Below are 110,075 nucleotides of genomic sequence, written 5' to 3'. Positions count from 1 at the left end.
TTAAGTTAATTGAATTTATTTGCTATATAGATTTTATAGTAGAATATGCATTACAGACAGAAAACAGCATTTTTACATTTTGTCATCACTGGAGATAATAATAGAGTGTTAACCATTTCAGACCCTGCATCCATTACAATGGACATCATATATTTTCTTTATTTTCTTTTTTTGTTGTTGCTCATTACACTATTTGATAGCTGTGACCATGAACCAGCCAATAAACAAGTTTATAAACCAGTAACACAGGAACTTGGCTAATTTAATGTGATTAAAAACTTTTTAATCATGTTTTTCACTGTTTAGGGATGGTTCATTAAATAAAAAGGTCAATATGAAATATAAAATATTACACTCAGGCTTCTAATGCAATTGAGATAAAAAAAAACAATCAAATATTTAAATTGTAAGTAATTGAATTTATTTGCTATATAGATTTTATAGTAGAATATGCATTACAGACAGAAAACAGCATTTTTACATTTCGTCATCACTGGAGATAATAATAGAGTGTTAACCCTTTCAGACCCTGCATCCACTGCGATGGACATCATATATTTTCTTTATTTTCTTTATTTTTTGTAGCGCATAACACTATTTGATAGCTGTGACCATGAACCAGCCAATAAACCAGTAACACAGGAACTTTGTTGATTTAATGTGATTTAAAGCGTTTTTAATTTATTTATTTATTTATTTATTATTATTTTTTTACTGTTTAGGGATGGTTCATGAAATAAAAAGGTCAATATGTATATATATAAATATATAAATAAATAAATATATAATAGAGTGCTAACCCTTTCAGACCCTGCATCCATTACAAGGGACATGCATCATTATTTTTAAACATATATTTGATTTTTATAACGTTATTTAATAGCTGTGACCATGAACCAGCCAATGAACAAGTTTATAAACTAATGAAACAGTAAATTTGCTAAGTAAATGTGATTTAGAACACTTTTTAATCATGTTTACTGTTTAGGGATGTTTTTTTTTTTTTAATAAAAAGGCCAAAATAAAATAAAACATATTACTCTATTATTATCAAACAGCATGTATCTTCTTTATTTTTAAATGTTTTGTTGTACATTGTTGTACACTATTTGAAAGCTGTTGTCCATCAGAGTAGATCATGAACCAGCCAATTAACAACTTTATAAACCAATGAACAGTAACTTGGCCCTAGCTGCCCACTGTACTGGAAAAACACAGTAAAAGTTAATTTTTACTAATTTAGTGTGATTTAGAACACTTTTTAATAATGTTTATTACCGTTTAGGGATGGTTTATGTAATAAAAATGTCAATACAAAATATAAAATATTATACACAGGCTTCCAATACAATGAAAAAAAAAACGATTAAATATTTTAGTTAATTTAATTTATTTGCTATATAAGTTGTATAGTTCTATATTAGAGTCTGAGTTCTTTTCTGTGCATAACAGACAAAAAATAGCATTCTTACATTTGTCCATCACTGGAGATGATTCAGGTCTGGAAGGATAGGATAAAGAAAATAATAACTAAATTTTATCATTATCAAATAACAGTGAATAAAAGATAATAATAGATAATTAGAATAATAATAAAAAAAATTATATCAAAAGCAGATAAGATTAATACAAAAAAATGTTAAAATTAAGCTAAAACTAACTAACTTACATAATACAATAAAAATACAAATAATAAATTAACTAAAAAAACAGGGATTTACATGACAAAGAAAATAATAACTAAATTTAATCTTTTTTCAAATAACAGTGAATAAAAAAAATAAAAATAGCTCATTAGAATAAAACAATAATTATTATTATAAAACTTTGTTTAATTGATATGAAATTAAGATCAAAAGAAGATAAGATTAATACAGAAAAGGTCAAATTAAGCTAAAACTAACTTTTACATGATATAATAAAAATACAAATAAATAAATTTACTAAAAAAAAAAAACAGGGATTTACATGACAAAGAAAATAATAACTAAATGTAATCTTTTTTCAAATAACAGTGAATAAAAAAATTAAAAATAGCTCATTAGAATAAAAATAATAATTATTATTATCATAAATCTGGGTTTAATTGATATGAAATTAAGATCAAAAGAAGATAAAATTAATACAAAAAGGTAAAATTAAGCTAAAACTAACTTTTACATAATATAATAAAAAAACTAATAAATAAATGTACTAAAAAAAACAGGGATTTACATGACAAAGAAAATAATAACTAAATTTAATATTTTTTCAAATAACAGTGAATAAAAAAATTAAAAATAGCTCATTAGAATAAAAATAATTATTATTATTATCATAAATCTGGGTTTAATTGATATGAAATTAAGATCAGAAGAAGATAAAATTAATACAAAAAAAGGTAAAATTAAGCTAAAACTAACTTTTACATAATATAATAAAAAAAAACAAATAATTTAATCAACTAAAAAAATAAAAACAATAATAATAATAATAAAAATAATAGCAAAAATAAAATAAAAAATCAAAATAAGTCAAAAACAATAGTACAAACTAACTAAAAAATAAAAGGATTAAGTAAAACAGGTACAGGCTGTACACATGCACTGAGCATTGTAACTTAAACACACACACACACACACACACACACACATTCTGCCTGTCCTCTTTTTCCATCTCTCACTTCCTCTCCTCTCTTTCTGCTGGTTCACCTCCTGCCAGCTGGACGAAGCGGATCAGAACCGTTCAGAATCATTAGAAAAAGCTTTTAGTAATCCTCATGTTCAGAATCTCCACACAAATCAATAACACACAAGACCATTCCAGTAAGAGTGTGTGTGTGTCCTATATATAAATATATACTGTATCACAGTCAGAGAGCTGATCCAGAGTCAGGTTCTGGTTCCTGTACTGGTGCTTCTGCTGTATTGATCAGAACATCAGAACGGATCCAAAATCGGACTTCTTTCACATACAGAGAGTGATTCAGTAACAGTCATGACTTTATGATCAAAGCTAACGTACTGAATTTATATGATTCAGAAACTTCTATTCTTATTTTCTCTATTCATAGATTCATCCACTTACACACCCATTCAATGATTCATTCATCCATCCATTTCATTCATCAATCAGTTAATTCATCCAGCCATTACTGCAATAAATCAATCCATCTATTCATCAAATGATTCACTCAGTCATCCATGCATATATTGATTCATCCATTATTTGATTCATTTATTCATCTATTTAATTCATTTCAGTTGATTCATCCATACTTTTAACTATCCAACAATTGAATCACCCAATCATCATTCATCACTGATGCTATGGTTTTTGGGATAGTTGCTTGTTTGTAGCTATGGTATTCATGGTGGTTGTTATGGTGTTTATTGGTGGTGGCCAATATGGTTGCTGTGGGGTTTCAGGTGGTTGAGAGAGTGTTTAGTTGGTTGCTTTTTACCCCATTTGGTTGACTTTGTGATGCTATGGTTTCTGGGATAGTTGCTTGGTTGTAGCTATGGTATTAATGGTGGTTGTTATGGTGTTTATTGGTGGTTGCCGAGTTGGTTGCTGTGGGGTTTTATGTCGTTGAGAGGGTGTTGCTAATTGGATGATTTTTACCCCATATGGTTGGCTGGGTGATGCTATGATTTCTGGGATAGTTGCTTGGTTGTAGCTATGGTATTCATGGTGGTTGTTATGGTGTTTTTTTATGGTGGTGGACCAGAGGGTGTTGCTAGTTGGTTGATTTTTACCCAATGTAGTTGGCTGGGTGATACTATGGTTTTTGGGATTTACATTACAAGCCACATTGCTCGAATCCGATTTTTTGCTCAGATCAGATTCAGTTATCTTGATGGTTCACATTCACTGTAAATGTAAGTGATCTGTATCTGTGTGTAATGTGAACGAATCTGTCCCTGAAACGTCTCACATGCACCTCACATTGATACCTATATAAACGTCTCCTTCTTCACCAAAAACAAAAAAAACTCATATTAGAGAGACGAGAGACTCGTAGCTTTATAAAGGGAAATGGATGAGTTAGCAGCTTATATGTGGAGCATCTTTTGCTGGAGTGGAGAAACAGGAAACAGCTGCTCTGAAGTTCATGCTCAGGTCAAAGAGGAGGTGAAAAAAGGCCAGGCGGTTTGCTTTTGCTGTTTTTTTTTGCAGCTATAGCTGCACAGCTGCTGCACCAAGAGATGCAGTGTGGGTACGAGAGAGAAGCATGTAGCGCTAATGCTAATGCTAATGTGTAAAAGCAAAAAGATGCAGGAATTCTGACCGAATTTGACCATTCACATTCATGTCTCATGTCCATGGGTCGGATATGTATCTGATTTAGGACCACATATGAAAGTGTTGTATTTGGCATGTTCACACAGCCATGAAAAATAAATCAGATCTGAGCCACATTGAGTAAAAAAGTGTATTTTACTGCAGAATCCACTCTTTTAATTGATAAAGACTAGGTTCAGTTGAGGAGAAAAAGCAGTAAACCAATATATATAACAGATACATGCTGATCTTCTGCTGCTGATTCATGAAGATGCAGCTCGCTGGTTTAATGTGCTGCTGAAATGTAAAGCGAGGCCACGAGGCTGCAGGTATTGAATGAAGCTTGCGGGAAACAGTCTGTCACACACACACACACACACACACACACACACACACACACAGAAAAAAACGCCTCCAGAAAGATGATCTAGTAGTTCACATGACTCCAGCATGGATCGCTGCATTGAGTGGAGATACAAATCGAGGCTCTTCCTAATGGCCAGACTCTGAAACTGAATCTATACGTCTATAATATCATACCCACAGATTTCTATAGACATCTGAAGCTTTATTTGTAGCAGGAAGAAGCCACACACCCCCTCAGAAAGGGCTAAGGACAGTTCTGTTATGAGAATTTAAACCCTAAAATGATCTGTCTCCAGGGGAAATAGGATTTATGTTCAATAACAGTGTTTTAAACATCAAATATTCCCTTAAAGATTAAGATGCTTAAAGATTTAAAGGACTGTCTGATGATATGAAAGAACCATTAAAAAAATGCTCAATTTCACCATCATCATTCCATGTAAAATTAAACCTTAATTAGGAAAACAGTGGAAAAAATATGTGGTATAAATGGAAAAAAATAGTACAAACATATTAATAAATTGCGGTTAATTGCAGAGAAACCTGAAAAATAGTTTAAACCATATAGAAAAAAAATTATTTATATTAACACTTCCCCAACCTCGCTTACATTAAAGTATACCTTACTCATGATTGGGTATTCACATTTTCACATTCTCTTTTTAGAACTGTCTTGTAACCTATGCATACTTATATTATATTATATTTCTATGTCACATCAGTCACTTTCGTAATCGATGTCATTGCACTTTACTCTGTTAATTATTTAATTATTTATGACCATTAGCAACATCTACTGCACTGCTCCGTTTACAGATAGATCCTTACCTTGTATAGTTAGTTTTTTTTTTTTTTTTTATAGCCTTATATATTTTTTATTCTTCTGTGTTTTGATTTGTCTGAGTATGTTTCTTATTGTATTGTGTTTTTGCTGCTGGATGCCTAAATTTCCTTCGGGATAAATAAAGTATCTATCTATCTATCTATCTATCTATCTATCCATCTATCCATCCATCCATCCATCCATCTATCTTTAATTTAGTGCGTTTTCTTGCTTTTTATTATATAAATTTATCATTGAAGACTATAATAAAGTTATACAGGAACAAACGACAAATTAAAAAAATAAAAAATATTTTTATGTATATTTTTTTTACATTTTGTAAATTTAACGTTGAAGAATATATTAAAACTATACAGGAACATACAGCAAATAAAAAAAAAGATTCTATCTGCAGGACCGTCAAAACTTTTTATGATTTTTTACATTATAAATTTAACATTGAACACTATATCAAATGCTATACAGGAATATATGTCAAATAAAAAGCTATTCCAAAACTAACATTTAAATATATTTACTGAACTATCTATCTATCTATCTATCTATCTATCTATCTATCTATCTGTCTGTCTGTCTGTCTGTCTGTCTGTCTGTCTGTCTGTCTGTCTGTCTGTCTGTCTGTCTGTCTGTCTGTCTATCTATCTATCTATCTATCTATCTACCTAAAATGCAAATAAACAATACAAAAAGGATTTGCCCCCTACAGATTCCTTTTGTATTTGCTTTTTTATCATACTTACATTCTATAGATTAACAAACACATTTTTTTAAACATGGCTAAATTGGTTTGGATTGCCTTCCCTTTTTTCCCTTAATAAATGAAATCATCATTTAAAAAACACTTTTTATATTTACTTAGAAGATGTCTTTGTCTAATATTAAAGTTTGATGGATAATCTGAAGAAATGGAAGTATGACAAAACAGCAAAAACAAAAGCAATCTGTATTCCGTATTTTTTTTTACTATAAGGCGCACTTACAATCCTTTAAGTTTCTAGCGACAAGTGCGGCTGGTGCTAGCGATAAGCCACTAATGCTAATGCTGCTGCACCCAGCCTTAGTGGAAATCTGGAAATCTGAGCTTTACCTTTTTTTTGCTTTTACCCAAATAAACAGTTTATTAACATCCAGCGCTCGTTTGACTTTAAAAGAAAATATTTATTTTTAAAGACTTAAAGAACAACATGCTGAATTAGAAGTTAAACATGGTGACACCCCTGTTCCTTACTAGTGTAGCTTCATTTTCACGCCTTATAGTGTGAAAACTATTCATCAATGTCAGGTGTTTTAGTGTTAACTTATCAGTAATTCAGTCATTTCAGAGGGTCAGAGTGTGTGACCCTGAGCTTAACCCGCTTCAGGTCAGCAGCTTCAGCATCAGCTTGGTGTCCACTGATACAGATCAATGAGAGAACAGATCTGTGGAGCCAGAGACTTCCCACTGATTTAATTATCTCCTCTCCATCCCTCAGATAGCCACCGCGCTGCAGCCGCCTCAGCGCAGGCCTGCATGAATGAGGGTCACGTGGCGATGAGCGGCGGATGCAGACGGATGCAGGCGGTGGTGGACGGGTGATTATTTATACTGCAGGGTAGCAGGGGCTCTAAAGGAGTCCTGAAGCTGGTTTAATGGAGATAACGGGCCGTGTGGGAGGTGTTAAAGCTGGACGGAGAGGAGGAGGAAGTGCTCTGAGAGCAGGCTGTGTGTTGCAGTTTGATACACACTCGGATAAAATATTCATGATGACAGTGGACGCTGCGCTGTTCATCAGATCGATGAGGCTTTAATAGCGGGTCCATATGAAAAACCTGCACGGCCTCCTCCAGCACCACTGCCAAGATAAACTGTGCCATGTTAATGGGCATACTGGGTTTCACGACTTCCTGGGCGTAGCTGATTTTGATGCTGATAACAGATGCTGATATGTTTCAGGAGATAAAACAGATAATAAGGGCTGATTTGTAATCCCTGTAGACTCATTGTGCTGCTGCTTCCAGCAAAAACAATAAAATATATAAATCTATAAACAGGACAGTGACTAAGCTGCTTCAATATTCATTGGTTTCATTTTCATTCACTGTGGATTTGTTTCCAGAAAGGGCTGATTCCCATATTATACTTAGCAACCCCAGGATTCTGACACATGGGATTTGGGCCAATTCCTCTATTATACTCAGCAACCGGGGTGCTGGCACAAGCAGCTCTGACTGGTTCCCATATAACACTTTATAATTGGTGTGTTGGCAGAAGTGATTTAGGGCGAATTCCTGTATTATACTCAGCAAACAGAGTATTAAATCAATTTAAACAGTCCAAATCCCATATTATACTTAGCAATCATTGTGTTGTTACAATAGCGTTGGCCAATTCTCATATTATACTTAGCAACCAGGGTGTTGGTACATGTAATTCAGCCTGATTCCCATAATATACTCTGCAACAGGGGTGTAGAAATCGGCCTGAGCCACATGTGCCAACTTCCTGGTCAGGCAAATTCCTGAATTATACTCAGCAACCTGTACTTTGCAGTTGGCAGAGTCGTCTTAATCCGATTCCTATATTATACTCAGCAATCGAGGTGTGGGCACAAGCAGCTCAGGCTGATTCCCACATTATACTCTGTAATTGGGCTGTTGGCAGAATTTTTTCAGGGAAAATCCTATATTATACTTAGCAACCGGGGATCTGGCACATGCAACTCGACCTAATTCCTGTATTATACTTAGTAACCTGTACTTTGGAGTTGGCAGAGTCGTCTTATTCCGATTCCCATATTATACTCAGCAACCGGGGTTCTGGCACATGCAACTCAAGCTGATTTCCATATTTTAGTCAGCAACCAGGGTGTTGGCACTTGCAAATCGGCCCTATTACAATATTATACTCCACAACCAGGGAGTTAGCACATGTGACTTGGGCTGATTCCCATATTATACTCAGTAACAAGGGTATTGGCACATGTGACTCAGGACAATTCCTGAATTATACTCAGCAACCTGTACTTTGGAGTTGGCAGAGTCGTCTTATTCCGATTCCCATATTATACTAAGCAACCAAGGTTTTGGCACATGCAACTTGGGCCGATTTCCATATTATACTCAGCCACCGGGGTGTTGGCACTTGTAAATCGGCCCCATTACAATATTATACTCCACAACCAGGGAGTTAGAACATGTGACTTGGGCTGATTCCCATATTATACTCAGCAGCAGGGGTATTGGCACATGCAACTTGGTGGATTCCTATATTATATTTGGCAACCAGGGTGTTGGCACATTTGACTTGTGCCGATTCCTGTATTATTCTCAGTAACCGGGGTGCTGGCACATGCAACTCGGGCCAATTCCTATATAATATTGTGCAACCAGGAAGTTGGCACATGTGACTCAAGTCGATTCCTATATTATACTCAAAAAAAGGGGTATTGGCACTAGTGGCCGATTCCTGTATTATACTCAGGAGTTAGGATTGGCCAGAATTAGGTCTAGATTCAACTAGGCCAATGCAACTCAGGCTTAGAGGTGTTGTATTCGGCCCAGAAATGGCCTACATTTTTCTTTAAATATGGTAAAAAAATATATATATATTATTAATAGTTTATTTTTTGATACACCACGACTGTATAAATAGTGTTAACTTACGTACACAGGTGATCAACCTCATTTAAATGGGGAGCATGATGTCAGCACTAGACTTCCTCTTACACTTACACACTTACACTTACACACACACACACACACACACACACACACACACACACTCAATATTAGGACAGAGCACTTATGAATAATACATTACAATAAGGTACACTGTCAAACAAGAGACATGAGGGCAGGAAAAAGATTACACTGGAAATGAAGTTGGAAAATGACATCACCTAATTACACACACACACACACATAAACTCATACAAACACACACGCACTGTCCTAACGAGTTATGAATTGATCAGGCTGCAGCTCTCAGGCCGCTGGGTTTGATATCTGACACTGAGGAGCTCAGCAGAGCTGGAGCGGCTCCTGAGTCACAGCTGGGCCTGTAGAGTCCGTCTGGGCTAATGGGTGAACAGCAGGGCAGAGCAGGACGGCCGGATGCGCAGCAGCTAAAGGAAGAGTCGTATTGATCAACTAATCAATAAATCAAGCAGTCGATGCGGGTTAAAGGCTCTTTCCGTTTCCTTCCTAACAAGATTGTCAGTGTAAATTAATGTCTGCTATTGTAGACTAATTATGGGTCATTCTTCATGCGGAGCGGGAAACCGTGTACAGAGTCTGCAGAACCTGAAAAAAAAAGATGCTTAAAATATTATTTACAGCTCTAAAAGTGGATATGCACACACTTAGTTAACACTTTTTTTTATTTGTTCATTTTTTCTCTCTTAAACCATGTGCATATGTAAAGCTCTGGACAAAAATAAGAGACTACTTTAGTTCCTGAATCCATTTTTCTGATTTTGCTATTTATATTTATATTGTCATTTAGAGCATTTATTTGCAGAAAATGAGAAAAGATGCAGAGCTTTCAGACCTCAAATAATGCAAAGAAAACAAGTTTATATTCATAAAGTTTTAAGAGTTCAGAAATCAATATTTTCTTCATGCATCTTGGCATCATGTTCTCCTCCACCAGTCTTACACACTGCTTTTGGATAACTTTATGCTGCTTTACTCCTGGTGCAAAAAAATCAAGCAGTTCAGTTTGGTGGTTTGATGGTTTGTGATCATCCATCTTCCTCTTGTTTATATTCCAGAGGATTTTAATTTGACAAAATCAGAGAAACTCATCATTTTTAAATGGTCTTTAATTTTTTTTTCCAGAGCTGTATATCGTCGCTGTCTAATAATAAACAAGTATCTCCATTTTTGGTGATTTTTAGTTTACTACATAGTTTGAACAGACAAACTGTCTCTTACACTGTGACAAAATTTCTTAATGAACGGATCAATTGAAATAATTTAAAACGACCTGAAATAAACTCTTTTTACATTGACTTGCACTGAAAGTTTAGAAGGTTTTTTTTCTCTCTCCTATAAAGTTTCTGTTTTGGAGATACTAGTTTTTAATTGGACAGTGACAGTGTATGCATTTTTTACTCTGTTTATTGGGGTTTCAATAAGTTGTGTCAATCGATAAATTGATTGGGAACAGCTATTCACACCTGTATAACTTGTGAGGTGTTATCTTGTGAGTGAGATTGGTTGGTAGTGGGGTGGATGGGATGATCCATTTCTGAAGTTAAAGTGCAGGTATTTAAAGCTCCTTCATCCACAGTGTAACATATATACCAGGAATACACCATAGAAAGCTTTTATTACCATCTACAGTGGACAGTGCAGTGCAGTGGGGGGTAATGATGGTGACCGGCGGCTTCTGGCTAGAATGGTCCATGTGAACAGACAAGCAATTCTGGCAGAAATTCAGATTCCACATCCATTCATTTGATTTCATATTTGACAATGTTCTGTACTGTAGATTAATACTAAATTAATCCAAACTATGAAAAAAGTGTTAAACAAACCAGACAATGTTTAATATTTTAGATTCTTCAAAGTAGCTCCTCTTTCTTAGATGATCAGTTTCACACATCTCTGCTGGATTTTCTCAGTCAGCTTTATGAGGTAGAGTCACCTGGAATTCAGGCTTTCAGTTAACAGCTGTGCTGAACTCATCAAGAGTTAATTACTTGAATTTCTTGTCTCTTAATAAATGTGTTTGAGAGCATCAGTTAAAGTAAAGTAGTGAAGAGGTAGAGTTACAGGTATACAGTGAATAGTGAATATTTGAGTAATGTTCTAATCCAGATTATGAGAAGCATCAACTACTCAACTAAATAAAGAAGAAAAATACTTTAAGAAAAAAGTCAATCCAAAAAAGATCATCAAAAACTTTATAATGATGGAACCGGCACTCATCAGGACCAGGAATAAGTTTATCAGAGTTATCAGCCTCAGAAACCGCAAGTTAACAGCTCCCCAGATAAGAGTATCTAAATACTGGTACTTCTTCACAGAGTATTTTGTATTTTGGTTTGTTTAACACTTTTAAGTTACTACATGATTCCTAACGTGTTTATCATAGTCTGATAGATCGCTTCACTACTCATTTACTATGTAGAAAATACTGAATGAGAAGGTGTATCCAAACTTTTGACTGGAAAATATGTGTGTTCTCTCTCTCTCTTTCTCTCTTTCTCTCTCTCTCTCTCTCTCTCTTTGTGAAGGGCAGGAAATCTCTGAGGGGTTGAACATGAGAGCGCTTCGAAGGCGGGACACACACACACACACACACACACACACACTGCTGCTCTGCTCACTCCCTGCTCACTCTGTGCTGAACACTGAACACACACACTCTCACTCAGAGCTGCAGAAATGGGACGATCCGGCTTGTAAGGACTTTTTCCAGCTCTGTCCCATGATTTATGGCAAGGTAAGATTTTTACACTGATTCCTGATCACAGCACTGGTGTAACTGCACTAATGATGGGTTATGGTGTGTGTAGTGTTAGGAGTCCTGCAGCTGCAGCTGTGGTATAATTAATAAATAAATAAACTGTAATAATTACTGAAACTATAACTAAATGAGCATTTAATAAAGTTCAGCATCTGCAGTTTTAACTCTCTGGATTTATATTTATTATTAATTGTTATATAATATAGATTCTTATGTTACTTTACTCTGTAAAGCTGCTACAGGACCTAAGTGAAGACTCTGGCTTTGTTGAGTCTATGGGTTGAGAACATCCAGCTTTAGTCGTAAAAAGCACTTTAAATATAAAATAAATTGAGATACTTTTATAGTTTTACTTAACAGTGACAGTTTAACCACATAACCAAAAAGTAAACAAAACCCAAAAACACCCAAAAACAATAAAATTTTTAAAAGCACTGCAAAAATGAAATAAAAAAATAAAATGATAAAATTGAGATACTTTTATAGTTTTATCATTATATGCATTAATATACGTATGTTGTAGGCACTTACAAACAAACACAAAAAAAAAACAAGTTATATAAACAATTAAAACACTATAAAAAAACAATACAAATTAAAAGATAAATTTGAGATTCTTTTTTAGTTTTATCAGTGACAATATGTTTTTTGTGTTTTTTTTTTTTTTTGTTTAATAAACTACATTTAAAACCAAGTTACCAACAGCAATATTACTGTATACATATTTAGTAAATTGAAGGATTTTAATAATAGCCCAGCTAACAGCTAATTTGTGGTTAGTAAAACGTTTTTCTAAATGTTATAGGTAACATTATTAAAACATTCAACCTTCCTGGAACCATTTTAAACATTTTTTGACATTCTTATAATGTTCTCTGTTAGCTGGGATGTTGATTAATGGTAAAAGAAGATTCTGATTATTATAATTAATAGTAGTACTATTTTTAACGAGGTACATTAATCTGTGTGTTTAATGCATTTATATTATTTAATATCTTTACTGTTATCATCATCAGATTATAATTCATTACCTATGAACGATCATCACCTTACTATTTTACCATTTATTATCTTATATCTTTCTTTTTCTTTTCTTTTATTTCAGTAATTCAGTTCAAAATGTGAAACTCACATATTATATAGATGTATTAAACACAGAGTGATCTATTTTAAACGTTTATTTCTTTTATTGTTGATGGAATGATTATGGCTTACAGCCAATAAAAACCCAAAAATCAGTCTCAGAAAATTTGAATATTATAATACAAGACTGATTGGTGCTTTTGGCAGTGTGGGCAGTGTGCCAATTCCTGCTGGAAAATGAAATCCACATCTCCATAAAAGTTGTCAGTAGCAGAGGGAAGCTGTAAGATATGAAGTGCTGTAAGATTTTGAGGGAAAACAAAATTGCACTGACTTTAGACTTGATAATAAAACACAGTGGATCAACACCAGCAGATGACAGACATGACTCTCCAAACCATCACTGATCATCAGTACATTTTACATTTCATTTAAAGGAAATCAAGGGAGCAGAGTCTGGAGGAAGAGTGGAGAGACACACAGTCCAAACTGCTCGAGGTCTAGTGTGAAGTTTCCACCAATCAGATTCACTCTATCTGGATGGAGAGATTTATCTGGATAGGGGTTTTATTTATCGAAAAAAAAGTCATACTTCTATCATGGAAGTCCCCAGTGGCACCATGTTTTAAGAGGTAGTTAAATGAGAATTTATTTATTATAAAAATGGACAGGTTACACTGCAGTGACTCTAAATCATACAAACGGTTCCAGAGTGTTTGGGGAGCAGTTCTAAATAATCTGGAAGGGTCCTAGTTTGATACTCATGTCAGCACTATCTATTGTCTTTACTTCTTTATAATGCCGGTATTGACAGACTGTTTTTTTTACCCCCCCTCTTCCTTTCTCTCCTTCTTTTCTCTTTTCTTTTCTATATTTTTGTTTTAGATGCTCTGGTGCCAATTTATATGTCTTTGCATATTGGTATTGTAAGCATGTGTGTTGTGTTCTTCTGCGATACTTTATAAATAAAGTATACAAACAAATAAGATTTATAAGAAAAGTGTTTTTATTCTCCTCCTTTTGTACAAAGTCTTCGTCCTATACTATAACCTGTGTATCTAATAACAGGGTATCTAGTAACATCCAGCTTTGCTCTGTAATTCCCTGCAGAATTCCTCTCTCAGTGGTCCTGCAGCAGCGATGTCGGAGAAGAAGTCCCGAAACTCGGACACTCGTCCCAAAGCCCTGCGCAGCTGGAGCGTGGACAGCTACATCCGCAGCGCCAAGAAGCGTTCCCGCTCGGCCCGGGACTCCACGCCCAGAGCCGAGGAGGGGGACGGCCTGGAGGACCACCAGAGCACCCGCTCGGCCTCGTGCCCCCGCAGGCGGCGGGACAGGAAGTGCAGCTGCTCGGCTTTGGGCGAGGTGGAGGCGGAGACCGGCAGGAAGGCGCTTTCCCGAAGATCTTTGCGGCAGAAGTTCCAGGACGCAGTCGGTCAGTGTCTTCCGTTACGTAACCATCACCACCATCACCACCACCACCATCACCACCACCAGTCTGGTGCTTCAAGACCGTTCTCAGTGCTGCTCTGGTCCAAGCGTAAAATCCACGTTTCTGAACTTTTAGAAGAGAAGTGCCCTTTCTCGCCCAAGTCGGAGCTCGCCCAGTGCTGGCACCTGATCAAACAGCACCAGAGCAATGCGTCTCTGGGCATAGACGCCAACCGCCAAGGCCTTCCCACGTCTCCTCCAGCCTTTATCTCTTGGGACGAGGTCAGCTCCACTGGAGCGTCCAGTCTGGACGATTGGGACCCTTCGTTCGTGAGCGGTACATCTCAATGCTGCGCCCATACTGACTACATCCTGGTGCCAGACCTCCTCCAGATAAACAACAGCTCATGCTACTGGGGCGTCTTGGATCGATTCGAGGCTGAGCAGCTTCTCGAAGGTCAGCCTGAAGGAACCTTCCTGCTGAGGGACTCGGCTCAGGACGAGTACCTGTTCTCGGTCAGTTTCCGGCGCTACAGTCGCTCCCTGCACGCCCGGATCGAGCAGAGCGGGAAGCGCTTCAGCTTCGACGGCCGGGACCCCTGCATGTACCGAGACCCCAGCGTGACTGGACTCCTGAAGCACTACAGCGACCCGGCGTCCTGCCTGTTCTTCGAGCCGCTCCTGTCCCGCCCCCTGCCCAGGAACTTCCCCTTCTCGCTGCAGCACCTGTGCAGGGCGCTGATCTGCAGCTGCACCACCTACCAGGGCATTAACGCTCTTCCACTGCCGCACACTCTCAGGGACTATCTCCGGCAGTACCACTTCCGGTGCGACGGGGCGTGTGCTGTGTGATGCTGACAAATGACACTGAAAAATTACTTGCACACAGTCTCGGCACTGACGACCTGTTAGGAGGTTCTTACGGTATATCATTTTTTATTTATAATCTGTTTCAAATTCATATCCCATGTTCTAATCAATTAGAAAGGCCAACTACCCAACCTGCTTAAAAAAAGTGTGTTTATTTATTTATTTATTTATTCCTTTCTTTTTGGGTTCACCTGGTTTGAGATCAACTGTCTTCAATTGGGTTCAACAATCCTCTGGGCTGGAGAGATACTAGTCTGTAGCACTCCATCCCATTACACTACATTTTCCAAAACAGTTTCCAATTTTTTTCTGGAATTTTTTTGTAAAGTATCTGGCTTGCAACCAAACTTAATTGCCGACCCCTGCTGCTGTAGGCCCTCTTTGTAGAGGACAATCCAGAAGGTGCTGTTCTTACAATGGTATGAAACATTTTGGGCAGCCCTGATCATTTTCATGATTTTCCTTTATAAATCATTGGTTGTTGGGATCAGCAGTTTCAGTTAAATATATCATATAGCAGATGAACACAGTGATATTTGAGAAGTGAAATGAAGTTTATAGGATTTACAGGAAGTGTGCAAAAATGTTTTAACAAATTAGGCAGGTGCACAAATTTGGGCACCCTTGAATACCTTTAGCACTAATTATTGGAATGCAAAATTAGTTTGGTAAGCTCATTGACCTTTGACCTACATTTACACGAGTGAATCCAACTACAGAAAAAGGGGTTAAGCTGCCAATTGCAAGTTTTTTTTCCTATTTTCTCATCTTCTCTGAAGAGAAGCAACATGGGAACCTCAAAACAAAACTCAACTCTTAAATGACCTGAAAAAAATGTTCAATATCATGATTTAGAGGAAGAATACAAAAAGTTAAATAATCTCAGAGATTTCAGCTGCAGTTTCCACTGTGAGGAACAGAGTGAGGAAATGGAAGAACCACAGACACAGTTCTAGTTAAAGACCTAAAGTGACAGAACAAGAAAAATCTCAGACAATCAGAGGAGAAGGATGGTGAGAACAGTCATAGTCAACCCACAGACCTCCAGAGCTCTAAAGATCGCAACAAACAGAGTCACTTCAGGTATGCTAAAGCTAATGCTAAAGCACATGTGGAGAAGCCTGGTTCTGGAATTTTGTAATAAGGTGCTGTAGACTGATGAAACTTAAATTATTAGAGCTATTTGGAGCGTGGTTCTTATTTATGCATGGAGGAAAAAGAAAACACAGCATCCCAAGATAAACACTTTAAACTTTACTGCTCCCCACAGTAAAACCTGGTGGTGGTTCATCATGCTGTGGGGCTGTGGGACCAGTGCAGGTACTGGGAATCTTGTTAAAGTTGAGGGTTTTGCACACTTTCTGAAATTGCTGATTAAAAAAAACAATGATTTATAGAGAAAAATCATGATTTTTTTTCTTAGAACTTGAACCAATCACTTTCCCTAAAAAAGTTATTACAACAAACCAATTATATAAATACACTGCCTAATGCCTAAGACACTGTTTTACACTGAGTTGTGCAATACCATTTGGCCTAAAACATACTTTTTTCCAATCCACCCATGGTGGAGGGATACATGTAGGGTGCTCTAAGGCCAAATAGTCTGACAAAAAAGCCATATTTATAATTTATTTAGAATTATTCACTATTTTACCATCATTAGCATTCCATATAAAAGTCCCAGAGAGCACATGTAGGCTCACTGGTGGGTTATTTTTATTTTTTTTAATGTTACAGTAAATGTTCCTAGAATGTACAATCTTTCAAGTTTTCTGGATGTTCTTAGAAAGTTTTCATTTAACGTTTTTTTTTTTAAGTGTTCTGGTAACATTGATGCTGCAGCATCACTTTTAATTTTAATTTTTAATTTATCATCATTTTTTAATATTTATCATAGTATATACAATATAATATATTGTTGCTGCCCAATGAAAAACAAGTATCTCCGTTTAGTTTATTTTTTTTAGTTTAATACATAATTTAAACACAAAACTGTCCCTTACTCTCTGTCAGAATGACTTAATTAAAGAACCAATAGAAATTCTCCAAAATTACTCAATTAAATTTAATAAACTAGTTTTGCATTGACTTCCATCGAAAGTTAAGAAGGTTTTATTTCTCTTTTCTGCACTGAAATAATTAAGTTAACATAACTTAAATATTACAGAAAATTGGCATCACTTATGCTGATTAAGTCAGACTAACTCAAAAAATTTAAAATGCCTTTTTGCATTTATAGTTGCTTTTTTATGGTTTGTTTTAATTGTTTAAATTTGAGTTTTGAGTGTAACTTAAATAATTTAAGGCAATCTGTTTCCTAAAATGAAATAAGTTGAAGTTGATGCTGTTTGAGGAAGTTTTTATAACTACAGCCTATTTATTTTACTTTAATAGTTAAAAATGATTTAAAAATGATTTTCAACTTGATTTGCAGGAGTTAAAAGTGTAAAAACAGTGAATTTGCATGAAAAGTTGCATTAAGGTGTAGTGCATTTCTGTTAAGGCACTTAATTTTAATGAGTTGGCACAACTATTATATACATTTAAACAGAGATCTTTGGGTTGAACCAACTTATAATAACTGAGTATAGTTTCCATTAGCAGCTTCTTTTCACTGGTGTCACTAAATCATTTTAAACATTAATATCTAATTTTCTTTTATTATTTAGATTATTTAGAATTTATATATATATATATATATATTATTATTTTTTTAAATAGTTTTTTATTATTGCTTTTTAACTTATTTTTATTTCTTTTATTATTACTTATATTTTTATATTTTTATTATTATTATTATTGCTTTTATTTTTTTTGTTTATTTATTTATTTGTACTTTTATTGTATTATGTAAAAGTTCGTTTTTGCTCCTTTTAACTCATTTCTGTCGTATTAATCTTATTTTCTTTTGATCTTAATTTTGTATCAGTTAAACCAAGCTTAATTATATTATACATATTTTTTATTTTATTCTAATTCTATTTTAATTTTTATCTATTTTTATATTTTATTTACTGTCATTTTAAAATAATTAAATTTAGCTATTATTTTCTCTGTCATGTCAATCCCTGTATTTGTAAATTTGCTCGGCTACACTGAAAAGGTTGATTGATTGATTTCCATTGGCTTCTGTCACAATCTATTTGCATACTGGGTGTGTCCTCCAGTTTCTGACTAACACTCACCATCAGTGTGTAGTCACTCCCCTGGGCTATCTTAGATAGTAAACTTGTAGCTCATATATCATATATTATAATGATTAACTGTTTGGTCATTGTGTTGTTGTAGGCTGTAAGAACAAGCAGCATCATTTTCTCAGTTGCTACAGTAACTCTCTATTGGTTGTGCTCTCAATACTGTTCACTCTATAGTTTTTTTATGGGAATGAATTAATTTTATGTGAAGAATGAACGTTTGTTCAACTTCACACAGTATTAAAATTCACAAAAAAAAATAGTTTTAAAAAACTTAATTTATTTGAGGCAAAGAATTACCTAAAACTGATTTGAGTAGACTTAACTTTTTAGGGTTTACAGTCCAAAATACTTAATAATAATAATAAATGAACAATTACACTGTGAACAAGGTTAGCACAAGTCATCTGATTTACTCAATTCTATTTCCTCCTGAGACCCAGACTTTAGCTTGGTGTGCATATTTAATTTGTTTTATCTATTCGGTAGTACAAGTATAAAAAATTTAGAAACTTTACTTTCTTTATTCTTGCCATTTGGGATCAAAAGGACCCAATCAGTCCAAAAACAAAATGTTTGCTTTCTACAGAAAGTAAATTATCTAGCTTCAAACATAAATTTCGATGATATTTTTTTACCTGTCCCATGTTTCTCTCTGGACTGGCTGTAGAAACTTTTGACTGGGATTCCCACCGTCTTGTTTTTAATCACTTAAGTATAATGTTGTCATGTGACCACTAAATAGTACGGGCAGTGTCTCCACATAAGGCTAAAGGGTTTAATGATTAAAAAAAATAAGAATAATGGTGCAGAGAAGCAGAAATGGAATGTCCTCATATGAGGACGCTAGGTCTTAAGAGGATATAAAAATAATTATGTGCATTATTCACACTCATTTAAAAAAATTAATATAAGCTCAATTTGTTTGACTTATTAAACTTAAATGGTTTAAAGCAATCGACAAACTCAAATCGTTTGAGTTTACTTAATTTTGTCAAGTTTAACAGTGTAAAGTTGCTGTTTTGGCGATGCTTGTTTTTCATTGGACAGTGATGATTTGATCTGCAAGTTTATCTAAGGTAGTCCGTGGGGAGGGAATGACTAAACACTGATGGTGAGTGTCTGTCAGAAACTGGGGGACACGCCCAGTATGCAAATAGATTGTACCAGCAGCCAATGGAAGAGAAGCTACCAATGGCAAAACTCAGACTAAATTTAGTTGGTTTAACTCGAAGATATCTGTTTGAATGTATATGTGCCCATACACCTTCAACTCAGCTACCTTAAAATAGTTGAGTTATGCTTAAATATATATATTTTTTTATTTAATTTGAGTTTAATCTACTTATGGGTTTACAGTTCAGTTTTACACACTCAAATGCAACAAATCTCCTGTATCTTCAGCTTCATTTATGTATGAATTGTACAGATTTGTGTGGCCTTTATTCTCAGACTATATCTATAAATCAGAATTTCTCTATAAGCACTAATGTTAGCCTCTCGTATCTATAGCCTTTCTGATTTACTCGTTGCCTTTTAGCACTTTTGCACTTCCCCTATGAAAAGATTGTTGTAGGAATGAGCGTATAGTGCTCAGTATGTTCGGACTGAAGTGTTTAGCCGTGTTATTTATGGGTATTAATCCCACTGTGCCACCAGATGGCATCAATGCTGAAGAATGAACTGAATAGGACTCTTTCTTTGTCATCTAAAAGCCTACTGTATCCTCATTCATCACCTTTACATACATACATACACATATACTGTATAACTGTCGCCATACAAAAAATATTAATATTATAACCCATCATTTTCAATAAATATCACCTATAATGTGTATCAGAGAATCTGCTCATTTTTAATGGAGTTGTGCTGTTGGGTTTCTGTGCATGGATCAGTGAAATAATATTAATATCATACTATAACTATAATAACTAACAGTAGAGGAATATTACAGTATTTAACTATTTTATCTCACATTATTATAAAATATGTTCTAATTATGGCAGTCAGTCGGAAAAAAACGAAGAATTTCAAGACCATTGAAAGTATCCTTAAGTGCAGTCACCGCAAAGACCATCAAAAACATTATAATGATAGAACTGGCACTAATCAGGAAAGAAAGAGCAAGAGTTTCCTCAGTTGTACAGCATAAGTTTATCGGAGTTACCAAGAGTCGAGTCAACTTTGGGCTCAACTCAACTGTTGGGCTTCTGTGTTTTTCATCAGTGAAATAATAATACCATACTATAACTATAATAACTGTAGACTATAACTATAGAGAAATATTTAATATTTTAACAGTGTTTAATAACCTTATCTTACTGTTCCAGTCAAAAGTTTGGACGCACATTAAATTCAGTGTTTTTTCATTAATTTAAAATATGTTCTAAAGTAGTGAAGAGGTAGAGTTACAGGTATACAGTGAATAGTGAATATTTGAGTAAGGATCTAAAAATCCAGATTAAGAGAAACAACAACTACTCAACTAAATAAAGAAATAAAAATACTTTAAGTAAAAATAAAGGTCAGTCAATCCAAAATGAAAAACTTCAAGAAGTATCCAGAAGTGCAGTCACTGCAAAGACCATCAAAACCGTTGAAAAATGATGAAACTGGCACTAATCAGGAAAAGGAAGAACGAGACAAACTATGGAGAAAAACACATAGAATTATTTAATAAACAAAAAGTGTTAAACAAACCAGAATATGTTTAATATTTTAGATTCTTTAAAGTAGCTCCTCTTGTTTAGATGTTCAGTTTTACACATCTCTGCTGGATTTTCTCAGTCAGTTTTATGAGGTAGAGTCAGCTGGAATTCAGGCTTTCAGTTAACAGCTGTGCTGAACTCATCAAGAGTTAATTACTTGAATTTCTTGTCTCTTAATAATGTGTTTGAGAGCATCAGTTAAAGTAAAGTAGTGAAGAGGTAGAGTTACAGGTATACAGTGAATAGAGAATATTTGAGTAATGTTCTAATCCAGATTACACCAGTTAGTTCTGACCCTGCAATGTGATTGGCTGAGAAGTGTTTTATGAGTACCGTTATCAGCCGGTAATGCACTGTAATCGAAGCTCTCCATGTATTACTGTGTTACTCCTCCACATACAGGTAACCTAGCAGCGATGCAGCGCTTACAAGCCAAACAGCTCAGCTAGAAACAGAGCAGCAATGGAACTATTTTAACTGGCGGAGTTTTTATAACCAAACAGATCCTATTTTCTCCTCCTTTTTAACTCTTTAAAATATTTCAATAAACAGTGATAATGATAATGGAACTGTGGTAAAATTGCAATAATACACGCAAGGTTTCTGCTATAATGTGTAATATTTGCACTGCGTAGCTAATCTATAACCACAGCACAGCAATGCCAATATTACACGTATATATAGCACAAAACTCGAGTGAATTATTGCTTAATTATGGCAAGAACTACTCAACTAAGTGAAGAAAAAATTAAGGTCAGTCAATCAGAAAAGAAGAATTTTAAGAGCTTTGAAAGTATCCTCAGGTGCATTCACTGCAAAGACCATAAAAACTTTATAATGATGAAACTGGCACTCATCTGGGCTGGCTCAGGAAAGGAAGAGCAAGAGTTTCCTCTGTTGTACAGAATAAGTTAATCAGAGTTACCAGCCTCAGAAACCACAAGTTCCAACAACAGCTTCCCAGATAAGAGCATCTAAAAGCTTCTTCACAGAGTATTTTAGTTTGTTTAACACTGTTTTTAAGTTACTACATGATTCCTTATGTGTTTCTTCATAATCTGGATCACTTCACTATTTATTTATAATGTAGGAAAATATATAAGATGTGTTATAAAATTTTCTGATCTGAGGTTATAATTTGCTTAACTCTAGTAGGGACTTCTATGTTTAATAATTATAATAATAATAATAATGTCCTTGACCTTCCTAAACACATGCAGCTATAGCCCATCCCCTGCCTATAATAATAATAACCTGATCAGTTCAGCATTAATATTTAATATCTGTGGATTTTGCAGATCAATGCGTTTGTCTCTGGTCGAGACTCATGTTTCGTGGTATATGATCATATGATCGTATATCTGGAGTGAAGAATACATCTCAGCTGCTCACCATGAATCAGTCAGGATGTATGGAAAGTGCTGACTGGGCGTTTTCTGAATAAACCCGATCCCGAGGACACACTGGAGCAGCGGATTAAAATAGAAGAAGATAGATTTACTAGTTTTAGATGTATTGGGGAAAAGTGGATATTTTATATATTGGAAAAGTTCTCATATTCTCATTGATTATGTATCCAATCAATACTTAAAGACTTAAAAAGGCACTAAACCCTAAACCATACATATATTTTTATTAATAGCTGAGATGTGTTCCTTTGAAGCAATAAAACATACCAGTCCTGCTTAATCAATCAATCAATCAATCAATCAATCAACCTTTATTTTGACTCGGATGTACATTGAGGGCAACCCTCATTTTCAAAGTAGCCGAGCATTTACAGAAACAGGGATTGACATGACAAAGAATATAATAGCTAAATTTAATTATTTTTAAAATAACAGTAAATAAAATATAAAAAAAAGAATTAGAATAAAATAGAAACAAATAAAATTTAAATATTATAATAAAGTATGGTTTAATTGATAAAAAAATTAAGATAAAAAGAAAATAAGACTAATACAACAAAAATGAGTTACAATTAGCTAAAACTAACTTTTACATAATACAATAAAAATACAAATAAATAAATGAACTAAAAAAATAAAAATAAAAGCAATAATAATAATATAAAAATAATAGTAATAATATTAAAAGAAAATCAAAATAAATTAAAAAGCAATAATACAAAACTATTAAAAACAAATAATAATAATAATAATAATAATAAAATAAGGAAACAAATAAAAAAAAAGGAAATAAAAAAACTTAAACTTAATAAAAAGTAAAAGTTAAGAATATATAAGATTAAGTAAAACAGGAACATGCTGTCTGAAGGTGGTTAGATATTAAATGTTTAAAATGATTTAGTGACACCAGTGAGCTGAGTTTTAGAGTGTCCTGTAGTGAAAAAACGATTTTATTGTGGTAATTTCCGCCTCTGTAGCTCCCTCTCAGGTTCAACTATGCTATAGGTGTGTATGATGTCATCACAATATGCAAATCAATCTGCCAATTATACCGCCCCCCCCCCTGCTGACGACCAACCATCTGGGTCTCACATCTTGCTATTAGAGGCACACTGCTGCTGCTGCTCAGCCAATCAGCTCTCTCTCCAACCCTGCCTCTAAACCCATACATCACCCAGGGCCCCTCCCAAACTACCCCTCCCCTTTTTTAGCCTTTTTACAAATTTAAGCTGAGGGAGGAGTCTGCAGAAATCAGTGTGTTTAGTGCCCCTTTAAACAACCTTAAAAAAAATTCTCCCACCCCCCCCCCCTTATACAGTACAGCCAGAATACATGTTATGCAACTATGGACTATAATTATAATCTAATTGATTTACCTTCTAATTGAAAATAAAAATCTTTTTTGTGTTTTAATGGATAAATATTATTTCTATATACATATTTGTGCAGTGTATGCATATAGACATAATATAAATCCATTACAACACAAAAAAAAATATTTATTATCTTTATTATATATAAATATTTTAGGTAAATCAGTGAGATTGTAGGGTAATGTGCATATTTCTTCCTAGTCTCATAGTAAATCCCTGAACCCCAGAGTTCCCAGAATTCCATTGATGTTATTCTGTTTTGTTTCATTTTTATTTCTAAATAAATCTAAATAAATAGTTATATGACATTATATATATTTAAAGTATAGTATGCATTGAGTTATGGGGAGCTTCTGTTGAGGAAAGGCCAATGCCGCCCCCTGGTGTCAGGAACGCGCACTGCAGACACATTAACTCCTATTAAAACCGTAATAATCCGGTTTCTTAACTCCTAATTTAAAGCGGATCACATTTATGTACATAATAAGCCTAAATTGTCTGGGTATAAGTTAATTTAATATCTATTTTAGGAGGGTTGGGTTCCCCCTTTCTTCTCCTCCTTCCTGTAATTTATCCCGGGATAAAAATCCTCTGTTTTTCTTTTTCTTTTTCTTTTTCATTTTATAATTCAAGTTATTTTTTTTAATTCAAATATTTATACTATACTATTATACTGTTTTCAATAACTTCTTCCACATAATGCTTGGCTACATAACAGATTAAGTGATTGAGAAAAATGTTCAGAAGCGTGTCAACTGTTTTATTTTGTATTACTGGTATTATTATTGTTATTATTATTATTTATTTATTTATTTATTTATTTTACATATCATTTCTTAGCGATATATTTATTTATTTATACTGACTATTTTAAATCCCTTCTTCCACATAATGCTTGCCTAAAAATGTTGGGAAGTGTCCTTGAATGTAAACCTACACTTATTTATTTTATTTTGTATGACAGGTAATAATAATAATAATAATAATAATAATAATAATAATAATAATAATAATAATAATAATAATAATAATAATAATAATAATAATTTCAGTATTATTGTTATAATTATTATTATTATAACATTATTATTATTGTACCATTTTAAGTTGTTTTTTTTAAATGACCTTTTTATTATTTATTTATTTATTATTATTTATTGTGTTTGGTTATTTTTTTTTTTTATTTAGTTTTTTGAGTTTGGTGCGTTGTGGCCCCCTGGTGTCAGGAACGCGCGCTGCAGGCAGAGTAACTCTTATTGTAACCTTAATAATCCGGTTTCTACAATCCTAAATTAAAGCGGATCACATTTATAGACAGAGTAAGACTGTACCATTTTTATAGGACACTTTGTTTACTGGGCAGGAGTTCGTATATTTAATTTTTGCTCATTTTTCTTCTGTTCCTCTGTATAGTAATTTATCCCGGGATAAATCTTTTTTTTTTTTTCTCTTTCTTTTTTGTGAATGCGGGTTATTCCTTGTCTGTGGTAAGTTAAGTGGTAGAGGTAAATATTTAGAAGTGTGTGCCTGAATGTGAACATGTAAACTTACACCTACGTATTATTTTGTTTTGGAGCAAAGTGTATTTTTATTTATTTAGTAATGTATTAATTTTACATATTATTGTGGGTCTTATTTTAATTTCTTTGTTATTGGGCTCTTTCTTAGTTTAAGATTTATTTAATTATTTAATTATTATTTCTTCTTCTTCTTCTTCTTCTTCTTCTTCTTCTTCTTCTTATTATTATTATTATTATTATTATTATATATATATTTTTTTTTTTACTATTATTATGAGTATTATTAGTTTTGCACTTACCCTTTTCAGTTATTTTATTTCATTTTTTTATTATTTATTTATTTACTTTTTTTTGGTTATTTTACGTGTTTTTGCCTTTTTTTTTTACAATTCAGTTTTTTGAGTTATGTCGTCCCCTGGTGTTAGGAACGCGCGCTGCAGGCATAGTGACTCCTATTGTAACCTTAATAATCCGGTTTCTACAATCCTAAATTAAAGCGGATCACATTTATAGACAGAGTAAGACTGTACCATTCTTATATGAGACTTTATTTACTAGTCATTAGTATATTTAATTTATTTTTTGCTCATTTTTCCTCTGTTCCTCTGTATAGTAATTTATCCCGGGATAAATCTTTAATTTTTTTTTCCTCTTTCTTTTTTGTGAATGCGGGTTATTCCTTGTCTGTGCGGGGGCGGTGCGGACTCTCTCTCTTTCTCTCTCTCCCTCTCTCTCTCTCTCTCTCTCTCTCTCTCTCTCTTTCTCTCCCTCTCTCTATCTCTCTCTAATTAAATGAAAGAGGAAAATATTTAGAAGTGTGTCCCTGAATGTGAACATGTAAACTTACACCTACGTATTAGTTTGTTTTGGAGTACTGGTAAAATGTATTATTATTATTATTATTATTATTATTATTATTATTATTATTATTATTATTATTATTATTATTATTATTATGTATTTATTTATTTATTTATTTTACATACTTTTATTTAATTTTACTTATTTTAATTTCTTATTTATTGTTTATTTATTTCTTCTTCTTCTTCTTCCTCTTCTTCTTCTTATTATTATTATTATATTTTTATTTCTTTTTTTTACTATTGTTATGAGTATTATTAATTTTGCTCTTACCCTTTTCAGTTATTTTATTTTATTTTTTATTATTTATTTATTTACTTTTTTTTTTGGTTATTTTACGTGTTTTTGCCTTTTTTTTTACAATTCAGTTTTTTGAGTTATGTCGTCCCCTGGTGTTAGGAACGCGCGCTGCAGGCAGAGTGACTCCTATTGTAACCTTAATAATCCGGTTTCTACAATCCTAAATTAAAGCGGATCACATTTATAGACAGAGTAAGACTGTACCATTCTTATATGAGACTTTATTTACTAGTCATTAGTATATTTAATATATTTTTTGCTCATTTTTCCTCTGTTCCTCTGTATAGTAATTTATCCCGGGATAAATCTTTTTTTTTTTTTTTCTCTTTCATTTTTGTGAATGCGGGTTATTCCTTGTCTGTGCGGGGGCGGTGCGGACTCTATCTCTCTCTCCCTCTCCCTCTCTCTCTCTCTCTCTCTCTCTCTCTCTCCATTCCTCCATTCTCTATTTTTGTGCTTCCTGGTGCTGCCAGGCCGCTGACGTAATGCTGCTGCTGCTGCGTGTTAATGATTCGCATGTGGGAAGCGGCGGCGCTGTCCTCCGTCCCTCCGCGCAGCTCCGCAGCTCAGAGAGGAGGAGAAGTTGAGGCGAGGATGGTGAAACGCGGCGACCCGCAGGGAAGGGGTTCAGCCCTCCGCGCGGAGTGAAAACAGCCCGAGAAGCGGAGCAGCTCGGCGCGGATGCGGCGCTGCGAGAACGTGAGTAACTTCCCGCGGATCTGCGCAACTTTACAGCCGCTTTTATCGCCTGTTGGAGCCGCGGAGCTTCAGCGCTTCAGGGCTCTGCTGATCCTCCAGCTCCAGCTCTTCAGGGACAGCGGGGGAGAGTTTCAGATCTACTGAGGGCGTTTAAAAGCATTTTAGGAACACTATTTAAAGTTTTATTTGATAAAGCGAAGAGTATTTATTTGCTGAGTAAAACGCGCACACTTAGATACACATAGATACACTTAGATACATATAGATACATAGTATGGCCAGTTCAAGCTGGTTAAACTGCCTGACCAACTCTGACCGACTCTGCCCAGTAATGCTATAGAGTCAAATGTTTGATACTTGAGGCGTTTCATGAGTTTGTTGGGTGGTTTAGAGGGTACACAAGTTGTATGACCAAGTTTAAGTTGGTTAAGTTGGTTGTTTAGGGTGAAAAGTTTGTTTTAGCGGCTCTACAAACGTTCAAATGTTTGGTTAAACAGCTCAGATTTTGACCAGTAATCCTATAGGGTCAATGTTTGTGTTTTAAAAAGTTTGTTTGGTTCTTTAGCTGGTCAACAAGTTGGTATAACCAAGCTGAACCATGCTGGTTGGCTAGTATGAACAGAATAAGCAGTATGACCAAGTTTAAGTTGGTTAAGTTGGTTGTTTAGGGTGAAAAGTTTGTTTTAGCTGCTCTACAAACGTTCAAATGTTTGGTTAAACAGCTCAATATGCTCAACAGCTCAACAGATATAATGCTATGTGTCAAATGTTTGTGTTTTGATGAGTTTGTTTGGTGCTTTAGCTGGTCAACAAATTGGTATAACCAAGCTGGACCATACTGGTTGACTAGCATGAACAGCATAAGCAGTATGCCCAAGTTCAAGTTGGTTAAGTTGGTTGTTCAGGGTCAAAAGTTTGGTTTAGCTGCTCTACAAAGGTTCAAATGTCTGGTTTATATTTGATTGGTGGTTTAGACGGTCTGCAAGCATGGTCAACTTGGCCAAGCTAGCTAGAAAATCAGTTACACCAAGCATAACCATGCTGATTGAGTAGATTGGCCACCAAGACCAGCAACACCAGCGCTCAAGGAGGTTAGGTTGGCTGCTATATAGGGTCAAATGTTTGTGTTTGATTAGTTTGTTTGTTGCATTAGCTGGTCAAGATGGTATAAATAGGCCCAAGTTCAAGTGGGTCAAGTTGGTTGACCAGCTTAGATTTTGACCAGTAATGCTATAGGATCAAATGTTTGTGTTTGATAAGTTTGTTTGGTGCTTTAGCTGGTCAACAAGATGGTATAACCAAGCGGTATCATTCTGGTTGACTAGAAAGGACAGTATGCCCAAGTTCAAGTGGGTTAAGTTGGTTGTATAGTATCAAATGTTTGGTTTAGCTGGTCTACAAACATGCTCAACCTGAATAAGCTGGGTAGATAACTACTATGACCAAGCCTGGCCATGCTGGTTGAGTAGCTTGACCACCAAGACCAGCAACACCAAGCTCAAGCAGGTTATGCTGGTTGACCAGCTTAGATTTTGACCAGTAATGCTGTACGCTCAAATATTTGTGTTTGACAAGTTTGTTGGGTGGCTTAGATGGTCTACAAGATGGTATAACCAAGCTGGACCATGCTAGTTGACTAGCATGAACAGTACGACTAAGTTCAGGTGGGCTAAGTTGGTTGTATAGGGACAACTGTTTGATTTAGTTGCTCTAAAAACATAGTCAACCTGACCAAGCTGGGTAGATAACTACTGTGGCCAATTTGCCTTAGAGTTTGACAAGTTAATGTTTGGTTTGAGTTTGATTGGTGGTTTGTTTGGTCTGCAAGCATGGTCAACATGGCCAGGCTAGCTAGAAAACCAGTGTAACCCAAGCTTTACCATGCTGGTTGAGTAGATTGGCCACCAAGACCAGCAACACCAAGCTCAAGCAGGTTAAGTTGGCTGCTACAGGGTCAAATGTTTGTGTTTGATTAGTTTGTTTGTTGCATTAGCTGGTCAACAAGATGGTGTAAGCTAAGCTAGTTCATGCTGTTTAACTAGCATTAACAGTATGACCAAGTTCAAGTGGGTTAAATTGGTTGACCAGCTTAGAATTTGACCGCTAAAGCTGTTGGCTGCTATAAGGTCAAATGTGTGTGTTTGATGAGTTTGTTTTTGCATTAGGTGGTCAGCAAGATGGTATAACCAAGCTGTGTCATACTGTTTGACTAGCATGGACAGTATTCCCAAGTTCAAGTGGGCTAAGTTGGTTGTATAGCATCAAATGTTTGGTTTGCTGCTCTAGAAACAGATAATTACTATAACCAAGCCTGGTCATGCTGGTTAAGTAGCTTAAACGCGAAGCTCAAGCAGGTTAAGTTGATTGACCAGCTCAGATTTTGACCAGTAACGTTATAGGGTCAAATGTTTGATGCTTGGTATGTTTTAATGAGTTTGATTGTTGTTTTAACTGGTCAACAAGATGGTTTAACCAAGTTGGACCATGCTGGTTGAGTAGGTTGGCCACCAAGAACAGCAACACCAAGCTCAAAGCAGGTTCACCTGGTTGACATGCTAAGATTCTGATAGTAATGCTATAGGGGCAGATATTTGTATTTGATGAGTTTGTTTGGTGCTTTAGCTGCTCAGCAAGATGGTATATCCAAGCTGAAGCATGCTGGTTGACTACCATAAACAGTATGACCAAGTTCAAGTTGGTTGGCCAGCTCAGATTTTGTCCAATAGCATTATAGGGTCAAAAGTTTTGATGCTTGACGCGTTTTATGAGTTTGATTGGTGGTTTAACTGGTGAGCAAGTTGGTATAACCAAGCTGTATCATGCTGGTTGATTAGTATGAACAGTATGACCAAGTTCAAGTGGGTTAAGTTGGTTGACCAGCTCAGATTCTGACCAGTAATGTTATTGGATCACCCGTGGCCCACCCGTACCTCCTCAGGCTGGTCTGCTTTGGTTCAGGCACCGTCTGAAAGCGTCTCCCACCATAATGTGTGTCAGTGAGCCGCTCCCAGCAGGGCTGGGTTATTTTTATCCTTCTGCTCTCTGCCTCTGGACTGTTCCGAGAGGAAGAGGAGGGTCAGGCTGAGTGGAACTGGGATGGGATTAGTGCTGCAATTGTCGTTTTTCTGTCTCTCTCTCTCTCTCTCTCTGGACTCTCTGCTTTGCGTAATGTGCAGTGCTGTGTACGCTGGTGTTAACCCCCCGTCCGTTTACTCAGACTGAAGCAACAGTGCAGCAGTGTCGCAGTTTCCTAACGCAGCCAGTTTTAGAAGAGGGCATCTGTGGCTGGCGTTGTGCCGGGCTGCGTAACGGTGGACATACAGTATACACCACATGACTGTCCTCAGTGTGACTGGGTGAATTCACAGTGTGTGGAGCGAGACAGTGGCAGAATGGAACTGGGTGGAACAGCATGGAAAATGCTAATAAATAAAATATACAGTCTTTCTTACATTTACTTTGACTTTTAATTGATTGCAGGCAGTTTTATCTGCTCAACTCTAATACATTTTATTTATTAATGTATATCCATTTCCGCATTTCAGGTCAGTAACACATTCCAAGCAAAGTTGGGACATTAAAGTGTTTATGAAATATCCAAGCACTAAAAGGGTTTCAGGTGTTGTTTTGTGACTTTCTTTTTTTTGCAAACACCTCTTTGGGTGCACAACAGTACAGAGTTACCCCTATTAATATATATAGGGTTTATATTCAAATTAGTTTATATACATTGTTCCCTACTGTCCTTATTTTTGTTTTATTTGGGATTGTATTGGTGGAAGCACCATTTGGGCTGCTTTTATCAGCAAATGCTGGCCTGGGGATTTTGTCTGGGGCTGGCAACCTTCTCTTAGGCACTCGAACACTGCCCTACAGTGAGATAGCAATCATGTTAGACACAGTGGGAGTGTGTGTTGGTTGAGGATCAGATCAGATGTATTACCTCTAACTGTGTGTCGCTTATCCTTTAAAGATTAAAGGTGTTCCCTGTGGAGGATTCAACCAGCACTAGATCAGAAATCAATGTGAGATACTGGGGTCTCGAATCAATACTCGTTGTAATACATTGTAAATAGGACAATAGTTGGACAATGTTATTGTCGTCATTTTTTAGCGTATTCAACATGCTTTGTTCTAACTCTCTTGCCACAAGCTAACCCTCCACTTGTTATTGTTATCAATTTTCAATTTCAATGTTTGCTTATTCTTAATTATAAGAAGTTTTTTGCTATTTTTAAGAATGTAGATGCATTACTATGCTGTCATATCAGTATATAAGTAGCATAAAATGACTAATCATCATTCCAATCAAAGGCTGAGCTAGGGATTTTGTCTGGACCTGGCAACCCTGATACTCAAACACTATCCCACAGGTTTGATGGTTGTGGGTTGTGGGTTTGATACCCAGGTTTGATGGGTTGCCACTCTTGGACTTTTGAGCAAGGTCCTCAATTAACCCTCTCTGCTCTCTAGGCACCACGGCGATGGCTTTCCACTACTCAATCTGTCTTGTCTTGTCTTGTCTTGTCTCGTCAAACCTGGAAAAGGTCATGAAAAACCTGGAAAAAAATTCCAGGCCTGGATAAGTTTTGGGAAAAATAAAAAAACACCCAAAAACGTTTGGGAAAAGTCATGGAATTTTCCATGTGTTTCAGTTTATAGATGGAGAAATTCTATTTTGAGCTAAAAAAAAAAATACATCAGCTCAGAGTTAATTTAGTAATTTATTATTTATTATCAAAGATTGTGTCAACATTTTATCTGACTCGTTTTAGACCTACTATAATATGTCGGTTTTAATTATAGTTTTAGTTGAAAAATGAAAAATGGGTTAAATTGTGGATGAACCCTGATTATTATATCTAACTGTTTTGTTAATTCTTCTTCATTACAGATTTAAGGTATTCCCTGTGGAGGATGCCACCAGCACTAAAGCTTCACTGAAACTCTGCACTGGTGGACGGCGTGAGCTGAGGGGCGTTTCTGAGCTCCGGTTCGTCTTCACCACACAGAGCTTTATAGAAGATCAGCAGCATCTCAACGGCCAACCAGGCGAAATAAACCAACGATACAGACACAACACTCGAGCTTCTAGTATCCATCAAACCTCAGAACCAGAGCATGGAGCTGGACCTGCGTTAAGACGTGAGGAAGATAAGCCAGGGAGGGCTATCTTCTGGATCTGTAAGGTTTACTCAGAGTGCCACTGAAGTGCCGTCGCTCTATTTCCCGCTCAGTAAAGCCGTACCTGCCCACCAGACCATGATGTTTCGTGACCAGGTGGGCGTGCTGGCCAGTTGGTTTAAGGGCTGGAACGAGTGCGAGCAGACGGTGGCTCTGCTGTCTCTGCTGAAGCGGGTCAGCCGGACTCAGGCCCGCTTCCTGCAGCTCTGTCTGGAGCATTCCCTGGCCGAGTGCACGGAGCTGCATGTTCTGGAAGTGGACGCCAATAACCCAGGTAAGAACAGAGACTTCTCCGGCCTCCTCTAATGCCAAGCTCGGACTACACAACATTTTTGTCTCTCACAATGTTCACTATGTCAGTTTAAGCAGTTATCTTCGTTTTGCGTCATTCTCGGGTATCTGGCAACACTACACGTTAGTGACCGACCAATCATCGTCCGCGTCCTCGCGTGAGTTCGTAGGTCACCGCGGGGGAGAAGCGTAGAATCTGATCATCACGGCTACAGAAGCGCTTTGCGTGATGGAAGTGCGTTTGTGCTCAGAAAAAAAAAAAAATGGACATTACATGCTTTGTGTACTCCAGAGAGAACTTGAGGTATGGTAAAGATGTAGCTACTTAGGTTTCAGTGTCTGTAGAATATCTCCTGGATGAAATAGATTATTAGATTATTTTTTCTGTTTTTCTGGTCCTGTTTTTCTTGTGTTTACATCTGTGCACCACAGAGCGCTCTGTCTTCCTATTGGTCAGAGTTAGGGAGCTCGTCGTGGAGCAGCATGTCAAACTAAGTGATAAAATACAAAAAATACTAACATGCTAGAGTCTTTCTGTCGGACGCGCTGATGGCGTTGCTCACGTCAAATTACTGCTCTTTAACTGTGTCACACTACACTCGCGACAATGAAATTCGCATCCGACGCACTTAATCAAAATCAGTCTAAAATTGTATAGTCTGATCTGGGCATAAGAGCTTACAGCATGTGATTGGGCACAGAGCAGGTGCTGGTTGGGGTTGGTATTGGTCGGTAGTTGTCACATTTTTTATTTTATTTTAAAATTCTCCAAATACTACACTGGCAGGCAGGCCAGTCCATTACTGTCTTTGTCTTTGTAATGTGTGCAGCAGGTGGTTTTGCATTGTCTTGTTGGATGTCTCAGCGAGTTCTTGTTAGGTTGTTATCAGTCGGTGGTTTGAACGTTGTGTAGGGAGGGATACATGCAGTGTGTTCCATGGCAAAATAGTCTCCAAAGTAGGTAAAATTACTAAATAAATGATTTAAAACATGTAAACCTGTTGAGAAACAAGTCCAAATAATGAGTATAATTATGTATTTTTACAGGATTTATTTTTTTTGGGATTTCACTTGCTTCTAAGCAGCTAAACAGTTTTTGTACAAGTTTCTCTGATTTTGCTATTTATAGGTTTATGTTTGAGTAAAATTGTTGAACATTGTTGTTTTATTCTATAAACTACAGACAACATTTCTCCCAAATTCCAAATAAATATATTGTCATTTAGAGCATTTATTTGCAGAAAATGAGAAACGGCTGAAATAACAAAAAAGATGCAGAGCTTTCAGACCTCAAATAATACAAAGAAAACAAGTTCATATTCATAAAGTTTTAAGGGTTCGGAAATCAATATTTGGTAGAATAACCCTGGTGGTTTTTAATCACAGTTTTAATTCATGCATCTTGACATCATGTTCTCCTCCACCAGTCTTACACACTGCTTTTGGATAACTTTATGCTGCTTTTTTCCTGCTGCAAAAATTCAAGCAGTTCAGTTTGGTGGTTTGATGGTTTGTGATCATCCATCTTCCTCTTGATTATATTCCAGAGGTTTTTCATTTGGTAAAATCAAAGAAGCTCATCATTTTTAAGTGGACTTTTATTTCTTTCCAGAGCTGTAAATGTAATAGGTAGATACAGTAGTCATATCTAAGTAGGTAGGTAGGTAGTTAAGTATACCGATAGACAGAGAGAAATCCATAGATATATATATGGATAAATGAATAGATAGATAGACAGACAGACAGACATAGAGGCAGACAGATAGATGGGTAGCTAGCTAGGTAAAATTAGTTTTATCTACTAAAAGTGTCTAAAGTGTCCAACAATTATGTCTTCATAGAAAAGCTAAATTATCTTCATGACGTTGTAAAATTAAAAGTCCTTAAATAAATACGTTTAGTAGATAAAATTATTTAGAATGTTATTAAAACTGACTTCAAAATGAGTAGAATTATATATTTTTACTGTTTTTGGGATTTCACTTGCTTCTGAGCAGCTGACAGTAGTGATGCTAGACATAATTTTATTTTAATTTAAATTTTATTTTGTTATAAAGCAGTAGGGTTTATTGAAGTGTCTGTTAGTATATAATATGTGCAGTAATTGTACTGCATTTCAGTGCAGTGTATAATATCAGTACTGTGGTTATATTATGTATGTATGGATGTATATATGTAGTCTCTGGGATGAGGTATATTTATTTGGGTATCTGTTGGGTACGTGAGGGATGTGCGGGTCCAGCTGCAGCGGTGCTGATGATGATGATGATGATGTTGGGGTGGACGGTCTGCAGTGGTCCGTGTTGTTGCGTGAGGAGAGAGCGTGGCCATGGTAACAAAAACCCTGGTAACCAGATCAGCCAATGAAGTAGCGTGCTGGCTGGTGTTTGGATGAGCAGATGGATGTTTGTGTGTGTTTCCTCAATCCACTGTGTTGTGTATACAAGGATTACATCACAGAAGGCTATGATTACCACTCAACATGAGTTGTGAGGTGTTATCTTGTGAGTGAGACATGGACTATAGGAGTTGAGACATTCCATTCTAATATTACTCCATCCACAGAGTGACGTGTGTACCGGAAACACACCATAGAAGCTAATATTACCATCCACAGTGGACATTCTTCTCATTCAGTGTGTTTTTCTTTCTTTGTATATTTTTTTTACATTGTAAATTTAATATAAAAGACTATATTTAAGGAGACATTGCATGTAAAATGGACTTTTGTTGTAGTAAAACATGATAAAAAGTTCTTATCTTTGATGAATAGCACAGCTCCGTTCTCCCACAGCGTTCAGAGATCCAGAAATTTTAACAGTTTATCCAACAAACACCCTTCAGACTGGGTGGTATGGGGTATAATTTACCCTGATAAATCACTTTTTACACCGTTATCCAGCTCAAAGTAGCTCCACACCTCCTTACTAGAATCCGGAGAGCCCTGACATTTAAAACGAGGCATTAATAACTTAAAAAGTGCACAAGAAGCTTATTAAAAACCTCTGTTTACAGCCTATAATGCTTATAGCTTCAGCTCCAAGCGCTGCCATCACTGTACTGATAATGACTTATATATATATATATATACACATAGACTCTGCATAGCATAGCAGCCGGTGCCAGGAGGCAGAACATTTATCTTAGAGGACAGATCTGCAGACTCTTGGTGAGATTTTAATCTCAGTGTCTTCATGAGGGAGAGTCACCTGGAGTAGTTTTCTCAGCGGCTTGAAGGAAGGAGTTCCTGGAGGTGCTGAACAATAGCTGCTGCTTTTCCTTCATGCTGTGAAGCTCCAGCTCATCCCAATTAAATCACCTCAAATCACCAACTCAGATCATCAGGTTTCAGGTTTAGATCGGAGGATTGATGTGTCTCTTAATCGTTTTCATGTCTGATTTTCTTTTTCTTGACTTTATAGAAATTAATTATGTCATTGTGAAGCGACATTGTACACTGATTGGCTGTAACAAAGTCTTTGGACCAATCACAGACACTGGGCTCTGCCAAACAGCGTGTCGTTAAATCGTAATGTTGATATTTTGACCCACACCTTTTTGTTTAGAGAAGTGTATGTAGTGCAGTTTAGCGTAGATCTCTCTCGCTCTCTTCACTCAATCACTCTAGAGAATGCGCGCAGCTTTTATGACCTTTTGAGTCTGTTGAGACTGTAGTGTGTGTGTGTGTGTGTGTGTGTCTCACTGTGACTCAGACTGTTGGAGAAATCAGTAGTGAGTTTAATTCAGTAGATAAACAGTGCTTACGGCTGGTCATGTGCTGCTCTGGGGAAGTCCAGTGGTTTCACTATGAGCTTTTACTGAATGGGTTCAATTCTGGAGCTCAGCACACTTTTATATACAGGCTGTCTGGACTGAGTTGGTTTTGTACATGTTTATATATGTCTAAAATAGATATACATATACTAGTATTGTGTCCCATGACTTTTGCCACATTATGTTGAAGCTAAATAATGATGCCATGTGTGGGCAGGGTCTCCTGCATTGATTGTGAATTTTTGTTTAATGTTTTTTTCTTTAAAGTTTTATGTAGAATAATATTAAAGACATGAAAACCATTAAGCGACACGTATAGAATTACATAGTAAACAGTTGAGAAAAAGTGTTATTCCTCTACATTAATCCCCTGATCTAAACCTGATGAACTGAGGTGGTGATTTGAGGTGATTTAATTGGGATGAGCTGGAGCTTCACAGCGTGAAGGAAAAGCAGCAGCTATTGTTCAGCACCTCCAGGAACTCCTTCCTTCAAGACGCTGGGAAAACTATTCCAGGAGATTCTCCCTCATGAAGACACTGAGATTAAAATCTCACCAAGAGTCTGCAGATCTGAACTCAAAGATACATGTGATACTTATTTAGAAGAATCTAAAGTATAATTCTAGTAGTTCTGTCAGTGTTTTATCAACAACTGAAAGACAAAACAAATTACAAATACTATTCAGTATATTTCAACAATATTTATTGTTTTAAAGAGGCCTGTCACAATATAAACATTATCGACTTCATACAATCATACAATAAATGGAAACACTCTGAATAATTTAACTTTTATCGAGTCTATTAATGTGAATGTTCAAAATGCTATATATATATTTATTTTATTTATTTTATTTATATTAGATTTAGCCCTGTCTGTCATGATAATTACTTGAATGACAAATCTTACAATATATGGAGAAATGGAGATTGTTAAACTTTGCCAGAATTTCAGCTTTGTTAAAAAATTGCGGTTTTATTTTAGATATCATTATTACTGTTAGTATGTTTTATAATGGTAGTATTTAATTTCTTTTCTTTTTCTGGTGTGCACCATCTGAATTCTCGTTTTTATTCTCCGACTGCTGCTTCTCTCACTGTGTACTTCGCCTGTGTGTGGCTCCGCCCTCCCGCATCTTCATGGATCTGATTGGGAGAGGAGAGCGTTTGGTGATCTTACAGCACACGTGATTGGTCTGTGAGTTTACTGCGCCACTAAAAAGCATGTAAACTGTAAAGACAAGAAAAGTTCCTCCGCTTTAAATTAAGTCTGGGTCCACATTGGACAACATCTGGGTATATATATATATATATACTGATACTGAAGACTGTAGTAAAGCTATATATATATATATATAGAGAGAGAGAGAGAGAGAGAGAGAGAGAGAGAGAGAGAGAGAGAGAGAGAGAGAGAGAGAGAGAGAGAGAGAGAGAGAGAGAGAGAGAGAGAGAGAGAGAGAGAGAGAGAGAGAGAGAGAGAGAGAGAGAGAGAGAGAGAGAGAGAGAGAGAGAGAGAGAGAGAGAGAGAGAGAGAGCTTTAGTACAGTCTTCAGTATCAAATTTACAATGTAAAAAACTCATAAAAAGAAAGAAAACGCACTGAATAAGAAGAAGAGGTGTGTCCAGATGTTTGTCTGCTGCTGTAAATGTGTATAAAATCGGCTCTAAATTCTGCTGGAAGTGGTGCTGACGGGGTTAACTCTGCAGCTGGAAGTCGGAGTGGAAAGACGCAACTCTTTGGAAAGAACTGCACTAATGAACGGAATCCACACTGACCTACTTATTCCCGTCTGTGGAGCAGCAGCAGCAGCAGCAGCAGTCCTGTTCTCTGACCCGAGTGATGCAACGTATCGGCTTCTGTCTGCGCATCACCCTCCCGCCCAGCGCGTCCCTGCCTGGGGGAGTGTTTATTCACTCTCGGAGTGATGCACTCCTCTGTTACTGTGCTCAGAGAGCTCATACAGGAGTGAGGAAGATGAGTCTGTAGGTTATTTTGAGATTTTTTTTCAATGTTGTGGTGCTGTCTCAATTCAGAGTGAATGAATTCTGTAAAATAATTGTATTGAAGATTAGCAGCACCATGGCGGCACAGGTAACCAGTAGCGGTGTAGTGGTACATGCATTCATTAAGAACCGTACAGTACAGAGGTCAGGGTTCGGTACGTGTAAACGCACCGTGACCCCGTACCGAAAGTGTAGCTGTAGCACTGTTGCGATTAGCAACTCGCTACTGATTAGCCCCCGCAGAGAAGATTAGCTCTGACTGGAAGTTGGAGCACACACAGATAATTCAAAGTGTCCACACACCGCTGCCGGTCGTCTTTCACTTTCCAGTGTGAATTCAGGGTTAGGCGCTTGTACTCTCTCTCTAGTCTCTGTCTCTCTCTCTCTCTCTCTCTCTCTCTCTCGTGTGACATGAATGTGAAAAAACAGCAAAAGCAAACCGCTTGGCCTTTTTTCACCTCCTGGACCTGAGCATGAACTTCAGAGCAGCTGGCACTGTGTGCTGTTTCAGGCTGCACCACACTGATTTCATCATAACATGTGATTGATGTTTTGTTGTTTTGTCTAGGTATGATTACATAGATAACATCAACAATTATGTACAAATATTTTTTGTTAAAGGAGAACATATTATAAAAAAAAACTAACTTTTTGCATGTTTTGTATTTTTACTTGAGTCTCGACTGCCCTTATATAAACTATAAACACTCCAATCACCAAAAAAAAAAAACATCCAACTGTTTTCTTTGAATAAGCTGAAAGAGTTGTGGTGTCAGAAAAAAAATTCCTGTGGCTTCACCCCTTAACTGTCAACCCCAACAGAGCCCCGCCCACTAGATCAGTTGAAGAAATGTTAAAGACCTCAGACAGTACACAGCAGGATTAGCCAGCAGACTTCTTCTGAGAGAGGGATCTATATCTACTGTCGGTGGCGAGTCAGAACTTTCAAATAATAAGTTTTGCGCTTCTATAGCAGCTAATCATGAACTCACTCAAAAGATCTCACAACATCTCACAACTTATACTTAGTATACTAAAGCTTATACCCAAGCTGTCCTCTGAGGTAACACTTTAATGTGATCAATTTACATACTGTTTTTACAAAACTTGAAAAAAGATGGTGTAAAGTTTATATCTAAAGGTTTTTATATCAAGAGTTTAGACAAAGCGAAAGCAATACTACTGTTTGTTTCACAACCATCCTAAACAATGTTTAAAACATTGAATTCTAATATAAAAAAGTGAATTGATGTGTTTGAAGTTACAGTAGGGTTTAGGCAGATGTTTTGGGTCTACAGTGAGGTTTTATTGCTGTGGTTTTGGTTTAAACTTGATCTGGGAATCTTCTTCTTCTTGGTTTTGGTGTAAAAGCCTCAGATCTGTCATGTATAATCTGATTAATGCTTTAATATTCTTCTCCAGTATCTTTATCTCCGGCTGTGAATCTGCGTTTAGCTCTTATTTTTCCTGAGGGAGATTCTCAGTGTCTCTGAAGCCATGCTGAGCTGCAGGGTACAGCAGTGTACAGTGGAGCTGAATGGATTTGGGTAGTCTAAACATGCTGATTTAGCTGTCGTCTAAAGTGTAGGTGTGAAGACAGCGTCTGCTTCAGCTTTCCAAATATGCTGAGGTTGGATGACATCAGCAGCTGAGTCAGTTTTTATGATAAGTTTCAGAGTTCAGGGCTGTTTATGTGGGTCGAGGAATCCTCGGGGGAGAGAGCAGATGCCTTGCGGTTAGTTTATAGACTAAATACTGTACTGTTCTTTTCTCCTTTTAGAACCTGTTACACTTTATTTTACTCAAAACTAATCAGATTTCTTTTTTGTATTGCAATTTTGATCCACTAGTACTATCAGAACAACACACGTGCTAATCATTGCAGTGCTGAGAATAATAACCACCTAAACAATAATAATAATAATAATAATAATAATAATAGCTGTGGGGTCCTGAGTATTGAAGAACAGGGTGAAAATAAGGAGGAAAATTATAAAATATACTGAGAAACAGATACAGAACTACAGTCTGTAATTATTATACCAATACAGATTAAACTATATAATCAGTGGAGCTGATTAGATGGACATATTCAGTCATATGAAAAAGTTTGGGCATCCCTATTAATCTTAATCATTTTTAGTTGTAAATATTTGGGTGTTTGAAACAGCCATTTCAGTTTGATATATCTAATAACTGATGGACGCAGTAATATTTCAGGATTGAAATGAGGTTTATTGTACTAACAGAAAATGTGCAATATGCATTAAACCAAAATTTGACCTTATCAGTTTATTGATTTCAATACTCCTAACTACTTTTTACTGACTTACTGAAGCACAAAATTGGTTTGGTAACCTCATTGAGCTTTGAACTTCATAGCCAGGTGTATCCAATCATGAGAAAAGGTATTTAAGGTGGTCAATTGCAAATTGTTCTCCTATTTGAATCTCCTCTAAAGAGTGGCATCATGGGCTCATCAAAACAACTCTCAAATGATCTAAAAACAAAGATTGTTCAACATAGTTGTTCAGGGGAAGGATACAAAAAGTTGTCTCAGAGATTTAACCTGTCAGTTTCCACTGTGAGGAACATAGTAAGGAAATGGAAGAGCACAGGGACAGTTCTTGTTAAGCCCAGAAGTGGCAGGCCAAGAAAAATATCAGAAAGGCAGAGAAGAAGAATGGTGAGAACAGTCAAGGACAATCCACAGACCACCTCCAAAGAGCTGCAGCATCATCTTGTTGCAGTCCACTAGGTGGACTGTTGTTTCCGGTTGAGAGTAAGCTGTGTGCTATTGGCTGCCGCTTCCCACCGGTGTGTGTTGAACAGTGTTAATATCGTTGAGGAATAATTTTTGTCAGTTTTTGTCAACAAACCTTTTTTTTTTTCAAGATGCAAACGAAATGCTACATAAAAACAGCATCAAATAATAAAAACAATGACAAAATGAACTGACATTTTTATCATTGAATAAAAACGAGACGAAAATGTTTGGCAGGGACGACATCCAATCATAACTGGTTTACATTCGTTTTTTGAAAGGTAGAGACCAATTAGGACAGGAGTGTCCAAACTTTTTTTGTTGGGGGCCAGAAGGAGAAATATATTTGAAGTCACAGGCCACAGACTCTGTAATAAAACCCCTGAATTAGGAAGAGATCCAATCACTACTACTTTAGCGTAGGTAGAGAGGCGGGACAAGTGGGGTAGTCCTCCAATCAGAACCTGTCTCTTTTGCAGCATCGCAGTCAGATACAAAACCTGGAGTCGACTAAACATTTACATCCTTTACGTATTGGTCGACTGAACTGACTGTAGTTTTAAGTCGACTTTATTCTTATGATAATTAGTCGACTAAAACGAGACTAAAACTAAAAACATTTCTGATGACTCATTATGACCAATTATGACTAAAACTAAATGCACAAATTGTTGTCAGATATAACACTGGTGTTGAGTGTGTGTGTGTAGAATGTAACTGTAAGCGTCCTTGAGTGACTTGAGTGACAGAAAAGTGCTAGATAAGAGTAATTCTAGTAAGTAGAAATGTTGAATGATTGAATGTGAATTAATGAACAAGGGTCATTGAGAATGTGTGTCCAAACTTTTGAGTTAGTGCTGTACTTCATACCTTTAGTCATACTTATATTAATATTATTCCATCATATCTGAAACACTGAAGGCTGTTATTGATTATTATTATTATGATTATTTGTGGTTTATATGGGTTTACAGATGTGAGAGACGTGAGTGTCCTGCAGTGGGATCAGTAGGTGGAGAGTGAATTTTGTGAATGGGACTCTCTAAGTGCAGCCATGTGTCTCTACCACTGAGCGAGAGAGAGAGCGAGAGAGAGAGCGAGAGAGAGAGAGAGAGTTCCTGTGTTGTCACGTCTGGACCAGTGTCTGAGATCAGCGAGGGAAAGCGGGGGATGGGTGATTTGGAGGCGTTTCCTGTCCCGTCCAGCTTCTCCTGTGCAGATGGAATAGTCATATATCTGCATGAGCTTCTACACCTCTAACGTCTGGAGGTCTGGACGCGGTGGGGGCGGAGCAGCCGGGTGGGCGGGGCTTATTGATGGTACTGTAAAAGGACACTGGGCAGCCGCCGCCGCCGTCGCCGCGTGTCTCAGACAGTTGTTTTGTCTGACAGCTGAAGTCTAAGTGTGGCCTGTGTTTCACCCGTACTGCACCCACACAGAGAGAGAGTCATAAACCACATAAAAACTACTGTATTACTGCTCTATAAACACTACTGACCCGTAAAACCAAGAAAACAACTACTCACACTGTGTGTGTATATCTGCAGCTCTTGCTATTTATAGGTTTATATTTGAGTAAAATGAACATTGTTGTTTTATTCTATAAACTACAGACAACATTTCTCCCAAATTCCAAATAAAAATATTCTCATTTAGAGCATTTATTTACAGAAAATGAGAAATGGCTTTCAGACCTCAGATAATGCAAAGAAAACAAGTTCATATTCATAAAGTTTTAAGAGTTCAGAAATCAATATTTGGTGGAATAACCCTGGTGGATTTTAATCACAGTTTTTTCATGCATCTTGGCATCATGTTCTCTTCCTCCACCAGTCTTACACACTGCTTTTGGATAACTTTATGCTGCTTTACTCCTGGTGCAAAAATTCAAGCAGTTCAGTTTGGTGGTTTGATGGCTTGTGATCATCCATCTTCCTCTTGATTATATTCCAGAGGTTTTCAATTTGGTAAAATCAAAGAAACTCATTAATTTTCAAGTGGTCTCTTATTTTTTTCTAGAGCTGTATATATAATATATAATATATACACACAGTGGTGTGGAAAATGATTTGCCCTCTTCATAATTTCTATTTTTTGTTACTCTTAACTGTTTCACATCATCAAACTAATTTAAATATTAGTCAAAGACAATACAATAAACACAAAATGCAATTTTCAAATGAAGGTTTTATTATTAAGGGCTTTAATATAGGTTGCTGAGTACATATAATATAATATTAAACATTAAGGCTTTTATTACTATTTGGTTTAATTTGTCCCACAAAATATATTCACAATATATAAAGAAATCAGACAGAGAAACAGCTGAAGAATTTAAACTATAGACCTTAAAGAGAGATACGCCAACAACTTAAACACAACTTCCTTTCAAAACTAACATTTTAAATAGTTCAGTAAACACTGTAAATGGACCTAAAATACTGAATGTTTAATTAATCAGAGTAGATATTTCTCTAAATCTCTATTGCACAAGTTAGACACAAGTTTAAAATCAATTTACAAAATGTTGTTATTGAAGCCTTTAGAGGCTTTACAGTATTCAAATCAGCCACAATTCCCTTCTTTCTCCAGCAAGAACATACATTCAGTTCAGTGTGCATTAAATGTATCCTTCAAGCTATACTATTAATATATTTAAACAAGGCTATAGTTATTGCTTTTGAAGTATTTTGCACCTCGTATCCTAACCTCGAGATTTATGGATTTTTATCCTGCGTGCTGAATAAATTATTCTGTACTCAGGGCTGATTCTGGACCTTTTTTCTGATCTGTGGATTGATCGCATAAATTCATTCCTCTCTTTTTGTCTGAGTGAATAACTGCTGTTTGCTGTTGTTTTTCTATTTTACTTGGATAAAAACACTCATACAGTGAGGAACAGCAGCAGGAGCTCCTCAGATAAAGTGCTGTTCTTATTTCTTTCCAGGCAGCACGACGAGCTTTTGACTTCACAGAACTGAGCTACTGTCACTCCAGTGTGATAGCTTGTTATGCTAACTGGCTAGCGTTAGCTTGCGAGCTGTGCCAGTATTCTTTTTACTCTCTTTTTCGCCTAATTAGATCACACTTGTAATTATTGACATATCTGCCTGCTTGCATACAGTATAACATTACGTGGTACATTTTTTTTTTTTTATCAATAACTGTACATTAATTTGCATATTGTTATAATAACCAATCCTCAGCTGTAAATTCTGACTGAAATTTGCAGTATTTCTGCTGCACTCAGAAACCCCACACAGTCAGACCGGTTCTGTAGCTACTGTTTCTCTCAGCCTGAGCTGTTTCTGCACGCTCAACGCTTACACTAGTGTACACACACACACACACACACACACACACACACACACACACACACACACACACACACACACACACACAGACATATATATACACACTATGGAAAGGAATGACTACTGGCTTTAATTATATACTGCAGTATGAATCACAATGATACACACTGTTATTATGCCATATGCGTTTTATATATACATGCACATATCCATCTAGTGTTCTCCTTATATCCAATGTATATGTGTTTTATATAGACTATAAAGCAACACATAAGGAATCATGTAGTAACTTCAAAGTGTTAAACAAACCAAATATACTCTGTGAAGAAGTATTTAGATGCTCTTATCTGTGGAGCTGTATGTTAACTTGCTGTTTCTGAGGCTGGTAACTCAGTCCTGATGAGTGCCAGTTTCACCATCATAATGTTTTTGATGGTCTTTGGTGACTGCACTTGATGATACTGTAGTTTTTCTTTATTTAGTTGAGTAGTTGTTTCTTCTCATAATCTGGATTAGAACATTATTCAAATATTCACTATTCACTGTATACCTGTAACTCTACCTCTTCACTACTTTACTTTAACTGATGCTCTCAAACTAACGTTAAAATTCAAGTAATTAACTCTTGATGAGTTCAGCACAGCTGTTAACTGAAAGCTTAACTGAATTCCAGGAGACTCTACCTCATAAAGCTGACTGAGAAAATCCAGCAGAGATGTTCAAAACTGATCATCTAAACAAGATGGGATGACTTTAGTATTAATCTACAATGCAGAACATTTTAAAATAATGAAAAAACACTGAATTTAAGTGGTGTCCAAACTTTTGACTGGTACCAAGAAAACTGTCCCTTGCCAACACCAGCAGATGACATGTCTCTATATCCAAACCATCACTGATCATCAGTAAATTTTACACTTCATTAGTAAATGAAGGGAGCAGAGTCTGGAGGAAGAGTGGAGAGACACACAGTCCAAACTGCTCGAGGTCTAGTGTGAAGTTTCCACCAATCAGTGATGGTTTGGAGAGTCATGTCTGTCATCTGCTGGTGTTGATCCACTGGGTTTTATTATCAAGTCTGAAGTCAGTGCAGTTTTTATGGCAACTTTTATGGAGATGCGGATTTCATTTTCCAGCAGGTCTTGGCACACTGCCCACACTGCTAAAAGTACCAACTGGTCTTATATAATATTCTAATTTTCGCTGATTTTTGAATTTTCATTGGCTGTAAACCATAATAAATCTGTGTGTTATACATGTATATAATGAGTTTCACATTTTAAAGTGCTGATTTGAAGCTGTGAAGGACCTCAGGCCGAATGGACTGAGCTCAATGTGGGAGTAGATCTTAATTTTCTACACGTTATCTACTGTAAAACCTTAGAAATCTGTCTGTAGTTGTAGAAGCCGCTCAGAGGAGGAATCCGCAGTGTGTTTCGTCTCTCAGCAGGTACAGAAATAAAGCTTTCTTCCAGAGAGGAAAATACAGCTCACTTTTCTGTAAATGAGGACGAGGGGTGAGCGGCGGGATCCTGAGGCCCAGCCATTTCCTTAAATAGAGCCATCGGCTCTCAAATCCGCAGACTGGAGGCTCGCATTCCTCACATAACTTTCTGTACCGCACAAACAGCCGGACCTCCACACACACTTCCACAGGTAGACCAGAAATTCCCTTATCCACACACACACTCAGTGTTACAGTCCTCACACTCGTCAGGTTGGAGCAGAACTTCCTGTCTGACGGCTCACCGGCGGGGTTCGGGGCCTCTGACAGGTTTACACACTGCTGATTGGGTGAAATGTTAAAATTTTAGAGATATTTTGATATATTGATTTTATGGCATTTTACCAAATCTCATATTCAGAGCTGGAGTGTAAATATGTGGTTACACAGGAAGGAGAACGTAGAGTTTGGAGTCTTGCCCAAGGACTGTCATTGGTGTTTTAATTCTCATTGGTGAATCGGTCTACTACCCAAGTCTACTGTTGTTATCCACTACACTACACTATGCTATGATATGCTACACTGCTTCGTAGATGGTCCAATGCCCTTCAACTAAATGTTCATTGAATGTAATTTAATTCTTAGTTGAAACTCTGAAAAAACATTCCTTTTGTCCCCCTGACAAAAAATATTGTCATTTAGAGCATTTATTTGCAGAAAATGAGAAATTACTGAAATATAAAAAAAAAAGATGCAGAGCTTTCAGACCTCAAATAAGAATTCAAAATTTGGTGGAATAACCCTGCATCTTGGCATCATGTTCTCCTCCTCCAGTCTTACACACTGCTTTTGGATAACTTTATGCTGCTTTACTCCTGGTGCAAAAATTCAAGCAGTTCAGTTTGGTTTGATGGCTTGTCATCATCTATCTTCCATATTTTAGTTTGGTAAAATCAAAGAAACTCATCATTTTTAAGCGCTCTCTTATATTTTTTTTCCCAGAGCTCTATCCAGCTTTACCTGTCTGTACACATTTATACCAATTTATATCCATCTATACCCTTTTTTTTTTTTTTTACTATAGGGCTGCAACTAATAATTATTTTGGTAGTTGACTAATCTGCTGAACATTTTTTTTTCGATTAGTCGATTAGTCAATTAGTCAACGGTTATTTCTGCCATGTCCTCCATCTCTAAAAACAACAGGAAAACAGCTAAACATGAGATTTAAAAAGCATTTATTGCAATGTCCACATGTTGTTTAAACGTGGAGAGTAATGATATTTAGTGAATAAATATGTAATCTGTTGTGTTCGGGCACTTTTGGAGACACAGACCAAGTTTCTTCTGTCTCCAGCACTTTGTTTAATGCGGTACTGTTACAAATCAACGATTATTTGACAATAAAATTTGTATCCGACAAATTTAATTAATCGACGTTGTCGATTATATCGACTAATCGTTGCAGCCTTTTTTAGACCCTGTTGGATCCTCTATTGTCGATATAAGATGAGATTGAGACATTTGGGTATGGAGGAGGTTCTACAGGTTCTTTATGGGTCCTGCAGCACAATTACCCAAAGGTGTAAGAGCGGGTTTGACTTTGCTAAAATAAATCAAAGCCCACGCTATCGACTAATCTAATGATTATTTTCTCGATTAGTCGATTAGTCAACTATTATTTCTGCCATGTCCTCCATCTCTAAAAACGATAGGAGAAACAGCTGAACATGAGATTAAAAGGCATTTAAATGTCTGGATGTTTGATATTTAGTGAGTAAATATGTGATCTGTTGTGTTTGGGCACTTTTGGAGACTTTTTGGAGATTAAGTTGAGTGTAAACCGTGCGAGTGAGACATTTACCCATCTGCCATTGCGGTTCTGTCTCCAAAACTTTATGTAATACAGTACTGTTACAAATTAACGATTAGTCCACAAATTTAAATAATCGACATTGTCGATTATATTGACTAATCGTTGCAGCGCTAATTTTTACACTTTCAAATAATTTTATACTCATCTATACCCTTTGATTTCAGTCTGTTCGGTGATGGTTTTTGCTTTTTTTTTGGTATCAAGCAGAGTGAATTGAGAAGGATCCACGGACATGCTGTTATAGATATTATCATATCTCAGGCATATGGCCGTATTGTCCTCTTCTTCTCCAGGCTGGAACAATAGTGAGGTGATGGGTGCCGGCGTGGCTGCGGCTGCTGCTGTTACTGGCAGAAGCAGGTGTTTCCCTGTTGGTTGTGCAGTGTTTCAGCGCGTAGCCGCCGGTACGCCCACGCCGGTGTTCCAGCGGCGCAGGATTACAGCTCACAAATAGACCCGACTGGAAGGAAGAGGGGAAGAAAAGCGTACGCTGGAGTTCAGCCGCTCTTCCCCCCGGCTAAAATTAGAGCCGCCAGCGTCCGCTCGCTCACCGCGCTCTGATTTAACACAGCACTGTCCCTCAGAGTAACACACTACTACAACACAGCACCGTCCCTCAGAGTAACACACTACTACAACACAGCACTGTCCCTCAGAGTAACACACTACTACAACACAGCACCGTCCCTCAGAGTAACACACTACTACAACACAGCGCTGTCCCTCAGAGTAACACACTACTACAACACAGCACCGTCCCTCAGAGTAACACACTACTACAACACAGCGCTGTCCCTCAGAGTAACACACTACTACAACACAGCGCCGTCCCTCAGAGTAACACACTACTACAACACAGCACCGTCCCTCAGAGTAACACACTACTACAACACAGCGCCGTCCCTCAGAGTAACACACTACTACAACACAGCACCGTCCCTCAGAGTAACACACTACTACAACACAGCACCGTCCCTCAGAGTAACACACTACTACAACACAGCGCTGTCCCTCAGAGTAACACACTACTACAACACAGCACCGTCCCTCAGAGTAACACACTACTACAACACAGCACCGTCCCTCAGAGTAACACACTACTACAACACAGCACCGTCCCTCAGAGTAACACACTACTACAACACAGCACCGTCCCTCAGAGTAACACACTACTACAACACAGCACTGTCCCTCAGAGTAACACACTACTACAACACAGGACCGTCCCTCAGAGTAACACACTACTACAACATAGCACTGTCCCTCAGAGTAACACACTGCTACAACACAGCACCGTCCCTCAGAGTAACACACTACTACAACACAGCACTGTCCCTCAGAGTAACACACTACTACAACACAGCACCGTCCCTCAGAGTAACACACTACTACAACACAGCACCGTCCCTCAGAGTAACACACTACTACAGCACAGCGCTGTCCCTCAGAGTAACACACTACTACAACACAGCGCTGTCCCTCAGAGTAACACACTACTACAACACAGCGCTGTCCCTCAGAGTAACACACTGCTACAACACAGCACTGTCCCTCAGAGTAACACACTACTACAACACAGCACTGTCCCTCAGAGTAACACACTACTACAACACAGCACTGTCCCTCAGAGTAACACACTCCGTCATTCAGATTTGAGTTTATAATAATACTGCATGTCTTTCCAGAGACCTAGAGTGTAGAGAGTTCTGTGATAAAATGCGCTACAGATGCACTGTCCCGTAGTGTCCCATAGTGTGATGTGTCTCAGGAGTGTTCTGTAGTGTCCCATAGTGTGGTATTGTGTCTCATAATTTGATGTAGTGCACTGGAGTGTGATACTGTGTCTCATAATGTGATGTAGTGTCATCGAGTTTGATTTTGTCTCTCATAATGTGATGAAGAGTGTTGTGCAGTGCACTGGAGTGTGATGCAGTGTCCCATAGTGTTATGTAATGTCCCACAGTGTGATCTTGTGTATCGTAGTATGATTTAATGGCCTATAGTGTGTTAATGGCCATAGGGTGATGTAGTGATCTGCAGTGTGGTCTCATAATGCAGTGTCCTGGAGTGCTATGTTATGTCCCATAGTGTGTTGATGTGTCTTACAATATGATGTATCCTTGAGTGTTATGTTGCGTCTTATTATGTGATGTAGTGTCTTGTTTTGTAATGTAGTGTCCCATAGTGTAATGTTGTCTCACAATTAGTGTCCTGTATTGTTTTCAAAGATGCCATGTCTCATAGTGTGAGGCCGTGCCCTGTAGTTTGATTGTATGTCCTGGAGTATGATGTAGTTTCCTGGAGTCTGAAGTAATGGCCTGTATATCTGTGTGTTTCTGTTGTGTCCTGTATTGTAATATAGTGTCCTTTTTCGTCCTGTAGTGACCCATACTGTGCTGTGTCTTCTTGTGTCCTTTGTGTTATGCAGTATGTTGATTCCAAACGCGTGATGAAACATGATGTAGGTTCTGGTAATAAAATTAGTGTTAGTTGTTTTTATAATTTTATTTCTAATTTTTCCCATTTTCTCCCCAATTTACACAGCCATTCATTAGGACTGGCTAGTGATGCCCCAACACACCAGGGGGGTGAAGACTAACACGTGCTTCCTCCGACACATGTGAAGTCAGCCACCGCTTCTTTTCGAGCTGCTTGCTGATGCAGCATTGCCGAGCAGTCAGCGCGCTTGGAGGAAAGCGCAGCGGCTCGGCTCCGGTACATCAGCTCACAGACGCCCTGTGCTGCAGACATCACCCTAGGAGTGATGTGGGGAAAGAGCGCCATCTACCCACCCAGAGGGAGCAGGGCCAATTTTGCTCCCTCTAACGCCGGCAGCTTGATGGCAAAGCTGCATGAGCTGGGGTTCGAACCGGCGACCTCCTGCTCATAGTGGCAGCGCTTTAGACCGCTGGACCACTCGGCGCCTGTGTATTAGTGTCTTTTTGTGTCCATTTACTGTACTGTAGTGCTCTGTAGTATTCTCCTGACGCAGTTTGTTGTGGTGTGATGTAGATTCAAGTAGTGTGTGTCCATCTGTGTCCATTTATGTTTTTAGTGTATTGTATTGTCCTGTAGTGTTCTGCTGTGTCCCATAGTGTGCAGTAATGTCCTGTGAAGTGATGTGGTGGTGTTTTTTGTCCTGTAGGGTTCATTCATGGTGTGCTGTAGTGTCCTATAGTGTGATGTCCGGTTGTGTACAGTTTTGCAGTGTCCAGTTGTGGATTGTAGTGTCCTTTAGTGTGATGAGATGTCATTTTGTGTTCTGCTGTGTCACTTTTTGTGACGTACTTGTGATGTCTCTAGTGTGCTGTAGTGTCCTTTTGTGTGATTGTGTGCTGCCCTGTCCAGTTGTGGATTGTAGTGTCCTTTAGTATGTTGTGTCCTATAGTGTTCTTTTGTGTTCTGCAGTTTAATGTAGTGTACAGTTTTGTCTTGTAGTGTGATTTAGTGTCCTATAGTGTACCTAATCCAGAGGAAACCACCGCACTCAGATCTATTAATTATTCTGTACTACGTCTGTAGTTATGAAAGTGTCTGTCTGTCTGTCTTTCTGTCTGTCTGTCTGTCTTTCCTCAGCTTCAGTCCGCCACTCTGCTGATCGCATTAGTCCGTTTAAGGTAGTGTGTGTTATACTGGCCGGGCAGTGATGTCAAAGAGAAAGTATTTGTGTGTGTGTGTGTGTGTGTGTGTGTGTGTGTGTAGCAGCAGCAGTAGCAGGCCGGGTTTTGGGCTGCAGTTCAGCTCCGTTCGGAAAACTGTGCATTCTTCCATTCTTCTGCTGGACCTGCGGCATGCAGCACATTCCACACAGCTGAGCTGGAGCTCCGAGCGAGAGAGCACTACTCCACCCTGCTCCCTCTCTCGCTCTCTCATTCTCTCTCTCTCTCTCTCTCTTTCTATATTAATCTATCAGTCTATCTCTGTAATGTACTATAAGCTTATTGATTCATATGGTGATTTATTGAGTTATAAAAACAGAAATCTGCTGAATGGGTGATGGAATATGATGATTGGATATAAGTGGATTGGGACTGAGTGTTGGTGATTGGTGGTTGGTGATTGGATTTAAAGTTCAGATGATTGCTAATTGGATATTGGTGGTTGGTAATTTAATATTTGTAGGCCGTTTATTAAGTGTACTGTATAGTAAAGTGAATAAAGATTGTAGTGTAGTGTATAACATCTGTGAAGTAGTGTATTGGAAAAGTGTTAACTGGGTGTTTGTCTATGTGTGTGGTGCTGTGTGTGTTTGGGGGCAGTGTGTGTTGGTAGTAGTGTGTGCGGTGCTGTGTGTGTGTTTGGGGGCAGTGTGTGTTGGTAGTTTGGCTGTGTGCGGTGGTGTGTGGGAACAGGCTGAGTCCTTGTTGTGTTGACTCAACAACTATAAACAGGGTTGACGCTGCTGCGTGTGTCTTTGTGTGTGTGGTGTTTGTAGTGCTAACAGTGTGTGTGTTTGTTTGTGTGTGTGTGAGAGAGACGGTCACTCGGTCACTGCGTGAACTTTATACACAGAGACGTACACACTGAGCTTTACTGCTGCTGCTGGTTCTCGTTCTACACCTGATCACAGCGCTGGTACAGTGACGGGTGTGTGTGTTTTTATGTGTGTAAGAGTTTGTTTTCGGACAGTTTCGGAACAATTATCCTGACTTGGTAGAAAAACTGAAAAAATAAGCACCCACTATTATCAGCCCTCACTACAACTCCCATAATTCACCTGCACCCACTATTATCAGCCCTCACTACAACTCCCATAATTCACCTGCACCCACTATTATCAGCCCTCACTACAACTCCCATAATTCACCTGCACCCACTATTATCAGCCCTCACTACAACTCCCATAATACACCTGCACCCACTATTTTCAGCCCTTACTACAAATCCCATAATACACCTGCACCCACTATTATCAGCCCTTACTACAAATCCCATAATTCACCAGCACCCACTATTATCAGCCCTCACTACAACTCCCATAATTCACCTGCACCCACTATTATCAGCCTTCACTACAACTCCCATAATTCACCTGCACCCACTGTTATCAGCCCACACTACAACTCCCATAATTCACCTGCACCCACTAATATCAGCCCTCACTACAACTCCCATAATTCACCTGCACTTACTATTATCAGCCCTCACTACAACTCCCATAATTCACCTGCACTTACTATTATCAGCCCTCACTACAACTCCCATAATTCACCTGCACCCACTATTATCAGCCCTCACTACAACTCCCACAATTCACCTGCACCCACTATTATCAGACCCACACTACAACTCCCACAATTCACCTGCACCCACTATTATCAGCTCTTACTACAACTCCCATAATTCACCTGCACCCACTATTATCAGCTCTTACTACAACTCCCATAATTCACCTGCACCCACTATTATCAGCCCTCACTACAACTCCCATAATTCACCTGCACCCACTATTATCAGCTCTTACTACAACTCCCATAATTCACCTGCACCCACTATTATCAGCCCTCACTACAACTCCCATAATTCACCTGCACCCACTGTTATCAGCCCTCACTACAACTCCCATAATTCACCTGCACCCACTATTATCAGCTCTTACTACAACTCCCATAATTCACCTGCACCCACTATTATCAGACCCAAACGATTGTCCCACCCCTGATAATGAGAACTACAAATAACACTAGACTCCATGAGGAAAGTGTTGAGATGTTTCAGTGAACACAGTGATGGAAAAACACTGCTATTTATATGAATATAATTTGTTTTTATTATAACTTATTTTAATATTAGTGTTTTACTGAGAAAATAAACACTTACTGACCAGACAGTGAGATATAGTATTACTGTATAATGTACAACCCCATGTTTAAAGGTGTGTTTTTGTGCTGGATGTGTTCAGTGGTGATGATGATGTAAAAATAGGGCGTTATCTGTAACTCGATGGTGTTGGGCTGTGATGTGAAGGATCTATATTTAGAACAAAGGAATCATGTGTCCAGTGAACAGCTCTCCTCCGTCACTGTGGGTTTCTTTCTTTTCCTAAGGAATGCAGTTTTTACCCAAAGCTCTGTGGAAACTCCTTCCTGTCAAATGCTGAATTCAGCTGCTCTAAGCTGCACCCGTTGCTGGCATAGTAGTATAATTACAATAAGTATCCTGATATATAATCTTTAACGCTATAATGTATAGTTTATTAGCTGATCAGTTGGATCCGGTGAAAAACATACAATTTTAGGGCAGAGATCAGGGTTAAGAAACTCTAACTAAACTAACTATAATATTAAATTCTGAATATCCACAACATCCAGCTTCTAGCTAACTGGTTAGCTAAATTCATTTTCGTTAAATATAGCTTACAGTAAGTCCTGCAATCCTAAATGAATAAAACAATTTTAAAATAAAATAGTTATTGGCTGATCAGGCACATCAGGGCAAGTTAAACATATCGTTTTTTTTTTTTTCTCAAACCTTGACTTTCTATCTAAGCTAGCTAATTCTAAAGTTAAGCTAACTGACTGTCACCGGCTGTAATTTATTAAGCACACAGTGGGTTTAATCTCTGTGTTTTGTTTCAGAAACAAATTTTTTTAACCAGCCTACCGTTATCTTTCTTTTAGAAAAAAATCCGTGTATCCAGATGTGTTTTAACATCAGCTCTCCTCAGTACCAGCAAGCTGATTGGCTGTTTCTCCTGAAAGGCGGAACTTTATCCTTGAACTGGCTCCGTGATTGTGTGTGAATGGAAAATCTCTTAACGCCAGACAGTGTCCTGTATCTTCATTAATAATACAGCTGAGCTGTGCGAAACGATTCGGGGCTCCTGTAAAATTATTCGGGGCTTAAGCCCCGGAAGCCCAGGCCAGGCGACGCCCCTGGCTTTGATTGCTATTGGGTTTTACTTTGTCCCACAAAATAAATTACACAATATATGAAGAAATCAGACTTTATTTGTCCTTAGAAAAAGAAATACCGACAACTTTAACAAGGCTTCCTTTTAAAATTGTTCCATAAACACTATAAATGGACCTAAAATAATCAGTATTAAAGTATTTAAAAACTATTAAAATATAAAACTATTTTTCAAAAGCTCTATTACACAAGTCAGGCACATGTTTAAAAAATATCAGTTTATAATGTTTTTCTGAAACATTAGAGGCATTACAGTATTAAAATTAGCCACAATTAGGGCTCATCTGGAGAACGAGAGGAACGTTTCTCCGAGCTGTGGATCAATTGCGCTTTTTTCAGTCTGTATTCATGTCTAAATCCAGTATGTTAGCTTGTTATGCTAACTGGCTAGCGTTATCTAGCGAGCTGTGTGTCTTCTTTAGGGGCACTAATCTACACTGTGTGCTTCTGCCGGTTTAAAAGTCTCCTCCAGTATACCGAATGAACCGGTCTTTAGATGTGTAGAATGAATGAAGTTCAACATACATAGCCGCTTTCTAGAAAACCCAAGGACGCTTTACATGTTACACGTTTACCACACAAACACATTACACATCAACACTCATCAACACACCGGTGAGAAGCGGTAGCCAATAGCACACAGCGTACTCTCAACCGGAAACCACTGTCCACATGGAGCACTACAGCATCCACCCAGAACAGGACATCCATACATTTACACACACACTTACACAAACACACAAACTTACATACCACACACTTTACACATACACAGAAAATTTGAAGTATTCAATTTACCAGATTAATTTAGGGTATTCCATTTTTCTGGGCAATTTAGAGTATATTTAGGGTAATTTACCAGATCTACATGTTTTTGGACTGTGGGAGGAAACTGGAGTCCCCGGAGGAAACCCACACATACACAGGGAGAAAATGGAAACTCCACCCAGATAGGGACTTGAACCCAAGACCCCAATGCTAGGAGGCAAATATGCTAACCATTAAGCCACCGTGCCGATAGAATAAGAGAGTTGGGAGTGAAAAGGTTGGGTTGGTGATAATCCTCCTCATAACTTACAGGACTTTCAGGGTCCTGCTGTAAAGATAGTCTTGGTGCTGGATACCACAGAACATCTTCAGAGGTCTTGAGGAGCTCGTGCCTCGGTGCATCAGAGCTGTTTGGCCGCACTAGAAGCACAGAACCAGTATTATGCAGGTGGTTTTAATGTTATGGCTGGTCAGTGATGTCACCAACACTGAATCAGAGCCACGCTCACTAAAAACAGGGCTTTCCCCTCACATTGACCCCCCCAACCCTCAACATGATTCACTGATTCATTTTGTTCTCTCTCTCTCTGCTCTCGTTCTCTCTCTCTCTCTCTCTCTCTTTCTCTCTCTTGCTTTCTCTCTCACTCGCTCTCTCTCTCTCTCTCTCTTCTCTCTCTCTCTCTCTCTCTTTCTCTCTCTTGCTTTCTCTCTCACTCGCTCTCTCTCTCTCTCTCTCTCTCTGTCTCTCTGTCTCTCTCTCTCTCTCTCTCTCTCTCTCTCTCTCTTTCTCTCTCTTGCTTTCTCTCTCACTCGCTCTCGCTCTCTCTCTCTCTTCTCTCTCTCTGTCTCTCTCTCTGTCTCTCTGTCTCTCTCTCTGTCTCTCTCTCTGAGTCATGCTGATGACCACTCTCTGAGCTCTGCCCTTTTGTTCTATATTTACACCGTGTCTAAGGGAGACTAAAGCAGACTACAGAAGTGAGAGCGAGCGCTGACCACTGATTTTATTTGGGTTTATTTTACACAAATATTCATAATGTTGAGTGCAATATGTTTCAGGGGAAATTTAGTGTTTGGGGTTAGATATCAGATATATTAAAATATATTAGTTGCTATCTCTAAACCGAAGGTCTCGATACTATTTCATCTCCTCTTTTTCATCACATTTTTATGTCACTATTAAAATCTGACAAAAAGTTTGGCTCAAAAATGTACAAAAAAATTATAATTTTCCAGCTTGTTATGGCTACTGCACTTGCACAGATCTCCAATGTTGGGGCTTGTGGTGTGGTGGCTTGTAGCGTGTTAGCTTAACTCTATATAACATTAGAATACTTATCCAAATAAACAATAATAAAGTCAGTGGTCAGTGAGAGTGTCTACCTTTTTTTTAACTCTATATAACATCAGAATAAACTCAAATAAACAGCGTTAAACACAGGTAGACACTCTTACTGATAACTGACTTTATTAATGTTTATTTGGGTTTATTATTGTAATGTTATATAGTGTTAATTACAGGTAGACACTCTCATTGAACACTGACTTTATTATTGTTTATTTGAATTTAGTATTCTAAAGTAATAAAGTGTTAACTCTATATAACATCAGAATACTAAACCCAAATAAACAATAATATAGTTAGTGGATAGTAAGTGTATCTACCTGTAATTAACGCTATATAAGATTATTATTGTTTATTTGGGTTTAGTATTCTGATGGTATATAGAGTTCATTACAGGTAGACACTCTTACTGACCCTCACTGACTTTATTATTGTTTATTTGGGTTTAGTATTCTAAAGTCAGTGGTCAGTGAGAGTGTCCATCTGCAATTAACTCTATATACCATTAGAATACTAAACCCAAATAAACAATAATAATCTTATATAGTGTTAATTACAGGTAGATACACTCACTATCCACTAACTATATTATTGTTAATTTGGGTTTAGTATTCTGTTCATATATAGAGTTATTTACAGGTAGACACTCACTTCCATCTGTGTGAGTGTGTGTGTGAGTGTGTGTGTGAGTGTGTGTGTGAGTGTGTGTGTGAGTGTGTGTGTGAGTGTGTGTGTGAGTGTGTGTGTGAGTGTGTGTGTGTGTGTGAGTGAGTGTGTGAGTGAGTGTGTGAGTGAGTGTGTGAGTGAGTGTGTGAGTGAGTGTGTGAGTGAGTGTGAGTGAGTGAGTGTGTGAGTGAGTGTGTGAGTGAGTGAGTGTGTGAGTGAGTGTGTGAGTGAGTGTGTGAGTGAGTGTGTGAGTGAGTGTGTGTGTGAGTGTGTGTGTGAGTGTGTGAGTGAGTGTGTGTGTGAGTGTGTGTGTGAGTGTGTGTGTGAGTGAGTGTGCGAGTGAGTGTGCGAGTGAGTGTGCGAGTGAGTGTGCGTGCGAGTGTGCGTGCGAGTGTGCGTGCGAGTGTGCGTGCGAGTGTGCGCGCGAGTGTGCGCGCGAGTGTGCGCGCGAGTGTGCGCGCGAGTGTGCGAAGTGAACGGGGGGGATGGTTATATCGGAAGTCAGAAGTCCAGAGATGAGCTGCTCTATTGTATTAGCGTCCTGCTCCCTTCATCACCAGACCAGCAGAGGGGTGGAGCGAGGGAAGAAGAGCTGCAGAAGAGACGGATGGCGAGTGAGACAGACACACAGACACAGTGAGAGTGAGACAGACACAGACAGTGAGACAGACAGACAGACAGAGTGAGAGTGAGTGATTGAATCAGAGAGGAACAGAGATCAGCTAAACTGTAGAGTGTAATTGTAGCAGTGCATTGTGGGGGATATGAAGCCTTATTAGTGTTCTGGTGAATTCTTCATAATAACAACACGTTTACTGACTCCATCAGATCACTCCACTCTCCCAGCCGAGTCACAGCATGACCCGCCTCCCGTATGACTCTACTGAACCAGTATAAATATAGCTCAACACCTCACACTTACACTGTAATACATACTGAATAACTCGTACTGAATACTGAATCTTTTGTAGTTGATGCTGATTATTTTACAGTAGAGACTGAATCTTGTATATTAGCAGCTGAATCTTGTATATAATCAGCTGAATCTTGTATATAAGCAGCTGAATCTTTTGTAGTTGATACTGAATCATCTGTAGTGCACACTGAATCATTTGCAATGAAGACTGAATCATTTGTAGTGGACAATGTCTATTTTACAGTAGAGACTGAATCATTTGTAGTGGAATCTGAATCATTTGTACTAGATACTGAATAATTCACAGTGGGTACTTATTAATTCATAGTGGATACGGACACTACTTAGTAATTAAAAACTTATAAATACAGACTTTTATAGTAGATGCTAAACAGTGTGTTGTAAATATTGAATAATATGTTTAATAGTAGACTGAATCATAGGTCAAATTAGATAATGATTAATTCGTAGCAAATACTAACAAATCCTTAGCGTATTCAGACTCTTATAGTAGTAGATTAGATACTGAGTAATTCATATTAGATGCACAGTCTTTTATTGTTGATACTGAATAATTCATAGTGGGTGCAGAGTCTTTTATAGTAGATACTAAATTATTCATAGTGAATGCAGAGTCTTATGTAGTAGGGACTGAATCATTTGTAGTGGATGCAGTGTCATTTACAGTAGAAACTGAATCATTTGTAATAGAGACTTAATAATTCATAGTGGATGCAGTCTTTTATAGTAGAAAATGAAAAATTCATAGTGGTTGCAGATTCTTTTACTGTAGAAAGTAAATAATTTATACTGGACACAGAGTCTTTAATAGTAGAGACATAATAATTTGTAGTAGATACTGAATAATTCATAGTGGATGCAGAGTTTTTTAGAAACCGAATAATTTGTGGGGGATGCAGAGTCTTTTTATAATAGAAAATTGATCATTCTGACTGAATCATTTGTAGGTGATATAGAATTCATAGTGGATGCTGATTCATTCATGATGAACACTGAATAATATATGATCTATTCTGATTATTTGTTAGTACTTGGTGAGTAATTGTTACTTCAGGCTGAGGCGCTGGTTTTAAACAGGATCACACCTGCGCTGCTAATTTGGGACAGGAGGTATGAGGGGCAGCCTGGGCCAGAAACAGCAGCCTGGCCTCCGATTGAGCTTAACTGGTCCTGATTGAATGTTTCCAGTGTGCAGCTGCCTGTCATGCGATGTCTATAATAACCTGCGCTGGATTAAAGCTCATCTTTCACAAATACAGCATCACATCACTGCTGCAGAGCTTCTGACTCACTTTCCCTTTACAGAATATTACAAACAGCTCAACTATGTATGTACTGTATGCAGGAATATTCAGTTCAGTTTGAAAATCTATTTTTATTTATTCTATATTATATTATTATTATTATTTTTGTGTGTTGAGTGCATTATCTCGGGGGAAATATAGTATTTGGGGATATGTTAAATAGCAGTGGGGGGGTTGTTAGTGTGGTAGCATGTAGCGTGTTTGGTTGTGGCTAAAATATTAGCTTATAGCTTGCATCTCAGTATGGGGTTACTATAGTGATAGCATGTAGCGTGTTAGCTTGTGGCTAAAAGAGTAGCTTTTGGTTTGTGTTTCAGTTTGTTGTAATTGTGGTAGATAAATACTTTATTGATCCTTAAGGAAATTTAGGATGTAGTAGCATAACTAGCATGTAGTGCATTTTAGCTTTTAGCTTGTGGCTAAAATATAAGATAGTGATTTACAATATTAGCTTATGGCTTACGTCTTAGTTTGTGATTAGTGTGGTAACATGTAGCGTGTTAGCTTGTAGCTAAAATGTTAGAATATGGCACTAATGTTAGAATATGGGTTAGTATGGTAACATGTAGCGTGTTAGGTTGTGGCTAAAATATTAGATCATGATTAAAATGTTAGCTTGTGGATTGTATCTCAATTTGTAGTCAGTAGATTGTAGTGTTTTAGCTTGTGGCTAAAACAGCTAAAATATTAGCTTATAGCTTAAATCTCAGAACGGGGTTACTATGGTAACATGTAGCGTGTTTGGTTGTGGCTAAAATATTAGCTTATAGTTTGTGTTTCAGTTTGTTGTAATTGTGATAGATGGATACTTTATTGATCTTAAAGGAAATTTAGGATGTTGTAGCATAACTAGCATGTAGTGCATTTTAGATTTTAGCTTGTGGCTAAAATATAAGATAGTGATTTACAAGATTAGCTTATGGCTAAGCATGTAGCCTGTTAGCTTGTAGCCAAAATGTTAGAATATGGCTTGCACCTCAGTGTAGTGATTAGTGTGCTATAGCATGTAGCGTGTTAGGTTGTGGCTAAAATATTAGATCATGATTAAAATGTTAGCTTATGGATTGTATCTCAATTTGTGGTGAGTAGATTGTAGTGTTTTAGCTCGTGGCTAAAACAGCTTTTTTGTAGCCCAATAGCTTAGAACTATGACTACACAATAGTATACATAATACATTTTATACTATATAAATTATGATATTAAATATGTGGTTAATAGTATTAATGGCTATTAATGGACAATGTAACGTTTATCAGTTAAAATTTCTTAAAGTTTAAAGTTATATGAAAAAAAAAAATGGAATGTATAATTTTATTATTTTTATGTTTAATTATTTCATATTTAGTGTAGAGCAGAGTAAATGACTTTTTATACATTTTTTTCCCAGTTTTTCGATTTTCACCTCTGCCTCTTATAATTGGAATTTCAGAAAAATTTGAAATCAATTTTTTTAATCAATTCAGTGTAATGTTTATTCATTTAATTTTCGGACCGTTTGAGGCTAAATGCAAAAGTAGAAAATTGGATGTTAAAACTCATGATTTCTTTTTTAATGTAGTGCAGTGTACAAGTTATAATAAGTTATCATCCATTTTTCAAATTTTATTTTTTTCATCTCTGCCACTCACAATTGTAATTTCAGGAAAAATATATATATATGTATATTTTATTTTCAGATTTTTCAATTTTTGTATTTTGCCAGTTGGATTTTACCATCAGAAACGTGTTACAAGATACAAAAATGGACAAATCTGAAAATTTACACAGTCAGCCGCAGACTGAAGGTTGTGGGGGTTCAGGGTAAACTGTGGAACTGGAATCCGGATCAGTGATGTGTTTTAAGTTAACAGCAAGGCGGGTTTAGTGTCCAGCTCAAGCTGTGGACTGGAATATGGATCGGTAAGCGTATCGGACGCACTTGCCCGATATCCGATGCGTTAAATTACGTCAATATCGGCCCCGATAACGATATTGTATCGGATCGGTCCCATCCCTAATTGTAATGGACGCAGGGTTTGAAAGGGTTAATGGAAAAGAAAAGAAAAAAAAAATATTTGAAAGTGTATTATGATGGTATTATATGTGATTTAAAGTGTGTGAGGGATTTCTCAGCGAGTAGAAGGTAGTGATGAGAGGTCAGGTTTACTCTGCTGCTGCTGCTGCTGGACTGAATGGATCTCCTGTTGCGGTGCTCCAGCCTGAGCGGAGCCCCGCGGCCGGCCTGTAAAAATGGAAGTGCCAGAAAAAGGCGTCCCAGAGGAACATTTAATCACGGCTGAACAGTCGTCCCTCCGTCTGAGCCCAGCCCTGCGTTGGGTGACGTGTGTGTGTGTGTGTGTGTGTGTGCGCGTGCGTGTGAGTGTGTGTGTGTTCGTTCTAAACGTGGAGGCTCTCTAAACACTCCTAAACAAGACACAGGAATTAAGCCTCTACAACATCCTGTCTCTCTCTAAACACTCAGCCAGCATCACAGTCCAGAGTAACACCGGTTATAAATCTGGTTACGGTAACACTTCTTCTGAATCCTGTGTTATAATACATTATACATGAAGACAGGGCAGAACCAATACCAGATACAGCTCTCTATCAAATTAAAAACCTCTGGAATATAATCAAGAGGAAGATGGATGATCACAAACCATCAAACCACCAAACTGAACTGCTTGAATTTTTGCACCAGGAGTAAAGCAGCATAAAGTTATCCAAAAGCAGTGTGTAAGACTGGTGGAGGAGAACATGATGCCAAGATGCATGAAAAAAACTGTGATTAAAAAACAGGGTTACTCCACCAAATATTGATTTCTGAACTCTTAAAACTTTATGAATATGAACTTGTTTTCTTTGCATTAATAGCAAGTTAGTAGGTACTGAATAATTCATTGTGGACAGTAAATCATTCATAGATACTGAATGATTTATATGAAATATTGAGTAATCTTTACTGGATACTTAATATCCAGTAATTGTGTATACTTAATATTTTATAGTAGATATTGAGTAATTTATATGAATTCTGAATAATTCATTGTGGATATTAAGTCATGTATAGTAGATTGTGAATAAATCAGAGATATTGAATAATTTTTGTAAAATATTGAATAATCTATACTACATACTAAATAATTAATAGTGGACACTAAGTAATTAAGTGGATTAAGTGGATACTAAATAATTAATTGTGGACTGTTAATTATAAATAGTAGATAATAAATAATTCATAGATACTAAAAAAAATAATAATAAATATTGAGTAATCTATACTGAGTACTGAAAAATTATTTGTGAGTACTGAGTAATGCATAGCAGATAATGCATAATTCATTGTGGATACTGAGTAATTTATAGTAGATAATGAATAATTTGTATAAAGTATTGATTAACCAATACTGAATACTGAATAATTGATAGTATTAGTAGCGTTCTAGAGTATTCTGTGAAGTTGATTGAATCTTTTCAGTATGAAACGGAGTGAGGGATGAGTGTAGTGATAATTTAGTGAGCATGCTCAGACGGTACTCGTCATGCTCCATCAATAGATGTGATTGGTGGAGGTTGGTGGAGATGTTTGCGCTGTTGTCTAAGCTCTCTATTTGTGGTTGTGGTCGCAGCAGCGTCCCTGACCCTGTGTATCTATAGCGCTGGAGCTGCAGGGCGTTCTGAGACACGCCTCAATAGCTCACGCTGCCGCCGCCGCTGCCGATATGTATAGAGTAACACCCGGCACAGACCTGCGGCAGCTGGCAGGGAGAAATGACGGCTCGACCCGGCCCTGCCGCCGCCGCCGCTGCTGCTGCTGGAGACGGCCATATTTGGCGCTGGATGCTTTATTGGGCTGTGATGCTGCTGTTGAGGCAGGTGATGGTGAGGTGTGGAGCTCTGAACAGTAGTCTGAACAACACCCTGCTTTAACACCAGCCTCACCTGCTCACTATCAGAGCTCACCATCACTTTAATCACTACAGAGTCAGAGCTCCATTCACTATTATTTATTTATATAGGTGAAACAAACTACCTTCTACTACCAGATCAGGAGAATCTCTCACTATCTTTAATAAACTCCTGAAGACAGAGCTCTTCAAAGAGCTCTTACTCTCCTAACCCCTCTAACTAACTACCTTCTACTACCAGATCAGGAGAATCTCTCACTATCTTTAATAAACTCCTGAAGACTGAGCTCTTCAAAGAGCACTTACTCTCCTAACACCTCTAACACACTAACTACTTCTAACCTCACTTCCTTCTTCCCCTCCTTTCCTCCTCTATTCTATTATTTCCCTTCTACCTCCTTTAGGCCCTATCTAAAGATGTTTTTACCTTTAACTTCTATTACTTTTGTACTTCACTATTGTAAGTCGCTTTGGACAAAAGCGTCTGCCTAATGTAATGTAATGTAATGTAATGTATTGTAATGTAATGTAATGTAATATTGTTTGTGTTGGTCTGGCCTTATTTAACTGATTAAAATATACTGTAGAGTAGAGCACTTCAGTAATGTAAACCTGTTCATGATAAAAAATTTGAACTAGTAGATACTTTATAATTTATAGTAGGAAATGAATAATTCTTTGTTGATACTGAATCATTAATAGTACATACTGAATAGTTAACTGTGGACAGTGAATAATTTATATTAAATTCTGCATCATTCTATGTGGATACTGAATAATTTGTAGAACACACTAAAAAAGATATTCGAAATTGATACTGAACAAATTATAGAAGCTACTGAATTAGCAATTCATAATGGATACAAAATAAGTACTGACATTTCTCCCAAATTCCAAATAAAAATATAATAATTTAGAGCATTTATTTGCAGGAAATGAGAAATGACTGAAATAACAAAAAAGATGCGGAGCTTTCAGACCTCAAATAATGCAAAGAAAACAAGTTCATATTCATAAAGTTTTAAGAGTTCAGAAATCAATATTTGGTGGAATAACCCTGGTTTTAATCACAGTTTTTGTTTCATGCATCTTGGCATCATGTTCTCTCTCCTCCACCAGTCTTACACACTGCTTTTGGATAACTTTATGCTGCTTTACTCCTGGTGTAAAAATTCAAGCAGTTCAGTTTGGTGGTTTGATGGTTTGTGATCATCCATCTTCCTCTTGATTATATTCATCTTTCAATTTGGTAAAATCAAAGAAATACATTGTATATACTGTGTAATTTGTAGAAGATACATTAGTATTATTGGATTCTGAATGATTCATACTGATTATGTGCTTATATGTATTGAAACGCACTAAATCATAATTTAAATGATGTATGTGATAAATAATAAAATATCTTTCTCTCTCTCTCTCTCTCTCAGTGGTGATCAGTCAGTGGCAGGCCGAGCCGAAGGAGCGTCTGATCTCTCTGGTTCTGACCCACCTGCCGCTCCTGAAGCCGGGTAACGCGGAGGCGAAGGGCGAGTACATGCGGCTGCTGCCCAAAATCCTCACCCACACCATCGAGTTCGGCCGGCACCTGGAGGAGAGCCGGCAGCTGCTGTCCTACGCCCTCATCCACCCCGCCACGTCTCTGGAGGACCGGGCGGAGCTGGCGCTGTGGCTCAACCACCTGGAGGAGCGGGCGGCCACGCGGGGGGCGGGCGACTCTCTGGAGCGGGTATCGTCCTCGTCTCAGCACCTGTACCCCCAGCACCAGCGCTACGGCTCCGACGACCGCCTCAACGGCTGGCAGGGCTCGCGAGACTCCGGCCTGGGCTGGCAGACGCAGCAGGGCTGCGAGAACGGGCACCTGCTGCTCTACCCGTCCTCCTCTGTGCCCGCCACCATCAACACGGTGGGCACCGGCAGCGGCACCAACTCCAGTGAGTCTGAGCTGCACTGATCTGTGGGTCTTGCTTAGGATTAGGGGTAAAAATCACAGGGAAACCTAGGATACAATATTTTTACAATACTTTGTAGGGCTGCAACGATTAGTCGATATAATGGACAATGTCGATTATTTAAATTTGTCGACTGCAAATTTCAATTGTCGACTAATCGTTGTCGGCGGTTGCCGAAGTGCTGGGGACAGAAGAAACTTAGTCTGTGTCTCCAAAAGTGCCCAAACACAACAGATTACATATTTACTCACTAAATATCTTTTAAACATCATGTGGACATTTAAATGCCTTTTAAATCTCATGTTTTTAGAGATGGAGGACATGGCTGTAAAAATTGTTGACTAATCGACTAATCGGAAAAATTACAATTCAATGACAAAGCAAGACAATTCTCTATGATAATTTACATCATCTGTGAGGTACTGAAGAGAATAAAATACTCCTAAATCATCAAATACCAGCAAAAACATAGATGTATTGGTGTCGCAGAGTTTCACAAAATTTAACATGCAATATTAATCACCCCAAGTTTATTAACCCTATTTATTTGATTATAGCGCCAACACATGGAGCAGTAATGAAGCAATAACTTTTTCGTGATACTATTTGGGTGCTGGCTTAGTGCTGCTACTATGATCGGGAGATTGCTGGTTCAGATCCCGGTCATGCAGCTTCTCCATCAGCTGCCGGAGCCCTGAGAGAGCACAATTAGCCTTGCTCTCTCTCTGGGTGGGTACAGTACAGTAGATGGCGGTCTTTCTTTCCCCTCATCACTCCTAGGGTGATGTGGATCAGCAGAAGGCTGCGTCTGTGAGCTGATGTATCAGAACCGAGTCGCTGCGCTTTCCTCCGAGCGTTAGCGCTGTGATGCTACTTGGCAATGCTACATCATCATCAGCAGCGGTTTAAATGGAGGCGGAGTCTGACTTAACATGTATAGGAGGAGGCATGTGCTAGTCTATACCCCACTGGTGTTGGGGCATCACTAGTGATGGGGAAATGTACAGCTAAGTAGGTGCAGAATGGGTGAGACAATCGGCCTAGCTAAATTAGGGAGAAAAAAAATGGGAGAGAATTAGAAATAAATCTATAAAGAAGAGAATAAAAAGACTAATATTTATCCCCATTTATAAATAGTTAACCTTCATTTAACTTCATAAATGAAGGTTAAAAAGTCATTATATGTCCACAAAGGTCTAATATATTGAATAAAATATATTTCAGGTGTGAATTAAAGAAAAAGTTGAAATAAATATATCATCTTTCTCATCAGTATAAATTAATAACCATGCTATATAAAGTGTATCAGGGTCTCAGAGGCTGTGTGTGTCAGTCATAGTTCAGATATCAGATAAGCCGGACAGGGCGAGTCAGCGGTTATTTAGCAGTGTTATTTCCGCTATGGGTGAACAGAGAATGTAGCACGGCGTTCAGACAGCTCAGACAGTGACATAACATAACTCTCACCCGTCTATATACATCTGTATGGAGTTTAGTTGTGTTAATTTGGTATAACGGAGGGCACCTGTCAGACCTCTAATCCTAATTCTAATTCTCTGCTCTGCTGAAACTGAGACTCAGTAATTAATCATGTTAATCTGAGCTAAAGGCTAAAGCTGCTGTTTCCATGTGGGTCAGCCAGACGTGACTCTTCCTGTAGCAGTTTTTTTATCCAGTTTCCAAAAGTCATTATTTGAAGGTGTAGGAATCAGAACTTACTGCTCTCTGACTTCATCTGTGATTTGTCTAAAGAAAGGACTTTTACTTTTATTAGATATAGAATTATATATTTTTAAGGACATTATTTTTAAATATATGCTTTTTGTTCAGTTTTAGATGTTTTTTTCCTTAAAGGCCCTGGCAACTTTGTACCATTTAAGTTGAAATTTTACTAAATGTCAGGTTATTCACTGGGCATGAACATCTTTAATTGCACAAATAAAAAGAGCCACCTATACCTGGCCAACTGCAGCAACACCCAGATCATAGCCCCGCCCCCACAGACTTGTACAGTAGCGCTAGGCATGATTGGAGCATCACTTCTTCTTCCAGCCGCCTCTCTTCTCACTTTTCTTAAAGCTGTACAGCTGTTTATTCCCTTTAATTCCTTCAGTTCCCTTCACTGCATTGTGTGAGACTCTGGGAAAGCTCTTACTTTCACTATTAAACAACATATCCTGAGTTCTAGTGCTGTTTTTATACCATTTGATTCATTTCACCAAATGTTAAGTTATTGCAGATCACCACTGTCCTGGATGGGATGAGGTAGGGTAGTTATCATCCAACATTCTGACTTCACTACGCTTGTCTTGTGGTTAAATGCTATCAAATCCTCACAGCAAGGCTCTGAAATAAGCCGCCACAGACCAATCCAAAATTGACCAAATCAAATATGGTGTAAATTTAAAGTTTACAATCTGCACTTTCAGAGTCAGAAATTATAAATTGAACATTTAAAATACTCTTCAGAGTGGTGGTGAGGATTAAACTCCTGGGTCAGCGGAGGGGGAGAGTGTGAGGAATGTTAGGACAGTGTGTGGACAGGGAAGGGTCTGTAACAAAGATATTGCGATTGAACATATCTGTGGTCAGAGGAGGATATTTCCAGCGGAGAATGTAAGGGTCTGGTTTGGTGATGAAGGAGACAGCTGAAGATATAAATAAGAGCCCATTTAAAGCTCTGCTCCACCACATCGCCTTCAGTTCTACTGAGCTGAGTTACACCAGCACAAAGGCCTCATTATCGTTACACTCAATCACACTCAGCACATCCTGAGTGCTCAGAGTGTTCAGTGTCGATTGTGTTTAGAATCTCGATAGTGCTCATTGTGTTTAAGGTGGTGTTCAAGGTGTTGAGGGGGTTGAGGGCGTTGGGTGTTAAGGGTTTGGACTCTGAGTGCTTAGTGATTAGGGTGTTGGGCATTTTGGGTGTTGAGGGCTCATGGCATTGAGGGCTCATGGCATTGAGGGCTCATGGCATTGAGGGCTCAGTGTTAAGGGCATAGGACGTTGAGGCTTCAGTGTTGAGGACATTGAGCGTTTTTGGCTGTTGAAGGCTCAGGGTGCTGAGGGCTTGGATGCAATGTGCTTAGTGTTGAGTGTTTTGGGTGTTGAGATCTCTGGGCGTTTAGGGCGTTGGGCGCTAGGGGTATTGAGAGCTGAAGGTTCAGAGTGTTAAGGCCATCAGGCATTGGGCGTTGAGGTCTCTGGGCGTTGGTTGCTGAGGGTTCAGAGTGTTGAGGGTGTTGGACTCTGTGGGCGCTGGGCTCTGAAGGCGTTGGATGCTGATGGTTCATAGTGTTGCGGGCGTTGGGCTCTGAAGGCATTGGGCTCTGAAGGCGTTGGGCTCTGAAGGCGTTGGGCTCTGAAGGCGTTGGATGCTGGGGGTCAGAGTGTTGAGGTCATTGGGCCCTGAGGTCATTGAGCTCTGAAGGCATTGGGAGCTGAGCGTTCAGAGTGTTTAGGGGGCGTTGATGGCTCTGTGCGTTGAGGGCTCTGAGAGTGTTGGGAGCTGAGGGTTCAGAGTGTTGAGGGCTCTGAAAGTGGTGGGCACTGAGGACGTTGAGAGTTGAGGGTTCAGAGTGTTGAGGGCATTGAGGGCTCTGAGAGTGTTGGGCCCTGAGGATGTTGGGAGTTGAGGGTTCAGAGTGTTGAGGGCATTGAGGGCTCTGAGAGTGTTGGGCCCTGAGGATGTTGGGAGTTGAGGGTTCAGAGTGTTGAGGGCATTGAGGGCTCTGAGAGTGTTGGGCGCTGAGGACGTTGAGAGTTGAGGGTTCAGAGTGTTGAGGGCGTTGAGGGCTCTGGGTGTTGGGCGCTGTAGGTTCAGAGGGTTGAGGGCATTGGGCTTTAGGGGCTATGGCGCTGAGGGTTCAGAGTGTTGAGGGCATTGAGGGCTCTGAGAGTGTTGGGCCCTGAGGATGTTGGGAGTTGAGGGTTCAGAGTGTTGAGGGCATTGAGGGCTCTGAGAGTGTTGGGCCCTGAGGATGTTGGGAGTTGAGGGTTCAGAGTGTTGAGGGCATTGAGGGCTCTGAGAGTGTTGGGCGCTGAGGACGTTGAGAGTTGAGGGTTCAGAGTGTTGAGGGCGTTGAGGGCTCTGGGTGTTGGGCGCTGTAGGTTCAGAGGGTTGAGGGCATTGGGCTTTAGGGGCTATGGCGCTGAGGGTTCAGAGTGTTGAGGGCATTGAGGGCTCTGAGAGTGTTGGGCCCTGAGGATGTTGGGAGTTGAGGGTTCAGAGTGTTGAGGGCATTGAGGGCTCTGAGAGTGTTGGGCGCTGAGGACGTTGAGAGTTGAGGGTTCAGAGTGTTGAGGGCTCTGGGTGTTGGGCGCTGTAGGTTCAGAGGGTTGAGGGCATTGGGCTTTAGGGGCTATGGCGCTGAGGGTTCAGAGTGTTGAAGGCATTGAGGTAGTTGGGCGTTGTCTATAAATGTTCACTGTGTTCAGGTGTTCATTGTTTTTACAGTTTTCAGAGTTTCCTGTGTGTGCAGTCCAGTGTTTAGTTTGTCTGTTGTGTCCAGTGTGTTCAATATCCATTCTATTCAGAGTTTCCATTGTGTTCAAGGTGTTCACTCTACTGATTGATTCTGCTAATTGGTTTGAATCAGAGTTATTATAGTTTATAGTAGTGCTGGACGATATGGCCAAAAGTTATATCACAATATATTCCTTAATTTCGGTTGATACGATATCATTTCGATATCGATATAAATACTTTGAAATTTGCATTTAGCGAAATAAAAACGACATCTCTGTCGAACATAAACCTATAACCTATAAACATATTACCAATATAAATAACTTTACATTACAACAGAGGCAAAGCTTCTTATTCTTGTGTATACATATTTAACAGATCAAAACAAAAGTGCTTCAACCAGAATAAGGAATACAAAAAGCCTTCATATACATAAAAGGAACATGATACCCCTGTCAAATAAACAAACCTATATCAACTATAAATAACTTAGATACAACATAAACTACAAAAATTAGCCAGAATTTTAGCCACAATAAGGAAGATATTGTGTGTAGTGAAACTGCTTGAGGTGGAGGAACGGATGTATTACCGTTGCTGGTTGGCTCCACTCTCCGGAACAATTTGGAGCAAGCTGAAGTCTGAAGTTTATCAGACCTTTGAAAGCCGAACCACTGAATTAGACCTGAATCCCTCAACTATTTATTCTGTTTAATCACTTGTGGAAGCGTCAGGTGAGCTCATTCTGCATCTAAAATGTCCTGCGCTAAAGCCAAGCGGGTTCGGGTCGGTTTCGCTTCACCGCGGGTGGGTTTTAGGTGCGGAGAGGAGCGGAGCTGACATCCGCTCAGTTAGGGTTGGTTTCGCTTCATCGCGGGAGATTTTAGGTGCGGACCGGAGCGGACCCGACCCAGGTCTAGCCTAGCTTAGCCTATCTGGCTACGTGCCTGTATGATTGCGTCATCACGCACTGACGTAGCCCGGCTACGGAGGCTGATTGTATTCAGCGCTGCAGTGAACTGACGCCGCTAAAAAACGCCTGTCTGTGAATAATAAATATCGATATGCCACAAAAATGATATCACAGTTATTGAAACATTTCTTATCGCGATAAATACCGATATCGAAATATTGTCCAGGCCTAGTTTATAGTATGGTTACCTCAAAGTAAAAATATGTGCCAAAACTGAACAGAATTTAACATTAGGCTGAAGACTGAATACTGAACACATTTATTTCTGCTTTTTATTAATTTTCCCCTTTTTTGCTGTTAGTTTAGTTTCTGTTGGGTTTATGTATAAAGTGTTTTGTAGGGTTTTGTCAGAGGCTTGGGTTTTAGTTTAGAGTTCAGGTTTAGTTTAGTAATGTTTTGGCATTATGATGACTGTCCTTCTGATGTTTCACTATTCTAAATTAGCTCAACTTGTGTCTGCTACACAACAGCATGCACCAATATAAACCAGCACTTCCTGTTCCCTGCACTCTGATATGTGGGTAAATCAGCGTTATACAAGCAAAATTCTATAATAAACCAGTGAAAAGCAGGATTTGTAGTGGCTTGAAGACCGATATAATGGTCACCCAACACCACACCATCACTAAAAGTTTATTTATATATGTTTACTCTAATCTTATATAGAGTTAATTACTATCTTACTGATAAAACTTTAGAATAAACCCAAATAAAGTCAGTGGTCAGTGAGTGTCTAGCTGTAATAACTCTATATAACATTAGAATACTGAACCCAAATAAACAATAATAAAGTAATTTGTCAGAAAATGAGAGTGTCTACCTCTAATAACTATATAGAACAAGCGAATACCTGTATTTAACTCTGTTTATTTGAGTTAAGACACTCTCACTAACCCCTGACTTTATGTAACATTAGAATAAACACAAACATAATGTCAGTGGTCAGTGAGAGTATCTACCTGTAATTAACTCTATATAACATTATAATACTAAACCCAAATAAACATGAATAAAGTCAGTGGTCAGTGAAAGTGTCTACCTGTAATTAACAATGTTTATTTGGCTTTATTCACATGTTCTATAGAGTTAATTACTGGTAGACTCTCACTGACCAATGACTTTTAGTTTATTTAGGTTTATTCCAGTGTCTACCTGTAATCAACTCTATATAACATTTAGAATACTAAACCCAAATAAACAATAATAAAGTCAGTGATCAGTGAGAGTGTCTACCTGTAATAAACTATATATGACGTGATCAAGCCCAAATAAACAGAGTAAATTACAGGTAGACACACTCCTAGTGACCACGACTTTGTTTATTTAGGTTTATTTAAGTGTCTAACTGTAATCAACTCTATATAACATTAAAATAAACATAGTCATTGGTCAGTGAGAGTGTACCTGTATTTAATCCTTTATAACAAGTGAATAAACCCAAATAAACTGAGGTAATTACAGGTAGACACTCTGACTCACCACTGACTTTGTGTTTATGACTTGCAGTGAGTTATATTAACCCTGAAAAACATCATTTCAATTTTTAGCGTGGCATCTCATGGCCTCCTTGTCTCACACACACAAAAACAGACCTCCACCCCCCGGTACCTCCCTAACCGAGCGCCGCATGCCATTCCAGCTCTTCCCTTGTAAGGTATCCTTTGTGGGGTCTGTATTTAGGGGAAATGGTTAATATTTAGGGACTGGAACTTGTAATGTTAGCTGGGCTCCTATTTTAAACTGGCCTGTGAAGACCTATACATAGCCCAAACAGTTAAACCACCGCATATAGGAGCAGCAGCCCGGCCGTACAGCAGTGTGTAAAGCGCTGTGTTCTCCATCCTCTAGTAACCCCACCACTACCCTCCCTCCACCAGTCCTACACACACACACACACACACACGCACACACACATGCTCCAAAAGTATCAGGACACCTGCTGATCCAGGGTTCTTTATAAAATCCAGGGTTTCTATAAAATTCAGGGTTTCTTATAAGATCCAGGGTTTCTTATAAAGTTCAGGGTTTCTTATAAAAATCAAGGCTCTTATAAGATCCAGGGTTTCTAATGAAATCCTTCTTATAAAAAAAAGTTTCTTCTATAATCCAGGGTTTCTTATAAGATCCAGGTTTCCTTGTAAAATTCAGGGTTTCTTATAAGATCCTGGGTTTCTAATAAAATCCAGGGTTTCTTATAAGATTCAGGGTTTCTTATAAGATCCAAGATTTCTTATGAGATCCAGGGTTTCTTCTGAAGGGTATTATTATTTATTATAAATTAATTAGGAATTAGGGTTCATCCCAACCTTGGCTGAAGTATCAGCATCCACTCTTTTGAGAAGGCCCCAAATAATGGCTTTACTTAATATGTAAACATTGCTGTGAGGATGATTGATTGCATCACATCAGCCTCACAAAAGTCTTCTACTGACTTGCTACAGGCAGTATGTATAGATCTCTCCCTCAAACGAAGTCTGAGGGAATCAAAATGGAACATTTTCTTCAACTGATCTAGTGTATGGGGCTCTGGTGGGGGTTGATGGCAGAGGAAAAGACACATAGAAGCAAATTATTCCTGACACCAAACTCTTTCAGCGGATTTATAGAATATAGATGGATGAATTTTTGCAGTGTAGACTGTGGAAATGATGGTGACCGGCGGCTTCTGGCTAAAACTGTCCATGTGAACAGACGAGCACATATCTCATGACTTTTTGCATGAACTGGTGCAGGTGAATTGGACGAGCCCGAGTTTTGCCGCTGTGCCGGAACAGTCCGGGCTGTGTTTGGGAGTGTTGGGTTGACAAATGTTGGTCTGTGTTGGGTTAACGTGTGTTGGGCTGTGTTGGGAGTGTTGGGTTAACTCGTGTGTTTGGTATGAAGGTGTCTCAGAGCTTTTGCAGGAGGCTGGGAGTGTGATGTGCTGCTGAGCTGGATTCATTAATTAGCAGATAACGGGTTTATTTAGGGAATTCTGGGTTTATATTTGTAGCTGTTTCACATTAAACAGGTGGTTAGAACTGCACAGATTTCCCTCCCACTAAAACTAATCAGTCAGATTTATAAGCATTGCTGTGAGGGTTTGATTGCATTCAGTGGCAACAGCTAATATAAGTGAGGTCAAAATGTGGATGTTAATATTAAGGATGTTTACCATTCCACCTCACCCCCAACTCAACCCTAGAAGTATTGGATGGAGCTCCATCATTCCAGAGAACTCGGTTCTTCCACTGCTCCACAACTCAATAGTTGGGGGTTTTTATACCCCTTTAATGCCCACGACTTGGCCACTTATTAGGCATGGTGACAATAGATTAATATTATTTATTTTTTAGCCCCAGAGGGTCCTATTCTATTTACAATACTTCTCTACAGGGACGAAACAAATAGCTGAATAACGCAATGATTAGAAGAACGAAACTAGGGTTGCACAATATTGGAAAAAATTGACATTGCAGATGTTCTTTTTTTCAATGATATATATCACAATATTAAATAATGCAGGGCCCATAATGTCACCAGCTTCACCCGCACCCGCACGCTGTCTCACGTCTGGACCAATCAAGAGCTGAGGCGAGCTCTCAAAACTCGAGGAAAACAGCAAAACAACAGTAATCAACCCTTTAATCGGGCATTTAAATGGCTTTTAAAAGGTAAATAAGAGTGTTTGTTTTTGTGTGATTAAAAGCGTGAATTCAGCTGTAACTGGAAATATCTGCGCTGCTAAACTGTGCTGGACTGAGGAGCACAGCTTTCCACACGTGCTCACGTTTACAAGCATGTGCCCAACCATGAGGATGGAGGCCATGCGTGAGGTTACCTCGTGTTTACTCCTGCCCCTCCCCCTCGCGCTTCTCAGGCAGCAGCAGCCTGTCACTCACACAGACACAGAGACAGAGCTGTGTATCTACTTCTTGTGTCAAGAATCAAAACATTTCAACATGACTGACCTGTTTGATTTAATTGGCTTAAGTGACATCACACGTCCTGCGATGTGACTATGGCGCATGCACAAATCGCGATGACTATGATTAAACGATATATCGTGCAGCCCTAGTACACACAAGTTTGGACAGATAGTGTATAATAGTACAACCCCTTTTCATTTAATAATGTATTTTTTTATGTGTGTGTATCCCACAGTCCTCTCTGGGAGTCAGCACAGTCCCCTGAAGCGCTCCATCTCTCTGACGCCCCCTATGAGCGGCTCTGCTAACCCTCTGGGTCACGGCTGGCTGTCCCAGGAGGACCTGCGGGGGCGGGCGGCGCCAGACCATGCCCCCCTCTCGCCGCAGAGCAGCGTGGCCTCGTCCGGCAGCGGTGGCAGCGAGCACCTGGAGGACGGGTCCGGGCTGGGCGCCGCACTTCGCAGCACATTCCACGAGGAGGGCAGCGGCATGAGGGGTGAGGAGCTTCCCCAGGGGTCTGAGAGGGTCTTCGGAGTACTAATATACAAGAGTTGGAGAGTGAAACTGAAACACCTGGTTTTAGAGCACAATAATTGATTGTGGTGACGGACAGTTCTGGTGGAAACAGGAGAGTTGAGGTGCACATTGAATTCTGCGTGATTTGATCAGCCGTGGTTTTATGTTTTTTGGATACAATCCGGCTTAGTACCCGAACATCCCTTTCATACAGCTTCCTCTTACAGCGTCCACAGTTAATCCTGTTGGATGTGGTTGGTTCTTCTTGGTGGTATGCTGACATTACCCTGGATACCGTGGCTCTTGATGCATCACAAAGACTTGATGTCTTGGTCACAGATGCTCCAGCAAGACGTGCACCAACAATTTGTCCTCTTTTGAACTCTGGTATGTCTCCCATAATGTTGTGTGCATTGCAGTATTTAGAGCAGAACTGTGCTCTTACCCTGCTAATTGAACCTTCACACTCTGCTCTTACTGGTGCAATGTGCAATTGATCACCAGGCTGCTCCAATTTAGCCATAAAACCTCCAACACTAAAATGATGACAGGTGTTTCAGTTTCATTGTCCAACCCCTGTATATAATAGATCTAAAATAATTATGTAATTACAGTATTTTCCTTTAAAGGAGAACATATTTTAGTTAGAATAGACCTGTGGTCCATACAAAACATGTTTATGAAGTTCTTTAGACAGAATCACTCTCATATAAAGATAAAGAGATCTCACCAGCTCTATTCAGTTTCAGTCCCTTTCAGAATGAGCCATTTAAGGGCTCTGTCACTTTTATGCAAATAATCCGTTGCTATACAAATAACCAGCTTGTGCTAAATGGCAAAACACAAATAAGCTAGTTTATTCTTAACTGCGATAAAAGCACACAAGTTCTAACATCTCCCTCATCTACTGACCTGCCACGGCCAGTAGATACAGATTCCTCCCTCAGACGAAGTCTGCTGGTTAATTTCAGTCCCTTTTAGAACGAGCCGTTTAAGGGCTCTGTCACTTTGTTATTGTCAATGCTCCATATATGCACTTAGCATTTACCACTTGTTAGGATTAGCTTGTGCTAAACGGCAAAACACAAACAAGCTACTTCATTTGCTGACTTTTCACAGACAGTAGGTATAGATCCCTCCGTCAGAAAAAGTCTGCCGGTTAATCCTACTTAAACAGTACACAGGTTCTCAACCAGCAGACCAAAATGTTTAAAGAAACTGAACTTCTTCAACTGATCTAGTGGGTGGGGCTCTGGTGAGGGTTGATGGGTAAGGGGTGGAGCCAGGGTAGATCTATGCATGATTTCTTATTGGCTTATTGGGATTTTAAAATAAGGTATTATCACGTTTCCTGATAACATATCGTTAAAATATTATATAGTGAAATGCACTGTGGTGGTTCTGGTTCTCTGGCTTTGTCAGATTCGTCTCATTCTCCAGAGGCTGAATGCAATCAAATCAAGTCGTCCTCACAGCAATTTTCCAACATCTGTTGTAAAGCCGTTGTAGATGTGTGGAAGGTGTTACTGAAGTTAAGGAAAGGAAAAAGGGTAGCTTCTTTTTAATACCCCTGATTTTTGAGGAAACTCTATATACTGTATATGGTTTAATAAGTGTATAATGATTAGTATAATTTTGTGTGTTAAAATACTGTATTAATAATGTTAATGTAAACATATGCAGTTTATATTCAGGATTAAACTCATTAATCTTAGTCTTCCAGTGCTGCAACACTTTCCCACGACCACGCTCTTACCTCAGCCACCTTTACCCCCGAGCTAAAGTGTGTGTGTGTGTGTGTGTGTGTGGGACGTGTGTGTGCTTGCCCGCAGATGTGCCGGCGTGGCTGAAAAGTCTTCGTCTCCACAAGTACGCCGGCCTCTTCTCCACCATGACCTACGATGAGATGATGTCACTGACAGAGCAGCAGCTGGAGGTGCAGGTTAGAGTGTGTTTGAGTGAATGTGTGTGTGTGTGTGTGTGTGTGTGTGTGTGTGTGTGTGTGTGTGTGGTAGGTAGGGATGTAACGATACACTCTACTCATGATGCAGTGCGATTCACGATGCTGGCTTCAGGATACGATTTTCTCCCGATTTTATTATTTTTTTTATTTATTATTTTTTTTACACAAAATCAAACTGAACACAAATCATGACAAATTTTCCTTTCATTATTTGTCTCCAAAAAAAACTACAAAATGCTGAGTTTTGCTTATCAAAGTACAGAATCCCCTTTCATTTCTGAGGTAGAATGCAGTTTATGCAAAAACATTGCTGCACATTTCTTTTTGTATGTAAAATAAAAAAGCACAAAAGAAATTGCGTAAATAAAATTGTGAATAATACAAATGAATATCAAACAAATAAACTAAGGCTTCAGACTTGTATTGCCAAAAGAATAGGACCCTCTGGATCATGTAGACATGAACCAGGGAGGGATATAAGTAGTAAGTAGAAGTAGATACACAGCACTGTCTCTGTGTCTGTATAAGTGACAGGCTGCTGCTCCCTAAGAAGCGTGAGGGGGAGGGCATGAGTAAACATGAGGTAACCGCACGCATGGCCTCAATTCACATGGTTGGGCACGTGCTTGTAATCGTGAGCACATGTGGAAAGCTGTGCACCTCACTGCAGCACAGTTTAGCAGTGCAGATATTTTTCAGTTACAACTGAATTCACACTTTTAATCCCAGAAAAAAACAACGCTCTTATTTACCTTTTAAAAAGTCATTTAAATGCTGATTAAAGGTCTGATTACTGTGTGAGGTGATGCTGTGTGAGGTGATGCTGTGTGAGGTGATGCTGTGTGAGGTGATGCTGTGTGAGGTGATGCTGTGTGTTAGGTGATGCTGTGTGTGAGGTGATGCTGTGTGTGAGGTGATGCTGTGTGTGAGGTGATGCTGTGTGAGGTGATGCTGTGTGAGATGATGCTGTGTTGGGTGACGCTGTGTTGGGTGACGCTGTGTTGGGTGACGCTGTGTGTGAGGTGACGCTGTGTGTGAGGTGATGCTGTGTGTGAGGTGATGCTGTGTGTGAGGTGATGCTGTGTGTGAGGTGATGCTGTGTGTGAGGTGATGCTGTGTGTGAGGTGACGCTGTGTGTGAGGTGACGCTGTGTTGGGTGACGCTGTGTTGGGTGACGCTGTGTTGGGTGATGCTGTGTTTGGTGATGCTGTGTTTGGTGATGCTGTGTTTGGTGATGCTGTGTTTGGTGATGCTGTGTTGGGTGATGCTGTGTTGGGTGATGCTGTGTTGGGTGATGCTGTGTTGGGTGTGTGAGGTGATGCTGTGTGAAGTGTGTGAGGTGATGCTGTGTGAGGTGATGCTGTGTGAGGTGATGCTGTGTGAGGTGATGCTGTGTGAGGTGATGCTGTGTTAGGTGATGCTGTGTTAGGTGATGCTGTGTTAGGTGATGCTGTGTGTGAGGTGATGCTGTGTGTGAGGTGATGCTGTGTGTGAGGTGATGCTGTGTGTGAGGTGATGCTGTGAGAAATGATGCAGTATGACGTGTGTGACGCTGTGTAAAGTGTGCGAGGTGATTGCGTTGCGTAAGGTGATGCTGTGCGTAAGGTGATGCTGTGTTAGGTGATGCTGTGAGAAGTGATGCAGTATGACGTGTGTGACGCTGTGCAAAGTGTGTGAGGTGATTCTCTGTGCGAGGTCATGCTGTGCGAGGTCATGCTGTGCGAGGTCATGCTGTGCGAGGTCATGCTGTGCGAGGTCATGCTGTGCAAGGTGATTGTGTACGAGGTGATGCTGTGTGAAGTGTGTGAGGTGATGGTGTGCGAGATGATGCTGTGCGAGATGATGCTGTGCGAGATGATGCTGTGCGAGATGATGCTGTGCGAGATGATGCTGTGCGACGTGATGCTGTGCGACGTGATGCTGTGCGACGTGATGCTGTGCGACGTGATACTGTATGAAGTGTGTGAGGTGATTCTGTGTGAGGTGATGCTGTGCGAGGTGATGCTTTGTGAGGTGTGCGAGGTGATTCTGTGTGAGATGATGCTGTGCGAGGTGATACTGTATGAAGTGTCCGAGGTGATGCTGTGTGAAGTTTGTGAGGTGATGCTGTGCGAGGTGATGCTGTGCGAGGTGATGCTGTGCGAGGTGATGCTGTGCGAGGTGATGCTGTGCGAGGTGATGCTGTGCGAAGTTTGTGAGGTGATGCTGTGTGAAGTTTGTGAGGTGATGCTGTGTGAGATGATGCTGTGCGAGATGATGCTGTGCGAGATGATGCTGTGCGAGGTGATGCTGTGTGAAGTTTGTGAGGTGATGCTGTGCGAGGTGATGCTGTGCGAGGTGATGCTGTGCGAGGTGATGCTGTGCGAGGTGATGCTGTGTGAAGTGTGTGAGATGATGCTGTGTGAGATGATGCTGTGTGAAGAATGTGAGGTGATGCTGTGCGAGGTGATGCTGTGCGAGGTGATGCTGTGTGAAGTGTGTGAGATGATGCTGTGTGAGATGATGCTGTGTGAAGTGTGTGAGGTGATGCTTTGTGAGGTGATGCTTTGTGAGGTGATGCTGTGTGAGGTGATGCTGTGTGAGGTGATGCTGTGTGAGGTGATGCTGTGTGTAAGGTGAGGCTGTGTGTAAGGTGATGCTGTGCGACGTGATGCTGTGCGACGTGATGTGCGACGTGATGATGTGCGAGGTGATGCTGTATGAAGTGTGCGAGGTGATGCTGTGTGAGGTGATGCTGTGCGAGGTGATGCTGTGCGAGGTGATGCTGTGCGAGGTGATGCTGTGCGAGGTGATGCTGTGTGAAGTGTGTGAGGTGATGCTGTGCGAGGTGATGCTGTGTGAAGTTTGTGAGGTGATGCTGTGCGAGGTGATGCTGTGCGAGGTGATGCTGTGTGAGGTGATGCTGTGCGAGGTGATGCTGTGTGAGGTGATGCTGTGTGAAGTTTGTGAGGTGATGCTGTGTGAGGTGATGCTGTGAGAGGTGATGCTGTGTGTAAGGTGATGCTGTGCGACTTGATGCTGTGCGACTTGATGCTGTGCGACGTGATGCTGTGCGACGTGATGCTGTGCGACGTGGTGATGTGCGACGTGATTATGTGCGAGGTGATGCTGTATGAAGTGTGTGAGGTGATGCTGTGCGAGGTGATGCTGTGCGAGGTGATGCTGTGCGAGATGATGCTGTGTGTGAGGTGATGCTGTGCGAGATGATGCTGTGTGAAGTTTGTGAGGTGATGCTGTGTGAGGTGATGCTGTGAGAGGTGATGCTGTGTGTAAGGTGATGCTGTGCGACTTGATGCTGTGCGACGTGATGCTGTGCGACATGATGCTGTGCGACGTGGTGATGTGCGACGTGATTATGTGCGAGGTGATGCTGTATGAAGTGTGCGAGGTGATGCTGTGCGAGGTGATGCTGTGCGAGATGATGCTGTGTGTGAGGTGATGCTGTGCGAGGTGATGCTGTGTGAAATTTGTGAGGTGATGCTGTGTGAGGTGATGCTGTGTGAGATGATGCTGTGTGAAGTGTGCGAGATGATGCTGTGCGAGATGATGCTGTGCGAGATGATGCTGTGCGAGGTGATGCTGTGTGTGAGGTGATGCTGTGCGAGGTGATGCTGTGCGAGGTGATGCTGAGCAAGGTGATGCTGAGCGAGGTGATGCTGTGAGAAGTGATGCAGTATGACGTGTGTGACGCTGTGTAAACTGTGCAACGTGATGCTGTGCGACGTGATGCTGTGCGACGTGATGCTGTGCGACGTGATGCTGTATGAAGTGTGTGAGGTGATTCTGTGTGAGATGATGCTGTGCGAGGTGATGCTTTGTGAGGTGTGCGAGGTGATGCTCTGTGAGGTGTGTGAGGTGATGCTGTGTAATGCTGTGTTTGGTGATGCTGTGTTGGGTGATGCTGTGTTGGATGATGCTGTGATACACACTCACTTTGATCTTCTCTCTGTAGAACGTCACTAAAGGAGCTCGGCACAAGATCATCATCAGCATCCAGAAACTGAAGGAGAGACAGAACATGCTACGCTCACTTGAGAAGGTGTGCATCCATCCATCCGTACATCCATCCTCTCAGCATCCACCCATACCTCCTCTCCTCCTTTCAGCATCCATCCACCCATACCTACTCCTCTCAGTATTAATTCTGAATATATTGAGATATTTGGAGAGCATGGTTATTAAAATCATGATATTCTGGATCATTGACTTCTGTTATGAATATGATAAAATTATTGTATTTTTTAATATCTCAGTCAGGGGTGTGCCATATATATATGTGTGTGTGTGTGTGTGTATGTGTATATAATAAAATTTATTTTTTATTTTTTACAGTAGTGTATTCTTTAAGTATTTGTTTTGGAATTAAGTGTTTTCTTATATCGCCAAAAATATTGATTTCATGAAAATATCATAAAAATATAGTGATATTAATCCTATCCTATGTCATATCACTCTAGCTGTGTGTGTGTGTGTGTGTGCGTGTGTGTGTCTGCGTGCGTGTGTGAGCTGCTGGGAGGTAAACATGTGTGTATTTTTGGTTGAACTTTGTCAGCATGTCGTTTTCCCCTCAGGCAGAAATATCCCACACCTGACGGCAGCTCATCCTCAGTTTATAGAAGCAGCCAAAATAATAAAACCACCCACTATAGCCTTTATCACCAAGATACACCACTCTACACCACTCATCTGTTCAGTCTCTCTATCTCTCTCTCGATCTGTATCTCAGTTCAGTTCAGTTTGCTTTATTGACCCGGCAATTATACATTTGTATTATCAAAGCATTTAAGTCAAACAAATTAAATCAAAGTCTTTCTTTCTCTCTCTTGCTGTCTCTCTCTCTCTCTCTCTACCATCCTCTCTCACATACTCTACGATATTTCTCTCTCTCTCTTTCTCTCTCCATGTCTCTCTGTACCATCACTCTCTTTCTCATACTCTACCATCTCTCTTTCTCTCTCTACTGTCTCTCTTTCTTACACTCTATATCCCTCTCCCTCTGCCATATTTCTCTCCCTCTCTCTTTCTCTACCATCTTTCTCTCTCACTCTACCAACTTTCTCACTTTCTCTTTCTCTACAATTTCTCTCTCTCTCTCTCTCTCTCTTTCTCTTTTACACACACCCTACAATCTCTCTCTCTCTGTCTCCCTTGCCTTTTTCTCACTCTTCCATTCCTCTCAATTTCAATGAAACAAGTAGTTTAAATACAAAAGGTAAAAAAAAACGATAAATATAAAAACATATACATTAACATACCTTACATATAAAAGTAAATTATATAGGTAATTAAAAAAACTATCTAGATAAATGAATAAGATGTAAATAACAGTGTTATTAGTTGTAAATATTTAAAAAGAGCTGTGTTTACACTGTTTAAGCTGATTTCTGTAATGATGTAGAGCTGAGATTTGTTTGGTTGATATGGTCTTATGGTCTCAGTCTCTTAATTCTTAATTAAGCTTTATTAGCATGACTGCATTAATTTTCATTATTATCTAAACATCATGTAACTCATCAGTCAGGACACACCCAGTTTATATACAGAACCAATCAAGGAATGTTTTTTCCTACATAGTAAATGAATAGTAAAGTGATCTATCAGACTATGAAGGAACTCATAAGGAATCATGTAACTTAAAAACAGTGTTAAACAAACCATTTAGATGCTCTTATATGTGGAGCTGTTAACCTGCTCCTTCTGAGGCTGGTATCTCTGATAAATGTATCCTGTACAACAGAGGAAACTCTTACTGTTCTTTTCCTGGGACGGTCCTGATGAGAGCCAGTTTCATCATTATAATGTTTTTTTTCTTTGTGTGTTCTTTTAAGTCTGGATGACTTCAGTACTTCTGTCTGGTATTTGTAATTTCTCTAATTCTCTCTCTCTCTGGGTTGGGTAGGATGTGTTGGAGGGGGGGAATCTCCGAACCCCACTACAGGAGCTCCACCAGATCATCCTGACGCCCATTAAAACCTTCAGTATGGAGGATTCCTCACAGCGCCCCCTGCTGAGCGCGGAGGGGAAGAGCAGCCTGGCTGGATCTCACATGGGCGAGTCCGAGTCCAGCACCTCACTCATCGCTGAGGGGGACATCCCGGCTCAGTTTACACGAGTCATGGGCAAAGGTATATATTTGTATACACACACACACACACGCACCTCCCATACATAAATATATATACAACTAAACACAGCACAAAATTTAAGGAAATGTGTGTTTGGTAGATTTGGTTGGTTATTTCTTTGCTGTTTCTTGATAACCCTTATACCATTGGAAAGTCTTTTAATTTCCCTTTTAAAGAAGAACTCTGGGGTAAAATAGACTTTTGTTGTAGTAAAACATGATAAAAAAGTTCTTACCTTTGATGAATAGCACATCTCCGCTCTCCCACAGCTTTCAGAGTTCCAGAAATGTTGTGCTTTTTGCTCAGCACTCTTTACAACGGCCATATCGGGCATATTTTGCCCCAATAAGTCACTTTTTCAACCGTTATCCAGCTCAAAGTAGCTCCACACCTCCTTGCTAGAATCCGGAGAACCCTGACATTTAAATGAGGCAATAATAACATTAAAAAAGTGCAAAATAAGCTTATTAAAAACCTTAATCATAGTTTACAATCATAGTGCAGGTGAATCGCTGCCGCCATCTTTGTACTGAAAATGTCACATTTTATGTCTGTCATTATCAGTACAGTGATGGCGGCGCTCGGAGCTACAAAGAAGCATTATAGGATGTAAACAGAGGTTTTTAATAAGCTTCTTGTGCACTTTTTAAGTTATTAATGCCTCGTTTTAAATGTCAGGGCTCTCCTCTCGGATTCTAGTAAGGAGGTGTGGAGCTACTTTGAGCTGGATAACTGTGGAAAAAGTGATTTATCAGGGTAAATTATGCCCTGATACGACCCGAGTGCTGTGCAAAAAGCACAACATTTCTGTATCTCAGAAAGCTGCAGGAAAGCAGAGGTGAGCTATTCATCAAGTTAAGTACTTTTTATCATGTTTGAATTTCAGTGATCTGGATGAGCGAGCTAATACTTTAGGTAATATAGTGTATAATGAAGATTTTCCCTGTTTTTGTGTTTTTTTTGCAGTTTGCACACAGCTCCTCGTCTCCCGGCCGGACGAGGAGAACATCAGCTCGTACCTGCAGCTCATCGATAAGTGCCTAATCCACGAGGTGAGTACAAGTGCAGAGCTCTTCTCCAGTCTCTGTGTAGATTTATTATTATATTGGGTAGAATGGGACTCTCTGTTAATTCTGTGTGTTTTTATATATAAAATATTTAATTTCAGTATTTGTAAAATGATCTCGTCTCTCTCAGGCTTTCACAGAGACGCAGAAGAAGAGGTTGTTATCGTGGAAGCAGCAGGTGCAGAAGCTGTTTCGCTCGTTTCCTCGGAAAACCCTGCTGGACATTGCAGGATATCGACAGCAGAGAAGGTAGAGTTTAATAACTCAGAGTTACAGTTTTCTTTAATTAGGTGCCACTTCCCCATGAGGTGAATTGAAAGGGAAACATGGCGACACCTCTATTCCTTACTAGTATCGCTTAAAATGTACCTTGTAGGGAAATGTATGAAAATGTACCAGAAAATAGGCGTGGGAAAAAATCTGCTCTGCTTCTGCAAAGCTTTAGGTTGCACTCAATGAAGGCAGTCTGAGACAAACATGCAGTGTCTAATATGCCAGTTCTGGTTACAAATTTGAGAATATTTGTAATTTTTTTTTGTTGTTGTTGGGCTTAATTTCTATAGAACATAAGGGGTTGGAACTGTGGTATACTGTTTTGCATGTTGTATAATGAAAATGCATTGTGACTTATTTGCCTTGAGGTGCCATATTGAATATCCAGTGGCCAGTATGAGAGAATTGAACCTAAAACAACAAATTAACCAAAATGAACAGCCCTGCTAGTCATTCACACAAGTCACATGACACCAGGTAGGAAAAATGGCTAATTGGGCACAATTTGGACATTTTTTTCTATTTTGTGATTTAGATTTACCCAAACTAAAGGAGAACTCTGGTGTAAAATGGACTTTTGTTGTAGTAAAACATGATAAAAAGTTCTTATCTTTGATGAATAGCACAGATCCGTTCTCCCACAGCGTCCAGAGATCCAGAAATTTTAACAGTTTGTCCAAACACCCTTCAGACTGGGTGATACGGGGCATAATTTGCCCTGATAAATCACTTTTTCCTCCGTTATCCAGCTCAAAGTAGCTCCACACCTCCTTACTAGAATCCGGAGAGCACTGATATTTAAAACAAGGCATTAATAACTTAAAAAGTGCAGAAGAAGCTTATTAAAAACCTTTTGTGCGTGTGTGTGTGTGTGTGTGTTACAGTAGTCGTGGGTTTGGTCAGTCGAACTCTCTCCCGAGTGCGGGGTGTGTGGGCAGCGGGGTGACGGGCAGGAGGAATCTGAGGCAGTTCCCGGTGCCCTCCCGCAGCCTCCCTGTGCAGCGCCTCGGCCTGCTGGGCACCGCCGGGCTCCTCGGGCACACACACACCCCCCGCAGCTCCAGCTCCACGCCAACCAGCCTCAAACAGGGCAGACAGGTGGGTCTTACACTTATACACACACACACACACACACACACACATATACACACACACACAATTATCTGAACTTTCTACTCCTTACATTTTAATAAAATCAGCCTCGTTACTCCTGTTTCATTTCAGCTCGTTTTCTTTCCGGCTTCTCATCGTTCAATCTGATTGTGATTGGATGTAGAGAAGTGTAGAAGTGGTAGGGGTAAAGGGTAGAGGATAGGGTAAGTGGTAGGGGTATGTGGTAGGGGGTAAGGGTAGGGGTTAAAGGGTAGGGGTAAGGGGTAAGTGGTAGGGGTAAGAGGTAGGGGTAAAGGGTATGTGGTAAGGGGTAAAGGGTAGGGGTAAGAGGTAGGGGTAAGAGGTAGGGGTAAGGGGTATGTTGTAAGGGGTAGGGGTAAAGGGTATGTGGTAAAGGGTAAGGGTATGTGGTAGGGGTAAAGGGTATGTTGTAAGAGGTAGGGGTAAAGGGTATGTGGTAAAGGGTAGGGGTTAAGGGGTAGGGGTTAAGGGGTAGGAGTGAGGGTGAGGGGTAGGGGTAAGGGGTAGGGGTAAGGGGTAGGGCTAATGGGTAAAATGGGATTGGTCCTTATAAATAAAGATCCAGAACTACAGTCTGTAATTATTATAGAACTACAGATACTGTTTCATTTCAGCTCATTTTCATTCCGGCTTCTCATCGTTCATTAAAACCCCTATCCAGATAAATCTCTCCATCCAGATAGAGAGAATCTGATTGTGATTGGATGTAGAGAAGTGTAGAAGTCGTAGGGGTATGTTGTAGGGGTAAGGGGTTAGGGGTAAGTGGTAGGGGGTAGGGGTTAAGGGGTGAGGGTGAGGGGTAGGGGTAAAGGTTATGTGGTAAAGGGTAGGGGTATGTGGTAGGGGTAAGGGGTAAGAGGTAGGGGTAAAGCGTATGTCGTAAGAGGTAGGGGTAAAGGGTATGTTGTAAGGGGTAGGGCTAAGAGGTAAGGGTAAGAGGTAGGGGTAAAGGGTATGTTGTAAGAGGTAGGGGTAAAGGGTATGTGGTAAAGGGTAAGGGGTAAAGGGTAGGGGTAAGAGGTAGGGGTAAAGGGTATTTGGTAAAGGGTAGGGGTATGTGGTAGGGGTAAGAGGTAGGGGTAAAGGGTATGTTGTAAGGGGTAGGGGTAAGAGGTAAGGGTAAGAGGTAGGGGTAAAGGGTATGTTGTAAGGGGTAGGGGTAAGAGGTAAGGGTAAGAGGTAGGGGTAAAGGGTATGTGGTAAAGGGTATGTGGTAAAGGGTAGGGGTATGTTGTAAGCGGTAGGGGTAAAGGGTATGTGGTAAAGGGTAAGGGGTAAAGGGTAGGGGTAAGAGGTAGGGGTAAAGGGTATTTGGTAAAGGGTAGGGGTATGTGGTAGGGGTAAGAGGTAGGGGTAAAGGGTATGTTGTAAGGGGTAGGGGTAAGAGGTAAGGGTAAGAGGTAGGGGTAAAGGGTATGTTGTAAGGGGTAGGGGTAAGAGGTAAGGGTAAGAGGTAGGGGTAAAGGGTATGTGGTAAAGGGTATGTGGTAAAGGGTAGGGGTATGTGGTAGGGGTATGTGGTAGGGGTATGTGGTAGGGGTATGTGGTAGGGGTATGTGGTAGGGGTATGTGGTAGGGGTATGTGGTAAGGGTATGTGGTAAGGGTAAGAGGTAGGGGTAAAGGGTATGTGGTAAAGGGTATGTGGTAAAGGGTAGGGGTATGTGGTAGGGGTATGTGGTAGGGGTATGTGGTAAGGGTATGTGGTAAGGGTATGTGGTAGGGGTAAGAGGTAAAGGGTAGGGGTAAGAGGTAGGGGTAAAGGGTATGTGGTAAAGGGTAGGGGTATGTGGTAGGGGTATGTGGTAAGGGTAAAGGGTAGGGGTAAGAGGTAAAGGGTAGGGGTAAGAGGTAGGGGTAAAGGGTATGTGGTAAAGGGTAGGGGTATGTGGTAGGGGTATGTGGTAAGGGTAAGAGGTAGGGGTAAAGGGTATGTGGTAAAGGGTAGGGGTATGTGGTAGGGGTATGTGGTAGGGGTATGTGGTAAGGGTATGTGGTAAGGGTATGTGGTAGGGGTATGTGGTAGGGGTAAGGGGTACAGGGTATGTGGTAAAGGGTAGGGGTATGTGGTAGGGGTATGTGGTAGGGGTATGTGGTAAGGGTATGTGGTAGGGGTAAGAGGTAAAGGGTAGGGGTAAAAGGTAGGGGTAAAGGGTATGTGGTAAAGGGTAGGGGTATGTGGTAGGGGTATGTGGTAGGGGTATGTGGTAAGGGTATGTGGTAGGGGTAAGAGGTAAAGGGTAGGGGTAAGAGGTAGGGGTAAAGGGTATGTGGTAAAGGGTAGGGGTATGTGGTAGGGGTATGTGGTAGGGGTAAGAGGTAAAGGGAAGGGGTAAGAGGTAGTGGTAAAGGGTATGTGGTAAAGGGTAGGGGTATGTGGTAGGGGTATGTGGTAAGGGTATGTGGTAAGGGTATGTGGTAGGGGTAAGGGGTAAAGGGTAGGGGTAAGAGGTAGGGGTAAAGGGTATGTGGTAAAGGGTAGGGGTATGTGGTAGGGGTAAGAGGTAAAGGGTAGGGGTAAGAGGTAGGGGTAAAGGGTATGTGGTAAAGGGTAGGGGTATGTGGTAGGGGTATGTGGTAAGGGTAAGAGGTAGGGTTAAGTGGTGAAATGGGATTGGTCCTTATAAATAAAGACCCAGAACTACAGTCTGTAATTATTCTAGAACTACAGATTTTTGAGTATTTTGCTGGTTTTAACCTGAATATTTAATACAGTGCAGTTTGGGAGTTTGGAAACTCGCTGTTACGTAACGATGGGATTTTTTCCCGATGTTCTGCTTATCCACCCTAGCAACAGTTGCTATGGATGAATGCGCTTATGGGCGGAGCTTGCGTAGGTCAGTTCCAGCCAGTTCAGAGCATTCCTGAGCCGCTGCATCATCAGCGCTGAATGGAGGACTCGGGTTCGGAGATAGCTCCGCCCCCTGCAGCCCGTCTGCTCTAACACTCACTCTAACATCACTACAATAGCAGGAAACTACACACACACACACACACACACACACACACTCATGCACGCCTGTGGACGGAGGGGTATGGGGTGTGTGTGTGGAGATGAGTCATGCTGAGGGAGAAGAGCGGCAGTAGAGCAAGAGGGAGTGGAGGAGTAAAAAGAGGGGAAAAGAGAGAGAGAGAAAAATAAGAAAGTACAAGAGAATGAGTGAGCAAGAAAAACAGATGAGAGATTGAGAGAGAAAAGAAGGAGAGAGGGGAGAGAGATGAAGAGAAATAAGGAGAGTGAGGGGACAGAAAGAAAGTATAGGGGTGAAAAGAGAGAGAGAGTAAAGAGTGGAAGAAAGGGAGAGAAAAGGAAATGGGGAGAGGAAAGAAAGAGGGGAAGAAAAGGAGAGAAAAGAAATGGGGAGAGGAAAAAAGTAAAGACAGAGCGGGAGAAAGAGAGAAAAGGAATGAGGGTGCTGAAAAAGGGGGGTTAAAAAGAGAAAGAAAAAAGAGAAAAGGTGAAAAGGAAAACGAGGAAAGAAATGAGTGGAAGAACATTAGAAAAAAGGAATGTGGGAGTAAAAAGGAAAGAAAAAAGAGTGAAGAAACAATAAAATAAGAGGGAAAAGAAATAGAGAGGGGGGAGAGACTAAGAGAAAAATAGACTGAGGGAAAGTGAAAAAAGTAAGAGGTTAAAAAGGAAAGGGGGAGAAGGAAATGACAGAGAAAGGGGGATGGGAGCAAGAAAAAAAAAGGAGGAAAAAGGGGGAAAATTCTAGAAAGAGAGAAGAAAAGTTGAGAGAAAAATTTGTGGAAGAAAAGAGAAAAAGGATGAAGAAAAAGAGAAGATGGAGGCAAAAAAGAGGGGGAGTTAAACAAAGGAAAAAATGAAAGATGATAGAAAGAGAAAAGAGAAAGATGAAAGGATATGTCAACATAGAGAGAGAATAGGTAAAAAGAGAAAGAAGAAGAAAATACATATCACAAATAAAAAAAGAGAGAGAGAGTGTGAGAGAAAAACGAATTGAAAACCTCTGGAATATAATCAAGAGGAAGATGGATGATCACAAGCCATCAAACCACCAAACTGAACTGCTTGAATTTTTACACCAGGAGTAAAGCAGCATAAAGTTATCCAAAAGCAGCGTGTAAGACTGGTGGAGGAGAACATGATGCCAAGATGCATGAAAAAAACTGTGATTAAAAACCACCAGGGTTATTCTACCAAATATTGATTTCTGAACTCTTAAGACTTTATGAATATGAACTTGTTTTGTTTTCTATGCATTAGTTGAGGTCTGAAAGCTCTGCATCTTTTCGTTATTTCAGACATTTTTCATTTGCATTTCATTTTGGAATTTGGGAGAAATGTTGTCTGTAGTTTATAGAATAAAACAAAACTGTTAATTTTAGAGACAGAGATCTTGTGAAGAGGAGAGAGAGATGAAAAGAGCAGTGTGGAAGAAAGTGAGAGAAAAGAAACTGGGATGAGAGAAATGAGAGAGATAAAAGGAGAGAAAGAAAGTGAGAGAAACTAAGAGAAGAGAGAGAGAGAGGCAGTGAGAACAGTGCACAGGCATTTCCTGTTTTTCCTTCTCTCAGTACAGGAGGGCGGAACGAGGGAAGAGAGTGAAACATACGAGAGAGAGAGTAAAGGAAAAAAGGAGAGAGAGAGAGAGAGAGAGAGGGTGAACGAGTGTAAGATTGACAGGTTATAAAGGTCATGGAGGTCCCTCTCTGTTGTGACGTGTTGTGAGTATTGAAGAACAGGATGAAAATAAGAAGAATAATAAAGTATACAGAGAAACAGATACAACAAATTATACTACTACAGAGTGAAATATATATATATAAATATATATGATCAGAGGAGCTGATTAAACTATAGATAATGGGTGTAGAAACAAGGAGGCGGTCATAATGTTATGGCTGATTGGTGTATCTCCATCAGTTAGCATTGAGCCAACTCACAAAATTAGATTATTCGCTAGTTATTGTCTGTATACACATAGTGATGTTTATATATATGTTTATATATTTGTGTGTGTGTGTAGGGTCTATGGTTTGCGAACCCGGGGGGCAGTAACAGCATGCCCAGCCGCACCCACAGCTCAGTCCAGCGGACTCGATCCCTCCCCGTCCACACCAACCCCCACACCATGGCCATGTTCCAGCAGTCAGGTAAGAGACGCTCACCATCATCACCATATTAAACATGAAATATTAACACACACTCATTATATTTACACTGATATGGGTCATAATTACTGAGCTACACATACAAATGTAGTTGGTTGGTTGGTTGGATAGACACAGGGGTTGGACAATGAAACTGAAACACCTGTCGTCATTTTAGTGTGGGATTTTTGGGTTTCATGGCTAAATTGGAGCAGCCTGGTGATCAATCTTCATTAATTGCACATTGCACCAGTAAGAGCTGTAAGAGTGTGAAGGTTCAATTAGCAGGGTAAGAACACAGTTCTGCTCTAAATACTGCAATGCGCACAACATTATGGGAGACATACCAGAGTTCAAAAGAGGACAAATTGTTGGTGCACGTCTTGCTGGCGCATCTGTGACCAAGAGAGCAAGTCTTTGTGATGCATCAAGAGCCACGGTATCCAGGGTAACGTCAGCATACCACCAAGAAGCACCAACCACATCCAACAGGATTAACTGTGGACGCTGTAAGAGGAAGCTGTCTGAAAGGGATGTTCGGGTGCTAACCCGAATTGTATCCAAAAAACATAAAACCACGGCTGATCAAATCACGCAGAATTTAATGTGCACCTCAACTCTCCTGTTTCCATCAGAACTGTCCGTCACCACAATCAATTATTGTGCTCTAAAACCAGGTGTTTCAGTTTCATTGCCCAACCCCTGAATATAGATGGATGGATGGATAGATAGCTACATCGTTGGATAGATGGTTTGATCGACGGATACATATTAAAACGTGAAGTGTGTGTGTGTGTGTGTGTGTGTGTCAGCTGCAAGTGTTCCACTGACACACATTCCACAGTGACTCTTCTTGCGCTCTCTCTCTCTTTCTCTCTCTCTCTCTCTCTCTCGCTCTCTCGCTCTCTCTCGGAGGAAATTGTCATGAGTGTGTGAACCCATCGTCTCTCAGAGAACTGGAGTGATCTAGCACCTCTCGTGTGTGTGTGTGTGTGTGTGTGTGTGTGTGTGTGTGTGTGTGTGTGTGTGTGTGAAGGGAAAGGGCAGCTGTTACAATGAGTGTCTTTGTATAGCACAGCGTCGGAGCCCTGGCACAATTTCCATGCCCTCTCTCTCTCTCTCGCTCCCTTACTCTCTCTCTTTCACCCACTGTGTTACACTCTTATTCTTTGTCTATGTTGAAATTTCTCTCTTTCATTGTGTTGCACTTTTACACTTGTCTTTCTCTATTTCTCACTCTTGCTCACTCTGTCCTTCTCTCTTTTGCTCTCTCTCTCTCTCTCTCTCTCTGTCTCTTGACACTATCTCGTGCTTTCTCATGCTCTCTCTTTCTCTCTCTCTCTCCCTCTCTCTCTCTCATTGTGTTGTCTCTCTATTTGTCTCTCTCTCTTTCCTCTCTCTCTCTCTCTCTCTCTTGACACTATCTCTTGCTTTCTCGTGCTCTCTCTCTCTCATTGTGTGTCTCTCTCTTTGTCTCTCTCTTTGTCTCTCTCTCTGTCTCTCTTTCTCTCTCCTCTTCGTAAAGTTTACCTTACTTTCCATTTCTTTCTCTTTTCTTTATGACCCCTTTCTATATAGTTCTCGCAAGCATTATCCTACTAGTTATATAATAGTGTACAGTTATCCAAGGGGGTTGCTAAGGTGTTGCTATGGTATGTGTGGTGGTTGGTATGGTGTTGCTAAGTGGATGCTGGGTGGTTGCTAAGATCAGTGTCAGTGGCAGCAGCTCCTCCTTCATACACAGACAGTACTGGAGAGCAGTGCGGAGGAGGAGTGCATTCATAAAGCATAAAAACTACATGATGAGTTCTGTGAGCATGCAGAATTTAGTTTTCAATGTTTTTCAACAGGGGAATTTTGGCCACTTTAAATTTTTTCCATTTCAGATATTTAAGCTGTATACAAGTACATATTGCACCTTCAGACCAAACAATCTGGAGTTGGAACAGTGTAGAAGTGTGTAAATGAAAGTGTGTGTGAGCTGTATTGGTGTGTAGAGTTCAGGCTGTAGAGCTGAAAGCTAAAGTTTCAGTCTGGCCTCCGTTCTCCAGCCAGTCAGATTATCAGATTGATTAAAGTGAGGGGTTGGTGCGGGCGAACGCTGGGGGAATCCAGGGGGGCGGAGTCTGGTGGGCCTGAGAGGATTTGCTCCCCTAAAATAGCCTGTGGAGCGTGCAGCGTGTCCAGCGAGAGGCTAACTCAGCTCCTCGCTCCTCACACAGGGATTTCTGAAGACCCTGTGCTGTTGACTCAGCAGCTAAAGGCCAGAGAACTTGAGGCTGGTCCAGCCCGCACTCGTCCCTCTGAAAGAGAAAGAGAGAGAGAGAGAGAGCGTCCACTGTGTGCTAGTGCAGCTCGTCCCACACTTTTACACCCCACAGATTATCTAGTCTCTGTAGAGCAGATCTGAGCATTGTATGGTACATTATACGGGAAGAGTAAATTGCGCTATTCGCATTAAAAACTTGTGGGCGCTTTTAAACGATGTCAATCAATCAATCTCAATCAACCTTTATTTAAACTCGGAGAACATTGAGGGTGGCCCTCATTTACAATGCAGCCGAGCATTTACATAGAGAAGGGATTGACAGAAACAACAACAACAAGAACAAAGTAGATAGAGTAAAATAAGTAATAAAAAAACAGCATTTTAAAAAGGTATAAGAATTATTTAAAAAAAGGATAATATTTTTTTTAAAAGTTAAGAAATGTTAAGAACAAATAAGGTAAAAATAATAATTTAAGAGTAGGAATCATAAAATCATAGGTAAAAAAGGTAATAGAACTAATAAAAAATTCGACTACGGATGAATAAATAAAAACTAAACAAATAAAAGGGTAAAATATGAATTAGCAATACCTATTAATAATAAAACAAAAGAAAGAAACTAGAAAGAAATGTGGAAAAAAAAACTGCTAAAACAAACCAACATTAAAAACTTTTAATAAAAAAGTTAACTAAAAATAAATAAAGAAATAAATAAAAATAAAGAAAGAAACTTAAAACATACCAAAGATCATAAAAAACTAAAATGAGCTAAAACAGTGACAGGCTGTCTGAAGGTGGTAATAAACATAATTTAACTAGGTCTAATCAACTAATATACACCTAAAAAACACAACAACTACCTGTTCTACCTATCTTTAGAACAGTATAACATTTTAGAAGTGTTTGGAGTCCTATATGAATAATTGTATGTATTATGTTTCCAGTGATAATAAGAAAAAAGTCCTGAAGTCCTATAAAACAGGAATATCAAATTTTATATATATTTTATTATATCACACCACTAAATTCTTCAAGATATATGTTTCAAGTGATATAACTGTGTCATTTTGGAGTATTGGGACACCAAACGTAGTAAATAAATAAACTTAGTAAATAAATTAAATAAATCATAAATAACTTGTGTGCTGTGATGGTGTGGTGATCATCTCATCCAACATCCAGATCTCACTTACGTTACGGTTTTCTCACTGAATGCAATCAAATTCGCTCGGAGGAAAAAGCGCAGCGACTTGGTTCTGATACATCAGCTCACAGATGCAGCCTTGTGCTGATCCACATCACCCTAGGAGTGATGAGGGGAAAGAAAGAGCGCTATCTACTGTACTGTACCAACCCAGAATGAGCAAGACCAACTGTGCTCTCTCGGGGCTCCGGCAACTGATGATCATAGTGGCAGCGTTTTAGATTTTGAGTGTTTTTAACTCATCATGCTGAAACTCTGTCCCAGATGTTTTGTGGTGTAACATCTGTTTTACGTTCTTGTCTCTCTCTGCAGATCTGCAGGTGCCGGTGACCGAGCCGGACATTAATAACCGTTTGGAGTCTCTGTGTCTCAGTATGACTGAACACGCCCTGGGAGGTAAGAAGCTACTGCTGCTTTTTCTCCTCAATCTGATTCATAAAAAGCTGAAATTACAGAATTCAGATCCTCTACAAGTGAATGTGACTCTTACCTCACAATGATTTAATTTGTAATTATTCTTTAAAAAATTATTCAGCTCCAGGGTTAATATTATAGCTGTAAAATTCTTAGGGATGCCCCGATATCCGATTATACACATGTGTATATACAGCATTGGAAAAAATGAAGAGAGCACTTCAGTTTCTGAATCAATTTCTCTGATTTTGCTATTTATAGGTTTATATTTGAGTAAAATGAACATTGTTGTTTTATTCTATAAACTACAGACAACATTTCTCCCAAATTCCATATTAAAATATTGTAATTTAGAGCATTTATTTACAGAAAATGATTTGCAGAAATGAGAAATGGCTATAAAAGTTGATATTCTTAAAGGTTTAAGAGTTCAGAAATCAATAATTCGTGGAATAATCACAATGTTGGCATGTTCTCCTCCACCAGTCTTACACACTGCTTTTGGATAACTTTACGCTGCTTTACTCCTGGTGCAAAAATTCAAGCAGTTCAGTTTGGTGGTTTGATGGTTTGTGATCATCTTCCTCTTGATTATATTCCAGAGGTTTTTAATTCGGTTATTTCAAATAAACTCATCATTTTTTTAGGTGGTCTCTTGTTGTTTTCCAGAGCTGTATATATCTGCTGATGCCTAAATACATTTGTATAGCTTACAGAGAGATTACACTCTCTGATGTAATTTTATTAACAAATAATTTCTCCTGAGAAATTGTTGTTAACATTTATTGATTCCATATTTATTTATTACTATATAGACTGTTCTCAGCTTTAAATCTTATTTATTAAATTAACATGTTAAATAAAACAATAGATTTATTTAAACTGAAAAACATTAAAATAAATTTAAAAAATAGCGCAGCCAGCTGTTAACCATTTTTTTGCTAAAAATTTTTTTAAACAATGTTTTTTCAGGTTTTTTTTTTTTTTTAATAAATTTTGTACAGTGTATTTTGTACAATTTTCAGTTACGGATTAGACCTGAAGAGCTTAAATGGCAAAAATAAAGAGAAAAAATGGGGGTGTTCTGGAGCATTTGAGCAGAGATTTATACAGCTACATTTCAAATATTTGAGTATCATTGAAAAGTTACTTTATTTCAGTAATTTGGTTCAAAATGTGAAAGTGATTACATAGATCTATTAAACACAGAGTGATCTATTTTAAGCGTTTATTTCTTTTATTGTTGATTATTATGGCTTACAGCCAATGAAAACCCAAAAATATGTGTCTCAGAAAATATTATAAATATTATATAAGAGCAATCAGTACTTTTGGCAGTGTGGGCAGTGTGCCAAATCCTGCTGGAAAATGAAATCCACATCTCCATAAAAGTTGTCAGTATCAGAGGGAAGCTGTAAGATATGAAGTGCTGTAAGATTTTGTGGGAAAACAAAACTGCACTGACTTTAGACTTGATAATAAAACACAGTGGATCAACACCAGCAGATGACAGACATGTCTCTCCAAACCATCACTGATCATCAGTAAATTTTACATTTCATTTTAAGTAAATGAAGGGATCAGAGTCTGGAGGAAGAGTGGAGAGACACACAGTCCAAACTGCTCGAGGTCTAGTGTGAAGTTTCCACCAATCAGTGATGGTTTGGAGAGACATGTCATCTGCTGGTGTTGATCCACTGTGTTTTATTATCAAGTCTAAAGTCAGTGCAGTTTTTATGGCAAATTTTATGGAGATGCGGATTTCATTTTCCAGCAGGACTTGGCACACTGCCCACACTGCTAAAAGTACCTATTGGTCTCAAGCCATTTTCATTGGCTGTAAGCCATAATCACCAACAATAAAAGAAATAAACGTATAAAATAGATCACTCTATGTTTAATACATCTATATATTATATGAGTTTCACATTTTCAACTGAATTACTGAAATAAAGTACCTTTTCAATGATATTCCAGTTTTTTGAGATGCACTAGTATACACTTCCATATATACTAGGTCTCATTATGACTCTAAATCACAATAAGAAAAATAAAAACTATATTCAGGCTCTGTGTCTTTAAGCTGGTGCTGCACAGTAACGCAGTGGAAACACTGGACTGGGCACAGCTTCAGCTCTGGCCTCGACTCTAAAAAGAGTCTGGAATGTGAACAAACACACAGTTAGAGGTAGGACTGAATATGGGTCATTATACTGAGGAAAACTTTCTGTACTGGAGAAACGTCCCCAACTCTTCCCTAATCAGGTCAAACGCTGCGCCGTCAGCGAGACAGCGAGACACTTCCCAGAAAAATCACTCCGTACTTTAAAGAAAGAGCTGAACTCTTTGTTTTCCGGTTGCTTTTTGCTGATGTAAAGACTGAGCAACAGATCCAGCTACAACTAAACGTACAGTACACATCCACCCTGCTCCTTCAGCAAGAGAAATCCTCCTAAATGTAGTTCAAATTGTAAAAAAAAAAAAAAAAATCTCTTTTTGATTTAGTGACTTTTCCAGGTCATTAAAAATATATATATATATATATATTTGGCCATCACTTTTTATTTCCACTCAGTTACAACAAGCAGCGCAAAAAGTGTATGTGTATATATACAGCTCTATAAAAAAAGGGGACCACTAAAAGTGATGGGATTCTTTGATTTTACCAAATTGAAAACCTCTGGAATATAATCAAGAGGAAGATGCTTAAATTTTTGTACCAGGAGTAAAGAGACAAGAAATTCAAGTAATTCGGCGCCCCCAGCGGCGAGACCTGCGGAATTACAAGGGTCCAGCTTACATTCAGCTTAAAATACACAATATTAACTGGAAAACATTTACATTTAAGCTTTTATTTTAATAACAAAAACTCTTAACCTTATATTAGTGACTGATAATGTGTAATAATGCGTATTTTCAAATTGTTGGGCTTGTCCACGCGGCCTATTAAAGACATGGCGTTTTTTTACTGTGTCTATGGGATCCAGCGGCTCCCAGTGTTGTTTAATGATATTGCATTTGGTTTGTATTTGGCTTGTAAGCGCTGTATCGTTACTAGGTTACATGTATGTGGCAGAGTAATACAAGGAGAGCTTCAGTTACAGTGCATAGTCGCCTAATAATGTCACTCATAAAACAGCTCTCAGCCAATCACATTGCAGGGTCGGAACTAACTGCAGTATAATTGGTTATAAACACTCTTCCAGTTAAATAGTTCCTTTGCTGCTCTGTTTGTAGCTGCTGTGCTGTTTGGTTTGTAAGCGCTGCATCGTTACTAGGTTACCTGTTCAGTGTGTGGCGGAGTAATACATGGAGAGCTTCGGTTACAGTGCATTACCGGCTGATAATGGCACTCGTAGAACAGCTCTCAGCCAATCACATTGCAGGGTCAGAACTAACTGTGGTATAATATGAAATAAAACACTGAATTTAAAGCATGTTCAGATATGAACAACTAAATATACTGGACACAAATGTGACTGGAGGCTAGAGAAAAAGCTGACGGATCTCCGCACAGGAACGGCTCCCATGTGGAGTGGAGGTTTTCTTTGCATAAAGTGTGTGTGTGTGTGTTTGTGTGTGTGTGTGTGTGTGTGTGTGGCTCAGACAGAGGGCCTCAGTGGGCCGGACAGGCCCGGCTTTGTGTGAGTGGAGCTGGGAGTCGGAGCCAGGAGCAGTGGTCAGCTCCTTTCCGCGGTGAGCTGAGGAACGCCCGAGACGCTCCTGCCCACAGAGGCGGCAGTGTTCCTGTAACACACTCGACCCAGAAACTACCCCCATACTGCCCCAGCCCCGCTCTCACCCCGAACTGCCCCTCCTCCACAGCTCAGCGGGGCCTCTGGGGGTCAGCAGCGGACCCCTGTACCTCCGTCTGGCTGCTGACTCTCAGTCTAATGCGTCTTATTACACTTTCACACCTCTGTAAGCTAATACGCCGCTACGCGCTAACCCTGACGTGAATAAACAGCATTATAAAACGCTGAATTATCAGAAATTTATCCATATATACTGTGCAAACCAAAGTCGTTAAGTAATGAAGCACAGGGGTTGCACAAAGAATCTGAAACACCTGTCATCATTTTAGTGTGGGATTTAAGGTTTCATGGCTAAATTGGAGCAGCCTGGTGATCAATCTTCATTAATTGCACATTATTGCACCAGTAAGAGCAGAATGTGAAGGTTCAATTAGCAGGGTAAGAGCACAGTTCTGCTCTAAATATTGCAGTGCACACAACATTATGGGAGACATACCAGAGTTCAAAAGAGGACAAATTGTTGGTGCACATCTTGCTGGAGCATCTGTGACCAAGACAGCAAGTCTTTGTGATGCATCAAGAGCCACGGTATCCAGGGTAATGTCGGCGAGATACCACCAAGAAGCACCAACCACATCCAACAGGATTAACTGTGGACGCTGTAAGAGGAAGCTGTCTGAAAGGGATGTTCGGGTGCTAACCCGGATTGTATCCAAAAACATAAAACACACACTCCAGCAAGAACATGAAGATGATCCGTGCAGAGACTCAAGAGAAGTCGAGACAAATTCCAGTTCAACTAAACTTCAACTTTAATATATTTACATCTTTCTGAATGTAAAATACATTCATCATTCATTTTAATGAGCATATATAGGGAGAAGCCTAGTACATCCCAATTTATATTTATCAACCTTAACATTTTAATATTTTAACATTAAAGTTATTATGTTATATCATCTTTTAGAAAAATGTGTTTTCGGGGAGGAGTGGGGGCTGGGGGTAGTGCGCTATAGGACTCTGTGGCTAGCAGTGAGCTAGCTAACCTTTATTTGGAATTCAGGATAAATGTTGTCTGTAGTTTATAGAATAAAACAACAATGTTCATTTTACTCAAACATAAACCTATAAATAGCAAAATCAGAGAAACTGATTCAGAAACTGAAGTGCTCTGTTCATTTTTTTTCCATAGTTGTGTATAACTTTTCCTTTTATACAGCTATAATTCATTTGAATACTATATCTTAGATGTCCCTATATCATGACATGCTTAGACTAGCCATTAAAAGTTTTTATTTCTCCTGTAAAATAGCATTTCTGTGGTGTTTAAAATGCCGTTATAACTTAAAACAAATTGGGTAACATTTTACAATAAGGGTCATAAATAACAGTACTTTTGACAGTAATAAACATTGTAAAATTGTTAAGTTGTGTCTTAATTAGTTATAAATTAATAGACATAAACTAATTTTTCATGCTTAATAATATTATAAATACTAATCTGAGACATTAGTTAAAATATTTTGTAGTAGTTAATGTCTTAACTAATAATAGTGTCAATAATTAGTTAAGACTCTCTGTAGTAAGTACTGTTAATTAATGTATATAAAGAAAATTCCAGTGATCTGTTATTAATTTCTTGTTTTTCTGTGTGTTTGTTTGTAGATGGCGTTGATCGGACGTCCACTATCTGAGTGCGAGGAGGAGGAGAAGATGTCGGAGTTAAGCATGCAGAGTTTAGTGTAGGGGGGGCAGGGGTCATCTGGGGGTCAACTTGAGGTTGGGAACGCCCCCCTTCTGTCCTGAAACCGCCCCTAACCTGCCTTCACCTCACCTGTCTACCATCAACACACAGCCAATGGGAGCGACGTGAGTGGCTGGTGTGTGTGTGTGTGTGTGTGTGTGTGTATGTATGTATGTGTGTGTGTGTGTGTGTATGTGTGTGTATGTGTGTGTATGTGTGTGTATGTGTGTGTATGTGTGTGTATGTGTGTGTATGTGTGTGTGTGTGTGTGTGTGTGTGTGTGTGTGTGTGTGTGTGTGTGTGTGTGTGTGATGATCCACACTGCAGCAGCATCCACTCACCATATCACCATATTGAGGAGCAGCTTTCCTAAACTTTTTTTCACACGGGGACGTGGCTTTTATTTTTAACTTTAACTTTTTTCTGTTTTTGGGAGATAATCACCTTTTTCTTTTAAAAGAAAAATAAAGAAATTGCCAAGAGGAGGATCTTCAGACTGTCCTAAACCCTTCAATCATCTACAAACGGGAGAGAACTTTGGGAGAACGTTGGGAGAACGTTGGGAGAACGTTGGGAGAACCTGCAGCAGAGCTCTTATTTTCTTTTTTATTTGTCTTTTACACCAAAAACCTTATTTTTAAAGCAGCGATTTAACAGACGCCAGGATTGGAGCGGTCTGAACAAAGCTTTGGGATCTAATGGAGCTTCTGTAGTGTTGATAAACGCTGTTGTTTACATATAAAAGTGCTACTCTGGAGGGTACAGGAAGCCCTGAACCATCTTAGTAACCACCAGCAGCAGCATCCTCAGCATCAGCAGCTACCAGCTTACCAGTTTACCCAGTTTACATGCCAGCGTGCTCGTAAATTTTTTTATTTTTGTGTGTTTGGTGCAGTTTTGGAAGCTAATTAAGAGTTTGAGGAGAGTTTAAGGAGGTGAAGGTGGCAGGTGGAGGTCAGAATCAGAAGGAGAAGGGATTGGGGGGCTTATATGGGGTTTATATGGGGCTTATATGGATGGCATATTAAAGATCAGGTGGGTTCCACCTTAACTTGGGTCACCTTCATAAATAAATATGATTAAAGCTCTATCTGTACAGGATTAGTTTCTTAGGGGGATGTCTGTGAAAAAAATATTTCACATTTCTACTCTTTAGTGATACAACTCCTGCATCCGGACTGCAATTGAAAAAACTGGAGGAACAGTGAGTTTTTAGGCTTTCTAGGAGTTCAGTAGCTCCTCCATTTCCACTCGCTGTTGTGTTTTTTTATGTGGATCTCCATGGAAACACGGAAACGTGGACAAATAGCTATTTTATTTAAAACGTGAGGAGACGAAACTCAGAGATGTGCGTCCGGACGGGACTAAAATTACCGGAGGAAGACAGAGTTCAGAGAAAAACAGTAGATAATTCAGCCTGTAATTCTTTATCTGAGAGGACGTCTAATTCCGTACGTGTCCCTTAGTAGTTTTGATGACTTTAAAATTAATCTATAATGTAGAAAGTAATACAAATAAAAAAATAACATTAAATAAGAAGGAGTAAATGGTGCTGTTAATAAAATACCTGTATTTAACCCCTTCTGGTTCAGTAACCAACCCTGCTAAGCCTCCATATATTGCACTAACATGAAACCTGTGGACAAAATGTACTGGTTCTGTGTTGGGCTTCCCATACAGACCCCACATGGGCATATATTTTCAGGGGAGAAAAAGGAAAAAGGGGAGTGAGAGAGAGAGAGAGAGAGAGAGAGATGGAACAGAGAAAGGGAAAAAGGAAAGTGATGTAAAGAGTCTGTGTTGAGGGTCTGTGGTATGAGGTGTAGATACAATCCCATTTCTCAATTGTACCCTAAATCTATTAGCTAACTTCTAGCGTATTTTACAGTTCCACCTTAAAGGACACGTTTTCTAGCTATTTTTATACAAGTTAGAAAAGGGTATGGGGCTATAGATATACACAATCACTCTCACATAAAGATAAAGATCTCATTAGCTTTATTCTTACAAGTTTCAGTGTCTTTCAGAACGAGCCGTTTAAGGGCTCTGACACTTTTATGCTAATGAGCTGTTATTAGCCACACTTCATGTTCACAATAAGCGTTAGTTTTAGCTTGTGCTAAATAGCGAAACATAAACATAGAAGCACAAAACTCCCTTATTTGCTGATTCGCCACACACAGTAGGTATAGATCCCTCCTTCAGAAAAAGTCTTCTGACTAATCCTGCTGTGTACTGTCTGAGCTTTATCTGATCTAGTGGGCGGGGCTCTGGTGAGGGTTTGACCAATAAGGGGTACAGCCAGGGTGGTTCTATGTAGGTTTACGTATTGTGACATCACAATAAGGGAGGAGCATTAAAACAGATGAAATGCAAAAGCATGCAAAAAATGAGTTTAGCGTAATAAAATTGCAGTGGAATTTAAGGTGGGATGATAAAGATAACTAGCTTTCTACCAAGACTTCTAAGTATGTGTTAGGGGCAAAAGTGTTGAATGGGATTGGACCACAGAGAGAGGAAGAACGAGAGAGAGAGGGAGATGGAGAGAGGATAAAGAGAAAGAAATAGAAATGTCACTAAAAAAAGGAGTAGAGATAGATGTAAAAGTGTGTGTTTCAGGTTGTTTTATGGGAGAAAAAACAGCAAATGTAAGTGAATAGAAATGTCAGACGTAGAAGATGTGAGGATGTGAGGATGTCAGTGGTTAGAGATGCTCTACAAAAAAATTGGGCTCAATTTTATGCTGTAATTACCTTTATAAAATGTACATTCATACATTAACTGACATATATAAACCTTTATAACAGCACAACTCAGTATTACTTTTTATACTTAAAACAGTATAAAAATAATTAAATATCATCAATCTGGTCACAAAACCTTTAAACCGTAGTTTTTTTTTTTTTTTAAGTATGTGGCTCCACCTGGTGGCCAAATCTAGAAACACAGCTCTTGTCTTTTGGCTGTTTTAGTGCGAAAATTTTACATACAAAAACAAAAGCTAAAAGACTTATGATTTAGCCTTAAATTGATTGAGCCGTTTGAGTTTGCAAAAAGACATTTTTCCAGCTTTTTAAAAATAATTTTAAAATTGTTGTGTTGTTAATTTGGGCTGTTAGGTTCATGGATAGGCTGTAGGTTTATAAAAGAGAAAATGAGCTCATTAGACTGATTATATATAGATTTTTTTTTTTTTCTTATTATTATTAATATAATAAGTATTTCCTTCAACAATGTGAGATGTGTAAGGAAGGATTCTGCATTAGAAATCTGGAATTTATATTTTTAGGATTTTTTCTTTTTCTGTTCAGGACAGTTTAAGTTTAAGGCTTCAATATGAGGGTTTATAGTGTTAAATTTCTCTTATTTTAATTTGACTCTTTTTATATCTAATAATTCTCGTTTTTCCTGCACCTGGTGCTGTGAGATCTTTGCTGAAACACCGAAAGTGAAAACACTAATACGTGCAATAGTCTCTGGTTAGCGGCGTGACGGCATCCCCACTGCGTAATCATTACAAGCAGGCTGTGGACTTTAAACACGGCCACACCTCAAGCTGGAAATCGTCCAAAGATACAGAAAGACAGACAGATGGATGGACAGAATAAAGGATGGTCGGATGGACAGACGGACAGAGAGGGGGAGGATCGATTTATTTGGTCCAAAGGGCAAATTAGAGGCGCACTGAGCGCTTTTACTACAGAGATATTATCAGTTTTAAATGATGGACAGATACAGGGAGGTATGGACTATATCTGCCTTTTACACACACTTTCTCACACACACACACACACACACACACACACACACACACACACACACACACACACACACACACACACACACACACACACACACACACACTTTCACACACATGGAAAAAAAGCTGCCTAAGAAAATGCCTCATGCATGCCATGTGATGGCTGTTTTTAAAGTTAGATAGGTGCATTTGATGTGTTTGATTGATTTCTGTATTTTTTATTTTTGTATTTTTGCTCGAGCTTAAAGGGAAACTCCACCAGCTTTTTTGAAAAAAAAAAAAAAAAAAGTAAAAATCACCCAAAATTTAGATATTTTAGGAGAAATACTCAAACACCAGAGACAATGCAAATATATGCTTATATAATATTATATATATATATATATATATATATATATATATATATATATATATATATATATATATAGAGAGAGAGAGAGAGAGAGAGAGAGAGAGAGAGAGAGAGAGAGAGAGAGAGAGAGATTTTGTTGGAATAATACAATATAATAATCTAATAATCTAATGTTTATTAATCTGTAAAATCTGAAATTCACAGTGCTTTTATAAAACCTATATATATATGGGGTATATATAATAGGGGTGGGCGATATGGCTCTAAAATAATATCACGATATTTCATGGTATTCTCAAGATAACGATACTCTAGGCGATATGACAAAACACTAATTTAAAATCATGATTTCAAAAATGCACTACTGCAACAAAATGAAAATTACATTTTATATTTTTATGGTAGAAAATACAAGAATTTTATACTAATAATAATGCACTCCAGATATCTCCAAATATCCAGGATTAAAGTCAAATAAATGATACTGGACAGATATAAGATATAAGCGATATTATTGCGTATGATATGATATGGCCAAACCCGAATATATATGTCTTTTAAACATTAAAATCGTTTTTTTTTTTATATGTAAAATCTCACATCCACAGTGCCTTGCAAATATTGTGCCAATCTCTCTGTGTGTATTTTATTTAAATTCATTTTGTGGATATATATATATATATATATATATATATATATAAGCTATAACATTCACTATCACCTTACCCACAGCCTTTAACCTGTAGGTTTTGAGTGTTTGTTGTTATATTTTGGTTATTGTTCCTTTTATCCATAATTCACCCTATTAAATTAAATTATATATTAGGCAGGTGTTTCTCAAACCTGGTCTTGCAGACCCAACGTTTTAACATGATTAATTGGTAACACTTTTTATAATAACTTTCATTAATGAAACTCAGAATACAGAATAACGTATATATGGCATGTAAAATATGTATTTACTTCAAAGTGAAATCCCATATACAGTACCATTCATAAGTTTGGTCACCTTAAATTCAGTATTTTTTTTTTTTCATTATTTTAAAGCATTCATCCAAACTATACAGAAAAACATAGAATTCTTTAGTAAACAAAGTATAAAGTGTTAAACAAACCAGAACATGTTTTATAGAGTCACCTGGAATTCAGGCTTTCAGTTAACAGCTGTGCTGAACTCATCAAGAGTTAATTACTTGTATTTCTTGTCTCTTAATGTTAATCTTTGAGAGCATCAGTTAAACTAAAGTTGAACTACTTAACTAAGTTTAAAAAAAAAAAAGAATTTCAAGATCTTTGAAAACATCTTCAAGTGCAGTCACCGCGAAGACAGTCAAAGACATTATAATGATAGAACTGGCACTAATCAGGAACGCTCCATTAAAGGACAAGAAAGTTACCAGCCTCAGAAACCACAAGTTAACGGCTTTTTTAACTCTTTTAAGTTACAACACGTTTCCTTATGAGTTAATATTTGAGTATACAGTACCAGTCAAAAGTTTGGACACACCTTCTCCTGCTTCTCAATGTGTTTCTTTTTGTTTAAAAATAACATTTGATATTTTTAAAAAAGTGGGTGGAGTTTCCCTTTAGGCCGATTTTGTAAAAATGGTGGTGGTGGTAGATGTGATCCAGTCTACTGCTAACCTGCGTATGATCAGCCTTTATCAGAACGGTGGGAATCGGACGAATCAGACGAATCGGACGAGTGAGCACTCGTGTGCCCGGGTTTCGTCGTAGTGGTGGATCTGTAACCGTACAGTGTAAAGTAGAGCCACTCAACACTGCCATTTGAATGAATACTATTATCGGATTCAAATGATTATTTATTCATATTGTTTTTTTTTTGTTTGTTTGTTCCTTTTTTTCCTTGTTTTCTATTATTGTCACAGAGGTTATTGTATTCATTAGATGTATTATTTAAGATACCGTATGTATTAACTCGCTATGGCTGGTAACCATAAGTACATCTCAAATATCAAGTTATTTTTTTGTTCTATTTTTTTTTTTTTGTTGTTGTTGTTGTTTCTCTCGTTATCTTCTCAGAACTGTATTTTTAGTAGTTATGAATATTATAATATTTTTTGTTAGTTTTTTGGTTGTGTAAATGCTCGCTCTGGGTTCTGTACGTCCAGAACGCATGTTGTACAGTGCAGTGTGGTTTTCTGTGCCTCCACGTCGAACACGTGGGCGTGGTTTTTCACTTGACGTTGCTGATTTTATTCGTTATTTCCGTATTTTTCCGCATTTTTCCGTTGTTTTGCCGCACGTTTTCAGTTCTCGCTCGGTCCCTTCAGCAGATAGTGTGATATTGATACTGTCAGATTTATAAAGACAGTGTTTTTGCACCTGTTTGCTGCAGATGGAGGGATTACTGTAAGAGTTTAATGCTGATAAATGCTGGTTTAGGTGTTGCAGCTTCAGCACTTGGGAATATAGTGTGGAGGCAGTGGGAGAACAGGCCAAACGTAAGTAAAAAGGTAAAAATTATGCACAAATTATCCTTTTAAAAATACAAAAATTAAAGGTTTCTTTGAGCAATGCTGTAGAAGAACCTTTCACCCTCATGTTATGTTTATTTGTCAGGAACAGCAATGGTGTTCCCAGGTCAGTTTGATCCGGTGAATGTTTAATTATCAAATTAATACCCAAAATAAGAATTTTTCTAAGTAATAGCTATTAAAAAAAATCCAAACAAGCAGTGTAAATATTTTACATTATATATTTCACTACATTACTAATTATTCTATCAATATTTATCAATAATTTATCAATAATTATTCTTACCTCTAACAGGTAATAGTTCAATCAGGATAATCACATTTTTAAAAGCAAACAGAAGAAGTTTTATACTGAAATCAAACTTTTAACTATTTTTCCTAGATCATTAAACTTTTAAACTTTTAACTTTGAACCATAAAGTTCCATGAAACATAACAGGAGGGTTAAAATAGTAAAGAAAAAATGTTTATATAGGCTCTTTACACTTAAATCACCTTCAAAATTGTTCTTTACAAACACCAAAATGGAAAAGAAGAACAACCAATTGTCTTTTAGTGTTTAAAAAAAAGTCTTTTTTGACTTTGACATTGTGGCATGGAAGTGTTTGAGTCACAGCCAAGTGTATATTACATTACTCACACTCTTGTTGTGTTATTAAATAATGATAATACTAAAATGAATGTAAATCCCAGGTTAATTCTTCATGCAAACACTTATATTTTTATTAATAATATGGTAAAATTTTGTTTCTTTACACATTAGTTTTAAACATTAGTCGTCTAAAACTGTTCATATCTGAACAACACCTGGTCGAATATATTAAATATATATTCAGTGAAAATAATTGCTTTAGAATGATGTTAACCAACATTGCAACACTGAAGAAGCATAGGCCTGTTATTTTAGAAAAATGCTTATTAAGAAATTAGTAAATAACCTCAACATCAGTTTAAAACAATGTTTATTTCGGCTCTATTCACTTAAATCACTTTAAAAATTCGAAAACAAGAAGAACCAATTGCCTTTTAGTGTTTAAAAAAAAAAAAATGTTCTGACTTTGACATTGTGGCGTGGAAGTGTTTAAGAGTCACAGCTAAGTGTATATTACATTATTCACACTCTTGTTGTGTTATTAAATAATGATAATACTAAAATTTATGTAAATATCATGTAAACACTATTTTTATTAATAATATGGTAAATTTGTGTTTCTTTACACAATTAGTATTAAACATTAGTTTTCTAAATAATCGTTTATATCCGAACAACATCTGGTCAAATATGTTAAATATATATTAAATAAACTATATTAGTAAATATATTTCCTTTTAATACATTTAATGATTGATTACACACAAAAAAAATGGTTGACAGATCAATCAATTATCAAAGAGCGGTGAGTATTGTAAGTCGCTTTGGACAAAAGCATCTGCCAAATGTAATGTAATGAGTAGAGAATCTCTTATCTGAAAGCACTTGATGTTATAAAACATGTCACAATATAGGGGTTCTTATTCAATATGTTGAGATACTGTAAGTAAGATGACGTGATAAAATCTGTAAAAGAAAAGTTTGCTTTTTATCCAATCAGAACAGTAAAATCTAACAACACAGTACAACACTGCTAAATAGTGGGCGGAGTTTATACAGTTAAAACACTAAATTAACCACTTCTGACACCAATTCTTATATGTCAACGAATTAAATTAATTTAAATTAAAAATGTGTTTCTTAGAATAGATTGTAAAACATAATATTGCAGTGCTTCCATATGTCAGTATTTTCTTACACCCCTGGTCTAGAGTAGAGCTTAGATCGAGTCTAAAAAATCCAACCCATCCCAAGCTCATGCACTTTCTGTCTGAGCCCGACCTGCCCCGCCCCATAAACTGTCATTATAGGCCCGATTTAAACCCGACGTATTTAACATAATTACAGCATTAAAACTGAGTTTAAAAAAAAAATCAGTATGTTTAAATGAGTGAAATCTCTTCAGAATGATGTTAACTATCATTGCAACACTGAAGAAGCATAGACCTATTATTTTAGAAAGATGTTTATTAAGAACAGATACACACAGCGCTGCAAGTCAAGTGAGTAGACTATATATATGTATATATATTTTTTAGCCCTACCTGACCCATAAACGTCATCATTATAAGCGTGATTTAAACCTGACATTTTTTTAGTAAGTAGAGCATTGAAACTGAGCTTTTAAAAAAATGAGTATGTTTAAATGAATGAAATCTCTTCAGAATGATGTTAACCAACATTGCAACACTGAAGAAGCATCTTAAAAATCTATTATTTAAGAAAGATGTTTATTAAGAACAGCTACACACAGCGATGCAATTCAAGTGAGTAGACTTTTTTTTTAGTCCAAGCAGAGAATCCAAGCCGTAGTCTGGAGGTGTGTTAGAGTAGTATAAGGCCCCACGTTGGGAGCCATATGGAGTGGTGGAGCTCCATTCTCAACTTTTGGGATGGGCTGAGGGTGAAATGAATGCAATCAAATCCTCATCCTCCAGCAATGTTCATCTAATAACATCTATTTCAAGACTTTTATAGAATATTAGAAGCAGAAAAAAGTGACAAAGTCACTAATATTACACTGTATTTTATTAGAATTAATAAGATATTGGAGGAAACTCCTGAGGATCAGGTGTCAAAATATTTTTAACCATATATTTAATCTTAAATATGGAATCTTTTGGCCTGTTTTATATAAA

The 110,075-nt window shown here is 38.7% G+C and overlaps 2 protein-coding genes and 4 long non-coding RNA genes across 12 annotated transcripts; all 6 read left to right on the top strand.

Moving 5' to 3' along the window:
* The first annotated feature begins 11,657 nt into the window (after window positions 1–11,657).
* Window positions 11,658–15,449, top strand: socs4 (suppressor of cytokine signaling 4). The gene is made up of 2 exons (XM_007233655.4): window positions 11,658–11,903; window positions 14,121–15,449. Exons 1-2 carry the CDS (start codon window positions 11,721–11,723, stop codon window positions 15,291–15,293), a joined length of 1,356 nt encoding a protein of 451 aa, XP_007233717.2. The 5' UTR covers window positions 11,658–11,720; the 3' UTR covers window positions 15,294–15,449.
* An 11,674-nt stretch (window positions 15,450–27,123) lies between these two features.
* On the top strand, window positions 27,124–102,174 carry samd4a (sterile alpha motif domain containing 4A). 5 transcript variants are annotated; one of them, XM_022673305.2, is made up of 13 exons: window positions 27,124–27,381; window positions 32,276–32,839; window positions 65,282–65,785; window positions 75,391–75,651; window positions 77,504–77,613; window positions 81,587–81,673; window positions 83,534–83,759; window positions 84,726–84,811; window positions 84,957–85,075; window positions 85,987–86,197; window positions 91,226–91,352; window positions 95,135–95,218; window positions 100,657–102,174. In XM_022673305.2, the coding sequence occupies exons 2-13, from the start codon at window positions 32,644–32,646 to the stop codon at window positions 100,683–100,685; spliced, it is 2,040 nt and encodes a 679-aa protein (XP_022529026.2). In that variant the 5' UTR covers window positions 27,124–27,381; window positions 32,276–32,643; the 3' UTR covers window positions 100,686–102,174. The 5 variants fall into 5 exon arrangements, with proteins under 5 accessions (XP_022529026.2, XP_022529027.2, XP_022529029.1 ...); XM_022673306.2 differs by having other exon boundaries at window positions 27,125–27,381; window positions 77,504–77,607; window positions 85,984–86,197; XM_022673304.2 differs by having other exon boundaries at window positions 27,127–27,381; window positions 85,984–86,197.
* LOC125781069 (uncharacterized) lies at window positions 78,302–79,203 on the top strand. Its single transcript, XR_007424174.1, has 3 exons — window positions 78,302–78,564; window positions 78,674–78,758; window positions 79,096–79,203. It is a non-coding gene; the product is annotated as an uncharacterized LOC125781069 (long non-coding RNA).
* LOC125781068 (uncharacterized) lies at window positions 79,522–80,308 on the top strand. 2 transcript variants are annotated; one of them, XR_007424173.1, is made up of 4 exons: window positions 79,522–79,656; window positions 79,711–79,734; window positions 79,834–79,857; window positions 79,888–80,308. It is a non-coding gene; the product is annotated as an uncharacterized LOC125781068 (long non-coding RNA). The 2 variants fall into 2 exon arrangements; XR_007424172.1 differs by lacking the exon at window positions 79,711–79,734.
* Window positions 80,321–80,554, top strand: LOC125781070 (uncharacterized). The gene is made up of 3 exons (XR_007424175.1): window positions 80,321–80,347; window positions 80,447–80,485; window positions 80,516–80,554. It is a non-coding gene; the product is annotated as an uncharacterized LOC125781070 (long non-coding RNA).
* LOC125781071 (uncharacterized) lies at window positions 88,288–89,803 on the top strand. 2 transcript variants are annotated; one of them, XR_007424177.1, is made up of 2 exons: window positions 88,288–88,352; window positions 88,822–89,803. It is a non-coding gene; the product is annotated as an uncharacterized LOC125781071 (long non-coding RNA). The 2 variants fall into 2 exon arrangements; XR_007424176.1 differs by lacking the exon at window positions 88,288–88,352 and adding an exon at window positions 88,400–88,464.
* Window positions 102,175–110,075: the final 7,901 nt, after the last annotated feature.

This window comes from Astyanax mexicanus, chromosome 14 (assembly GCF_023375975.1).
Source record: "Astyanax mexicanus isolate ESR-SI-001 chromosome 14, AstMex3_surface, whole genome shotgun sequence".
In the NCBI taxonomy this organism is placed as follows: domain Eukaryota; kingdom Metazoa; phylum Chordata; class Actinopteri; order Characiformes; family Acestrorhamphidae; genus Astyanax; species Astyanax mexicanus.
The sequence above is the reverse complement of the archived record's forward strand: the minus strand, read 5'-3'. Positions and strand labels throughout refer to the sequence as shown.

What these genes read in the sequence shown, in the direction of transcription:
- samd4a (XM_022673304.2), top strand. Translation starts at nt 32,644, where the DNA reads ATGATGTTTCGTGACCAGGTGGGCGTGCTGGCCAGTTGGTTTAAGGGC. An exon ending in AGCAGCAGCTGGAGGTGCAG is followed by an intron (nt 77,614 to 81,586) that starts GTTAGAGTGTGT and finishes TTCTCTCTGTAG; the next exon opens with AACGTCACTAAAGGAGCTCG. An exon ending in TGCTACGCTCACTTGAGAAG is followed by an intron (nt 81,674 to 83,533) that starts GTGTGCATCCAT and finishes TGGGTTGGGTAG; the next exon opens with GATGTGTTGGAGGGGGGGAA.
- socs4 (XM_007233655.4), top strand. Translation starts at nt 11,721, where the DNA reads ATGAGAGCGCTTCGAAGGCGGGACACACACACACACACACACACACAC. An exon ending in GTCCCATGATTTATGGCAAG is followed by an intron (nt 11,904 to 14,120) that starts GTAAGATTTTTA and finishes AATTCCCTGCAG; the next exon opens with AATTCCTCTCTCAGTGGTCC.